Source organism: Clarias gariepinus, chromosome 21 (assembly GCF_024256425.1).
Source record: "Clarias gariepinus isolate MV-2021 ecotype Netherlands chromosome 21, CGAR_prim_01v2, whole genome shotgun sequence".
In the NCBI taxonomy this organism is placed as follows: Eukaryota; Metazoa; Chordata; class Actinopteri; order Siluriformes; family Clariidae; genus Clarias; species Clarias gariepinus.
The window spans coordinates 23,661,207-23,784,445 of record NC_071120.1 but is presented as its reverse complement, the minus strand read 5'-3'; the positions used below and the strand labels follow the sequence as shown (position 1 = coordinate 23,784,445).

Genomic DNA, 123,239 nt, shown 5'->3' with positions numbered 1-123,239 from the left:
CTTATGAATAAAATTGCTACATGATTAATCTTAATGCAAATGTTTAATGTCACAGTAATTAACCACATGTATGTATTTCCCTCTTTGGATAATGCTTTGTTACTGCTCTCTCTTTTAATCCTCTAGCTGGTGTGGAACTTTGCTGCAATCTGTAAATTCATTTAAATGTTGATTTATTAGATTGTTGATCTGTTCAGCAATATTATGACAGATCCGATTATTATCCCTTCTTTTTCATTTAATTTCTGCCTTCACACAGCTGTAAGTGTGGGTTACTTTCACCTGAAGTATGAAATGAGGAGAAAATAGTGGCGAAACATTGTTGCGGTGCGTTTATAGCTGACTGGTAAGGAAGAGGCTGGTGTTACAGACAATTGTTTAGAATATGTAAGCGTGAGAAATTGGACGGGTTGCGTGAAAGCCTGTGAAGATGAATGATTGCGTGAGTCTTACGCTCAATGCATGAGAGTTGGCTTTGATCTTTTGCTTCCATAACATCTTGTTAGTGTTAACTAATAAGGAACTTAAGAAATCAATTGTTACGCATTATTATATACACCTTTAAATAGTGGATTAATGGGACCAGACACTAGTTTGGGTCTGTGTTAGCTTGCACATTCCTACACAACATTACAGATGTTGACAATCTTCACCCCTGGATGATAAAATAATCTTCCTAATATATGTGATATATCTTATTGTTTTAAAAGTGCTTTTAAATAAAAGGTTTGTGTGTGAGTGAATTAATTGGTGTGGATACTGATTCAAGAACTAACCACTAGTATCTATAGGTTTTCTTTGGCCAATTCTATTTGTTTAAAAAAAACATAAGTGAAACATTATCTTTCTAGATTCTAAAAACATTACATGATTCCTTAGATAATTCAAATAGCTTTTTTTTGGTTTACAGATTTTTAGTTTACATACACCTTAGCCATATACAATTAAACTCACACTTTTCACAATTCTTAAAATTTTATCCTAGTAAACTTTCCCTGTCTTAAGTTAATTAGGATCAATGCTTTATTTTAAGAATGTAAAGTGTCAGATTAATAGTAGAGAGAAAGATTTATTTTAGCTTTTATTTCTTACATTACATTCTCAGTGGCTCAGTGGTTTACCTACACTTAGTATTTGCTAATGTTCCCTTTGAATTGTTTAACTTGGGTCAAACCTTTCGGGTAGCCTTCTACAAGTTACTGGAATTTTTATCTTATTCCTCTTGACAGAACTAGTCAGGTTTGTAAAGGCCTCTTCGCTTTTAGTTTTGGAAACAGATTTTCTTTTGTACTGAGACAGAGCTTTATGATATCCACTCTAATATATTGACCTTGTTGTCCTTAAACCATTTTACCACAATTTTGAAGCTATGCTTGGGGATCACTGGGGACCATTTGAAAGACAAATTTGTGAGCAAGCTTTAACCTTCTGGCCGATGTCCTAAAATTATGCTTCAGTATATTCACATCATCTTTCCTTCTCATGAGGCCATCTATTTTGTGAAGTGCACCTGCAGGAAAGCACCCCCACAACATGATGCTGCAACCCACATGGTTCACCATGGTTGGTATGGTATTCTTCGTCTTACAAGCCTCCCCCTTTTTCCTACAAACAAAGATAGTCATTATGGCCAACCAGTTCAAACTGTTCACTTCTTCAAAAAGTAAGATCTTTGTCCCAATGTGCAGCTGCAAACCATGGTCTCTCTTTTTTTTTTTTGGCAGTTTTGGCTTCTTTCTTGCTGAACAATTTTTTTTAGATTACAGTACATTTACATTACATTTACATTTAGGCATTTAGCAGACGCTCTTATCCAGAGCGACTTACATTTTTATCCTATTACACATCTGAGCAGTTGAGGGTTAAGGGCCTTGCTCAAGGGTCCAACAGTGGCAACTTGGTGGTTGTGGGGTTTGAACCTGGGATCTTCCGAACCCTAGTCCAATGCCTTAGCCACTGAGCTACCCCTGAGCTACAGTACATTAATATTAGGCTTGTTTTACTGTATACAATATGCTATAAGACACTTTTGTGGCTATTTCCTTTAAGGTCTTCACAAAGTGTCTTGCTGTTGTTCTGAGATTGATTTGTACTTTTTATACATACGAATTGCCGAGCCCCGTCTGGCATGTAAGCCAGATTTTTGGAGGTCCACATATTTTCTGAGATCCTGTCTAAGTATCAAATCAAGGGTACGGAGTTTGACGGTAGGACCTCAAATACTGTACATCTAAAGGTAAACCCCGGTTGACTTAAATTAGGTCAATTGACCTACAGTATCAGAAGCTTCTAAAGCCATGATGTCATATTTTGGAATTTTCCAAACTGTTCAAAGGCACAGCCAACTGAATGTCCAGTATTTAAACTTCTGTCTCACTGGAATTGTGATATACTTTAACTAAGCGTGTGGCCAAAACTGTGATTTGTTAGCATGACATCTGTGGAGTGGTTAAAAGAAGAAAAAAAAAATCAGTTTTCCTGACTTTAATCTAAGTGTAAGTAAACTTCTGACTTGATGAAATATTGTATACTTTGAAATATGTACTGTTTTGATTGTGCTTAAAACCTAGCTTCTTACATTTGTTTACATACCAAGGCAAGAGTTTTTAACAGTGGGATTTAAGCTTGTGAAGGCTATAGCATGAAGAAATTATTAAGATGTTGTTTCTTGAATTTAATACTTAAGTCTGTTTTATGTAGTATAAATTGTGTACATTTTATAGGAATGGAGTTGTATATCTTTTGTATGGATTTTAAAGGACATGGCTGCGTCGTGACACTTGGAGTCAAGTTGAGCACTAGTGAAGTGAAGCGTTAACTAACTGCTAAAAGGGATTAAGTCCACTGACATGACATAGATTTTAGAAGGCAGTTAGCTGCCTATTTATGTTCAGTATGTCAACGTCTTTTCTGAACAGAATTTTAAAAGTCAGGTGACTGGACATCATGGTGACACTAAAAAAACTGATAGCTTAGCAAGTGAAAATATCTTAAATATAGTAAAATTTATCAACAACTCCTTAATATAAGATTACAACAATGGGAATATAAGATTATTTAACTTATTTCGAGAACCTATGCTTAAATTTTTTAAGCATACATTTCTTGTTCTATTGACAAAAAAGTTTGCTAACTGTATGCATTTATTTTTTGAAAAAAGCAACATTATCTGACAACAGAACAAGAAATGTAGACTTAGATTTTTTTTTTTTTTTTTTTTAGAAATAGGCTTTGGAATCTTCAAATTGGTTTATTTGAATCTTATATTAAGTAGTTTGTATAACTGACTAGATTCTAGGTATTTTAACTTACTAAGATTTATCAATGATTGTAAAGGGGAGCAGTATTTAAATAAATTTTAAATAGAAGGCCTATATGTACTATAAATTGACCACTAGACTTTCTTACATCCATCCTCTGGGAACCTTTGTTGTGGACTTTGTTGATACAATAGTTAACATGGAGGCCATTGTTGACTATTGTATTTACTGTATTCCCATTTTTATGACCGTGGTAGACCCTCTAGTCAACATTAGACTACCTAACACCTGTGATTTTATGTACAGTAGATGTATAAATTCCCCCCAGCATTGGTAACTACAGACTATTTAAGATCTGAGTTTAATTTCTTCATGTGACCATAAGATGTCTCTCTACTGTCAGAATTCAGCACTTGTTCGCTCATGTAATGGCCTGATATGTATTTTGCTTGGCACATGTGAGTGTGGACAACAATAAAATTCTCAACACTAAGTTATAATTACTGCTTTGCTTTAATAAACAGATCTGTTCATAGAAGTCTAACATGGAAATCATACAATTTAAAACAAGCAAACAAACTTAGGATATCAAAAGACATAAAAATTTACTTTTAAAGTAATTTGTCGCAGTATTATTCAATTGTCTCCTAGCCATTTCCTGAATTAGTGGTGATGCCATTGACTTTTCATATTTCATATTTTTTCTTCAAAAAGAAAAGTTTCTTCTAACTTGGTTAAGAGCTGCTTAAAATTATGTTTCTCATCAAACCAGAATTTCCCTAAACGATACCATCATTTAGCGATGTTATCAAAAAAAAAAAAATCACAGCACTTAATCTGTGTCTCAGATTTTTTGCCCAGAACAGACTGTATCTAATTGGCGTTACATGCATCATAGTTTCAGAAATAAGATATACAGTAGTTTCATGCATAATAGGTTCAGAAGCCATAGCTGTGTATGTGTGTGTGTGTGTGTGTGTGTTCATGGCTTTCCTGACATTCGATCTTAGTAAACATTTCCTGTTTTAGGTCAGTTAGGATCAGTACTGTCAGAAATGTCAGAAAAATAGTAAAAGGAATATTTTAGCTTTTATTTCTTTCATCTCATTCCCAGGGGCTTGGAAATGTACATATACTATGTTAGTATTAGGTAATGGTCTCTTTGAATTGTTTAACTAAATTGTTTAACACTACGTTACTTAAATTTTGGGAATTTTAGGACCTTATTTGTACCGAAGCCACAAAGTATCTTGCTATTGTTCTGGTTTATGATTCATATTTTTCTACTAAAAAAATATGTCTCTTTCTAGGAGACACAACGCATCTCCTTGCGTGATAGCTGCATGGCCCCATGGTGTTTATACTTGCGTAATATTTTTTGGTACAGATGAACATGGTACATGGAACATAAACACTTGGAAATTTCTCGCAAGGATGAACCCGTCCACTGGCATAACATTGATTCTAGACGGGAGGTTTATTTGACTGTCCATTATGTTTGATGTAAGTCAACGTCCTTTCAAAAAGTCAGGCATACGTCAAGGCAATGTAAAGTAATTCATTTTGGATATCACTACTATAGAAACCCTTCACTACCATAGAATTAGTTCTAAAAGTACACTGCCTAGCCAAAAAAAGGTTATATACTCTATGATTTCATTCACTAACTTTGTGCTTTCTCCTAAGAGTCCCATTCATGTGAGTTCTCACCACTCCGTGTGTGTGTGTGGAAATACTCTTACTTTCACTTTGAACATAGCTGTGGGTTTTACTGTTGAATCTTTTAAAAATATTTTTTCTTATGTAGCCCAGTAATTTGGGCCTTCTAAAATTCTGACTATTTTGGCCAGACAGTGTACAGTAGTTGGTTGCAACATGACTGAACATTATTAATGATGCCAATGACTTTTCATATAGCAGTCTTTTTCTTCCTTAATTCAACTTGGGTAAGACCAAAGCTACTAAACATTTAGAAGAACATAATATTTTATGAGCTTATACAGCATGTTCTGCTTATCAAACCAGAATTTCCCCTAACAGTGACATGATCTAATGTTGTTGTTGGTCTATCGGCTGCTCCCGGCAAGGGGTCGCCACAGCGGAATACCCAGTCCGCACTACAACTTGGCACAGGTTTTACGCCGGGTGCCCTTCCTGACGGAACCCTCCCATTTTTTTATCCGGGCTTGGGACCGGCGCTGCATCCAGTGGCTGGGGTTTGGGCACTGGCTGGGAATCGAACCCGGGGTTTCAGCATGGCATTTCCTACACTGACATGATCTAATGATGTTACCAAAAAAAAAAAAAGAAAAAAAAAGCACACGATTTGTGTCCTAGAGATTTTTGTATCCAATACAGAGTTTCATGCATCATAGATTCAGAAGCCATGGGTGTGCGTGTGTGTGTGTGTGTGTGTGTGTGCATGTGTGTTTGTTCATAACTTTCCCAGGGTTTGGGCACTGGCTGGGAATCGAACCCGGGGTTTCAGCATGGCATTTCCTACACTGACATGATCTAATGATGTTACCAAAAAAAAAAAGAAAAAAAAAGCACACGATTTGTGTCCTAGAGATTTTTGTATCCAATACAGAGTTTCATGCATCATAGATTCAGAAGCCATGGGTGTGCGTGTGTGTGTGTGTGTGTGCATGTGTGTTTGTTCATAACTTTCCCAGTCTGATAAGAGTTTTGATAGGCATGCACATCACTGCAGGACCAAACAAAATTTTTTTATGTTTCTTATAAACCATGTGACTGAACAGACCTGCCTCTTTCGGTACATAGTTTAATTTGGCCAAGGTAAAATGTAGTTGGATGAAATTGCTTTGGGTTCTTACGGGTATGGCCACTGTTACGTGTGCTGCATGCCATCTCATTAACCCACGCACATTTCTTAGCCTGGGAATTTTTTTAAATTTACTCTAGCATTGTACTCTCATTGTATAGCATTGTATTTCAGTATCTCTACCAGAATGCAGCATTCACACGATACATAAATATAACTTTCTATTTACAAGTTCACTTTCACAGCCTATTTCCACACTAAAAACCACCATATTGGATACACTCAGTAAAAAAAAAGTTAACTTCTTCAGTTTAACATTGGATAATTAGTTTCTTTTCCATGGAAGCCTCACTAATAGTGAAACCCATTGTCGTAAGTTTCTACATTAGACCATTATTAACACACCCAGAGTGACAGGCCACATAATCCTTAATTATTTTATATTTATGATGTTTAGGTTTCCCATCTTAAAGTACTGGATCTGCAAGGCTATTTATTTTGTATTTGAGAAAGACAAATTCTAATATTTTCATCTAGATTTGTTAAACAACTTAGAACATGGCACTTTTGGTACCAAGTACTGAAACTGATTATTTAGGTCAATTAAAATGAATAACACTTAATTTACTTTATTTGCAATAAATGCATTAAACTGGTGACCCCATTCCCCTCACCAAACTGTTGCATCATTTGCTTGTGATGAATTTCCAGGCTAGTACCATAGATTCTTACAGTCTTTGTTTGATTTGGGTCATTGGTTTGTTCCTTTGGTACATATCGGTTTTAAAATGTGAAATGAATGCTTGATTGGGTCTGATGATTTATTTGGCTACTTTAAAACCTTCCACTTTTTTCCCCTGATAAGTCCTTTGTTGTGTTGGCAGTGTGGTTTTTGGTATTTGTCTTGTTGCACGATGAAGTTCCATAGGATGCATTTCTATAAATTCATTCTGCTGAATTTTAGTTTTCAATTTCATCAGGAGTTACATCATCAACAAAATCTTGGTTACAAAACCTTTGTGGCTTATCTTCATACTTCTTTGTAAACTCTAAACTGGCTTTCTGATTTTTACTTTGTATAGTTCCTATATTTCTGCTCTCAAGGTATTTTTACCCCCCCACGCTGTGGAGTTCATTGTCATGTCTCTGATTGTGATTTTGGAGTTTTTCTTCAAATGTTTCTGCCATCAACTGTTCTTGTTTTCCTTGGCCAACCTGTTCCATGTCTGGTTGGTAATACATCTGTTATTTTATTCTTCTTCAGGACATTCCAGTTTTTTTGTATTGTCTATGCACAATGCTTGTGCAATGGTTGTGATTGATTTTCAGCTTACAAATGATTTGCTTTTCTCCAATACTTAACTTATTGGTTTTCATTTTGGTTAAACTTAAACAAAAATTACTTAAACAGTCTTCACAGGCAAAATTTAGGGCTTAAACCAAGAGGAGACGTTCAAAGTCTTTAACCCTTTAAGTAATAAATCTAACATCCAGCAACTGTTGGCCCACATTTTCCAACATAAAAAAAAAGAAGTTATTACATGCTATGCAACCTGCAATGAGTTTGTGTCCCCTGCCCTAGGCTCCTGGCCCGTCATGAGACCCCTATACAGTGAAATAAATAAAAGTTCAGCCTTTATTTGACACATATACAGTACTGCATAGTGAAATTCTTCATTCTTTGCTCAACTTTGTTAGTAGACTGTCGTCAGAGCTCAAGGTCGGCATTTACGCAGCACCCCTGGAGCAGACAAGGTTAAGGGCCTTGTTTAAGGGCCCAACAGCGGCAACCCTGGTGGAGCTAGGGCTAAAACATCAACCTTCCAATCAGAAACTCAAAGCCTTAACACACTGAGCCACCACTGCCTCAAAGAATGTCTAATGTGTGGGCTCAAACAAAAGGTGAAATGTTCCAAGTTGTTTTACACATCTAGATAAAAATATCCACCTATGGTTGGTGGAGGCCAATGGCGAGTTCATCCATCCTTACATCCATCTAGGGACCTCTGTAGTGTAAATAGGGACCATGGAGGCCATTGTATTTATTCCCACTGTGGTAGGACCACTCGTCAACATTCACACATGCATTCACACACCACAGGAGATTTGGGAACGCCGATTAGCCTAATCTGCATGTTTTTGGACTGTGGGAGGAAACCGGAGTACCCAGAGAAAGCCCACCAAAAATGGGGAGAACATGCAAACTCCATTCACACAGACCCTGAGGCGGGAATCAAACCCTGACGCTGTAGGTGCAAGGCAACTGTGCTAACCACTAACCACCATTCCGTAAAATTTTGTTCTATCTTATCTTATACATAATTTCATTTCAACTTAAAATTATTTGGGGCAAACACCAAATAATTGGTATGGTCAGCCCAATATCTGCAGTGGAGACTGCATTTAATACCTGTACATCTTCTCTTCCATATTTCCCCTTTCTTTAGACTATTTTTAAGCATGTGAAAGTGTCTGCGTGAAAGTGAGTAAATGCCAAGTCAGATTTCTCATAAACAAATCTTAGTTGTACAACGAAACTGATCCTGGTTTACAGCTTATTCACAGCTCTTTCTCACTGACATGGAGCAGTTATGTTTTTCATTAAATCTTATGCATTCCAGAATGAAATAATCATGGCATTACATTTAGAAGTTTTGGGAAATCTAAACGACATAGAGTGTGCAGAGGCTCCCCTCTCATCTTGGGTCTCAAAGTAAAAAAAAAAAAGATTGGCTATTCAGGAGAATGTGCCTTATCTTTATATTCTATATAATGTAAATAATGGTATCTATATTGTAGCATATATGTATGATGAAATGAGTTCAGTAAAAGTTCATAAAGGTTTACAGGTACAAAAGACATGAAGCGTGTCTTTGCTCGTAAGGGCCTCACACCCAAACTCTTACTGAGATTTTGTGTGTGGGAAGTTAGTTGAATGCAGTAACAAAGGTAGGCATGTAAACAGTAACGGTAAATATCGGTTGTAGAATGTATTATTGTTCCTTAGGTTCCAATTTCTGTTCAGCCTTTGCATAAGTTTCGCTTCATGAGCGCCAACTGTGGTGATTATTATCTTAAAAGTAGGAGGATAACGCCTGTGGGGAAAACACATGAGATTATACTTAGGCTGAAGATGAAAAGCACGTTTCCGACTAATGATAACACTTAACTCCAATCTCAGGCTGCTATTATACATGCATTGTTCAAACAAGCTTAGGAACGCTTACAATAAATCTACCGGGGATTATTCCAGGTAGAGTTTTTGTAAAATTCCCTGTGTGACAGTGAATTGATTTTTAAATAAATAAATAAAAAGATGAACAACAGAAAGTTTTTAAAAGTATTTAAAGCATTAAAATGTATGTTTTGCAGTATGTTGGAAATAGTCGTAAATTCTGTCAATTCAGTGTAAGTAAGGTTCCTGAGAAAAGTTTCTTGTTTTGCGCAGGGAAAAAAGTACCTAACTTAGTCATACATTTCTTGTATAACTGTTGTTTGTTTAAAGGTATTACATAATTCTTATAAAAAACTGTCAGCAAGAATATACACTTTGCATGGATAATATAAACCATACTGTGTTCATCTAGCCAGAGCGAGACCCCTGATAAGCCCCTTGTAGAGTCTCCTGCTAAAAATGAAACTTCTCTTACATCCATCTGGAAACAGAGATATATTGTGTAAGTAAGAAATGCCATGAACATTACAAAGAGGATCTGATAAAGGTCTCTAAACAGCAGACAGAAGTATCACAATGAGGTTAAAGCATGAAAGTATACTGTACAAGCTTACGTTTATTTTCTAGGTTCTGTGTCACAGCAATTAGATACGGATGGGTCATAATTACAGGCTGATATTACCGATAAGGAGGTAGGTGGTGTGCAGGCGAAATTACTCTGGTTGCCAGAGGAAAAGAACTATTTGCACACTTCACAAAATGCAGTATCGTCACTGGCTGATTATAAGTTAAGAGAATATAATCTCTGAAGGTTAGTAGGGAGTAGAGAGGATTTAGGAAAAGATCTATGGCTGGTTGTCTTACTGCAAGAAAATTACAGCAAGTGAAATATTTTTGAATCTATTCTGGCCTATGTATAATTTCTTAAAATAAGTTATGTTAAAAACCAAATATCCAAACTGTAACTGCTACTAATGTGACTTGGAGGTGTCTAGGAGCAACAGCAACTCCGTAACAAAGCAGCAGACCATGTAATCTCAAAGAATGGGACTGTTAAGTGCTGAAACGTGTAGTGCATGAAAATTGCCTAAACTTTGTTGTATCGCTCATTACAGCATGAGATCACTATGTGCAGTTCCAAGGGTCTGCTAGACTGGTGTAAATCACACCGCCACTAGTCTGAGCCTGTTTTTCAGGGTTCGGGTCCCTTAGTTCCAGCACAGAGTAATTTTTCGGTTAATGCTACAACATACGAGGACATTTTAGACTTCCAACTTTGTTGGCAACAGTTTGGGGAAGGCATGTTCCTATCTCAGCCTGACAATGCTCCTGTGCAGAAAGCAAAGATCTTTAAGACATTCTTGGCTGAGGTTGGTGTGCGAGAACTTGAAAGGCCTGAAAAGCACCCTAAACAAAACCACACTCACCAACATTGGGACACCTGGAAAGTCAATTATAAGCCTTCTCATCCAACATTACTGATAGACCTCATTTATGCTTTTTGGACTGAAATTGCACAAATTCATACAAACATACAAAAGTGGAGGCTCTTAAATCATAAAGGGCATCTGGGTTAGGCTTATTCACTCACTCACTCACTTATAGTCTACCTCTTTATTTTGATATAGAGTTGGGTGGCCCTGGAGCCTATCCCAGGAGAAATAGGGCACAAAGCAAGTTAAACCCTGGATAGGGTGTCAATCCATCGCAGAACAAACACACACACACACACACACTCACCCGCACATTTACACACTAGGGCAATTTGAGAACACCAATTAAAAACGCAGCAGTACCTAGAGGAAACCACCAAGTATGGGGAGAACATGTAAACTCCATGCACACAGACCCAAAGTGGGAATTGAACCCGGACCCCAACCCATCATAAGAAATGATGGTCAGATTTTGGCCATGCAGTTTATCTATAATTCCACCCATTTACACATTCAAATGCACTGTGTGGCATTTGCAGCACTGCCAGATTTATTGAGCAACATCTAGTACACACACTGCAGATGTACCACTTCCTGGAACCGTTTGTTTACTGTTGAGGAACCGGTGCCAAAATCCACTTACTGCTTCTCATCTAACCCCTATTCCTGATTTACAACTCAAAACAAGAAGAATGCTTTCTGTAGTGAAAGTCCCTACGAAAAGGCTTACAGTAAAAGGGCCGCCTCTTGAGATTTGTCCCCAGGACATTTTCCTGTTAACATGATGGATTAAGCATTACATATGTCTTTTATGGATCACATGTTGTATAAATCGTTAGATAAGAGTAATCATATGTGTGCTGAACTGTTGTTCACATTTTAACACTGTATGCTGTTGCGTCATCACTGGTGCAGCAATATAAAGGATAAATGAAATAAGTAACATGAGTCAGCATTTTTATTTATTTATTTTTTAAAGAAAACTTAAGGGTGGTATGGTGGGTAGCACTGTCTCCTTGCAGCTCCAGGGTCCGGGTTTAATTCCTACCTCCGTGTGCATAAAGTTAGCATGTTCTCCCTGTGGCTTGGTGGCTTTTCTCTGGAGGTATTAGCAGATTAGGCTAACTGGCGTTTCCAAATTGCCCATAGTTTGTAAATGTGAGTATGTGTGTGTGCCCTGCAATGGATTGGTGTACCCTACCCTGTGCTCTGAGTCTCCCGGGATAGGCTCCAGGTCCCCCGTAACCCTGTACCCAGGATAAAGCGGTATAGACGATGAGTGAGAGAGAAAACATAAATTTTTTTTTTAAAAAATTAAAAAATTAAAAAATCTAAATGTATGATGTAAGCGAGTTAGAGTTCTGCACAAGGTGTGCAATTAAAGTTCAACAAGTTCTTTTTTTTTGCGGCCCTATTATAATTTACTTACATTCAACAAACCATTCACTTAAAATGTGGGGCCCATTGTACACTTACAATATCACGTTACTTAACGTGTTGATGGAACCTTCTTTGTCTGGATCCCTTTGATTGCTCTGTTTAGCTTATGGCAATGTTCGCTTTCACTTCCACGTCTGTCTGGAGTTCAAACCATCAGAACCAGATAGATTAAAAGAACTAAAGAAACACGTGAATGAGATATTAAGCTAGAGAGGCTTTGTGAGCCGCTCCTATGGCATTGTTCGCATAGACCGCATTTGGATTAGTTTGCATTTCAGTATTCAGTGCATTGCTTGTTTGTATAATGCAATCAAATTTTACCTGTATTATTATTATTTTTTTGTTACTGATCCAGTGACTTGACCTAAGAGGGGGTTTCTGCTTTTAATTTCACTAGTTTCTCTTCCTATTCTTCCCAGTTCTACAGTATGACGTAAAAGAGCACTTTCAGAACCTCTTATCCATTCTTATGTATTTTGGCCTGTAGAACATATTATGCAATAAACCACAAGTTCCCAACACTTGTCCCGAGGACCCAGTGCCCTGCACGTTTTAGTGTTTTCCCAGCTCCCAACACACTTAGCTAATTAACCAATTATCTGAATTTTAATCAAAGTTTGGTGTGATGGAGCACAGAAAACACTAAAATGTTGAAAATCTGTTTAAGAAATAATAGTGTAACCTTAGAACAAATCTGATCCACCAAGATAAGCATCACTGGGGTAGTGATTGTTAGTAAAGCATTGTGCAATTGTGCAGTTAGGGGAAAACATTGGCACCTTGTTTACCACCTTTTATACTGGATGTATTCAGGTATGAAGCTGCACACTCAGTTTGTGTGTAGATGGTGGTAGAATAGATGGTGGTAAATTGTGTAAAAGGTCACACAGTATGCATTAAACTACTGGGACGTGTATGCAGCAATGGAATTTCTTCCAACAATTATTCCATTAAATAGTACCAGTTGGTGCACTATAGTAAGTAGAAGCATAAGGTATATTTAAAAAAAAAGTACTGTAATCATTGGCGGCATGGTGGCTTAATGGTTAGCACTGTTACCTTGCACCTCCAGGTCCTGGGTTCGATTCTATGTTTTGTCTGTGGGCATGGAGTGTGCGTGTTCTCCCAGTGCTTAGTTGGTTTTCTCCGGGTTCTCCAATTTTCTCTTACAGTCCAAAGAAATGCAGATTAGGCTAATTGGCATTCCCAAACTGCCCATAGTGTGTGAATGTTGACCAGAGGTCCTACCACTATTGTACAAAATGGAAATAAATACAAAGGTCATCATTGGTCTCCATGGTCCCTAGTTAAACTACTGAAATTCATGGATGGATGAATGGATTGTAATCATTAATCCATCCATCCAACCTCTTCACCGCTTATCTTGCATAGGGTCATGGGGTCCTGAGCCTATCTGATGGAACTTTGGGCTTAAAGCATGGTACACCCTGAATGGATGGGCACCATCCAGAGTACAAGCCCACTCACATCCAATCTCACACTTTGGCGATTTGGAAACATCAATCATCTTAAATTGCACGACTTTGGACTTTCTGAGGAAGTCGGAGTACCCAGAGGAAACCCTTTAAGTACAGAGAGAACACAGCAAACTCCATGCACTTTGCACACAAAGTAAAGGTGAACCCTTAACTTGGAAGTGCGAGGTGACCGCGTAAAACCACAACACCACTGTGCAGCCATATCGTAATTATTATAACCTTTCCGATACAAAAAAAATAAACTGCAGGTCTTTATTGTTTACATCTACAGTCATTTATTTATTGTTTTTTTTTTGTTATATAACGTTCTTTTCATTTTCATTCACTCATTCATTCAACTTCAATAACCGCTTTGTCCAGATTTGGATTGTGGTGCATTTGGAACAGTTCCGTTGCATAGTCATTCACACCCTGGGGCAATTTGCAGTGGCAAATCCACCCGTTCTTGGAAGAAACCCGATAGCCCGGTTGTGTGTATTGTGTGAATAATAAGGTCAACAAGAAGCAAGCATATAAATATTGTATTGTAAAAATTATGACTGCCAATCAGTAACTGTCTCTAAGTGGTGGGTTAAAGACTTGTTCTTCAAAGGCATCAGCCTAATTTACTGTAGGCCATCCAGATATTTAATTTATATAACTTTTATGTTATTGCATGGATTAACAGCATTGCATATAATTCATTTTGTGTCATTACGTAAGCAATGTCAGCAAGATACTATCTTAGAGTGCATGTAATGCTCAACTGCCTGTGAAATAGTCATGACAGTCATGGTCATTTTCATTCACAGTGAAACTAGAGTCACTGCTTTGAAGCCACTCACCTGTAACATTGCTCTTGGCTCTTTGTCACAATCGTCTTGGGAACATACAACCCTGTCCCAATGCTAGAACCTGAATAAACTCAGGTTAGTATGTAGGAGGCTGATCATACTGTAAATCAAGATAACGGCAAAGATAATCAAAGCTACACCTTGCAAGTTGACCCTGACTTCAGATGTCAGCACAATTTTTAAAATTAAAAAGAGAGGAAGTTGGAAATTCTAAAGAATATAAAGAAAAGGAAGAAACTGGTGCTTTGCTATGCTTTTAACATGCTTATCTTGCAGTAAGAAAGTGAAACAGCTGCTCGTCCCATGAATTTATTCCCTTTTCCTGAGAATACAACCTGTCTTTCATGCAATGATGGACATACCCTTTATCACCAACTCACCACAGAGAAGTGAAAACGACCATGGACAGAAACAAGTGCACAATGCAGCCTATTTTCCCCCCGGCTTTGATTTTGTGTAGAGCTGAAACACAACCATGGCTTTGTTTTTGCATGGAATCGAATTTGTAATGCATTATCAAAGCATTATGAAATGATCCCTCCATTCACACAGAGAGCGTGAGACTTGGTCCAAAAAAAAAAAAAAGAAAGAAAAAAAAGTGGGGGAGGATGATGTGACGGGAATCATTTGGAAAGAATAGTTGGAAAGGCGGAGAGTGACGATAGATCCAGATATGAAAGTGAAAGTTGATGTTCAATGCAGGTAGGTGTATAAATATAGCTCGAAGATGTTACCTGTGCACACACACACACCTTCAGGAAGATCCTGCACATTTCCCTCTGGTGCTCAGGAAGCTGCAGAACTCAGACGCAAACATGACGAATGCAGTAGTTGCGCTGTTGGTCTTCACTGCACTTCTGTGGACCAATGCACAGGGTAAGACACACATGCACGTGCACATGCACATGCATGCGGATCAATTGCTTTTTCTGTTATAAGGATGTAGGTCATAGACTCAGGGTCAGTGACCGCCTGAACTAATGTCTTTTAAAACTGCAGGCCTATTATGTGCAATGTGAACTTGCTACAGTCTGAGGGGTATAAATGCCATTATTCATCCCCCTCCCCCTTCTTAAGGAGTCTTTCTATTTTCCTACAAATAGAGAGATTTCCTGTAAATCATGCACAAAAAATATATAGATAGCAAATGCATGGACAGAAATCTACAGTATTCTAATTCACAGTATTGTATTGCTTTATTTCTTAGTTTATGTATTACTATCATAATCATAATAAGTTGTCTCTCTCTCTTTTTTTTTAGCATTCTCCAATAATGACCCCGACTGCTGCCTGTCCACCAGCAACGCTTACATTCCACGCCGCATCGTTGAGTCCTATAAGATCCAAACCGTAGAAAGTGGATGCCGCATTGCAGCTTCTGTGTAAGTGTTTCATAGGATAGCAAATTGGTATAGTAAAATACAATATTTTATTGCATAATTCTGCATTCAGCAACCCTATTCTTATAAGAAGATGCTGACTTTTTTTTTTTATCTGTCCCTTTGTCATTTTAGTTTCATCACCAAGAAGAACAAAATGTTGTGCGCTCCACCTCCAAGTGACCTGACGTACCCATGGGTGTTGAAGCTCATTGAATATCTGGATGCTCGTAGTGCCAAGGGAAAAGGTAAAAATCCTATACAAGTATCTACTTAATCATGATCAAAAGGTTTATTATTATCCTGTCATTACTGATTTACTCTTTTTCTTTCTTTAGGCACTAAGTGATTGACAGGGTGAATAGGCCCAGGCCTGTCGGAACTGCACGTGTGGATTTTCTGTGCCATCTACTGCAATGTTAATGAGCTACTTTAGCTTAGTGTCAGTGTTTTGTGTCATCATCTTGTGTAATGCACATGCCCTTGTGTTATGGTTTTCATACCATTAAAAAAAAAAAAAGAACAAACATAAAATGTGACAGCAGGCATGGATGAATCCATGTCTGCAAGTGTGTCAGCACTGTTTTATATCTACTGATGAATTGTATTGTGATTTTTTTTTCTCCTTATGAACATGTACATGTTATTTTTTTAAGAGTGAATTCAAATAAAAAGCATTTTTCAAAAATAAAAATCACTGTTTGTTACATTTCTTAGCAACCTGATTTCAATAATAAAAATAAAGGATATACTTTGATAAATTGTATTGTCATACTATTTTCCATTGTTCATTTTATAACACTGACAGATTTTTGGAACGAGACTCCAATGTCAGTGCTTTAAGTTAAAGTAAACCTAACATAAATTTTTCTCACGTGAGATCTCACCTCCACCTCCATGAGATTTTCCGGTTTTGCTTGATAACTTGACAAGCTGCATTTTTTAGTCTTAATAACTTCAAGAGAGAAGGGAAAGACAAACTGATGAGGCAATGATGGATTACAGCTGTTGTAATGTAAGTGATTCCAGAAGCTGACTTCTTTATTTTGGATGTTACACAACTTTATAAACATGATTTTAATAATGTAATGTATCACTCCCAATGAAAAATATTATAGAAAAAAAAATATAGGCCTATATATGTAAGTCTTGTAAATTGCTGTGGTCTAAGAGAAATTAAAGACATTAAAAAGTAGTTAGGAGTAGCTCAGTGGTTATGGTGTTGGACGAAGGTTCCAAGTTGCCACTTTTGGGCCCTTGAGGAAGTTTCTTGTCCCTAAACCTACTCAAATGTACAATAAGATAAAAATGTAAGTCGCTCTAAGAGTTTCTGCAAAATGCTGTAAATGCAAACACTCTGTGATGTGCCGTCATTGGAAAATAATAAATTTCCCAGTGGTAACAATAATTCTATTTCATGACAGGTCACATGATTGTTCATTATTTTTACACACAAACACAAACACACACATAGCTCATGGTAGCCAACCTACGACAGTTATATTCTGCACACACCCTTATGCTTCGCACAATAGATAAACACAGTGTGTCATCTGTGAAATCCCCGAAGTCAACAAACAATGATTTAAAAGAAAAGTGGCTGGTAACTCCATTATCTTTACCGTAAAATCTGGACCGTACTGTAAGAAGTAGTCCAGGATCTGCTTGTGAAAGAAAAAACGAAAGAATTTTTTTGCACTGGAGTGGCTCCAGTCAAATGTGGGAATAAAAAAAGAGTTATAAATGCCTAGACAGGCCCACCATCGGACTGTGGGAGAAAAATGTGAAACAGGCAATAAAGTTTAGTAAATGTAATCCGTGAACCAAAAAAAAAACTGTGAAAAAAGAGACTTACCGTAAGTAATGCAGAACAAATTCTTTTCCAAAGCAAACAAGTGAATACTGCAGATATATGACTAATGCTATTTTTATAGTTTAGTGTATATAATATATTTGTCTGTTTCAGTTTCTAGTTGTATCTCCTGGAACCTTTTGAAAAAATTACAGGTACAGTAAGTATCACTATCCATCTTTAACATTTTTTTATACCTCAAAATGTAACATGTTGTGCACTACCTTGGCATGCTTTTCTGCTTACCGTAGTTCTAGAGAGTGATTATTTTAGTTATCATAGTCCTGAAATAGTCTAATCATTCAATTCTGACCTTGCTCATCAATACGACATACAGTAACTGCATGCTCTGTGATTTATTTATTTTTTTGCATCATCTTATATTTTTTCTTTTTCTTTTTACTTTCAATTTTCTTCACCTTCTGAATGTTGGTGTGAACATTAACTAACGCTCTAGACCGGGTGAAGCGAGAGATAAGAATTGTTATGCAACATTAAAGCATTAAAGAATGCTTATTATTTGCTTTAAAGAAGTCAAGGCCAAACCTTGACAGACCTGTTGACCCTTAATCCAGGAAGGCTTGGGAATCCCCACCGATACTCACATGTGTAAGGTCTCACATAAGGGAGGGACTCTTCCTTAAAATGAAAGAGATCTTTGCTATAAAAGGTGAAGCAGTAATTCAACAGGCGAAGAGGGAGCGAGAGAGAGAAAGAGAGCGAGAGAGGGAAGTCCAGAAGGAGGAGATTCAACATTAACAGCAGCAGTAGCATCTGATTTCAGCGCAGAAACAGGACGTGTGTAACTCTTATTCTCTGACCGCAATGGCTCGTATTGGCTTTATCAACCTGTGCATGTGTGTTTGGATCACTGCATTTATCATGAGCGTCAATATGGATGGTTAGTTGTTTTTATCTGTTTTTTAGACTTATCATGCATGTGTATGTATGTGTGTATGTTTTGACTGCATAGAGTTAACATCAACTTTGCTAGAGTAATCAAATTCTGGAGTAATCTAATGCACCCTATGCATCTATTTTTTTCTCCATCCAGACGAATCTTCCTAATTTTCTTCCTCTCTGTAATTTAGTGTGTTTTGGAGACCAAGCCCTGGACTGCTGCTTGAAGGTTAGCCATCATCGCATCCCAAAACGCATTGTCGCCTGCTACCGCGAGCAGCGCAGAACTGAAGGCTGCTTAATTGATGCTGTTGTGTAAGTATCACCGGCATGTTGATATTTAAAGGTCTGGTCAGTGATTTTTAAATCAGTACACTATTTTGAATATTTCTCAATGAGAGAGGAGGAATTCCATGCTCTGTGGTTAATTAAGTTTTTAATAGGAGAGAAAAAAAATTAATGGACAACCATAGTTTCACTTGCAATTCAACTCATTGAATTACATCCTATACATACTGTAGCGAATTCCCCAGTGTGTAATAACAGCTAGAGTGTTGAATTACACACAGCAGTGTTTATATCAGTCCAGTTGGTATCAAATCAACTCTGAAAGTGTTCAATCAAAGCTTAGTTTAAGAGGAAACCATGAAAAAGAAGCCAGTTGTTTAAATCACTGACTACAGCATTAATAAGAGTAGTTTATTACTGTACTTCATTTTTTTTTAATGCATTAGTGTTTATTTTATCAATATGCATTGGTGATTATTTGTATTTGCATACAATTTCAGCTTCCGGACTCAAAAAGGCAGGGATCTTTGCGCTCCCCCTGAAGTCAAATGGGTCATAGACTTGAAAACTGCAGTTGACAACAACCAAATGAAGAAACACAAGGTATATCAGAATATCAGTTAATTTAAAAATGGAACCAATACTGTATATGCGATTGTAGCTTTTGCATACGATAGTCATGAATCATTTTTATTTCTTTTATTGCATGTAGAGATGATAAAGGTATTAAAGTATTTGTTTCATTCTAGAGTAATACATATACTGTATTAATTGCTCATATGTAAAATTCATGCCAATAAAAAAGAAACAATCATCAGGGCAGTGTGACCATCTGCTAATCTGACTCAGCTACTCGCATTAAGAAACCACTATAAATCAAACCACAGACCACAAACCAGATACTCAGCTGACTCTCTTCTCCTTCTCTGTTTTGATATTACAGGATAATATTATCTGTCAAGGCAAGAAAGCCTAGGCTGCTGGGGTGAACAGATCCACACACCTACCAGGTCTGGTGAATAAAGCTAGAAGTTGATGTTTTAGAGATCATGGCAGCTAAACAGCTAAATTGTAATTCTGCTGTAATTCTTGCTGTTACAGCATGCTTTTAAATGATATTTTTCTCTCTGTATTGTAATGCATCTGCACCTTCATATTACTTTTTTTCCGTAACAACATATAAGCTTGTTAAAAAAATACTTTGACGTTTTGTTTAACTGTGACCAAAAATCTTGGCCATATCTGTGATGTTACTGTTGCTTTAACTGTGAGTCAATCAATAAAGGATTTAAAACAGGATTAGGGCATTTATCAGCTCTTTGTCTCATTCAAAAGCTCAACAAAATAAAGCAAGAAGTAAAAGTACATTAATGGCTTTTTTTTAATGTCTTTTTTTTTGTCCAACGGAAAATGTGAAATGAATTTTAAATGAATGTTAGTGTCTGAAAAAGTGGTCATGTTGTAGAAAGTTTGGATTAAAAAAAGACAACCTTACGTTGAGCCTTATAGCATTGAAGCACACATTGTTAATTATGTGTTTTCTGTATTTTTGGCTAAATAGAGTAAAGAGTAAAAGTACATTAATGTCTTTTTTTTTTGTCTGGCAACTGTGTAAATGAATGTTATTGTCTGAAAAAGTGGTCATGTAGAAAGTTTGGATGGAAAAATTACATTGTTAATTACATGTTTTATGTATTTTGGTCAAAAAATTATATTATGCAAGTTTGTTAACAATCTTTTATGTATTCTGGTCTAATGATCTTTAAGGGTTCTATTTATTTAATAATTTAATGTCATCATTACATGCTTGTAGTTTTGACTTATGAACTGTTTTAAAAATGCATGGATAATCAGAAAATAAACATCATTTAAGTTGCAATACTGCTTGCATTAATTTTTTCTTTGCATGGATAATCAGAAAATAAACATCATTTAAGTTGCAATACTGCTTGCATTAATTTTTTCTTTACAGAAATTTTGGTACAATGGTAACAATATTATTTATATTAACAATTATCAACATTAACTGCTCTTACTGTAAAATCACAAAAGACATGGATGAGCGAGTTTGGTGTAGAAGACCAGAGGCGGCGCTACCATTAGGCAAAAGTAGGCGAGCACTTAAAGCCCCAAACTGCCAGGGCCCTGTGACTTAAGTCGTACAAAGTGGTTTCAACAAGCACTTAAAACTAACGTCTGAAATTATTAAAATCTCCTCCCCAAAACAGAATTAGAATGCCATTACGTCACACAAGTTGTTTAAGAGTTTTAGTATCTTCAGAGAAGCAAATATCCTCTGTTGTATTAATTGACAGTGTCAATGCTGGAAAGAGATTCTACAAGGAATACTTGCAGTTGTGTACCATCTAGCAGAACGTTGTATTGCATTTCGTGGACACTCAGAGAAGTTATTTGAGGCTGGCAAGGGGAATTTTCTTGGTCAAGTGGAATTGATGGCCCTGTTATGCGAGAACATTTGAGAAAAATTCAGGCTAAAGAGGTCAGTGACAATTATTTTAGCAAAGACATTCAAACTCATCTCCCTTGGAGCAAAAAATACAACTGATGCAATCGTCCAAAGAGTTAAAAAAGCCAAATACTATGCAGTAATTATGGACTGCACCCCAGACCTAATTTACAATGAGCAGCTGTCTTATGTTCTAAGGATCGTAAATTGTGAGGCCTCAAAAGGTATCTCCATTCATGAACATTTTGTTGGATTCTTTTATGCACATGACACAACTGGCAAAGGCTTATGTAAGTCATTTTTAGGACACTTACAGTAGAAACACTTGGTCTGGACCTTTTCAACTGTCGGGGCCAGTCATGGGATAATGGGAGTAAGGGAAAAAAGCAAGGGGTCCAAAAGAGATTGCTGGAACTAAACAACAAAGCATTATGTATTCCTTGTGGAAGTTGGTCTGTTAGAGCGACTTTACCCTCTGTTTATCTCCTCAGTTCAGCACTGGGCCATTCTTAGAGAACATGTCAAGGATCTCTCAGTGAAGAAACTATCAACAACCAGATGGGAGTGTCGGGTTGAAGCTGTTAAAGCTGTTCGATACCAGCTGTCTGAAATGTTGAAGGCTTTAACTGCTTTAATGAAGTACGCTACAGAGAAAAGGGATGCAGAAGTTCTTTTAACAGCTGGAAGCCTCCTACGGGAGATGCAGAGGTGGCCATTTATGGTAAGTACTATTATATGGTACAATGTATTGTTCCAGATAAATAAAGTCAGCAAGATCCTGCTGAGCCCCAAAATTTCAGTTGAAACTGTGAGGAGAGAGTTTATGGCAGTGACAGAATTTCTTCAGGAATTCAGGGACCATGGATTCACCTCTGCTATATCAGATGACAGGGAGATAGCAGAGAAGACTGAAACAGAGATGAGCTGGCAAGAGGTGCGTCAGAAAAAAGAAGAAGACAGTTTGACATGAATGATTTGTATGGCTTTCTCTACTCCACTGATATCATAAGTAGCACAGTGCAGATAGGGAGACTAAATGAATCTTGCTCCAGACTGGGAAAACAATGCAAGATGTTGATGCTGGTGACCTGAAGCTGGAGATCAAGAGGGCCATCAGATCCTTTCCCACACACTTCTCCAGACCATCTGAGATGCTTGATCACATATATGAAGAAAATATCCTGGACATATATCCAAATTTGAGTATAGTATAAGGTCAGATTCTATTTATCCCAGCCAAGCATAAAGTAAGATTAATTACCTAAAATGTTTTTTAAAATTACCATTGTTTTTATATTATTCTTGCCTCAACACCACATGATTCATGTTTTTCCATCCACTAAAGCGTATTTGATGAAGGAAGAGTAAGCTATTTTAAAAACATAATAATGTCCAAAAAAACTGCTTGGAGATGTTTAGAGAAAACGAAGAGAAAAAAAAAGGAAAGAAAAAAGAAGAGGAAAGTAAATATAAGGATGACAGAAAAGAAGCAGGAGATTGAAAGGAGGAAAATAAAGCAGTCAAGGAGCAAGAGAAATATACTGTATAAAAATAAAAGCATTAAAGGCACAGAAGAAGAAAAAGAAGAAAACATACAACCAAACAGATTGAATACAGAGACAAAGAAAGGAAGGCAGGGATGAAGATAATGGGTAATAACTTATTATTAAGTATTAAGTATTAAGTAATAAGTATTCTTTGGTATTATTTGTGTCGCTCCATTTACCTGTCATGGGTTTTCTTTCTTTAGTGAAACAACATAGAAGACAGAGGCTGATCATCAAATATTAATCTGCTGATCATGCTGTAATACAAAGGTAACTAATCTGTGATATCAGATATGTGAACAGACAATGACGTACAGTACTTTCTAATTGTAGAAAAAAACATTTGGTTGTGAAAAGATTTTAAAGGTAATGCATAAGTTACCCTGTTAATATGTTTAGTTTTTTTTTTTTTCTTTTTTCTACAGGGCTGTTCTAGACATCTGGATAAGATTGCTCTGGGATGACGAGCGAAGAGGAGTTTAAGGAAGGCTTAAAAAAAAGCACTTAATGCAGAGGGCCCCATATCCATGTTCGCCTTGAGCCCCAAAATTGCTAAATGCGTTACTGTAGAAGTCCCTGACTGACCTGACCTCAACCCGAGAGAACACCTATGAGGTGAATTAGAGCGGAGACTGCGAGCCAGGTTTTCATGTCCAACATCAGTGTCTGACCTCACGAATGTGCTTCTGGAAGAATGATCAGAAAATTTCCATAAAGTCACTCCTAAACCTTGTGGAAAGCCTTCACAGAAGACAGGGGCGTTTCTATGATTTTCAGTTAAAGGAGGCTCAGCCCTAATAGACGTTTAACACATATTTGGCTTGTTCAGAATCAGTACTCAAATGAGTCTTCTTGATCACACACGCTGTTTACCGTATAAACCTTTTTCTATGTACAGGTACAATCAGAAAAATGTAACGAGAAAACAGCATATAACTATAAACTTACATGGATGAGCAATATAAATAACACACCTATGAGGCTGGACAATGAAATAAACTGTGTAGGTGCCAATAATGCCAAACATTTATCTGTTCATTCTTTGACAATACTGCTGCTTTTTGTTGGAAACTGGCAGACATAAAAATGTGAAAAATAGTGTCTGATGCAATGACTTGGGAACACAATGTTGGGAACACAGTGTTAATGTTCCTGAGAGGCTGCGCTTTCAGAGAACTGAACTGTAGAACTGAACAGAGAACTGGAGATGGAAGGGTTTTCAACTCACATGGGAGTAGGTCTCCAAATGAGCAGCAGGTAAGAATAGAACATCTTTTTTTTTCATGTGATTTGAAAAACCTTCCATCTACAGTTAAATATAAATATTAAAACTTTGATCATGTTATCCAGTTTAATTTAATGTTTTAGCTACATAAGTGAGACAGTAGGTTCTCTATTTAACCCCTTAAAATTTCATAGCTACTAAGCTATTTATTCAAATTCATTAATATAGACAATTATTGTTTTAATGTAATTAAACAAAGCATATTTTTAATATCATTCTTTTTTTTGTTTCTATTCATTAAAAAAGTATTTTTTTAAATCAAACCTATAAGGCTAATAAATGTTTTTTTTACGATTTGGGACATTATTTAATGCAATACAATATTTATTACAAAAAAAAGGATTTTCTGTCTGAGTAAATCACACTGCTATACAGTTAAAGCGAGTGCACTGAATGCTGTCTGTCACTATTTTTAATCATTTATGTGCAGAACTCTATGGTAGTTAATGCCATATGCACTGTGCAATGGTTTATATAGATAGTCAGGTTTTTCCAATTAAAACAGTAACGGCATGATTGATTTATAAAGTAGACTTTAGATTCATAGTGTGTATTAAGGGCTTCATGTTCACTGAAGGAAACAGCTGGTGTGATGAGGGTGAACACAGCGAAGATTTAACTGATTAATCCCTCATAACATTTTGTAAACTGTATTTATGAGAAAGGACTGAACTGAAGCAGTTATAACAATTTATCGAAAAACACACACCTTGCCTTAATTCTCCTTCTGTGATGGCGAATTGAAGACCGCGCTGAAACAGGGGGAGGAGCTGAAGTCTGCCGCCGCCGCTTTCATATGAAACTTAAAGGGGACGGTGGGCGATCAGCCATTTGTGTGAAGTTTATGGAGAATTTTTAGGGGGTCTGAATACAAATGTTAAATGGCCTAGCGACGCCCATGACAGAAGAGTTGAAGCTGTTATCGCTGCAAAGGGGGTGGGGGACACACTATTATATTAAATCCTATGGATTAAGAACTGAATGCCCATATGCATGTGAAGGGCAGGCGAAATGAGCGAATACTTTTGGCAATATAGGGTATTTATCCATAAGGTGGAGGTGATTAGTAAGGCTCGCTTACTCTCCGAGTCACCAGATGGCGCTGATGCTGCAGAGCAGCAATTTGTCACGCTGGTGCTTACATTCCCAAAGAAGAACACAAACCTCCGAACGTCTGTATTATACGATGGTACAGACGCGACTGAGAGACTGTTTTATTTTGCTCTCTCGCACGTTTATTCTGTTTGCGCTGCTTTATAAAGAAGTTGCTAGATGCGATGTCGGTAAGCTGCGCTTTATGTATTATCATTATTTTTAAGGTCAGATTAGTTAGGTTAGTAAAGCGGGTGTCAAATGTGTCTCGTTGCTAGGAAACGTTCACAGCTTTGGGTTGTGTTTCAGGTGACTGTGCTCTTCCTGTTTACACTCACACTGCACACTATACACTATATAGTGCGTTATGTGTCCTAAATTGGGATTGAGCCGGTGACAACTTTAAATAGTGGTTTAAAATCTTGTTTAAATGCACTTTTCTGTGCAGTCCTTCATTGCACTTGGTCATATCTATTAATATGCTGTGTCACTCATTATCACATGCAAGTAAATTCACATTGTTTAACTTTTAATTAATTAACAAGTGTCAAGGTGATTTGTTTGTTGTCTGATTATCAAAGACAAGTTTAAATCCCAATTGTCTTTACTCACTCACTTATCTTCTGTACCGCTTTATCCTGTATTCAGGGTTGCGGGGATCTGGAGCCTATCCCAGGAGGCTTAGGGCATGAGGCGGGGTACACCCTGGACAGGGTCCCAATCTATCGCAGGGCACACACACATACATACATACACATTCACACGCTCTTTCACACACTACGGGCAATTTGGGACCACCAATTAGGAGAAAACCCACCAAGCACGGAGAGAACATGCAAACTCCATGCACACAGAGACGGGAAGTGCTTAACACTACACCACCATGCTGCCCCAAATGGCTTTACATACAGTATAAAAGCACTGTTCTTGTGTATCAATTGTGAAAATCAATTAAGTAATTGTTTTGTGAGGCGTTTATTCATGCCTTGCACCTCCAGGGTCTGGGTCGATTCCCATCCCCGTGTGCGATGGATTGGCACCCTGTCCAGGGTTTACCCCACCTCGTGCCCTAAGTCTCCAGGGATAGGCATCAGGCCCCCCCGCAATCCTGATAAAGCAGTAGTGAGTGATAGTGAGTTCATCTATAGAACTGGGGACATTCCAGAAAATCTGGCAGGATCACATCTAACATGTTAATTTGTCGTCATTTGTGTCAGTATTTATGCCATCAGTCCTTGCTGCATCTGGTCCAAGAGCGTCTGCCTTCCTGGTTGGGAACCTGACGGGCGTGTCGCTGACCATTGGCAGCGTCTCACCAGCCAGTGCTACAGGTATGATTAATATCTATGACACCTACACATGTAATTTTATTTAACATAAATATATATACAGGTTATTTTGTGCTGTTTCTGTGTGATAGGACATCTCCCTCCAGCGTCCTGCGTGCCGTCGCAAAGTAGTCAATGGATTTTGTCAGATGAGCCAATGGGAAAGGTGTGCACTGGCAGTTTATGAAGCTTCTTAAATGATACAGAATCTACACTAGGTTTTAATATTACTTTCAAATGTGCATTTTTTAATTACTGACCAACTGATGTTAATTATTAACATCTTAGGACTTGGGGGAAAAAAGAACTACTACTGTGAATGTTGTTGACATTGATGTGAACAGCTGCTGTGATTTTGTTTTGACAATCAGTATAATTGTTTTATTGTCATCCTAAATAGATATTAAATGAATTGTAGCTATTTCTGATATTCATGAATGAATACCAGCTTATGGCAGAGCATTGAGCTTTTTTAACACCTATAAAAAAAATTTGCCCCCTCTAAAATGGTAATAATTTTATTTGGTTTGGGTGGCTGCACAGTGCAGCAGTCTGTAAATAAAAAAAAAATTAAAAAAGTAATACGCTTGAACGTCCATGGGTTTCCCCAACTATTTGCACCAGTTTGGTTCGGCTGCATTAAAGGCCAGTGTATAACACCCAAAGCAAAGTGCTATCCATCCTTCTGTATATACAAGTTACAAGATATACAATATACAAGACACCCATGATTGATTATTGCTACTTTGATTGACTGACAAGAGTGAAAGGATGTTGTCTCTTTCCAACCTAAGAGCATGGGTAATTTATTACAGAACAGAAAGAGAAAGGTGTTAAAAAGATTGTTTAGTCATTTCACGAAAATCTACCAGAGAGAATTTAATAAAAATTTATGCAAATAAACAGGTCAAAGTATTAATATGTTTAAAGACCGACTTTAGTCCATTCAGTGGTTTCATATTAATGAATTAATGACCTTGGGCTATTTACTTATAATAAATTTCCTATATACTATGAGATGCTGTGTAGAAAGCCAGATTAATCTTGAATGCTCTCCTAAAACGTTACACCCAGTTTCATGACAAAACTCTTTCATCCTTACAGCACGTAAACAAGTTGTCCTGCAGAGTGTCCCTAATAACCACTAATGTGTCTTCTCCTGTAACAGGGCAGCCTCCTGGTGCGTGTGAGTCTGAACCGAAGCTTACAACTGTGTGCCAGTGCGAATGAGACAAACTGCTGTAGCCAGCTGCTGTGCGTGAGAGAGACTGTCATGGTGTCTGCATGTCTGGGCGACGTGCCCCAAGCCTCTCTCATCTTGCAGGCTCAGATCTACGCCAAGCTGCTTCCCGCCGGCCCTGTATTGGGTTAGAGACATATTCTGGAATGCTTCGCTGTTTGCAAGGTGTGATCATAAATATAGCTGTTTATGTGTATTTATTTCGCTTGTTCTTGTAGAGAATAAAACAGCAATTCCTAATCAAGTGTACCAGCCCCTTGGGCAGTGTCCATGTGACCTGACGGAGAATGTGTGTGACGTGCGATGCTGCTGTGACAAGGTACTTAATAATGTCTACTTTTGAGGTATGGTTTTAATACAGTAAAAAAAAAAAAAGGACCCTCTGAGAACGTAGTCGGGTATCTGGGTAATGACTAAAAACCTTGTGCGTGGCGGTGTTTATCTGATTTCTACAGGACTGTGCCCCAGAGCTGTTGTGGCTTTTTACTGGGCGATGTCTCGCTGGTCCGTTTGGAGGAATGATCTCTCCTGTTCCTGACTATGTCTGCTCCGCTCAGTCGGCTGTCAATGATCCTGATTGGTTCCCTTTCCTCTGTGTCACATCTGCTTTGGAGAACAACCCATTCCTTGGACTTTTCTATGATGGAACTATTGTGTAAGTGATTTTATTTTTTATTATTTTTTTTAAATCTCTCTTTGTAATTAGCTTTTACGTTAGATGTGTGTTTCTATTTCTATATATCTCCAGCACTCCGAAGCCCGCTCCATCTTTCCAGGCACCACAGCTGACAGCACCTGTACCTCCTACAAATTACCATCAGGGGGCGCCCATCTTCACTACAGACAACCAGTACTTCACCATCCCACAGGTGGACGTCTAGACAGTGTGTCGCTCTTATTTATATGCTGTCTGTTTACCAATACTGATGTTCAGTGTACCTCTGTGTGCAGGTGTCCATGTTGGGACAGTGCTTGGAAAAAGCTCCGGTAGCGTTCCTGCAGAACTTTGAGGCCCTGTGTGTGAGAACTCTGCAGTCCTGCCCTGCGGAACCAGCGAATCTCAACGTGACGGTGAGAGGTGACCAAGGAGGTGAGGTTTGTTTGATCTTGTTTGAGTTAACTCAGGAGTGTCAAGATTTGCCTGTCTGCATGTTAGCATTTACAAGCAATAATTCTTCAGTTCGTCTGGTGGGAAGAAAAGAAAATAATGTGGAAGAATGTAAGCTTAATCAAATGTTGTTTTGTAAACATCTCCTGGGTGTTAAAATATTTTTACGGAGTTCTTAAAAGTCTCAACTTAATTTTGAAGCATCTCAAGCTTTCATGTGTGCTGATGTGTGTAGGAGTGATCGCAGTTGCCATCACAGATGAAGTCATCACAGATCTCAGCCTGTTCTTATCCAATCCTCCTAATCCTGGTCTGTTATTTAAACTTTCCACCTCACCATGGTATCTTTGCTGTCTGCTTGTAGTCTTTGTATTAACTCTGTCTCTTCTTTCTCTTTCTAGCAACTGAGACACAGTCGTGTTTGAATGTGGTTCTGTCTTTAAGTTATACGTTTCAGTGGAAAGGAAACGGCATTACAGCCATCAGTGTGACCCGCCGCATTGGAAACATCACCTTCAGTCCTGGAGGTGAGAGTGTGAGCTGGCATGTACCTTTACAGCCATCTGGATAATGTGAAAAATGGTGAATCAAAAATATATTGTTAACCCTTTACTGGCCAGCTGTTTTTAAATTTCAACAATGTGTGTGTGCCCTGCGATGGATTGGCACCCTGTCCAGGGTGTACCCTGCCTCATGCCCTAAGCCTCCTGGGATAGGCTCCAGGTCCCCGCGACCTTAAATACAGGATAAAGCGGTATAGAAGATGAGTGAGTGATAGTGATGTTTGTGGTTTTTTACCTGAGCATCCGAGTAAGGGTTAAGTCCTTTGTACTGAGGTACTGAAGCAATGTCAAAATGAGAGCTACCACCTTTAATCTTTTATCTTTTACCCTTTATCTTTAATATTTAACATCAGCAAACCTGGTTTCAATTTTAGAGAAAATTTTTCTAAAGAAAATTTAGAAAATTATCTGTGTTTTGTTCTACTGTTGTGCAAACTTTTGCAACTTTTGTAAACATTTATGCACAAATTTTATAAAGTTATAAAATTATAGCAATGACTGTTTTAGCTTCATAAAGCATAGTGATTCAGATCAGCCATGCTGTACATTATCAGTGCACAATTAACTATCCCACCCTCCCCCTTTTCGCAGTGACCCTGACGACCCGTTTCTCTGCAGTGTTTATTAATGGAAATATCACAGCTCAACCTAACTCTGGCAACCCAGGTCTAACTACATCTTAACTCCTCAAAATGATCTAGGAACCAGTATAAGTTTGTCTTGCTTACTTTTGATTATAATTTTTTTTTTTTAGGTTATCAGGTGGGAAGGCCAGTGATTGGTGGAGTTTTGGACGATGCTACCGGAGGCATAAGGAGAGCTTCATTCAGCCTCTGGCAAGGAGGTAATGTCATAACGAGTTATAGTATTTACAGTATGTTCTTTAACTCTTTATAAAAACATAATGTTATTCATAAAATAATAAGTAATGAATGCCATCATGACAAAATTTTAAGTTACTAGCTCACAGAGAAGTTAAAAGTAGTTTTAACACTGAGAGCTGTCCTATGACCACAAACCACATTATGTTTAAACATAGCTATAAAGCCTACTTATTTATCCACCACTGACTTCTGTCTTACCTGCAGTGAAAGATGGCCTGTGCTCCTCTGCTAACCTGAGGCCAGTTTTTTATGGAATAAACTCAACATCTGGATGCCTGCTGCCTGTCAGTTTACTTAATCTTACCGAGTGCATTCAGCTCAGGTGAGCACTGTAATCTACATACAGTAGTGTCTCTCAAAGAATAGTCTGGTGGTATTGGACAGTCTGGTGGTATTGGAAACCAGTTAATCAGCTGTGAGAATAACAGGAGTCTGTTCTTTCCACCCAGCATAGACTTTTCACATGGACTTGCTAATATTTGTCTTTGGACAGTGTAACCTTCTCTATATGGGATCAAACCTACAGTTGAACACTGCACTATTATAGGAGAAGCTATTTTTTTTTTTTATCCCCCATCATTTGTTTCATTCTTTACTTTGTGGTCATTAGACGAAATGGCCTATAGGTCTGTAGGCCCTACCTCACAACGTTTGATTTACTGTATGAATTTTGGGTGAAGTAGACTTCTTTTGTAACATTGTAGCAAAACTAAAGAAAAACAACCATATATTCCATTAACCATATTATTGAAAATAATAAAATGTTTACGAGACTCTATATGTTTTCTAACACAGCGATGTTCATTATCTTTTTTAAATCCCAATATGTTAGAGAAGTGGGCTACTGTTGGTCGAAGAAGGAGAGGAGGAAGGCGTGTTCATAGGCAGAGCGAGAAGAGGAAAGGCAAAAGTTTAGGAGTGACAGTAGGGACTTTGAATTTTGGGACTATATATATTATATATAATGTATTGTGTGTCCAGGAGACCAGGTGGAAAGGTAGCAAAGCTAGAAGCTTAGAAGCTGAAATCAAGGTGTTTTACCATGGCGTGGATAGGTAAAGTAATGGAGTAGGAGTCATCCTGAAATAGGGGTTTGTAAGGAATGTTCTAGAGGTGAAAAGAGTATCTAATAAGTTGATAATTCTAAAGTTGGAAATTGATTGTGTGATGTGCAATGTTGTTAGTGGTTATGCCCCACAGGTAGGATGTGAGTTAGAAGAGAAGGAGAAATTCTGAAATGAGTTAGATAAAGTGATGCAGAGCATCCCCAGAGGTGAGAGAGTAAAGATTTTAATGGACATGTTGGGAAAGGAAACAGAAGTGATAAGAATGTGATGGGCAGGTTTGGTCTTCTGGACAGGAATGTAGATGGACAGATGGTGGTGCACTTTGCACAGAGGATGGAAATGGCAGTTGTAAATACTTTCTTGCAGAAGAGGCAGGAACATAGGGTGACATATAAGAGTGGAGGCAGAAGCACCCAGGTGGACTACATCTTGTGTCGACGTTGTAATCTGAAGGAGATCAGTGACTGCAAAGTGTTGGTAGGGGAGAGTGAAGCCAGACAACACAGGATGGTAGTGTGTAAAATGACCCTTGTGGTGAGGAAGGTGAAGAGGACAAAGGCAGAGGAGAGGACAAAGTGGTGGAAGTTAAAAAGGGAGAATGTTGTGCAGTTTTCAGGAAGGAGTTGAGACAGGCTCTGGGTTGTCAGGAGGTGCTTCCAGTTGACTGGACAACTACAGCTAATGTGATCAGGGAGACAAGTCGAAGGGTTCTTAGTGTATTATCTGGAAAGGGAAAAGTGGACAAGAAGACTTGTTGGTGGAACGAGGAAGTCCAGAAATGTATACAGAGAAAGAGGCTAGCTAAGAAGAAGTGGGACACTGAGAGGACTAAGGAGAGTAGACATGAGTACAGGGAGATGCAGCGTAAGGTGAAGGTAAAGGTGGCAAAGGCCAAACAAAGAGCATATGAGGAATTGTATGCTAGGTTGGACAGTAAGAAGGAAGAGGTGGATCTGTACAGGTTGGCGAGGCAAAGAGATAGAGATGGGAGTGATGTGCAGCAGGTTAGAATGAGCAGGAAGTAGCAAAAATCAGTATGAGTAGGGCGTTAAAGAAGATAAGGAGTGGAAAGGCAGTTGGTCCTGATGACATATCTGTGGAGGAATGACGGTTAGCCGTAGCAAGAAAGAATACATGTGTGTGAATGAGAGGAACCTAAGTGGAACGGTAAGGCTACAGGAAGGTAAAGAAGATGCAGGATTTTAAGTACTTAGGCTCAGCGGTCCAGAGCAACTGAGAGTGTGGAAGGAGGTGAAGAGGCGGGTACAGACAGGTTGGAATGGGTGGAGAAAAGTGTCAGGTGTGTTATGTGACAAAAGAATATCAGGGAGATTGAAAGGAAACTGTACAGGACAGTGTTGAGACCAGTGATGCTCTACAGCTTAGAGGCCGTGGCACTGAAGAAAAGAAAAGAGGCAAAGGTAGCAGAGATGAAGATGTTGAGGTTCTCTTTGGAAGTGACAAGGATGGATAGAATCAAGAATGATTTTATCAGAGCGACAACCCATGTTAGATAAAGTCAGAGAGGCCAGACTAAAGTGGTTTGGAAATTGTGAGATTGTGAGCATATTAGAAGACCAAAGAGGAGATTTATGGAGAGAGGACATGAAGTTAGTTGGGATGAGAGAGGAGGATGCAGAGGATAGAGTAAGATGGAGGCAGATGATTCTTTGTGGCGACCCCTGAAAGGGAACAGCTCGAAAATCAAAGTAGAAGATGTCCAAAAAGTGGACCATGGCCCCCTGGTGTGCAGTGATGGTACTGCAGATTGGGTGTGAAAGATGATTCACAATAAATAAACAAATAAAACTTTTACATTTTTATTTTGATAATTAAGTTTTGAGTTATTATAAAATATTTAGAATTAAATATTAGCACCATACTTGATATTTATAAAAAGTAATCAGATCTAATAAAGCAAATCCATAGGATTTATAATCCGTGTTAATCATTTATCTCACTTATTTATGTCATCATTAGCGAGGAATCATAATAAACAGTCAGAATACAGGCTTAATGGTTTATTGCTTGCACTTAATTAAAAAAAATTGTTGCTTTACACATTGTGTATGGATTACTATGATTATTATTTCTTTTCGAAATGGCACTGCATTGCCGTATGCCCAGAAATATATGATTATTCTGACTTTTCTTCTAATTTCAGAGAAACTGTTCGCTCCACTTTGGCAGCTTTAGTCCCTGCTGCATTGGTTTCCAGTACAGGAAAGCCAGATTTCTCCACACCGATCAACTGGACCCGTGCCACTAGTGAGTAAAGAACAACTTGTTGATTGTTATGACCAAACAATGTTCACTCTTTATTGTAAGTAAATGCTCTGATCCCTGTTTCCCTGGTTGCCTGTAGATGGTTTTTAAAACTAAAAGCAGGTCTTTAATACTTCTCTCAAGGGCTATAGATTGTCTTTATAAATGTAAGAAATTACTATTTAATACTCTGTGAATATTCCTAAAGGCATTTAAGGGGGGTTTAAATGTATATCACGTTTTAGATCTGGAAGATGATCACTAATAAATCTCTTTTGTTCCTGAAGTGTTCATTTGGGTGGATTTAAAAAACACTGAATTTTAATGAGCCTAAAATGTGCCTTTTAGTGTCCGTTTAACTTGTGAATTAGTTGCCAGAAAATACACCAGCTGTCCAGAAAAAGTCACCATTTCAGAAAGGTAAAATTATCAGGCTGCATCAAGCGAAGAAAACCACTAAAGGAGATTTGTAATAACTTAACCCTTTAACACATTCTCAAAACCTGGAAGGATATTGCTAAAATGTCAGCTTTGGAAGAAATATGGTCAGGTAAAAAAAGAAATAAATCATGGGCGGAGATGACTTAAACACTTGGTAAAGTTGGGTTCTTAAAAATCAACAGCAAAACCAGAACTATGTTTAATAGTGAAAGTAAGAACATTTTCATACAATGTTATAAGAACAGGATTGGGAACAGCTGTGTCCATAAGAAAACCACGTGTAAGTGAGACTAATCAGAATAAAATGAATCAGTTTGCTAGGGAGCATAAAGATCTGACTTTGGAGCAATGGAAGAAGCTCATGTGGTCTGATGAGTCCAGATTGCCTTTTCCCCAGAGTGATGTGAGCATCAGAGTAAGAAGAGAAGCGCCTAGAGCGATGCACCCATCATATATAGTGGCAACTGTACAAGCCTCTGAAGACAGTGTTATGATTTGGGGTTGCTCCAGTTGCTCAGGTCTAGACTCAGCAACGTTATGTGGCAATAAAATTAAGTCAGCTTATGACCTTAATGTACTGAATGACCAGGTTATCACATTTATGGAATTTTTTTAGGCATATTCAGGCATATTCTAGGCCTCAAAGTGTGAAAGAGTGATTTTGGGAGCATGTAGAATCATTTTCACACATAAACCAGCTTCCATGTTGTGTGCTGTAATCAAAGCTAAAGGTGACTAATGAATACATTTTTTTTATTTGTGCGCCTTTTATTTCTTTTTTTTAGCCAGGCAGTGAATATTCATCATATGGCTTAGAGACAGTGGCACTGAAGAAAAGACAGGAGGCAGAGCTGGAGGTAGCAGATGTTGAGGTTCTCTTTGGGGATGACAAGGATGCATAGGATCAAGAAAGAGTTCATCAGAGGGAAAACCCATGTTAGATGTTTTGGAAATAAAGTCAGAGAGGCCAGATTGAGGTGGAAGGATGGCACATTGGTGGAAGGATGCTGGGGTTAAAACTGCCAGGCAGCAGGTCAAGTGAAAGACCAAAGGGGCATTAATGGATGCAGTGAGAAAGGACATGAAGTTAGTTGGTGTGAGAGAAGAGGATACAGAGGGGAGGGTTAGAGGCAGATGATTCGCTCTGGCGAACCCCAAAAGGGAACAGCCGAAAGGCAAAGAAGAAGTGAATATTCAGCAAAGATTTAAAATATTTAAATTCAGTTCAGTTCAGTTCTCAATTGTATAGCGCTTTTAACAATTGTTATTGTTGCAAAGCAGCTTTACACAATCAAAATAATTATTTAAGTCTGTATGGAATGTAAGTGTGCATGAATAAAAATGAGCAGATTGTCCCTGGTGAGCAAGCCGTGGGCGACAGTGGCAAGGAAAAACTCCCTGAGATGGTAATAGGAATAAACCTTGAGAGGGTTGGTGGGTGAAACAGAAAGCAGGAATTGATCTCCATTTATACAGGGTGTTAGGTGGCAGGCAGTTCAGTTATAATATATAATATGAGTTCCCCAGATCTGCCCCTTTACCCAAGACGAATCTATTTATAAAAATGCTTGATTAAATAAATAAGTTTTTGGCCTGGACTTAAAAACTGAGACTGTGTCTGAGTCCCGAACATTATTTGGAAGACTATTTCTTATTTTTGAGGCTTTGTAAGAAAAATTGCATTGTCCAGTTTCAAAGCCTCAATTTTATTCCTGATATTTACAATTTTATTATAAAAAAAGTTCATAAAGTCCTCACTATTGCAGGATGTTGTTGTGGAGATTTCTGAAGTGGTCTTATTTCTTGTTAATTTGGCTACGGTATTAAATAAAAATCTAGGATTATTTTTGCTGGAGAGATATGTTGATCTAGCTACACTAAGAGCTTTTCTATAGTTCAGGATGCTCTCCTTCCATGCTATTTGAAATACTAACAATTTAGTTTGACGCCATTTGCGTTCTAATTTCCGAGCTGTCTGTTTTCATTTTGTGATTGAGTTTTAAAGTATTAGTTCAGTGCTACAATGATATAAATATATCTCCACGATATTTATCTAATTTCTGTCAGTAAATAAATGTTTACCGATAGTAAACATTCAAGCAGTCTGGTTTGTGTCCTGTACAGGTAGTCCCCAACATTCAAGTTTTGATTTTCCACAGATACGAATGCACCATGGTTCTACGAACATTCGTAGATGTAAACAAATCACAGAAGTAGCTTAAATTCAAATTTTATTTGTCACATACACAGTCATACACAGTACGAAATGTAGTGAAATGCTTATACGACTGCCAGTGACCTTAAAAAGAGAATTAAAGCTTATAATAAGAAATAAATATGAATAAAAGAAATACGATAGAAAAATGTAATAGAAAAATTAAATTAAACTAGGAAAAATAGAACTAAAAATAGAAATATGCTGTACATAAAAATAGAAATATACTGTACAAATTGAAATATACTGTACTGTACAAGAACATTTAAAAAATTGAGAAATTTTTTAAATTTTGGAAGAAAGATGGTGTGCAAATATGCATAGAACAAAGTGTCTTTATGCAATGGTCCAGGATGTAAACGTAAACATGTAGTGTAGATGTGAAGGTAGGTGTGCGTGGAATTGTCCATAGTGTCCATGAATGTAAAAAGATTGATTGATTGATTGTGAAAAGATTTTGTTAGTTCTGCATGTATTGTACAAAAGAATACACCGCAGTGCACCTGATACCAATATATACAACTATATACAATATTGCCATGTGTAAATGAATGTATAAAATGTCTATGGTCCGGTATATTGTATGGGTGTGGATGTGGGGGTGCGGAAGAAATGAGTCCGCCTCACTGGTTTCAGTGGATCAGTCTGGAAGCACGATGACAGAAAATGGCTGTCCTGTAAAGCTGTCCTGATGTCCAAATCCAAATCCAAATTTCTGAAAATCCTCAACAAAAGAGTTCAGTCCAAAACAGTGGAAGACGGCTTTGAGCCAAAATGGCGTCTGGGATTCCGCTTGTGATTTAGAGACAGAGAAAACACTTACATTTTAAGTGTGAGATTCGTTTCCTTAGACGTGGTTATGGTTTTTGGCCACATGATGGCAGTGTGGGAAGAGGGGACAGAGATTTAGTCAAGAACATTGGTATGTTTTTCCTTGTATGTTCGTGTCAAAGACCTCCCTTGTTCGGACTTAAGAACAAATCCAACTTACAACAGAACTTGTTTGGAATTCAGTGATTAGCTCTGATATCTTATGACAGCAATAACACTGCTCCTATACATTTGTTTCATACCCCTATCTATTTAATATATTTTTAAAATTACAAACATCATGGGTTTATGGACTTTTAAGTAAAAGTGTGAAGCTAATGTTTGAAATATGTTTATATAAACTTTGTCTCATTAATTAAAGATGCAGTACAGAACTCTACTCAGACAGTTGGGAGCTCTAGGGGTGTGTGCTTTGGTGTTCCAGCTCACCTACACATTCACATCAGAAGTGTGGTCATGGGAACCATAAATGGGGTACCACAGAAAATTATCCAGGCTGTGGAGTTAAAGTAGGTCAATGCTTAATCATCTTATTCCTGTCTGACTTCACTTTCTAGGTTTAAGATGAATCCACTAATTCTGCTGTCTTCTTCCATTAGTTTTAAGACGTCTACATGGAGTTTAGAGTGCGATGCAGCTCAAGGATCTGTTTGTCTGACTGCAGACCTGACACAAAAGTTCCCTGTGACCTCTTCTGTAACCTTCACAGAGGCTCCTGTTAGTGGACAATCGCCTATGTCCAGGTGAGTCAGAAACATTCACAGGTTATGAGAATACATTGACTTCTGCGTTATAGTTATAACGCCCGAATTATATGCCCGATAAGGTGGCACAGGCAACAAGGCATCACACTGCACTCCCGTTTTTAATTTTGAACACAACTTTGGTCTATTTAAATCTCTGCCCGGTCAGTCTGTAGATTCTAAGATGAATTTAATTTCTCTGGGGATGATCGGCTCTTCGCTGTCTACGGATTATCTCTCTGCCTTTGTCCGTCTGTGCCTTTTTGTGCAGCAGCTGTGGAACGTTTCTCGATTGCCATATTGGACTTTGTTTACTTGGAACTTGATCACTGTAATTACTTCAATGCACAATCCTGCTCATAAATCCTCGCAGCCCTGCTGAGTCAGGCTTTCCTCCCTTCTTGAAGTGTTAAACCTAATCCGGACTACTGGGGTTCTCGAAAAACTGTCTTTTTAAATCATATTTAAGTATTTTATATATTTTTTAACCAAGGTGCATTTGAATCCAATTCAAATTCAATGCAAAGCTGGTAGGTCAGTTAAGTTTTTATAACCAGGAGGATTATAGTTCAAAGTTTTTATGCACTTGGTCTGATACATTATTGTTTTTATGGTGACTAATAATTCAGGTTGATGTAAATGGTATTCTCTGAATGACCCAAAGTGTTTAATTTTTATTAAAGGTCTCTCCAGTGTCAGTCAGATTTTGCTTGTTCTGGGGTTTAAATAGAGAAAAAAGAGAAGTGAATTTTTCTAGCTTATATAAGTGACAACAGGAACTAGTTTGTATAAGTGACTATAAATTGATTTAATGTGGTGTTATATGTACAGTAGGTTTACATGATTAAGCAGAATAATGCATTCCTGTATGTGTACTTCTAATGAAATAAAATTTAACCCCTGGTGGTGATGTGCCTTTGTTATTTAATTCTTACTTGACCCTGAAAAGTTAAGGTTTAAGTCATTTTCACATTGTGGATGGGTTTAAAGAGGACCTGTTATGTAATTTTTTTTTTGTCATTTTTAGACGTTTTTATGGGTTTGTCTTGTCCTTTTTTTATTTCCTGGCCCAAAGTCGTGTGTGGATCGGGTGGTCCATGTATTTAACTGACGACCCCTTAATGGAAGCAGGCGAAAGAATGTATGGTATTGGCCATAGCCAAAACTTTCCCTCTATTGTGACCTCATATGAACATCCCCGTCCTTGGCTTGTTGCTCACCTTGGCTTTTCAGTGGAGCGGAGTGGCTCAGAAGTAGCTTATTTACAGTACACAGACTCTGTAACGGTGCACTTTGGGGTGCTCTGAGACCTGTGTTAACATGTACTGAACCTAATTACCTAATACTAAAACATGGGATCTTTAAGATAAAATATTCGTTTTAAAATACGTAGTTATACTAATAATCTGCAGTGCTCTTTTTCTCTTATTTCTTCACTATAGGTTTCGTATTAACTTTACCGAGTTTGACTGTGACAGGAATGATGTGTGCTGGCCTGAGCTCGCGTTTCCACTCACACCTTATTACACTGGTGAGACCTCACACAGCGTACAGTGCTAAACATGTAATTTTTTAAATTTAATTCATATGTTTGGTGTTCAAAATATTAAGTAAGTGTAAAAAGTGTAAATTTGTGTATGTGTGTGTTTTTTATTTCTGGCAGGTGAGCCGTATTCTCAGGCTCTGGCTAAAGGGCTTATCCTTGTCTTCTTCTTTATTGCTGCATCTGTCTTAGGAACACCTTGGAGACAAATTAGACAGGCGTGGAGTAATAGCTTACTCTAATGTGTGTGTGTGTCAGAGAGGGAGAGAAAGAGAGATCACTGATGGTGTTTATGGAGGGAAATGAAAGATGATACTGTAGTCATGACACTTTTTCTCAGTCATTTCAGTATATTTATTGAACTCCATGAAAACTAGTTTTCTTAACAAGCTTTTTCTTTTGATTTATTTGTAAAGCCAATGTAAGATAAGTATTTTTGATTAATATTTATTATATTGTGTTGTACAGATTTTATAGTGGAATAAATTGTTCTTGAGTTTGTGCTTGTCCTTTTCATAAAATAAATAAAAACATTTTATTTATTTATTTTTTTTACTGGTGTTGAATCAAAGTGATCAACCAAGTCATATTTGGTATCTTACGTACATTCCATTTGGGGCATGTACCTACTGATAGACCACCAGATCAGGATAAAGTAGTTTTTTTTAAAAAAAAGGAGAGGGGGGTTACTCTAATTTTGCATTGCAGCTTTGCAACTACTATATGTAGCAGACAAGAAATTGAAGTGTACTCGCCCAGAAAGGTTTCTATTCATTCGTAGTCTTGTTTGAAATATGCTGTGAAATATGATCTCCTAATTAATGTTGTAAAATATTGACACAGGTGAAGGTCAGAGCGGAGCTGTATCATCAACATGCTGTACTGAGGTTTCTTAAATACAGTAAAATTGCTCCTTCAAACTTTAAGATTGATGAAAAATAGGTTCTGATTTTTCCCCCTCCAAGAAACAACTCCAATAGTTGGTTTAGTATTATTAGTTGGCTTATATTAACATTAGTGCTGTCAATCGATTAAAAAAAATTAACTAATTAATCGCACAATTTTTTGCAATTAATCGCGATTAATCACAATTAAAAGACTGAAACTTTTTGGATATGTAAATGTAAATAATTAATGTAAACTCAAGACAATTAAACTATTTAAATTCAAATATGATTGTTTATTGGAATTTTTGTTTAACTTGTAACACAGATTTTCTCATGTAAACAACATACCTGCAATAAACCATCAATATTCTCCAAATTAACTGTTGGCTTGAAAGCCATATTTATTACAGAAATAAAAACACAGGTATGTGCCATTTGTGTCATTTGAATTTCAAAACAATCAATGCAATTTACATTGGCGAGGCCCTGTAGAGATTGTTTCGGTGGGGTGTTTTGCTTTTAAGTGATATGTCAAAGACGAATCTTCTCTGGTATTTAAATTCAGCTTTGCAAAATGTACAGATTACTTTTGTTTTATCCACAGAACCATCCGGCAGAGTTTCATACTGAAACTTTCCGTCTAAAAGTCCTTCCTTGGTCTTATCCATACTTCTTTGCACGTTGAACACACGTCGGCCACAACAGGAAATAAAAAAAACTGCAACCGCGTTAATTGCGTTAATTTTTTTTAATGCGTTAAATATTTCAAATTAATCGCATGCGTTAACGCACTAATTTTGACAGCACTAATTAACATACATTGTTTTTGTCCATTTATCATGATTTGACTATGTATTTTTATGAATAATTCTATTTCCACTTTAGTCCCATTTATTTACTTTAATTGTTATTGTTTTTATCAGTGCCAACATCTTCATGTAAGTGCTTTCTTAATAACTTTGTGGGTTGAGCTTGCTCACTTTTTAATAATTAGGGCGTTCAAGTGGGACGTTTGACTGTGCAGAATAACAGAACAATTAGCCTACACACTAATGCACTTATCCCAGTGTTTCACTTCTGCTTGGATACCATCAAGGTAGAACATTTTCTCAGTAGGCCATAATCAAACTGTCTGCAACATCAACGTCTAAAAACGCGGGCCTCCCAGGAATTCCTTTAATGGCTTAAACATGTGGAAATTGAATGCGAAGTCAGGACCATGAGAGGACGTAGCAATAACTCTCAGTCGAGTTCCTGTAATGTCTAAGTGGTGTTTGTTAATGTATGTGTGTACAGTTTCCACAGACAACAGACAGATGCATTTCTTCTGCAAGTTGGCAACGAGTTATCCGTCGATTTTTAAGGATCAGACATTCCGCTCGCCAAACATTCATGGGAACGACTGCAGTGGGCTCCGAGCCACTTTGCCCGGGATCATCATTCACAGATCGTTCAAACTCAAATGTTTCACTGTCGCTAAGTTTCTCCCTTTACTATACTGTGCTTCTGTAAATGTTAATTAGTTTTATGCCTTCAATAACGAGAAAGTACTGTTCCCCGAAAAAATTAGAGAATTTGTTTTTTTTTTTAATTAGTTAACATTCGGTAGAAGCACAGCTCTATTCACTCTGCTACCGTCAACATTTAAGATCTTGACATAACATTTTACATAGTGCATACTTAGGTACTAGTAAGGGTTGACTATATATATATATATATATATATATATATCGCTTTTCTTAACAGAAATAGAACTTACTTAGTGAATACCTGTACATCATGATTTGAAAAATAACAAATACATATAGGTTTATCGCTTCTTCCTGTCCTTCTGATGCAATTATAGTGATTTAAGTCATTGATGTAGGCTCTTTATAGCCTTGTGTCCATGAATTAACCAAAATTATTTACCTTGTGTCCATGAATTAACCATAATCTTATGCATATGCAATAGCATTTTAAGTGTTCAGTTTAGCAAAAGGTGGCACTCTCACAATTTATACCTCTTTACCCAGGCAGGGTACACCCTGGATGAGGTGTTAATCCATTTAAGGACCCACACACATATCACGCACGCTTACATGCTTATTTACATTTACGGGCAATTTGGGAACACCGATTATCCTCACCTGCATGTCTTTGGACTGTAGGAGGAAACCCGAGAAAACACACTAAGCACAGGGAGAATATCCTTCATTCCACACTGACTCTGAGACTGAATTTAAACCTGGACCCTGGAGGTGCGAGGCCACAGTGCTAGCTAATGCACCACTGTGCCTATTTCTATGAGAACTCTAGAACCGTGCAGTACATGCAAATGCTGCAAACCTTAATTTCACAAAATGGGAATGGTGGTAGCTCGTTGGTAAAGGTGTTGGACTGCTAAACAGGAGGTAACAGGTTTAAGCTCTGACGCTGCCGGGCTACCACTGTTGGAACTTTGAGCAAGGTCCTTCACCTCCATGCTCATATACAATCGGGGATCGAGCTGGCAACCGGACCCTGTAAGCAACTTCCACAGAAACAACAGATAACCTCCAGGGTAAGGCATATCCATCGCCTAATGTGACGGACCCTTTCCCCCATCCTACCGTCCCTAAAAGCATTTTATGCATCTTACTGTATACTGTACCTAAACCAAAATCTAAAAGGGGTTTTAAAATAAACTGAACACATCATTAAATCTGTCTGACTATATATATTTGACTAGGGTAAGTAACTATCGTTGACGGGAAAATATTTTTTAAAAATAATAAAAAGATTAATGCTTGTCCTTCTGTACGGAAGAACTCTCTGCCTAACTTATTAATACAAAGTAATAACATTTTGTACGGTTGAGTATCGCACGCCTTGTTTTACGCTAAATTGTACTTCTTTCGTTGTCAGAAAAATACACTCCCTGTTCGGTAATCGGAAGTGAATCACACAGTTAAATTGAAAAAGTAAATCAGATACAGATGAAGTTTCGTCTTTAAACGACTCCAGCGCATTAAAATTCACCTATACCACAACTCTGATATTTTAGCAGTAAAAATATTCAGGTCAGCCTTTCTAATTAACATCTACTGGTGCAGGTGTTTTTTTTTTTTGTTGTTGTTGCATTGAGCAAGTAGCTTATTAGGTGCAGTTTATCATTTGGCACATTGCTTATAACTTCTTTTTCTATTCAACATTTTTATTTCATTTAGGGTGCAGGTTTACCTTCAGGCAGATATCTAAGTAGTGCCAAAGTTTTATTAAATTCTGTGCAGCCAGTATTGCGTGATGCTGTGACAAAATCTGGCTGGACAGACATACAGATTTTTTTCTTTTCTGAGACTGGTCTCTAAAAAATGCATAAAAAAGAGCGAGTTTTAACCAATGTACAGCCATCTATTATTTATATGGATTATATTAGCACTAATATAATAGTGTGTGATATCGGTATAATATCGCGGTATGACGGACACGTGGTGTATTGTACAGCCGCTGCTCAGCTCTGCGGTTACTGGGAGGGAAAAGGAAGTCTCACTGCGCGCGGATCTGTGTGTGTGTGTGTGTGTGTGGCACTCTCTCTCTCTCTCTCACTCTTTTGTAGTCCCGTTTATTTCGGTCTGTTTTGGAGTGAGTGTGTGTGTGTATGAAGAGGAGATGAGCGGTAGGGTTGGAGATCTGAGCCCGAAGCAGGCCGAGGCTTTGGCGCATGTGAGTATTTCACTTTAAGCTTCCTCTCTTCGGCTTTTCATCAGCGGCACTTCTGTAGAACTGCATGTCGCATCGATAGCATTAATCCGCTATCTAATGCATTGCGTTGTAGCATCAGAAATACAAAAAAAATAAATGTAATAAATACGCGGCACTATTATGTAAAGGACGTTTGCGCAGTAACAGCTCAGTACTGAAGAGATGTGGAAGTGACTTGCTTGTAGTGTTTACATTCTCGGTGTTTACATCATCAAAGCATCGAACGGACTGTAGCCACATCCTCGCGTGAGCTGTAACGTTGGAAATCCTGGATATATCACACATGATGTAATTTCCTGCTTACTTTTTCTCCGGGATGTCAGTACCAACTTGTATAAGAGATCACACCACCACCAGGGTTGCCAGATCCAACACTGCTTCTAATGACAGTGCAACAAAAAAACAACACTGCACTCTTTTTTCTTTTATGTACTGTATATAAGCTCTTCCCTTTAAAGTCCCTTTGATGTGATCATAACCCTACAGAACGTTAATCCATTGAATATGGATTTGAATTTGAATATGTCTCATGATGTATAGGTTTGCTAACAGCAGTGGCTACAGGGAACAAAAAATAGAATTGAAAGATAACTAACACAGACGGGGGATTTGTAAGAATTTTACATTAGATCAGCTGTGTCAACAGTTTGGACATAAAAAAATGAAAAATAAAAAATATTACAACATAATTCATCATAATAATATTCATATATGGGTGGCATGGGAGGGTTCGATTTCTGCTTGGATGTTCTCCCCGTGCTTGGTGGGTTTTCTAAAGGTACTCAGACATGCAGGTTAGGCTTATTATTGCCCGTAGTGTATGAATTAGCGTGTGAGTGTGTGTATATGTGTGTGTCCTGCAATGGATTGGCATCCTGTCCAGGATGCACCCTGCCTTGTGCCCTAAATCTCCTGTGATAGGCTCCAGGCCCGTTGAATGAGTGATAGGGTATTAGCTCAACATTGCCCAGACCTATCACATCAAAATATTAAAAATCTAATTTAACAAAATATTAATATTAAACTTAATATTCTGGTTGCATTGTTGTAAGTTTTTATTTTTCATTCTCATGGCACAGAAGTAATTCCATCTGCATTAAATCTAAAAAGTCCTTCTTCTCCATGTCTAGAACACATTATTACCTGGTTGGTCCTTCTGTGATCCCTCCACTACAGAAGGGTTTTTCTTTCATGTAGAGTTCCAAGCAGAGTAATAACTGTGATAAATAAATAATTAATAATGATTTAATTATAATTGACATATAAGTATTGTTTCATTTATTTTAAATTATTGTAATTATTTAGATACATGTGCACAGTTGGGGACGATTAAACAAAATTGACTCTTTTTTTTTTGCTTCATCTTTTTAATTGGGACAGTTTCGGGAAAGGGTCCAAGATGTCCTGCCACAATGTCCGTCTCAGAGCGACCACTTCTTACTGCGCTGGCTTCGAGGTGAGAACCACATAAATCTGTCAACTAATGACACAGCTTAGTTATATACACGATTCTTTTTTTTAACCTGTTGCAACTGTGATATTACAAAACCCGAAAAAGGGTTTTAATTCCTCATTTACACACATTCGGTCATACACTTAGAGCTACAGGCAAGTAAAAGGGATCTGTTGTTCAGTCCTGACGTAGCAGAGTGCACAATGAGCTAGATTAATCTCAGCCATAATCCGATTAGAGCTCTAAAACAAAACGCAGCATGTCTGTACAGTCAGCTATGGTCGGAGAACTATTCTGTCCAGCTCTCAGTATAATTGTGTACGTATTAACTGACAGTATTAACTGCACACTAGCAGTCTGGCAATATCAGATAACTACAGTCATTTCTGTCTCAATAGATATGAACATGTTGTAGGCTGTAAGCTGAACATACACCGGAATATAACTTAAGGTTTCTTCTAATTTGATTGGGGACAGAGAACTTTTTAAAGCTGTGTTTGCTGAAGCTTAGCACAGACTTGACTTTGTGATGGAGAATGTTTGTGTTCGGAATCCCTGGCTCTGAAAGGCATTGGCTATCTGGTATAGTTCAGCGCTTCCAGAGAGCAATAGAGCAGCGAATGATATGGTAACATTATCACTACTTGTTTACTGTTATTATACACAATAAACCATTTGCACTGGGTGTGTGCAGTTACATTTATCAGATAATGTTGGGGTTACAATGTTAAGGTATAATGTTAACAATTACAAAGTTGTTTCATATGCCAGTTAAAGCGATGACCCTGGTTGGAGCAGTGTTGTCTAGGTTTCTCGTTATATCCAGCATGCTAAAATATGACCTGTGCTAAATGGGTGATTGGTCAAAAGGTTTTAATGAATTTGTTCACTTTTTATAACACCAGCACTGTCCATATTGCTAATTATTAGCCTAATTAAAGGTTTATACTGGTTTATACAAGTTTTACTGGTTCATACTAGTATTAACACATTGGTTCTATGTTATTGTTTCTATAGTAACAGCGTAACAGAGGTTCCACTGTAATTAGTTTTTTTTTATAATATTGTACTGTGGCAGTACGGTGGCTTAGTGGTTAGCACTGACGCCTTGCACCTCCAGGGTCAGGGTTTAATTAAATCCGGCCTCGGGATCTGTGTACATGGAGTTTGCATATTCTCCATTTTCCAGTTTCCTCCCACAATCCACCAGATTAGGCTAATTGGCATTCCCAAATTACCCATGGCGTGTGAATAAGTGTGTGCACCCTGCGATGGATTGGCACCCTGTCCCCGCCTCAAGCCCTAAGTCTTCTGGGATAGGGTTCAGGCTCCCCATGACCCTGTATACAGGATTAAGATGTTAAGAGTCTCCAGTGTCTGTGCGTTTCCATTTATTAATAAAAAAAAAAACATACTTTTAAAGGAGTTCTATATTATAGGATGATCAGACCACTTTGTGACATGCTACAGTATAATAAGAAAATAATCTTTTGGGAGATAACTTTTATTGTGTTAGATAAAACACCATATCACCCATTCGTTCCTTGATCATTTTCCTTTAACAGCATGATCTGTTATGTTTTAGTCATTATTTCTCAAATTCTATATAAATATAATAGGTGATGAGACGATGATAGTGTACAAAAGTCTTGAGCCACGCCACATTTATTCTATTATAAGTTAAGTGTTTTACTGTGACAGGTTACAATTTAAAAAACTGGTTGTTTATGTACTATAACAACCACAGCAGCAACCTCATTTCCCCTCTCGCTTGTTCCAACCACTTAGCATTCAGCATTAGCAGTGTACTAATCACCGGCATGATCATCTGTCATCATCTGCATCCGTTTCTCACTGGTTCATGCGTTAAGTTGGAGGGTTTCTGTTTGCTTAAATGATTCATAGGTCACTTTGTGAATAAACAAATACATTCCTTTAAAACTGCTCAAGTTCAGGGACTGAACTGAAAATAAGAGACAAAATGAAAGACAGAAAAGTTCTTCAGGAATCCTGAAGAACTATTCCTCAAGAACTACATTAAAGATACAAGAAATCTGGCTTTTTGGAAGCAACATATGAAGAAATGAGAGCGTGCAAGATTTTTGCACAGTACTATAAATGTGTATATTTATTAATATGATAAAATATGAATAATGAGCTGTGTATTTAGCATTTTATAATGGAATCTACAGTGCCAGTGCTTTGCCATTTATTAATAAAAAAGACATAATTTTAAAAGAGCGCTACATTATAAGATAATCAGACCACTTTGTGACCTGCTATAATAAGAAAATAATCTTTTGGGAGTTAGCAGTAACTTTTATTGTGTTAGATAAAACATCACATCACTCAATCGTTCCTTTAACAGCATGATCTGTCATGTTTTAGTCGTTACTTCCCAAATTCTATATAAACTTTATATAACATGTGACTTTACGAGCACTTCTGCATTTCTTACTGAAGTTTTGAAATTTTTATGTACAGCTATGTAATGTCATGCAGGAGATTATGAAAGGCATAAAACATTTTTAACAGGGGTTACAAAATCTGACATAAACCTGAGTGGCTTCTCTGATATAAATTTATCTGATAAATAGTTCAGAAATGGGTGAAATGACATTCATTAGATAATATTGGTAGATGTGAAATGTTGTTGAAAAGCAAGCTATACCTGTATGGTCCTGTCACATTTCAAGAGAAGTGTTTTGATTTTGTTTTCTGATTGTAAATGGCTGATATTAACATTTTCACACTTGACTGATCGTGCCAGTGGTGTTGCCTAAAGTTTGTCTCAGTGACTAGTTTGAGAGTGGCATTCGGCAGTTATAACAGTTTAAGGTTAAAAGATGATCCTGTTCTAATCATCAACTCTAAATCACTACTTATATGTTTTTTTGTACTAAAAATCAACTCATGAAGTCTCATTAAATGAAAGAACATTTCATAATCACTTATAACAATGGACTTTTACACTCCTACTGCGTTGAGTGACTAGTTAGAGATGATCTGTGTGACAGGTGTCAGATCCGCTGCTGTCAGCTGTAATGTATAATCCCCTTTACGTGTATTAAACACTTTAGTGTCTTTTGTATGTGCTTGTAAGAGAGGCCAGTGTCACAAAGTGGCATGAATCTGCTGGGCTGCATGCACACGTTAAATATAATCACTGTTTATGACTCTAATTCTTCTTTTTAAAGACTTCTAAAGTCTAGGTTAATAGGTTATTACTATGTTATTCATTTACTGTTACATTTAACAAACCAGTATGGAAGTGTTTTATTCCTCTGATATAACAGTATACGAATGATATACCAATGCTTACAATTTAGATTTACTGGCGTTCAGAAAAACAAGTTCGTTCCCGTTATCACTTATAACAAAAAAGCAGTTTGTTGTTTTTATAAAAAACCAGAAACCCTAAAGTCTTGAATTTCAAATGGTTATGGCTTTGGGTTACTGACCAGAACTTCAAGTTCAAGCACCATCAAGCAGTTCCTTTAAATATCCGCCTCTTAAGCAAAACTGAACTCTTTCGCCTGCCCTGGTGCTGTATCGTAACCGAGCCTGCACTCTGACCCAGGCTTCCTAACTGGAAGAAAAAAAAGAAAAAATTTCACTGTGCTGTAAAGTTTATGCAACAAATAGTAGTTATGCTATAAAGTATGTTACAAGACTCTCTTTTACAGAGTGATGGTACTAAAGATTGCATGAACATAACCGTGGAGTTTCCTCTGTACACATCTCTATGAATGAGCTGTTATTATAGGAACAATATTCTATTAGAAAAAAAAAGCTTACAGCTGTAAGGTCAACATGTGAATAAATTTCATAAAGTATAAAGGATTTAAAAAACGACGTTTTCACTTTTTCAGCGCTGTTTTCTGATCAAACTGAATTAAAATAGGACACTGTAAATAAAGATAAGATTTTGGTTATACTACTGCTGATTGTTTTGTTACATGACCACCACTCTTACTCGTCGTAGAATCAGCAGATTTGTCGCCAACTTGCTAAGAGATGTGTTGGAACTGTACACACAATTATTCACCAACACATTACCTGCACATTACAGGAACTCGCTGGGAGTTATTGCCACATCCCCCATACAGTGCTCATCTCACTCCAATTTCCACATATTTGGGCCATTAAAGAGTTCCTTAAAGGCCAGTGTTTCAGACGTGAATCAGACAGACAGATCTGATGATGGCACCGGCATCATGAGATGAGAAAACTTTCTATCTTAATGGAATCCAAGCACTAGCGAAACACTCAGATAAATGCATTAGTGTCGCATGGGGTTATACAGAGAAATAAAACGAGTTTTTACTCTCAAAACTGTGTTCTGTTATTCTGTACAGTCAAAAGTCCTGGTTTGACTTGAATGCCAGTATAGTATAAAGATATATGGCTAGCAAAGTTTTCAGGCTAGTGATAATACAAAAAAAGAAATATCATGCTACGCAATCAAGCAATTTAAATATTAGACACATTAGACGACTAAGGACGACGCCCTAACATTTACTGTATATACTGAAGCTATGTGTTAGTGCTTTTCACAGCCAGAAAGCAGTTAAGCCTTATACAGAAAAAGCTGTGATGCACAGAGTGTTCTGCTGCCTTTCTATCATGGTCAGCATTAACTTTTTTTCAGCATTGGGATCAGACGGACAGCATTGGGATTCTACGAGTATAGGGATTCCACGATCCTGTCATCAGTTTACTTGTATATAGTTGATATAATAAGTGTTATTCAATTCACCTGCTGGTGGTGTAAATGTTATGGCTGATCGGTGTATGTGCAGGATATGTGTGTTGATCTCCATAACAACCAATCACTGCCTTAGGCCAGTATTGACATTATAATTTATATAATTTTATAAACCAATCAAGATGCAGTACTTGATTGGTATAAACCTGAAATAAAGAGTCATTTTGATATTGTTTTCATTTTAACAGCTGTATTGTTTAGGTTTCAGCTGTGACTTCTACTCTTCGTATCTTTTCACAGTGCTCACTCCTAATTTATTTGTTGTTTAATTTGCAGCCAGAAATTTCAACCTCCAGAAAGCTGAAGCAATGCTACGTAAGGTACGATAACTTAGTCTCTCTTGGACAATATAAAACTAACATGCCTTATAATTAAGACACATTGTTAAATAAGAATAAGACTAAAATGTCTGATGTTTTCTTTTTCACAAAATTTTATGGAAAGCTCATGACACCTTCATGTTTACACCGTATCATTTAAATCATGCTTTTTTGTTGTAGAAATGGTAAGGTTCTGTAAAGGTAAATGTACTAAAGTATGGGATAAAGCCTGATAGAAAAAGAAGCTATAATATATTTGCTGGTTAAAATGGTAGATAAAAATGGTTTACCACTTCTACAACATTTCAAAAGAGTCCGTTAGAAAATCTTTAATGCTTAATTCATTTTGTGAAATCATTAGGATGCAAACAGAATCCGTTGTCCGTCAACATTTCTGGTGGCCGCCACTCACCAAGGATGTGCATTACATCGTGGTCTTGACCATAGTCAACATTCTCTAAAATGGTGCACTTCGTCCCTCTCCGCAAGCTACTCTCCGCAAAGAAAACGGCTCTGCTTATAACCCATCACATTTTCCGCCTACACAGTCTCCCACGTAACATTGTTTCCGACTGAGGACCGCAATTCACTGCTCTGTTCTGGAAGGATTTCTGTTGCCTTCTGGGGATTCAAATGAGACTTTCTGATGGCTTTCACCCAGAAACCAATGTCCCAATAGAGCGAATGACTCAGGAACTTGAAACTGGGCTTTGCATTCTTTGTTTGTCTGAGCCATGATCACAGAACCTGACATGGGTATAATATGCCCACAACCACCATATCATGTCGATCAAAAGATCTAGCTATCCACATGCAACTTCACCTGGAAGGTCGCCTCCTGGAAACTTATTAGTTTTGTCAGACTATTTCCGACCTCCAAGGCGCTCAACCCAGTGGCAAACCGCCTGAAACTGCCCAAGATCTTATTAATCCATTCTATGTTACATATTTCCCAAGTCCCAAGTTAACCCAACTAAGTTAAGTCCAACCAACCTGGTAGCTGGTTGGATCAAGCTGGAGTCCTTAGCAGAGGAGGATATTCCAGATGTGTAGTTTTGGAAAACATTACTAATTGCTTCTTCTTTATAATTATGCAGTGCTACTGTAAAGATAAAAGAACAGGATTGTAGTCAGTATATTTAGTACGCAAGTTTAGTCATACTACACTGACACGGTTTTGTTAATCAAATGGAGTAGGTTATAGTGCTGAAGTTGTTTAAATAAATAAAGTCATTCTCAAAGCTGAATTTTTGTTAGACTCATTCTGATGTGTTAGAGTCATGTTCGGTCATGTCATGTTCCCTTTGTTTATACTTAGATAATAGCTTTTTGAATAACGTGTACTCGCTTTGCATAACTGCTCAGCAGGCCTGATGTTTACAAGTATGGAGATTGCAGTCACTAACTGATTAATATTCTTAGTAGATTAAGTAAATAAATGTTGTTTTTTCTGAATAAATAATGTCTGCAGCATATGCAACATGTATCGGCACCTCATGATGTCATAGTACAGTGTAACATTTTACATGCTTGTATTAAACACCTTCTCTGACAGCCAAGCCCGCTATTACCTAAATTTCAATATCGACTGTTAAAGTAGAAAGACCATCTAGTTTTTTTAAGCATTTGATAAACAGAAATCTTTACTTAGGTTTGTATGTAGATATTCATGGTAAAGTGTTTTATTCAAGAACTGCTATGAACAAAATCTACAATACAAATGATAAGAGTGAGGATTTAAGGCTAAGCATGAAAACAGATCCTTGCAGTTTTATAAGTTATCAACAGTACAATTGTTTTCATGATAAAAATCAGACATTGGTACAATTTGAGAAAATGTTAGACGTTACTTCTAAGGTGCAATTTTGCGGTTAAAGGTCAGATGCAAATCACTTTAATCTGTGCTTTATCTGTGAATGAATTTCTGAAAAGTTCGGTATTAGAATATACAGAATTCTGAATTATTATCACTCATCCTAAAATATTTTCATGGGTTTATAAAAGTTTTTTTAATTAAAACTGTTAGCTGGTGAAGGTGGACATTACAGGGCTGACTATCTTACATGTATTATTATAAATGAAAAAAAAGGAAAAAACTAACTTTGGTTCAATTGACTTGGTCAATGATAGTGTATGTATTATGGTTTGGCAAGTATGCGCAAATCTTGTTTAGATATGTTTCAGAAACTTGCTCTAGCAATCACACAAATACAAAATTCATTAATCTAATTTCCATGTGATTGGAGAGACAGTAATCGTGATAGTCGTGACAGTAATAGTGATGATACTGTAAGATTTAGTGTGAGTGTATAAGATTTTCCACTGCATGTCATTGCAAAACACCTGAAACCTTCATTGAAAACCTCATTTTAATAAGTTATATTATTAAAAAGAGAACTTTAGATTTGTGGAGAACTAATGCTTTTAGAGTCTTACTCTAAGTACAGTGAACCTTGGATTACAAGCATAATTTGTTCCGGAAGCGGGCTTGTACTTCAAAAGGAATCAATCGTAAATCAAAGCGAATTTCTCCATAAGAAATAATGGAAACTCAAATTATTTGTTCCGCAGACCAAAAAAATAAATACATACAAATAATTAATACAAAATATAAAGTAAAAATAAAACAAACCAACCTGCACTTTACCTTTAAAAGGAGTAAAAATAAATCCCGACAGAGAAGTGTTTCTATTTATATGTGCAGGCGCTATGTGTGTGCGTATGTGTGTGTGTTTGTGCATGTGTGTGAAGCTAAAGTAAGAGGAGAGGAGGAATCAGCCCCTCCCCTTTTCTTATCTTACACAGTAACACTTCCTCTTCTCTTATTTGAGTTTCACACACACACACACACACACACACATTAACTGTTTTATCGGAAAAATTAGCAAGAAACATCGCTAACAACTCTAGTGTAAGCGCACGCTAACGGAATTACTGCTTTAAATAAAATGTTTTGATTAACCTGCACTTTACCTTTGGAAAGAATCGGGACAGAGCAGTGTTTCTGGGTAGAGCAGAGAGAGTGTGTGTGTGAAGGTGCGAGGTGGCGGGGGGGAGGTGTGTGAAGGCGAGAGGAGGAGATTGTGTGTAAAGGGGTGTCAATTTACACGCGCGCACACACATAATAGCATGCTGACCCAGGCAGAGAAAGAAAAGGGATCTTTAATATCTCTAATGAGACTTGGTTTTGCTTTACATGCGCGCACACACGTGTTATAATAAACAGTACACGCGTGCTGTACACACACGCATACAGTACACGCCTGCACGGATGTTAATTATACCAGTAAGAGACTAAGACTGAGCAAGGGAGACGATTACCCACGATTCCGGAAGAGAGAGAAAAAACATTGGCGGCTCAGTTGTGATCACGTGACGCTCTGTGTCAAAACAAGAAGCGCATGTGTGAAACATGATACTCGGTACTCGTAAACCAAGCCGAGTTTGTTTTTCAAGTCAAAATTTTTTCAAAATCTTTGCTCGCTCTTGCAAACTGCGTTACTCGCAATCCGAGGTTCCACTGTACACTATTTCAGTTTACACTATTTTAAATTTAGCCAAAATCAGACAAATGATTTTTTTGTGTTACGAGACTAAAAGTCAGGTAGTACGTGTTTATCAAAAAAAAAACAAAAAAAAAACAGGTCCATAGATTTTAAAACAAGGACATCAACTTTAATTTAATGTGTTTGACAAAAGGGCGTCATTACCCATTCAGGAATTTTGGGAATTCCTGCCAAAAGGAATGACAGCCATTTACATACAAACACAAACATTGTGGCAGCTTATTTGTATTTGAACAAACTAACATAATTATAAAAATAGGGATTGGCTGTAATGTTCTAATAACTGTGTTCTGTTGTAAGCCTTTTTAAATTGTAGCTATAAATATTGGGTTTGCATCCACTGCTAATTGGGGGTAGCTAAAACACTAGCATGATCTTTTTTCTTTAAATTAACTTAAATACTTATATCTCTTTTTCTTTTTTAGCATTTAGAATTCCGGAAACAGATGAAGGCCGACACTATCACTACTGAATGGAAGCCTCCTGAGGTATGATCTGTGCACGGTTATGAGAGGGAAACACAGTTTTTCAAAAACATATTCTGAGCATTATACATTTCCATTCAAAAGTTTATTGTCAAATCACTGTCACTAATGAAAGCTGTGATTTTCATCAGGGTTTATGTCATTCCCTCTCTTCCTATATGTGTGCTTGTGGTTAGGTTTTAGAGAAGTACCTCTCAGGAGGAATGTGTGGCTATGACAGAGAGGGTAGCCCTGTGTGGTACGACGTTATCGGGCCGGTGGATCCCAAAGGTCTCCTTCTGTCTGCCTCTAAGCAGGATTTCATGAAATTAAAAGTACGAGATTGTGAGATGCTGCAAAAGGAGTGCACGTCACAGAGCGAACGGGTAAGTGAGTGAGCGACAACAAGCTTAGTGTCCTAAGGTTTTTTTTTTCTTGATGCTTGATATGACAAAGAAAATAATATAAATATAAAGCAGTAGGGTTTATATTACAATCCAAGCATGACTTATTGGATCTAGCTAGACAAATCTAGAACAGAACTTCCTATGCATTAATTTATTCAGTGGACAGAGACTGCTCCCAGATCTTAATTTCCTGCTTTTCTCCCCATCATTATCTCTGTCTGTCTCTCTCTTATCATTCATATCAGTTAGGGAAAAATGTGGAGTCCATTACTATGATCTATGATTGCGAAGGTTTGGGATTAAAGCACCTATGGAAGCCTGCTATAGAGACCTATGGAGAGGTAGGATCTAATTTTGTTTTCTGTCTGCTCTGTATTCCTGTTCTTTATCAATGAACTTGGTTCACTTCTAAAATGTGTAAATATTTATATGACTTGACCCCTTGTCAAACATTGCTTATTAAAAAAAAAAAAAAAAAAAACTTTTAGGAAATGTCCAGCTCTTGAGTAATCAGCCTGTTTTTTTCTCCCTTGTAGGTTTTGACAATGTTTGAAGACAACTATCCTGAAGGACTCAAGAGGTTATTAGTTATTAAAGGTAAGTTGCAAAGTTATATATAAATGAATACTCTTAACATTTATGAATATTTAGAGATGTTTATACCATTGTGCTTTTAAATTCTCAAATCTACTTGTCTAAAGGTGTTTTTCTATCATAGCAACTAAAATGAAGTTTGTTTTTTGTTTTTGCTCAGGCTTAACAACTTTTTTTTTTTTTTTTGCAGCACCCAAACTGTTTCCTGTGGCGTATAATCTGGTGAAGCACTTTCTAAGTGAAGATACTCGCCACAAGATCATGGTTCTGGGGTGTAAGATAACCTCAGTTTTTACACCTCCTATATTATCTATCGATCAAAATCCTCACGTTCACAGCCTTGACTAAGAATCACCTATAGCACACTCACACAGATAATGTTTCTGATGTAAATTTTATTTTTTTGGTGTTTATCCAGCCAACTGGCAGGAGGTGTTAAGGAAACACATTGACCCTGAAGAGCTTCCAGCCGCATATGGGGGAAACCTGACTGATCCCGATGGTGACCCACGCTGCAGGACCAGGGTGAGTAAAAGTCAAAAGTAACTCCAGGTCTCAGCTCTGCATACAGTAGGTGGCATAGGCTTGCTAGTGAACTAGTGCATAGTACAGTATAACCAGAATTTCTTAGTTCCTTGCTAAATAGTTCTAGCTCCTTGCTGCTCAAAATAGAAAACATGTCCTGGAGTTTTTTTTATTGCGGGTTCATTCTAATGTAGTTCAGGTCAAGGCTCTATGTAGGAAACTTCAGCTCTTCTATTCCATCAGTTGAAAATTATGTCTTCATGGAGCTAGCATTTTTGCACTGTTGTGCTGGAACAGGTTTGGGAAATTCTAATCCTAAAACATACAAAGACATTCTATAGGGCTGTATATAGCTTCGTAGTAACAATGTGGGGAAGGACCACCTAAGGCTATGATTGTCACGTGATGGTCATATACAGTAGCGCAAACGTTTGCAAAAACAGGTTGAAACCCGACTTTTAAGCTTTTGTCAAAAATCAGGAAATTGCCATATAGAGTCTTGCTTGCTAATGTCTTGCTAGGGTTGCTACATGTCTGGCTAAATGGGTTGGTAAATACAGCACCTTCATACCTTCATTTCCACATACATGCACGCGCAGGTTCATATCTAATTACAAAAAAGCAACTGGGCAGAAAAGTGTTAAGCTGTTTTATGACATGCAGTCTTGTCCTGTATTTATTTTCTACACGAATTATTTGCCAAGTTTGTTTAGAAGTATATCAAATTCTGAAAATTTTTTTATATTGAATCACAATATTCATAAAACTAATCACAATATTTAGAAAACTGTTATACTAACAGAATTGCAATACAAATTATATCAACACCTATGATAATATGTTATCGGGTGAGCTTCTATCACTAGTATCCTTTTGTGCCTCCTTATCACCTTATCTTTTGTTTATGTCACGACTAGTGCCATCTTTAAAAAACCTCTTCAGATATTATCAATTAATCTTCCTCTTTTTCCCTTCACTGCCCTTGTGTGATTGACACTGCAACTTCTCCTTTCATTTCTTTATATGTTTGTATGAATTTGAGCCTCTTAAACTTCTGTCCAGACACACCATACAGCTGAAGTCTTTAAACTGAATGCCTTTTAACCATAAGGTGCAAAAGAAATGCATTAAAGCAACAATTAATATAATACTTATGTAATAGATTACTCTACTTATAATTTAGGGTCAGAAGTGAGATGTAGTCGTGGCCAATTCCTCCCAGTCACTAGGGGGCTCTCACATTAAGGCTACTACTACTTTACTTTTATTTATACTTTGCGAGACTTGTTATTTTAGTAAGGAAGCTGGCAGAATTTATTGTTACATTGGACTAACCCCCCCCCCCCCCAAAAAAAAAAAAAAAAAAAAAAAACACCTCAGTTGTGTTGGACTAATGGTACTTAGTTATTAACCTAGTTAACCCAGTGTAAGTATGTATCCAATGTTGTAAACATTAAAGCACTTTTTGTAAGTCGCTCTGGATAAGAGCGTCTGCCAAATGCCTAAATGTAAATGTAAATGTGGCATTTGGCAGACGGCCTTATCCAGACGTTATAATGTTAAAGCAGTTGAGGGTTAAGAGCCTTGCTCAAGGGCCCAACAGTGACAACTTGGTGGTGCTGAGATTTGAACCGGGTACCTCCCGAACAGTAGTCCAATGCCAAAATAATTATTATAGAAAATAGTTATTATTATTTTACCACATTTCACATAAAGCAGTGACTTTGCTTTATACTGTCTCAAGACAGAGATTCTTTGCCAAGAGACGTGTGTTTGTTCTTCATTTCTTTAAACTTAATTTGTTAATTTGTTCTCTTTCTTGTTGCATTTTTGCTTTCCATAAATTCCATTCTATAACAATTTCTCTCATTCATTTTCTCTAAATCATGCTGTTTCTATAAATATCATGTCTTCTTCTTTTGCCAGCAGACTGCATGCCTTTCTTCTTACAACATTAGAACTTCTTCTTTTGCCTAACTGACTTTGGTTCCCTTTTTTGTCTCTTTATCACAACAATTTTGAATCTACAGTATATTTACCGTTTCACATTATACCTCACTTTTCCATTAATTCCACATTTCCATTAATTTGACTGGTTGTTATTTTAATGGCTTAAATGGTAATGGCTCTTTATCTCTTCAAAGGTCAGGAAATAACTCAAACCCAATTTTTATACAATAAAATATTATAATATACAATAAGTATAATATAATACAGCATCTGGGGCCAGTTTCAGCTTGAATGTTGATATACTGTAAGTACCTGATAATCACAGGTTGTGTTCTAGTTAAAAAAAAAAAATAAAAAAAAAAGACCTGCGACTGTCCTTTATTTCTGTAACAGAATACAGAATGTTTTGCTTACTCAGTTCGAGACAATTCTGCTGGGTCAAGCCTTTACTATACTGTTAGTCATCACTGATTTTAGCATTAGTCTCCATGTCTGAAACTCAGGATCAGAAAGCAGCACTGTCCAATTGTGAAACTGTAATCATTCTTTAAAATGGCATGACAACAGCAATGATATAAGCAATTGGATTTCATCCAATTTATTGCATAAGTTTCTTCAGACATGAACATTTAGATAAAGATAGGGCTATTTAAGGCATTGTAATGCTGTATTAAGCAAATCTAAATTGCTTTATTGCACATTTCGGGCTTGGATTACTGCGATTCAGCATTTTGTCCGGTATCAGTTTATCAATGTTATCAGGCAGAGTGAAAACTGGTGCATTTACACCTTGTACATACTTTCTTCTCCCTCTCACACTGTGGCAGATATTAATGCGTCATTGTTTTTGATGGTGTCTAAAAAAAACAAAATGGCAAAATGTGGGGCAGATGCAGTAGGCATGCCTTTGAATTGGGCAGATTTCTTGCCTACCAGCGTAGGTAATGTGCCACTTCATTGGATACTGTGGTAGCACTATGATGTAAACCTGCTATCTTTAAATGTAATATGGTAGATTGTATGTAATATTTAAGGTTTTAAACTTATACTGTAGACAGGGAGACATTGCGAGTAATGTTGGAAACTCCGAAAAATATTAAAAAAACGACCAACATGTGATAAATAAAGTTCAAATCAAAAAGTAAACCAAGAAGCTAATTACAAAATCTTTTTGCAGTGTTGAGGAAACTTTTTATAGGACAGGAACATAAACACATTTTAAGAACTTTTATTGTTTTAATAGTACGCAAAATTTAGAAATTCATTTAGAAATTTGTCTAATCCCATTTCTCTGCTATATAAATATAGTATATTGATCATGCAGACAGAGTCTTAAACGTTGCCTATTTGTCTTATGGAGACACAGGAAGCTTTTATATAATCCCACTTCAAGGCTTATCCAGCTTTTGTGAATTAAATCACCTCTTCATACTTGGTGCTGACTCAGCAAGATCTCACAATTACAGATGCATATCCATTTACCGGTACAATCCAAAGCAAATATGAGACATTTTAAGGATTACATATACTGTATGAACCGGGTGAATTTGAGCACTTTTTATGGCTTTCTTCTATCATGAAAGAAAGAATTCTTGGTTAGTATAATCACTACAAATTAATGTGAGATCCTGGCATATGAGTGAGTTACCAGACTGTGTGATTTTTCAAGCTTTTCCGCTTTAGGTAAGTAGTGCAGCTCATTAGTCATCCTGCATTCCCCAAAAGAGAAATACCATCATGCCTTTAAAGGTCTGGTTATTATCTGACCTGTCTTGACATGTTGTTTGCTCGTAGATACATAGGTAAAGATGCTGCTCTCTGCAGGACTGGAGGAGAGGTCCCAGTATGAAGCCCCACCAGATTGTTTTTTTTTTTTTTCACATTTTTTATGGAACATTTTTTTATGGAGCTCCCAAATGTGATCTTCTTTCTTTCTTTTTCTTTCTTTCTTTCTTTCTTTCTTTCTTTCTTTCTTTCTTTCTTTCTTTTTATTAATTACTATTGTTTATTTCTTTTATAATTATAAATTATTAATATTTTGGTACAAAAATACAGCTGAGCAGAGTATAGAATAGTATGGCTTTAAATAAACCACATTTGTGTTTTTTGTGTTAATGATTCTTTGTGCAAATGCTTCTTTGGCTGTCTGCAGTAAATCTTTGTCCAACATGGACCTTGACATTTCATTAATAAGCATGGGGAAAATCAAATAGATAAGAACGTGCCAGGGTTTATCTTTGTGAGTAAAGATGCCTAGGCCTTGTAGATGATAAGGTTGATACTTTACATTGGACAAGGAATAAATGTTCTGTGTATATAGGTTACACTTAACATATCACTGACCTGACCGAGCATAGGGAGCTGTTTTAGGTGACATCACTGTTGACTGATGTCATCTTAACCTTAAATAACCTTTTTTATTCACTTTAACTATACTTCTTAAAAAGTTTTTCTTACTTTTATTTTGTATGATTAAAGCTGATAAGCTGTACATTTTAGAAAAAGTGTGGCTGACTGGTCAGAGTGTGAAAAATGAGTATTGCAGGGGTTTTAAGAAACGGAAAGCTGAATGTTTTGCCTGAAGGTCGGAGCTAGTATTCTGTAACATATTCTATACTTGTGTTATTTTGTAATAAAATGTAAGAGCTTATAAAGAAACACTGTGCATATGAAGAAAAAGGGGGGGGGGGGGGGTTGGCACGGTTCTGAGAGTTCCTAGTTTGCATATTCATAAAAATGTAATGAGGGGTAGAAGTGTAAGCACTTTTAAGACTGTATTACACAGTTGCCTAATCACTATGATTTGACTTTACCACAGTCCTTTGCTTCTATATGTTGGTATTTAATCAACAACGCAGGATTAATTTTGTTGTATACTATAGTAGTTTATGTTTTTTTAATGTAATTTATGTTTTATATAGTTATGACTAATAAATATCTTTGCATTGATTCATGACAGTATAAAGGGCAGTTGTACTGTATGTACTTTTATATTTTATGCTGATAAACTACTATGTGTGAGTTCAAATACACATGCAAAATCATGCAAACTAGCATTACAATATTTAACAATGGTTAATATGCAATATTATGGTATAGCTCTGGGCATGACTCGTGCTGTGGGTTGTAAAGTAGGGACACCATGGATCGAACTTGTTTGTCCGATGCATCCCATGGCTGCTCGATTGGATTGGGATCTGGGGAGATTGGAGGCTGGGTCAGAGACCTCTGTCTGCCTTGCCCTTTCTATAGAAATAGCCTTTCTATTGAGCCTTTCTACAGCATAGACTTTTCTGTGGGATTGGACAAGACAGGCTGGTCTTTGCTTCCCACAGGCATAGGTGAACCTTAGGTGCCCATCATCCTATCACTAGTTTACTGGTATATAACTGATCACTGTTAATTTGTTAATGTGATGTGGTGTTAATGTTATAGCTGATCAGTGTTTATCAGTGTTTACATAATCAAGAGATGGTTTAGTAGAAATATTGCCTCATATTGCATCATTGTCATTGTTCAAGTGTCTATACAGTACTATAAAATGTTATAATTGCTCATTTCATTTTTCTGAAAGGTTTTTATTTCTTCCAAACATTCAACCCTGTAGAAATGTAGATATATTTAAACATTTAACATTACTACACTTCCCAGCAGAAAAAAAAACATGCCAATCACATGCTAATATGTAATTGGAACGCCTTTTGCTTTAATCACAGCACTCATTCGCCACGGCATCATTTTGATAAGCTTATGTAATGTCACAACATTTATTTCCATCCTGAATCACATTATTGTCTCTCTAAGATCTTGTATTGATGATGGGAGAGTCGGACCACTGCGTAAAGCCTTTTCCAGCACGTCCCAAATATTCTCACTGGCGTTAGGGTCTGAAGTTTGTGGTCGCCAATCCATGTGTGAAATTTATGTCTCATGCTCCCTGAAACACTCTCACCATTTGAGAAAAATTAATCCTGGCATCGTTATCTTGGAATTTGCCTGTGCCAATAGGTGATGAAAAAATCTATTGATGAAAAACCTGGTCATTCAGTATATTCGGTCATGAAACGTTGCTGGATCTAGTGATGGATGCATTACTTCATCGCATTCATCTCTTTAGTTGTTTTCTTTGCTTGATGCAGGACAATAATTTGACTTTTCTGAAACAGAGCAACATCTTTGCCATGATCACAGGCTATGTCTTCTAACGTGGTTGTTTAAGAAATGAGAAGCTACTCACTGCATCAGTTAGGGTTAAATAACTTGTTGCCAGCTGAACTGTATTAATTACTGCAGAAATTTTCCAATGGAAGCCTATTTGCTTATTTAAATCCAGGTGGTGACATTTTTTTTGGTTGTGCAGTATAAAAAAACAGATGACAGAAAAAGATTAATAGAAAAGTAATAAACATCTGAGAGTAAAATGCCTGCACACTGGTTGTAACATGAAACATTAGGAGACACGAGAGGTCAACATGGTGTCTCCTACTGATGTTCAGACTGTGTCTAATTGTGTGGCTAGTTTTTCCTCAACATTTCTTTATGTTTTATAGCTGAATTACTGGCCCAAGTCTATATTTAGCAGTTATTCCAAAACAGAACAACCTAATCTCTTGTAAAATGTATTTCCTATGAGTGTCTATGTGTTCATGCACACACTACTGTAAACATCATATTAACCATTCCAGCCGGTTTTAGCACTAACCATGCTGTCATCTGTGTAAGTTTCATTTTCTGTCATTAATTTCATCCTATTATTAAACCATGATGAATGTTTTGCCTGTGCTGAACCATAACCAGTTTGTCTCTGCACAGATTAAACAAGGTGGCCTGGTGCCCAAGTCCTACTACGCACGGGAATTTATTAAGCAGCAGTACGACCAGTGTGTGTCTATCAGTCGCGGCTCCTCCCATCAGCTCGAATATGAGATCCTCGCTCCGGGCTGTGTGCTTAGGTAACACAACATTTTGTACAACCTAGGAATAAGATAGCAGCTCGGTATAACGGTGGTCAGTGATAAAGAACAATTATTAGTTCCACCATTAATGTTAAGCCATACTGGTGTAGTTAACTTGTGCCGAAAACTGGAATCTTATATTATTATTTCATAATGGAATGTATTACAATGAGTCCAAATGATTACTGTATTCTAGAAATTTCCATAACCCAATATTCTTTAAAGGACATTAAAAATGACTTTCCCTATCTTCACCTAATCTTTCCCCTCTGTGCCTGGTCTCTGTTCTCAGGTGGCAGTTCTCCTGTGAGGGTGGGGATATTGGCTTTGGAGTCTTTACGAAGAAGAAACTGGGTGAATGGCTAAAGGCAGGTAATATGCAGGAAGTCCTGGCCAGTCAGCGCTACAACGCACACCTCGTACCTGAGGACGGAACTCTGACATGCACTGATGCTGGAGTGTGTAAGTGGACAATGAGAGAGGAAGCGTTTTCACTGTTTAGTTTCATATATCACCCAGATACATCAAATCATGTATTACGTCACATTTGGGGTGTTTTAAATTCTGCTTCTTTTTAGATTCCTGGCTCAATTGTTCATGACAAGTTTATTACTGCATCATGTCCGGTTGATGAGATATGATCTCGTTTGTTCTCGACAAAATCCTATTTTTAAATCCTATTTTTAGAATATTTAAATGAGGATTTTGTGACATAAAAAGAAAAAGGGAACCTTCAGTCTAATTTGGGCAAAATTATTTCCCTTTTACCTCTAAACATAACTCATAGCCAACAGCATGGCTTTATATCGCTTTAGCTTTATAAGTATAAAGTATTAAAGGTATAGCTGTGGGTCCAGTCTGGGATACTCAGCAATAACAATCCACAATTGGATATACTGATTTTTTTTTCTTCATAGTTTGTAGCAGTAAGTGGAAAGGCTATGTTGAAATTAGAGCTGCTGCGATTTTGTCATTTTATGGCTCCTGCTGCCCCTATAGTAATAATAATAATAATTATAATAATAATAATGATGATGATGATGATGATGATATTTATAGAAAATATGAACGCTTCCACTAGTCAGCTGTTTAGTTCATATTATAGTTACAATTCTTGCATTAAATTCAATGCGTGATACCGATGTTAACAATAATACATTGTTAAAAACTCTTCAAATATAAATATTGCATTTGTAATGAAATTTTTGCCTGGTGCTACATAGCTTAAAATATATTACATCAGCTTATTATAGTATAATCATTTAAAATTACGACTATAAAAATATAGCATATAATTGATATCAGATTTAAAATTTCGCTTAACCATATAGCACACAATTATAAAAGGAATTTTTCCATATTTGTGCTATCTGGTATCCCACAGATGAGGATGGGTTCCCTGCTGGGTTTTTTTTCTCTTGAGGATTCTTCTTCAGGTGTTCTCAGAGAGTTTTTCCTTGGCACTGTCACCTCTGGCTTGATCATAATGGACAAACAGATACAGCTATAATTTTGTTTTGTTTTTTTCTTTTAATTATATACATTTTTTTATTTGCATCCTGTAAAGCTGCTTTGTGACAATTGTTAAAAGTGCTATACAAACAAAATGAATGGAAGTTGCACACAATATTTATAGAAATATTTAAACATTTAATTTATAATATACACTTGTGGTTACAGAATGCACTTTACTGTTATTCAAAGGAAGATTTGAATGTGTAGCCAATGATAAAATCATTCTAGAATTCAATCATTTAAATGTGTTGCTAATATGATGCAATTGATAACTATATTTACTATTTTAAATTTTGTTCCAGACGTTCTGCGATTTGACAACACTTACAGCATCTTCCAGTCTAAAAAAGTCAGCTTCTCTGTGGAAGTCCTTTTGCCCAGCAGCGACAGCCGATCAGGGCCCGAGACGAGCAGGACGCCGGGACGGGATGTCCAGAATGGTCACTAGGGGGTGATGTCCTATCGGCCTGTTTGGAGAGTGTCGAGTGGAGCAAATCAGTACTTGAAATTGCCTGTCTTATATGCACAGTGATAAAAAGGTTTGGAACTGTAATTACTTGTTTTGTAAAAATGCTGCTTGTGGGAAGAGAAGAATGCAATGTTGGTTAAAAACTTGACGTAATTTCATTAGAATTCCAAGTGACTATCTGCACAAGACAGGGAGTTAGAATTCCTTTGACATTTACCTTTTACAACACAATTGCAATCATGTCAAGTCTGGAGTTCTCTGCCATTTTTATTTTTTTTGCACTGGGGAGGTTTTGGTACAGCTGTGCTGCACAGGAGGGTTTGCTGGAATAGATTCTTATTTTTGGCACTTTTTGACACACAAAAAACCTGGTTAACTTTAAGACTTACATTAATATACGAAGACAAGCACTTAGTATTATTATGTATGGATTGTATAAGCATTGATATAATGAATGATACAATATTGTGCAAAAGTCTCCGGCATTCCAGTACAAAAACAAAACACATTATACATTACAATATATTCAATTTCAATTTTATTTATATAGCGCTTTTAACAATGGTCATTGTCCCAAAGCAGATGATATATATATTATATTTTTAATTCTTCATATTTTAATGTTTTTTTTATATATATATTTTGCATCACTGAGTACATTTTCAAATTCCAAGCATTACTTTTTCTACAAAAAAAGGTGTGTCAGTAAAGAAAGCAGCATAAATTATTATTTTTTTTGCCTGCAAAAAAAACTGAGACCATGAAAGTATTTTTTTCTAGATTCTTAGCTAATTTCCTTATAGCATAAATCTGCACAAATTGTACTAAAAATCCAAGACCTAAGGCTTATTTTTTTTATAAACTATAGGTAATATTTAGATTATTACTATTTATAGTATTTTTCTTTGCAGACCTTTGCACAGTACTGTACTGTATGTGTAAGGGATATCATTTTAAAAGAAATAATAATGTACTTCCATTATATTTCTGTTAAGATAGTGTACCAATAGTGAAGGTTATTCAAATTGAAATGTTATTAATGCAAAAAACATATGGCTAGTTTCAAAATAATCTTATTCAAATTATAATGCTCTATCTTGGTTGGTGCCGGTGCATACAGATCCTTTTCATGGGAACCTTGGCATCATGCACACATACAGTATGCTCATGGGGCAGTTAAGCGTAACTGATCCAAATACTGGCATCTGTACGAGAAGCAGAAAGAAACCAGATAACCTGGAGAAGGAAAGGAAACAGGTGGATTCAGTAACCTAAGCTAAGGATAGAACTAAGACCCTAAAGCTGAGAGATGACAACACTACCTAGTGGACCACCATACCACGCAGGCTTGGAAATTATAATTTAAAACAAGTAAATTGGTTGTAGTTCTGCAATTAATAAAATTTTAGGAACGTCAACATATGTTGAAGCATAAAGTGACTATAGATTTAAAAAAAAAAAGATTATTATTAAACCAATATAGAAAGCAGAGAAGGCAGCTCGGTGACATAGTGGTTAGCGTTGTTGCCTTGCACCTCCAGGGTCTGGGGTCGAGTACCGCCTTAGGTCTGATATTTGCATTTTCTCCCCGTGCTTGGTGGGTTTCCCCTGGGTACTCTGGTTTCCTCCACACTCAAAAGACATGCAGATTAAGCTAAGTGGGGTTCCCGAACTGCCCATTGTGTGTGAGTGTGCGTGTATGTGAGTTTGCCCTGCGATAGATTGGGACCCCATCCAGGGCGTACCCTGCCTCTAAGTCTTCTGGGATAGGCTCCTGGCCCCCCGCGACCCTGTATACAGGATATAGACGATGAGTAAGTGAGTGAGAGCAGACACTAATTCACATGGATTCAGAGAAAGCTTTATAATGATTGACAATCATGACTTTTTAAGTATGGCCAGATCATTTTATCATTTTAGAGCTTAACCTGATTCATTCATTACTAATCCATGACTCAAGTCATTTCATTTCAAACCTCTAAAAACATCCCAAATACTCATTTCATGCACATTTCATTAATAGGGATTTTCAATAGGGAATTAGTTTAATACAATTTTATTGAAGCTTGACTTATACCGTAAGCGCCTATACAGTGTATATGTAGTAGAGTGCAAAAGTTTGCATAACCTTATGACAAAATGGAGACAAGGGAATGCTAATTATAATGATTATGTATTTAGCCAGCTCGGTTTTAAAGACTCCTTTATTAACACAAGAAAAAATATCGTATTAAAAGCAAATCTAGTATAAACATTATGTATGTATGTAATTGTATGTATTTTCATTTAAAAATTTGTTCCTTAGATTTTACCGCGCTGTTTTATGATTGTGACGTTTTATTTGACATTTTGGACTTGAAAAAAATAAAAGGTTCGTTTTTCTTTTTCGTGGAGGATTCAAACTGTTGCACTCAGCTGTTGTTTAGGAAAAATCTTATATTTGCAAACCTAATACGTACAATTAATTTATTGCACTGTTTTCTGTATTAAAGTGTTCTAATTGTCAATAAAATTATTTGTAGAAGACATGTTAATTTGATTGGTCCTTGTCATTACCTGTACATAATGAGAACTCTTATTTTTAAATGGGTTTTATTAGTATTGTTTCAAAGGATCAAGTTCTTCAGTAATGGGACCAGTGATGTTAGATCAGTGCCTTTTTGTCTGTTAAATTGACATCTATATGTGTCTGTATGTGTTGTATTGTTGTTCACTCATTAAATGCTTTAATTGTGATAGAATAATTGGCTGATTAAACTACTATGTCCTTTACAGCAGTGTGTGACTCGGTGCTTCACGTTTCTTTCACAGACAGGTTAAAGTCACAGTATAAAGCAGTTGAGCCGACCGATTGTTTAGACGGCACTTTGTTAAAGAGTGAGTCGACATATGTCTGTCATTGGAGATGGTGATGAGAAGACATGAGGATAATGACAATGATGAAGATGAAAATGGTTGATCTCAAAATATGTTTGTGCTTAAGAGAGTGACTTTTGAGCTAACTTGCTTGAGAAAACCTTGATGATAACAACAATAACAATAATAATAATAATATGAAAAAGAAGTAGATGATGATGAAAAAATATTGGTCATAGAATAATTTTGTACCAACTTAAGACATTGTCTTGGTAAAAAATAAAGATGGTGATGATAACACAAAGCAAAACAAAAAAAGGAAAAAAGAGGGAGGATGGCAAAGAAAGAAATTAAATTAGAAAACAATTGAGCCCTAAAACAAAAGTTTAATGACAAACAATGCATAGATAGATAGATAGATAGATAGATAGATAGATAGATAGATAGAAACAAATATTAAATAGCAGTCGTCATACATAAAAAATATTTTTAATGTGATAACGCCTAAGATAAATTTAAATAAATGAGCAGTTGGCGCCCTCTGGCGGACATTCTTCTAACTACATGAGGAGTTTCATTATCCTGAGCTACCACTAGAGGGAGCCTTATATACTGTGTGTGTGTGTGTGTTAAGAGATATAAGCATGCAACTGCTAGTGACCCTCTGTCGTTATCCACGTGGTTTACTGGCTAATGAATTTTTCTTCCTTTGAAAATGGCAGACCCTCGGGCTTAGGTCACTGAGAAGAAAATATATTTGTTTTTTTTCTTACTTGCTGTCATGCAAATTATAAGTCTTTTCAGTTGTAAACTTTTTTTTCATAATAATAAGGCTACATCAAAATGCACTTTTTTATTTTTCATTTTATTATTCAAGTAGGATTGTCTAATTTTATTTACACAATTAAAATAGAAAACCTATTCATTTATATGGAGGATTTTAAAATATTATTATTTAGGAGAGTAGAGCAAACTGTGGTTTGGCTAAAGCTAAAGCCGAGGTTGGTGTTTCATGTTTAAAGTGGTTTATATCATTTTTAATATTGAGTTGTATGTTTCCATCTGTGGAAGAGAAGTGGGAACAACAATAACATTATTATTATTATCATTATTATTATTATTAGTAGTAGTAGTAGTAGTATTAATACTACTACTAATAATAATAAGATGATGATGATTTTTTTATTTAGACTTTATTGAGACTTGGTAAAAAATATAGATAATGTAATGATTATAACAAGAAGAAGAAAAAGAAGAAGAAGATGATAATGATGATGATAATAAATTAGTAAATAATTTAGTGACAACTTGCTTCAGACATTGACTTGGTAAAAAAAATTTAGATAGTTACAAATGCCAAAAAGACGAAAAAAAGAAAAGGTGAAGGAGGACAAAAAATCTCATTGAGCCAAAAGGAATAGCTTTGTTCCAAGATAGATAAATAGATAGATAGATAGTAGTCTTCATTCATTTAAAAATCAGATTAACGTTTTTAGTGTGTGATTAAAAGCCTAAAATTAAAATAAATAGATGATCAGTTGGCGCCCTCTGGCGGACATCTATCTAACTACATATAAAGTTTTACCAAGAATGACCACTAGGGGCAGCCAATATTTTTTGATGAGCCGAGATCATTTAAGTACCTCATACAGCATGCTGTGTTAAAAAGAGAACGTAATAAACACCCGAACATCTATCAAATACGTTATAAATTATATTATAAGCATGTAAAGGGTATTTTAATGACCTGTGGACTGAGACCAAAAAGGGACGTAAGGGACATTTTGTGTGAAATTGAACTATGTATATCAAGCTCTTTCTACTTCCTAAAGGACATTTGTGAATTCTTAAAAAAAATAGTGCTATAAAAATAATAATAAAAAAAAAACCCCAAAAGACTGTAAACTGAACACACTGAACTAACTGGTGGTGAAAGCATTGAGAAATGTATTGTAAGTAAAGCCTGTGGATAGAATATGAGTCAAAATGGCTGACACCACATGTGGGTCAGTCAACCACCAAGAAAATACTTTTCTTTTTAAAACAGCTGAAGACTTGTTTTTAAGAATATTTCAAGATAGAGAAGAGCTTGATAATGCTGATAGAAAAGGTGACCTGAGTCGATATCACTATAAAAATGTTAAAAGTTTGAGATTTTCCATTTAACTAAGTGAGTGAGTGAAACATTAGGCTGTTAGAAATGCAAGTTGTTTAAGCTTAAAAAAGATTTTATAAATAAACTATGTATGGACAATATACAGTATGAGCAAATCACTAAACATGTCCACACTGTCATTAACAAATTCAAAGTAGAGTACATACATTTTCATACCATATTGTGTATGTGTGAAAATGTGGCTTAATCTATATGCACATGTCCACTATGTCATGGAAAGATTGGACCATAGACCATGACAGCATGGACATTTTTTTTTTTTGCTAAAGTGAGCATTTAATGAGCACATGGTGGCTGAGTACAGTTTAACACAAATTATAAAATTCTGAAATGTTTCTATCCTTATTATCATTTCACTACGACCATGTGAACATGTTAAACCACAAAGACAATATTAAACTACAAACGCAATATGATGAAAATTAGCATGCGTAATATATGCGTGTAAAATAATATACTTAGAATTAGTTGAGAACAATAAGAACATATGAAACATTTCATTTTGTGTCATATTACCACTAATTGCACTCACTGAATTTAGCATAGCTTTCAAGATGCTGCTTTTGAACTGTTTTATAAACCACTGGGACACTGTGTTGGGTTTTAACACCATATCAGAGATCGTGAACAGCGTCTATACACAAACCCCTGTGTATGAGAAGGAGCAAACTAATATTGTGGACATCCTGTTCGTGAAGGACCAGGCCTTCATGGATCCAGCCGACTGCATGACTCTAAAGACTATCAACATGTTGAAAAGTGCATGAGTGCAGCGGAAGCATTGGCCGGGTCACATCTTTGGCATGTGCTTGGAGAGGAGCGATAAGCCGGCATTGACCGTATTAGTCAACGTATTAGTCAACATGACTTTCACCATCCTTCTGGATGATCTTATAGGTTCAGGGCTTGGAGCTGTTGTCGCTTTCACCATCGGCATTGTCATAATCGGTAAGATTGTCCCTCAGGGGCTCTGTTTTTACCACGGCCTGCCAGTTGGTGTCAACACAATACTCCTCACCAAATTTCTCATGCTGCATACCTTCCTGCTCTCGTACCCCATCAGCAAACTCCTGGACTGCGTTTTGAGTCAGTACCATGTACAAAGAGGAGAAGCTTGTAAAGATGTAGAGATGTTAAAGATCACTGAGCCATATAATATTAATTTCCAGTATACCTTAAAAGCAAAAGTTATAAAAAAAAAGAATAATAATTCATGTACCTGGATGAAATGTCAGACACAAAGACTGTTTTTTCTGTTGTTATAAATACAACAAAAATTTCCCACATACAGAAAGCGAAATCATTTTTGATCATTTCTGGAAAATGGGGATGTGACACTGTGAGAAAATGAAACATTCTGTTGACAATAAGTCATTTATTGTTCTGTAGCTTATTTTCAGATGGTAATGGCTAAATGTTTTAAGTAGTTGCTAATTAGTCTTATTAGACTAACCACTTAGGCTAATTAAATTCAGCTTTATTTATATAGCACTTTTTACAATGGTCATTGGCGCAAAACAGCTTTTCCAAAATGAAAAAGAAAATTAGGGAAACAAGTTTAAAATGTGGGAGGAAATAGATAGATAGATAGATAGACAAACAGACAGACAGATAGATAGAGTACTTTATTAACTCCGACGGGAAATTATATCTTTACTGCTGCCAGTTTACAAATTATACAAGAAGTAAGAAAAAGCAAAAATTGCAATTAGAAAAGGATAAAGTTAGACATACAAATGAACAAAAGCCTAAGATACTTTGTTTACAATTTATGGTGCGTTAATGAGGTAAAATGTTATAAAATAATATAAATATACCTTTTCTATTTACACATACATAAAACTGTATATACAGACGGGAACTAAACTGTACACAAGGTCCACCAACAAGTTGTTATATAGTAATAAAATTGTAAATAGTATAAAATGAGAATTAAATAAATGAAAGGACATGACCAAAGTGCAATAAAGACAGAGTGTATAAAAGCCTATTTATAGTGATGTCAAAAAAGGACATCTTTCTCCTGACCCTGTTGTTACAGAGTTATTGTAAAGTTTAATTGCAGTTGGCAGAAAATTATTCCTGTCAGTGTTCTTTGAGCTGAAGCATTCTCTTACTGAAAATGCTCCGGCTGTTTAGCCAGTAGATTGTGTGTGTGTGGATGTGGGGTGTTCGCCTTCTCTCCACTACCAACTCCAAACACTTCAAGGGACTGACCAAAATTGAAATGTATAAATCAAATATGTTCAAATCAGAATGGTCAGATTGTCTCCGAAAAGCAAGCCAAGGGTGTCGGTGACAAGGAAAAACTACCTGAGATGGCAAAGGGAAGAAACCTTGAGAGGAACCAGAGCCAACAGGGAACCCATCCTCATTTGGGTGATAATGGATAACAGGAATTGATTTGCAGTCAAACTGTGTTAGGCGGCTGGAAGTTTAATATAACAAAAGATATTTAAGTTGATAAATAATAAATGATAATAATATGTTATTAGTTAGCACAGAATAATTGAATTAATTATAGGTTTTAATATTATAACCTATATTTTTTATATGTTATCTGGTTTAGTGGTTGAAATGTTTATAGAATTTTGTAACATTCATTGAAATGTAATGAATGACTTAGTCGATTACCGCCTGCTTTCCTCCCACAGTCCAAAGACATGCAGGTTAGACTAATTGGCGTTCCCAAATTGCCTGTAGTGTGTGAATGTGACTGTTGACCGTGGGTCCTACCATGGTTGTAAAATGGAATAAAATACACTGGACACCATTGGCCTTCCTACTTGTAAAGTTGGTCCCTAGGTGGATGGATAGTGAAACTATTAGGTATCATATTTAATATAATCAGAATGGAATGCTATTAAATCTCAAGTCATATATGTAATTCTTTGCTTATATTGTCATCAGATATGTCCATGGATTATTTTGAAAAATGAAATGAAATGATGGTGCCAAAAACTGCGAATGTAACTTTTAATTAAAGTTATAATATAATAAAATATTGTTCATTAAAGTATACTTCCATCTATGTGTTTATGGAGTTTTATTATTAACGATTGAAATTACTGTACAAAATCAGGTAATTTTGTCATGTTGCTTAAACGGCGACTTACGCCCCCTTCTGGTGGTCCTCCCCCATGGTTATAATACAATATAATATACCGTATAGAAAATAAAAGGTTCCAGTCTACCTTAAAAGCAGTGCAACCCCCTCCAGTCAACCTTAAACAATATAACGCCGAAGGGAGGCTCGTCCTGCGCTAAGAGATGACGTGTCGAACGTTGATTGGTGATATGTTAATCGGGGAGGCGGGCGTGGCGAAATGAGTAGGTGACGTCAGGCGTGAGCTCTCGGAGAGAGCGCATAACAAACATGGCGACACGATGGTGCGGAGGAAAAGGGATCACGCTGACTTTTATTCTGCTGCTGTGGCCCGGAGAGTGCGCGAACGCGGCGGAAGCGGCGGCCGAGGCCGGAAGCGAGAGCCGCATCCTCGGCGTGCGCTTGGAGAGAAGCGACAAGCCGGCGGCGACCACCGATGACGGGATCATCCAGGTGACGGAGGAGAGCAACATCTCGCTCAGGCTGTACGGTCTGCGCATCGGCAATGACACTTGGTCGCAGGTGAAGTTCGTGGAGGTCGGGGACGACAGCGAGCACTCTCAGAGCGGTGAGAGATTTAACAGGACTTGCACTGATTTCACCAAAGACATCATTATTCTAAGTGGCGTGAACGTGTCCCGCCAGGGGACCTCGGGGGTCCTGAGTGTAAAGATCAAGCTGCTGAGGAAAAGTGAGGCGCAGAGGGATTACGCGCTGTGCATCAGGAACGACCAGGATGCCAGGTGGTACCTTCTGGGAGACAACGATGGTAGGATACGTGTGGTGGAGGAGAAAAAGTCCATGCTTCCACTGTGGCTTCAGGTCATCCTGATCTGCTTCCTCCTGGTGCTGTCTGGCATGTTTAGCGGTCTCAACCTGGGGCTGATGGCTCTGGATCCCATGGAGCTCCGGATCGTTCAGAGCTGCGGCACGGACAAGGAGAAAAAGTACGCCAGGAAGATCGAACCCATCCGAAGAGAAGGGAACTACCTGTTGTGCTCGCTCCTTCTCGGGAACGTGTTGGTCAACACGACTCTGACCATCCTCCTGGACGATCTCATAGGTTCAGGGCTCGGGGCCGTCGTTGCTTCCACCATCGGCATCGTCATATTCGGTGAGATCGTCCCACAGGCGCTGTGTTCTCGCCACGGCCTGGCAGTCGGCGCCAACACCATCCTGGTCACCAAATTCTTCATGCTGGTCACCTTCCCGCTCTCGTACCCCGTCAGCAAACTCCTGGACTGCGTTTTGGGTCAGGAGATCGGCACCGTGTACAACCGGGAGAAGCTTGTAGAGATGCTGAAGGTCACTGAGCCGTATAACGACCTGGTCAAAGAGGAGCTGAATATGATCCAGGGTGCTTTGGAGCTCAGGACTAAAACAGTCGAGGATGTCATGACGCCGCTTTCGAACTGTTTCATGATTCACAGCGACGCCGTGTTGGACTTCAACACCATGTCGGAGATCATGGAGAGCGGCTACACGCGCATCCCTGTGTACGAGGAGGAGCGCACTAACATAGTGGACATCCTGTTTGTGAAGGACCTGGCCTTCGTGGATCCAGACGACTGCACGACCCTGAAGACCATCACCAAGTTTTATAACCACCCCGTCCACTTCGTGTTCCACGACACCAAGCTGGATTCCATGCTGGAGGAATTTAAGAAAGGTGTGTTTCGGATGCGTTCGTTCATTTTGTGCGATATTTAGACTCACTCATGCTTTTCAGGGTGTGCTTAGGAGAATCACAGGTAGGTGACTGTTCATGTTACTCGCTTCGTCTATAAAAGCTCTTAAACGTATTCGGGTCATTCTCCAAAAATGGAGGAAGGTGAGGTGCCGGCACTGATACTAGTTTTGCTGATACTAATATTAATTAAATTAACACGAAAGACACAATATTTTGTATATTTTCAATAAATATAGTATGTACTTTCAATCATGAAACACATTTTCTTAGTTTATTGGCCAAATTCACGATGTCATATCACTTTGATTATACATGGAATTGCAACCAAATAATTTTCATCTAAAGATTTTTTTTCCCCGAAATAAATCACAATAACATAAATCTCTTTATAAAATAAATAAACACTAAAACCATAAAACAATAATTGATATTTATATCCTATTATAAATTATTATCAGTCCCACCAAACTATGTCATTGGTGTTACTGTTACACAAAATAAGGGTTTTAATTTTGAAATACATTTGATCATTTGAAGTTCTTGCGTCAGGGGTCACTAGATGAAGAGCCCTGGACAAATGCAAAAGGCTTTGCAGATGTCTCTCTTCATTTGTGTAAAATTTACGCAAAGGTCCGTCATTAGCGTTACTCATTTTATACCTAATACTAAACTGTTAAAAAAACAAACAAACTCCATTTTAATAATTAATTGCTTTTGACATACCTGTAAACAAATGGAAACCATCTTATAAATACTTAAGATCTTCCTTTAAATTGTCATTGGTTTTATCATCATTGGTGTGTTACAAGGAGGAGAAATAACCCTAGTGACAATGTCAGTCCCTGTATACATGAGCCATATCATGATCTATGCAAAAATCACATACATTCATGTTTGATTCATTCTTTATTCTTTTCATTTGTACATTTCCTGAGGTATGGCAAAAATTTAATGCAGGTGAAAAGCAAAGATTGTGCAGGCAGAGGAGAGACACAGACCCTGCACGTAGGACAAGGTACTTGGCAGAACGCCATAAGAGTTATCTAAATGATGTCCTGTCCAAAAAAAGGAAACGAGTAGGAGATAGGAGTGAGAGGGAAGCAAGGCACAGACAAAGGATGAGAACAGAGCAGCCAGGTCTGAGTCGGACCCCGAGTCTACGCCAGAAAGATCTCATGGACCTGGAACGTGATTAAACAAATTAACAAAGGGAATTTAATTGGAATATATACGTTGTGTATTTATTCTTTTTTAAAAATATGCTGTTTGAAATTATGTTGAGAAAATTGACGAATTTAAACCCAATTACTTGCTCGTATAAGCATTTAAACTGTTTAGATTATATAACATCAATGACAAAACCACAGCAAACGGATTCTTTAATTAAATGTTTCAAAATCCTTAAAGCTTTACTTTTTATGCATTCATCCTTTAACTTCCCTGTCCCACAACATCCCCAAACTGTCCGCTACAAACAAAGTTTGTTCCTTTTTTCCATTTTTTCTTCTTCTGCATAGTCATGCATAGCTCAGTAAAGAAGGAAATCTCTTAAGCCTGAGGTTTATAGTCAGTATATTTTGGCTATAAGTGTACATACCACTTTATAATTATAATTTTTTTTAGTAGTATTAGGAACACCTGTACACATGCTTATTTATGCCGATATCCAAGTACCTAATTATACAGGCAGCTGAAAACTGGAAAAAAAAATGGCCTGGTCTCTTTTTGTTCTTGTCTCCCGCTGGTCCGTTTGGGTGAGCCTGTGCTCATTGTAGTCTCAGATTCCTGACCTTCAATGCCAGGAGAGGAACCCAATATGCTCCATCAGCTGTTAGGCCAGACACCTAAGTGTTTTGTTTCAATGGTTTGTCTGTTTTATTCTAAGATGGCTTTTTTTTTGTGCTCACCATGGTTGTAAAGAGTGTTTATTTAAGTTGTCATAGCTTCCTATCAGCTCAAACACGTCTGGTCATTAGGGATGAGAATCCGAAACAATGATAGGAATGATACCTTACATGATACCGATACAATATTGCACACAGTGGACCTTTCAGTCCACACACAACTTGCATGGGTTTTACGCCAGGTTCCCGTACCTACGGTACACAACTCTCCCACTTTACCCGGGCTTGGGAACCGGCACTGCATCTAGTGTTTTCATACTGGTTTAAGTGTGTGTAATGCGTGGGTTTATGATTAATTTCTTCACAGAGTTTGGAGAAAAAGCCAAACCGGAGACTGGCCATAAAAATGCGTTTATGGAAGCTTGGCCACTCGGAAGCTTCTGCGCTCAAATCAGAGCAGATTGTATGTTACTTTTAGAGAATTTTGTCTTAGGGATTTCTTTTCTACTCTTTATTAACTCAAGCAAAAACATTATTATTTTTTTTGTCACAAGATAGGGTAACTACCGTATGCATGATGGGCCTTTTTTAAAATATTGATTTTTGCTTTAGTGCATTAGCAACTCTCCATGTGTTCTTACATTAGGATAACGCATGGTAGCTTATATAATCACTTAAAAGGGATACACTCTGCAAAAATGAACTTTTTAGTAATTTTTAGACCGTGTTTGTACAAACAAAAAAATTTTGATGAGAGTGATGGGAACTCGCAGGATTTGGACTAAACAGCTGTGTGTCCATAAAAAAACTTTGTTAGTAAGAGCATAAAGATTAGATTGTGGAACAGTGGAAAAGGGTCATGTGATCTGATGGGTACAGGTTTACCCTATTCCCGAGTGATGGGCGTGTCGGGGTAAGAAGGGAAGAGCATGAAGCGATCATGCATAGTGTCCACTGTACAAGCCTAGGGGAATTTGATTTCCTTCCTAATGTGACCTCATATAAGAAGATCCCCTTCTCTAGCTTGTTTATTAGCTCTGTAGTTCTCTGAAAAGGGGCGTGGCTCAAGAATAGCTTATTTTCATGGACACAGCAGGTTTGGAATAGAAGAGAAATAAAATGGGTTTAAATTATTAAAAGATGTATTGGCTGAGAGTGTTTCAGCAGGAGCATTAAAACACTTTGGGCACTTGTGAATTCTAGATTAACTTGTTAAAGATAAAATAAAATGATGGGACCTTTTTGGTCCAAAACCAAAAGAAAGGTAAAATTTTTTTTTGCTAGCTTTTGTCTTTCCGTGTGTAGTCAATACTAGAAAATGACTTAAAAATTAAAAAATCTTTTTTTTTTTTTTGCTAGGGAAGTAAAATTAGATTGAGTTCTGAAGCACCAAAGCAAAGAGGAACTGATACGGCAGTGAAAAAGGGTTTTTGTGTGTGTGTCTAGTGTGTTTCAGGAATCCAAACATTCTTAGACTTGGTAGTGTTTGAGATTTTTTTTGGGCCCGGAGGTCACTGGTGAAAACTAAACGTGGGTTTAAGCTTAACTTAATTAAGCTCAGGACCTGGATTTCTGATTTCTTTAAAGCTGCTTTGAGACCATGTATTTTTTAAAATATGATGTCTAAATGAAAGTAAAGCATTCACACCTGCTTTCGTCAAGCCGAGCTTCATTTAAATCTTGGTGGAGGTGTTTAATGATAATAATAATATTGATAATAATAATAATAATAAAATCAGCACTTCTATTGCTGTCAGCTCCTGTAACGATTCCCCTTGACTTTGCAGTAATCTGTGAATGAATAAATGTAATGTATTAATTATTATATCATCATCATCATTATTGTTATTATCAATCATGCTGAAATAGAAGTTGTGTGAAGTGATGCAGAAATGCAGGAGCTTTGCGGTGGCCGAGCTGAATGTTCTTGTTGTTCCTCTCCTAGGCGACGGTTCATTCGCTCGTGTCAGGTCCTCAGGTCCTGTTTGTGGCTCAGACTCGCAGTCCTGGGAAAAACTCGTTTGAGCATTTTCAATATTTACCCCGAGACTGTTGGTGTAACTGCAATCTTTGTCTCATATTCTCATCAGGTTGTGTTTTGTTTTCTAGGACAGAATGTCTGTGTGGCTTAAAAATCGCTTCATTGACGTTTTTTTTCTTTCTTCTTCTTTAATTCGCCTCTATGTCTCACTTTGCTTCCTTTATGCAAGAGCGCACCTTTTTCTCCTTGGCAATTGGCCAAGTAATGTGCAGTGACGAGCGAAATCGAAACGTTTCCAAACACTTACAGCAGCCTACATGTGACCTACGCCTCTAGTTGCTGTCTGGTGGACGAAAGCCGCTCCTTCCCACTCGATCATCTCTCCCAGGGATCCTGACTGATCCCGTCTTAAGGAGTGTATGAGGAAATGACCTGCCGAATTCAGAAAGTGTAGTCGTCGTTGTTGTTTGGCATGTGCTGATTATGATCTCGGTGTGGTGAGAAGCAATCTGAAGCTCGATCGGATACTTTCTGGGTTGTTACTTGTTTCTTGCAGGGTCTGTGCTTGGAGGCTTAAGATAACTCCTGTATAGTGCAGCATTTAAATTTTGTCCTGTTTTAAATGGGAGTGTCTTTTCCACTGATCATCATCATCATCCCGGCCACGATTTGTCTAAATTATTATAATGTTATAAACATGTGAAAAGGTTAGAGTGCAGGTTACTGACTAGATCGTTTACCCTTTTTTAGTGTGTATCTTTCTAATTTTGTACCTGAGCCTCCAGTAATGAAACTGGTCTCCATATTAACTTAAACACCTCTTCTGATATACTAAACGTTCAAACGCCTAAAACACAGTATGGCTGCAGATCAATCCCTGCTTCCCGTTATCGTCCAAATGAGGATGGGCTCCCTGTTGTGTCTGGTTCCTCTCAAGGTTTCTTTCCATCACCATCTCAGGAAGTTTATCCTCGTCACCATCAGATCGCTCGTCAGGGACAATCTGACCTTACTTTCTTACACATTTCGAACTTATTTACCCCCTTTTTTTTTTAAATCTGTAATTTGCAACGATTGTTTAAAGTGCTATATAAATAAAATTAGATTTTATCTTAAAAAAACCCACAAAAAACAGTGCTTTGATTTTGCAGTGCTTACAAAATCTGACTTTCCTGGCTATCAGGCAGTTTTTACAAAATAATCCATTATTAAATTTTCAAGCTGTTATTCTGTGCAGAGTGTCTTTCTCTCCTATTCGCCTTATCATCATCACCATCATCTATGTCCATTCGTCATCAGCACAGACAGAGATTAACCTTAATTTCGTCATAACCGCCGCAGAGTTGGCCAACATCTCTGATCCGGCACAGACATTTGTTGTTTCAACTCTGCTAAGTGGATTCTTTTTGCTCCACGTTTAGGCCCATCATGTCATAAGCCTCTTAGAGTGTAACAGGATCAGTCTGTCTCTCTCTCTCACTCTCTTTCTCTTTCTTTCTCTCTCTCTCTCTCTCTCTCTCTCTCTGAGTATGTGTGGGGGTTTGAGTGTCTGTCTGATAGCAGTGTTTTCTCAAACATGCTCTTCCTCTTTCTGCTTTCCTGTGCTGACTGTGCAGAGAAAAAGAAAGCACGAGCTTTATCGTGTACTAATCCGTGTAACAGGAGAGACGTGCTAGAAAAAGGACAGCTGTAAAAGAGAGAAGTGCTGGGAATATTTGGACATGATCGTTGCCTGTCCTGTTTTAACCCCTGTCTCTGACGGATCTCGTGTCATATCTCCCCACACACACATACACACAAACACACACACACGTATGCACAGACACTACGTTAGTGTTAGCATGCTGTCAGGGGACGCGCATGTGATTTGTGGCGAGCATGTGCTCCGAATCCTTAAACTGTGTCAGATGCATACATAAGGGTTGGATGAACCTACGTACACAAACAAAAAGAGCTCAATGACTAGATTGATACAGAAAAAAATTACAGATTTTTTAACACTTTAAATGATGGTATAGCCAAATAACAAGTATGGAAAATACTGTCTTTTTCCATTATTAAGTAATATATATCATGAAAGAGTAACAAATCCATGAGCGGACGCTTTGTCCTGATTTCTAAAGATGGTGGAGCTTTTATAATTTACTACTTGGTTTAATTATTTATTAGGTTTGTTTTTAAGGGCATTGTTGGCTCAGTGTTTGGTTTCTCACCTGCCAAGTGAAAGGCTCAGGTTCGATTTCCAGCCAATGACCGAACCCCAGCCACTGGATGCAGTTTCGGTCTCATGTCTGGGTAAAATGCCGGGGTTGCGTCAGGAAGGCTACCCGGTTTAAAACCTGTGCCAGGTAGTTGTGTGGATCGGATGGTCCACTGTTGTGACGTCTTCACAGGAGCATATAAAGAACAACAGATTGGACACGCCTTCTAATTCCATGGTCTTTCCTCATTTTAATTTCTTTCTACACTGTAAAACAATGCTAAAGGCATCCACAATGCAATAATCTCCTCTGAACAGTTGATATTAACATGTGTCTGCCACTTATGTATAAAATAGCAGTGGGCCTAAAACCGAACCCTGTGGAAAACCAAACTTCTCTTTAGTACACATAAAATAGTTATCATCTACAAACCGGTAACAATTAGTCAAGTAAGACCTGAGCTACTGTAGCATTAATAGTGTCAAAAGCTGCACTCAAGCGAGGAGACACGACCCTGATCAAAGGTCATTAGGAGGTCAATTACCACTTTAAGCAGTGTTGTCTCTGTTATGATGAGGCCTATATCCTGAATGATAAACTTTTAAATAAACATCTACTCAGCAGCAGAGGTAAGTTTAGCTTTCCTGGGATGGTCTTAAAGAGAGCCAGTTTCATCATGTTGCTTGATGGGTTTTGCAAATGCACTTGACGATACTGTTTTTGCAATAACCGTTCCAGCACAGCTGACCTTCGTGTCTTAAAAAAACAACGACTGTTGTAGTTGTTGTTACTTAATTACCCAATTTCATATATGTGGAAGACCACACGGGTAGAAAAGAAACGCGACAGATGTGAGGCGGAAAATACTGTACGTAATATTTGTTATAATTTTTCTGCCTGGCTAGTCACATGACTTGTCAGAACGTGGGACTCTTCCTATTTTGTAAGAAACTCAGTTTATTTTGCTGTATTTCTTTTCTTTTTTTTCCATAAGGGATGTATAAGAACTGAACCCCCCCCCCCCCAAAAAAAAACACACACACACACACACACACACACACGGTGCCTTTAAAAAGTAACTTCCTGATGATAAAATGCGGCCGTTTATTAAACGTCAGATGGTTCACCAGTTGACCTTTTCACTGCCATTTAATGAGCCCGAACTGGCTTTTGCAAAACATTAACTCAATTTTGTGCTATATAGTTTTTATTTTATTTGCGTCATCATCCTCATAAATATTCAACTGTCTCAGTATGTGATAAAGTGCTAAAGAGGATGTTGGCGAAGCTTGTTTTTTTTTTTATCCATGTGTATTGTACACTTCATAAAGGCCATCTGGCTTTAAAAATAGTGCATTATGTAATGTTTAAGCTTAGAATTGGTGTATGCATATATGAGAAATTAGTTTGTAATGAGATGTAGCTGAAACATGCAGTGATCAGTGTGATTGGGTTTTCTCCAGCTATATAAAGACAGATGGTAAAATTCTGGGGCTCATTAGGAACAGCGGACTTATCACACACTGTGGCAGGGGAAGTGCGCGTGCTTTGTTGCAAGCGATCACATAAAATTGCTTTTATGCAGTAATTTTTTTTTTCTTTGCTAGAGCATGCTCACATTTCCATTCTTTGGCATGGGCACTCTTTAAAATCCAGTGTATTGCTGCACGCGTGCAAGCTTTTCCTGTACTGGAGCATGCTCATTTCTAATTACTATCCATTCGTTTATTTAGGAACCTCTGTAGTCCAACTAGGGACCGTGAAGACCGTGACTTTTGTATTTATTCCCATCTTGTACGACCATGGAAGGACTTCCTGTAGCATGTATACTTTTTCTTGGACCAGAAAGTTGCTCACATACCCTATATCAGAACATACACACTTCCTCACGTGCAGGCATCAGCATCTTCAACCCTGGAGTATGCACCCCCTTCTATCCTTTTATAGCCTTGAAACTTCTTATTTATTTCAGTACATGGGATGTGTACATGATGTCAGATGGGAATAGGTTGCATGCTTCACTGCACGTACTATGATACAGGTCGCGTTTGCATCCTTGTACTCGTGTTGGGAAAAATGTAGATATTCCAGTTATGTTTTTCAGTACAGGAAAAATATACGTGGTGTAGTGCAGAGATAGTCAGCATGCTCCGGTAGAAGAGAGGAATCGTTCCTGCATTGCAGCAGGGAAGGATGTCGACAGAAAGACCCACATTGCCAGAGAGGATACTCTGAGTCACTTGAGTCAGTCTGAGTTCTTGTTTGAAACTTTTGCATGTGTACGTGCGCACGTGAGCATACCCATGTCCTCACATCAGTTACTCTCAAACGGCTGACTCATTGGATTTACAAAAGAGCGAGTGTGTGTAGATGAAGTAAGGGCTTTGGAATGAGTTTACAATGGCTGAAAGTCAGCTCGAGCCCATAGCGATGCGGCCGTGACGTAACATGGCATTAAATAGGTCTATTGCTACAGCTAGAGAATAAGCCCTTTTCACCACGGACACTCTTAAAAAACATTTTAGTCATCCATTCAAATTGAGTGAATTTGCAAATTGGAAACATCCAACCCTACTCTAACCAGGCCTTCCAGACTTCATGTGGGACTTCGTAAAGACCATTTTAGTGTTTTATTTTCTTTTGTCCATGAGACCATGATGGATAGGATCAAGAATAAGTCCATCAGAGGGACAACCCATGTTAGATGTTTTTGAGATAAAGTTACAGTGGCCAGATTGAGGTGGTTTGGACGTGTTCAGAGGAGAGATTGGAGATTTATGGACATAGTGGGAGAGAAAAGGATGCAGAGTATAGGGTTAGATGGAGGCAGATGGTTCGGTGTGGCGTCCCCTGAAAGGAAACTGCCAAAAGTCAAAAAAGAAGAATTTTAGAATTTTATAAATCCTCTGTGTTTATACGCCTGAAAAACTTAATGGCTGAACATCTTAGGCTGTACTTTGACACAAGTTGTGTGTGTGCCTCTCACAGCTTTGTGTTCACTCTCGATGGGTTTAATTGTTAATCAATGGAGGTTTGAAAAGAGGTTAAATGTTAAAAGCTCTTTAACCGGAGCTGCTTTGCCATAAACTGGTGCTGATTCGCACGCACTAATCTAATTTCGTTAGACTAATAAACGTATTTTCAGAATAATCCAATTGTTCAATACAGATAGTTTTTATGGTTTATTTAGATATACTAAATATGGGAAAAAGTAATAAATAAAAATTATGTAAATTTGGATTTTTATTGAAAATAGACTTATGTTTGCTCAACACTTGATCACTCTCACTCACTCACTCATCGTCTATAAGGTTTTATCCTGAATACATGGTTGTGAGGGCCTGGAGACTATCCTAGGAGACTTGGGACACAAGGCAGGGTACACCAGGGGTGCCAATCCATCGCAGGGCACACTCGCATACACACGCTAACACGCTCATTCAGACATCATTGGCAATTCAGGAACGCCAACTAGCCTAATCTGCATGCTTTTGGACTGTGGGAGGAAACCGGAGTACCCAGAGGAAACCCAACAAGTACAGGGTAAACATGCAAACTCCATGCACAGAGAGACGGGAATCAAACCCGGTTGGTAATTGAACCTGGACCCTGGAGGTGCAAGGTGATGGTGCTAAGCACTAAGGCACCGAGCCATCCTCAACACTTGATGTTGAAGTAGATTTCTGGTCACTTCTTTGCACCACGTTCAGGGAAAGCTAAAAAGTCTTACAAATCTTAAAGCCTTTAGACAGCTGGTAAACCTTCCACCAATGCCACCAATACAGTACAGTGTCAGCAAGGATCATGAAATTCTTTTCCATGTTTAAAAACCCTAAATCGAAGGTTCTCAAAATCTCCTCACTCTTGGGATCAGCAACGTTCAGTACAACAAACTCCACGATTCCCCTGTTTCTGGAAGAGCACCCATTCTCTCCAGCTGCGTCTACAACATTCCAGGTGCTACAACTAAAGTTCTCGGTCCCTGAAAAGGGTCATATGTTGGAAACACGCCTCCTGTTCATAACACAATAACATTTGTGTTTTTTTATAAAGTACAGAGGGACTAAGAAACCTAGAACATCTGAAATGTCGGATCATCACAGTAACCATTACCCTGTAAGCTTCTAACTTGTAACCGCATGAGCTAAACATTGCAAAAGTTCAGAAAAAGGTTGATTAACAGATTCAGTCTTCTTGAATGGCTTTACGTTCTTGTATAGGTTTATTGTGTTCAGATTAATATAGAAGTGGATTAAAACTAAAGCAGATTCTTTTCCTAAGGCCTTGTCCACATGTACAAACAGATCCTTAAATAACAAAGTTTTCTACTTCATTTTAGGTAACTTGAAAATTGTCATTTTGGGAAACTCCTTCCAGAATGAAGACACTTAGAAACTCTGACATGAAATTTTTTTTTAAAGGATTTTTTTTTTTGAAAATGAAGGATATTAAAAAAAAATAATAGGACCCCACAATGATTTTATAATGATTTAAATTCTCTTGCATAAAGAAGTAGTGGAAGGTTTGTAGACGTTACCACTGTAAAAAGTAGATAAACTCATGTTGACCTACAGTATAACAACATGATGAATTTTGGACTTGATCCAAATACAATCAAGGCCAAATATTTGAAATAGTTTTTCATCAATAGCTTACTTCCTGTTTTTCATACTTACTTACACACTTACACTTGATGTCCAGTAACTTACGGAGCAAAGCCATCAATCTACCTTGCAGATGCTTGAGATCTGTGCTAGGTGTTAGTGCAGATATGGATTAATGAACCGGTTGGATTTTGGAGTTGATCCCAACAGACTGAGGGCCAGAGCAAGGTCAAATGTCAAATTAGTGTTCGCCAATAACTTCCTTCTGATTGAAATATTTTTGAAGGGCATTCATATAAGTAACAAGAAATAATAGTAATGTTAGTGGTGGCCACTGGCATTGAGGTGTACTTGCTTTCTTATGACGCATAACGCTATTGTCTTGGAAAAACAACCCGGGAAATGCCAGCACTGTCTGCATGATCTGAACACTCAAGAATGAATACTGTCCTTTTTTTTGTTTTTTGTTTTGTTACTAGACATTTGTCTTTTTTTTGTCCAAATTTTTCTCTCATTGCTCACTTGTGCATGACAGTAAAAAACAAAACAACCTCTTACATCATTTTATGTAAGTCTGATGCAATCCTCTATATCAGTGTTACTAAATAAAACTTTAAGAATGTCCGGTCAATGTTTTTCTTGAGCCATGGTCTGAATTTCATGTGTGTTAGTATTCATATCTCTAAATATGCAGTCATTGTAAGTCTATAAAAACAATCACTGGTTGCTCTGTCATACCAGGCTCTCAGTTCAGGTATTTTACACTGTATTTAAGGTGGAGAAACATAACCGTTTCTCTACTATCTTAACTATACATAAACAGCGAATTATTTGCTATGCTTGTTTAGAAATAACAATTTTGTCAGGTGATGCACGGAAAATACGGGCTGCTCCTCCACAGTTTAAAACAAATGCACGGTGGAAGGAACCTTGGCTTTTATAATTGAATAAGCACCCATAATTGCCGACACTATTCTAAGTTAGACAAGGCAATGTAGAAACCAAAAATCCTTCGCTAACAGCCAACAACAAACGCTGGATATGAGTTTAATCAAGATTCCTAACAGCACTTTAATTTAAATAAACCTTTCGGCATGACTCAACTTTTTAATGCATTGTTCAAGGTTTTAAATAGGTTTAAGTAACAAATTTAAGTAACAAAATTAAAAGAAAAAAAATTTGTATCGGCTTTATTTCTGTCTGTTTGGAATGTTTTTGGAATGAATTTCCAAATAATGCATTTGTATTCACTTGCATCCCAATATTAAACGCCCTTTCTATCCGTCTACTCGGTACAAGGAAAAGAGTTTTTTTTCTTGCACTTTTTTCCTTGTTTTCTTTTCTCATGCATTAGTTATATGATTGCTCATCCCAGACATAGACACGGCCTGTGAGGTTGTTGTATTGATTGCTATTTTATTCCACTGTTCATTAGCAGTTACTTTTTTGAGACACCACTGCCAGCCATGTTGGTTCTCTTGGTTATGTCCTACGAGCCCTGACACTTTAAGACTTCCACTCTGATTAAACCAGCACATACAGTCTACAGTTTATTACACCCAGCCTTATTTTATCATCCCCTAGCTGCTTGATATTTCCCAGTATAAGCACTTTAGATGCTCGTGGAACCCCTATCCTCAGGAGGTATGTGATTTGAGATCCTAAACCGGCGGAACCAGCTTTTATCAACTCCTGTGAAGAATCTGTTTTTGTGAACTCAGTAAACAGAAAGTGGCTGAAGCCTGATCCTGTATAAGCTCTCTTCCTCTCTCTCTCTCTCTCTCTCTCTCTCTCTCTCGCTCTCTCTCTCTCTCTCTCACATGGCGTGTTTAGCGTGCCTGAAGTCCCTGTGTGTGTCAAGTTACATCAGGACTCATTTGTACCTAATAAGGTGAATCCATATATATATATTCAGTTTGATTTAGGATTTCTGGGGCCTGCTTTGTTAAAGTGATCAAAGCAGTTTGATGAATGTCTTTAATAACACGATTTAATGAATCTGTCAAAAAACAAACAATCAAAAAAAAAAGGGGAACAGGAAATATGAGACACTTGGTGGTAATTGTTACCAGCAGCCCACACACTGCTTTAATATCTGCTATCGCAGCTTACTGCAGCAACACCAGTACTCTCTGCACTTCTGTAGTGTCTTGGTGTTTTTTTGAAACTGCAAAAATATTCTATTTTTATGCTTTTTTTTTTTTCGTGGCAATATATAGTTTTTCAAGCATTTTAATGCTAAACTATTAATAACAATTTAATTTACAATTTTTGTATTTATAGACATTTTTTGGACCACGTCCAAATTTCAAGTTTTTTTTACGATTCGCCAGTTTTCTAGGGACGTAACCTCAGCGAATTTCGGGGGTCGACTGTAACAGAACCGTTTTGAGTGTGAAAACTCCCTTTATTTCTCGATATAATTCTCTACTACGCTAATGCACTTATCCCAGTGTTTCACTAGTGCTTGGATGCCATCAAGGTAAAAAGTTTTGAGCCACGATCGGATTGCCTGCTTCATGTCTGAACGCTGGCCTCCCAGGAACTGCTTTTATGTGGAAATGGCATCTCCTTTATTCCACAAGCTGGCGATTAGCTATCCGTCGATTTACAGGGATAACGCGTTCCACTCTAGTGGTAGTCACTCCATGACTATAGTGGGCTCCGAGCCCCCTCGGCCCGGATCGTCATTCATGGATGTACGGACTTCTTCAAAGCGTTTTGCCCAGTTGAACTGTTTTACTGCAGCTAGGAATCTCATCACCAAACTGCGCTTGTCATTAGATTTATGCCTAGGTATTGTATCATTTGGGTTTTTTAAGGTGCCAAATCGATACTTTTAAAACTGTATTAGTGCTTTAACCGATTAAACGACGACTCAAAACGCATCTGTCTCTCAGTACTTGGACTGGAAGAACACAACAAAAACAAAACCTCTTCCCAGTTGTGTTGGACTAATGGCACTTAGTTATTAACCTAGTTAACCCAGTGTAAGTATGTATCCAATAATGTAAACTTTGGATAAGAGCGTCTGCCAAATGCCTAAATGTAAATGTAAAAAAATATTTTTTTTCGGAAGAAAACGCCACAAAACTGGTGGATAATATTTTAAAGAAATTAAATAAAAATGTGCATAAATAAAAGTAAAAAAAAAAAAAAACGACAAATTTGCATCCTACCTAATTTAATTATGATCATTTAACACCAATAGCAGCAAAGTAGTCGGTATTCTTGGTATGCTTCAAACCAGCTTAAAATTTTAGCTATTCTTTTACAGAAATATGACTATATTTGTCTTATCTGGCAAAATACGACACCTTTGCTGACTTTGCTAGGGTTGGTCTGACTGTGGCCGGGGAATTTTTTTTTTTTCACGTGGGTCGAAGGTGATGTTTTTTTATGTCCAGAGGACAAATAATCTCAATTGAGCACTCGGGCATTAAGTGCCACCGAAGTAAGGAACCAAAATTAGTGTTCTGATTCGGTTCTAGTACATACTGGGTATACAGGTACCATGCTGGCACCGGGTTTTGGCACCCAACCCTTTTTTTGCCTTCACCATAAATTTAATAAAAATGTAATTTAAGTTTCATCACAACTTGTTTGACTTGAACACACCTCACGATACTGTAACAAATTCATGATTTACTATTTTGTTACTTAGTGCTAAGTCAGCAAACCAGTATCCAAGTACGTGTCTTTTAGGGAAATATGGGTGGAGGTAGAAGTGTTCAGATCCAAAAAACAGGTTTTTCCAGGCAGTACAGGTGTGGCGATTTTTTTATTTTTTTAACAGTTGTTTTATTATACAAGGAGATTATATTTTCTTTACAATAGTAATATTTTCTTGTTGCTGATATTTGGCTTGGTCTCTGCAATTTACATTGTACGTGATCAGGGATGCGTACAGATGTTTTGAGAGGGTGTTGCTCCAAACCTGGAAAAAATGCACCCCGTTTCTGGGGACATGCATCAGTATTATTCTGAACTATGTGAAATACGGTCATGTAATCAACCACTAATTCATTTAAACTTTTTTTTTGTTGCAAGATTATTGAAAGATACCTGCACACTGTTAGTGTAGTACATCATTGCAGATATGATTTATAGTAAATTAGTTTAAGCAGCAGTATGATTTTGTGTCTTGAGATTAACCCTAGTATTATCAGTCTGAATGTAAATGACATGCCCCTGTTTTGCGATCTTTCCGCTTCCACATGGCTCAATTCTTTATTTAATTGCTTGTTTAAGACAGCAAAAGCTTTAAAAAGCATTTAGATTTAAGACTTTTTTGCAAAAGTGAAAGCCACAATATCCAAACTTCATATACATCTTTATATCTATGTGCCAATTCGATATTGTGTCACGAATTTATAAGCATCCCGATTCAAAAGTTTTTTTACAATGCTAAACAAACGCTGTGCCACCTGCCAGTGTGTAAACAGTTTGGAGTGCACCACCTACAGGATTAACATCGTACCACCATCAATGCAAATGTATATCAATTAAAATTCATTAATTAAAAAAAAAAAAAAAAAAAAAACAGATTCTGGAGTGGTGATGCATTAATTGCCACACAAAAGTATCATGATACATAACTCAGTTATGTAGTGAATACTGGGCATTGTCTGTGCTCTAAGCATCCAAACTTAATACTACAACATGCTTTTCTCCCCATAACATTACAATTTATCATCTCATTATTTAAAAAAATAAGGCACATTCTATCAGCTACATTTGTTGAAATATTTTTTAACAGATTTCTAACGGCTAACGAATCTGACAATGAAAGTGTCTTCGGTTTAGGCTTCAGTTTACGTTTCGTCATCTGTAAATCTCTCCAGTTGAAGCAGAGCTGCTTAGTCCTGTGTCTCCATTTGAAAAAGCATAAAGGGCATGAAGTTAGAACAGAGGTAGTGTGGTTGTTCAAGGAGAAGAGGGATTCTCCACAGACGCCTCTAAACATTACAAACCCCTTCTTTACGTTTAACCAACATACACACCTTTTAAAACTGAATACGTTTTGCAAATTTACTCAATTTGTGTATTTTTTTATTTTATTTTTTTTTTCAGGTAAGTCCCATTTGGCTATCGTTCAGAAGGTGAATAATGAAGGCGAGGGCGATCCGTTTTACGAGGTGCTGGGATTGGTGACTTTGGAGGACGTCATTGAAGAGATCATAAAATCAGAGATCCTGGATGAGTCTGACCTTTACAGTAAGTACCCATCTTAAGAGAAAAGTAAAATCTGTTTTATTGTTTTTTCACAAAAGACTGTATCCAGACTTGAATAGCCTACTGCATCATAGACACCAGAGAGGTGCGGTTAACTTGCACTTATTGCAGTTATGTAAATCGATGTATCGTTTTTTTTTAATTTTGTAAATATCTAGAATATATATCTTTTTCTACAGTAATAGTCTAAATAGTAAAAAATTTAATTTAAATAGTAAAAAATTTACTTTTTTTTTTTTGAAAACACCACAGCTTTTGCAGAAAATTAAAAACATCTTGCATCTTTTACGAAGAGTGATGTTCGCTGTCCCCTGGTAGGCCACGATGGTACTGTAGGTGGCCTGCTAGACGTCATTTAAACAAATAAACGAACATTTTTATTTTCAGTTTTGTAATTAGGTATGACTATTACCATAAATTACCATATATTACATTTACGTTTAAAAAAAAACTAAAGTAGTAAAACAATGCCATGGCAGTTGGATGACTTTATATTTAAATGACTCTATATTTGAATAATGAGTAAAACATTTCATATTTGTTGATCGAGTTGTAATTTTAGGTTTGGGAAAAGCTCTGCTTGAGTATTTTGTGTACTTCTTTTAAGTTTATAAACGATTGTTGAAAATACTGCCACCTACTGGACTGGAGGGTGGAGCGGAATATTGGCAGGAGGAAAGATTATGGCTTTGTACTAGACATGAATCTGGAAGGCAACCTTGGGTGACTAGAAAGTCGCCTATATAAATAAAATGCATTATTATGATGATTATTGTTATTATTATTATTATTATTATTTTAATTATTTATGAGCTTTAAACATTTATCATTAGTGCTATTAACTGAACGTCCAACGTCTCCTTTGCATTTCCGTCTTCCAGATGACTATATATTTATATATGACTAAATAATTATTTACATGAGTGTTTGTCTGTGTCTCATTCCAGCTGACAATCGGAACAGAAAAAAGGTGGCGCCCAATAAAAACAAGCGGGACTTCTCTGCCTTTAAGCACGAGAGCGAATCTAAAGTTAAAATCTCTCCTCAGCTGCTGTTGGCTGCCCACAGATTCCTTGCCACAGGTAACAATCTAACATCTGTCTAATTCTAGTAACTGCAGGCTAAGTAAATGGACAGCGGATTGCATTACCTTATTTTTATTTATTTATTTTTTTCCTTCCTTGTTTCTAATCTAAGTAATAATGTGGGGAAATAGAGAATCATGAAATAATGTGGGCGATAATATTACTTAAGTTAAATTACAAACTACATGATGTTTGTGAAACAATTAAAGATAACATCATCGTGAATTAACTGTTTAATTTATAGTTGCAATTACAGCAGTGCCGTGATTCATTTCCTCATTTGCATGTTGTAAGTTTCTGCAGTGTCACTATTGCAAAAGCTAAAATTACAGACCTAACAGACCTAATACCTGACCTCAAGCACAAACAAGCACCCTGAACTCAGAAAATAGTTTCCAGGAGGCGCTTGAAGTCAGCGGTGCTGTGGTATTTGTGGTCCCTCCTTATGAGATCCTCCCATGCAGCGACATCCTGCTGAGGTTCAGATGGTTAGTGGGTTGCCGCTGGTAACAATCCGCCTATTAGATGGAGTCATGGTGCTGAGAAAAGTGGACGAGCGCAGGCAGGTAGGAGGCAGCGTGGGTAGGAGACCGTTTTTGTGGTCAGAAGGGGGGTTTAAGAGAGCGAGGTCAACATCCTGATTTACTAAGGAGTCAGGTTAAAAAAACAAACGAGGAAAAAAAAAAAAGATCCATCCCATTAAGCAGGATTGCCCATGACATTAAGCTTGACATATACATGGTTATCTGTGGGGAAGCAGGTACGATCCAGTTTAAGTGATTAGATGGTTGTGAGTTAACATCCCAGTTAACATCTGTAGCTAAAGTTGATATACACTACAGTTCAAAAGTTTTAGAACACTTGCAAATTTCTTCTTTTTTGTTTAGTGATTTTTTTTTCTACATTCTACAACAAAACTGGGGATTTTAAAACTATAAAATAAGACATATGGGATTAGGTAATTACGTAACAAAAAGAAAAACAACAGTTGTTATTTTAAGACACAGAGGTCAGCCTTTCTGTAATAGTTCTTGCAAGAACAGTATTGTCAAGTGCATTTGCAAAATCCGTCAAGCACCATAATGAAACTGGCTCTCATGAAGGCCGTCCCAGGAGGGCGAGACCAAAACCTACCTCTGCCGCAGACGAGAAGCTCATTTAGAGTTATCAGCCTGAAAAATGACCAATTAACAGCACCTCAGATTAGAGGCGTTTTGAAGTCTTTACAGAGCATAAGTAGCAGAAACATCTCACCATTAACTGTTTAAAGGAGATTAATGCATTTTTTGGACGCCTTCAGCATTCCTTTACAATGTGGAAAGAAATAAAAATCAGGAACCATCATGGAGCTAGAAAGTGTTCTAAAACTTTTGAACGGTAGTGTATGGACAAATGTTTTTGGCCAAACCTGCGATGTATCCAAATACATGAACTTTAATATGCAGTCGGTCTCCATTTTGCAGCTATAACAGCTTCCAATCTTCTTGAAATAGTGTCCAAAAGATTTTGGAGTGTTTCCATGTCCATTTATTTTGTAGAGAATTTATGAGCTCAGGCAGTGAGAAGGCCTGGTTCACAATCTCTGATCTCGATCATCCCAAAGGTTGTTGAGGTTGTTGAGGTCAGTACTCTGTACAAGAACCGGTCAAGTTCTTCCAAACCATGTCTTTATAGTCCTTGCTTTGTGCACTGGGGATCAGTCATGTTGGAATAGAAAAGGCCCTTCCCCAAACTGTTGCCACAAAGTTGGAAGCATAGCATTGTCCAAGATGTCTTGTCTTGGTGTGCTGCAGCATTAAGATTGCCCTTCACTGGGGAGAAGGGGCCTGATTGATTGAAATACCTAAATTCAATAATTAACAGGTTTGGCCAAACACTTTTTGTCCATAAATTGTAGATTATGTTGTATAATATATTTCAGCTTTTTAAACCAGCACTCTGTCTTTATCTCCTCCACCATGTCTTTCCAGAAGTTAATTTATTCAACCAAACTCAGATCTCTGAGAAGGTCCTGTTGAGGATCTTGAGGCACCCCGATGTTATTCAGGAGATCAAATTTAACGAGAACGACAAACGGTCAGCTCATCATTACGTCTACGTGCGTGGCAAACCTGTCGACTACTTCGTCCTCATACTGCAGGTATTTTCACTCTTATTTACTAATTTATTCATTTCTATTACCAGGGACGGTTTTAAAGGTAAGATTAGCAGTTTCTGAGACTATTTTCTTGACAAGTTCGTCTTGACTAAAGGGATGGGGTTGGGCGTGGGATTTTGGTTGGACCATTGCTGATCTTAGGCCTGCGCTAGCTTGTAGGAAGCTTTACTCAGATCAGATTCAGACAAATGTTATTTGGTATTTGGTCGTTGGTTACGACTCAAGCATTAGTGTTGGTAGCTGAATCTGTCAAGTATATTTCACATCATTTAAAGGCTGCCAGGGACATGAAGAGCTTTCTGAGCCTTGCTCCATAGGAATCAGTAAGCAGATAAAAGGGTTAATGTTACTCTTTAGCTCGGCAGTCAAAAGGAAACATACTGAGATCACTCTTAATCAGCAGATGGAGCTAGCAGATGGACCGCAGGAACGTCGATTTCTTTGCTATAATAATTGAGACCCACAATGATTTTCCACTCTAAGATGTAAGGAATCTATAGTACAGTCTCCTTTTTGTTCAAAAGGTTGCTTGTACAACTGCAGTGTAGGCAAGCGGAATTTGTAAGTAGGTGAAATGTACACATTGTGGCATCCCTTTAATGCAGGTTATTAAAGTTAAATGCGTTTAAATGAACTGCCGGAAAAATGATTAATGTGCGTAGGCAGGGAGGGTCAGATGGCACAGCCATTAGGAGTCTGTGTGATCTGTAGGGAACGTTTGCCCTCTCTTCCTGAGTCTCAAACTGCATGGGTAGAGGACAGTTGGGCATTTCCTCTATTAAAACCCCCCCCGCTAGGCATAGAACAGCTGCGGTTGCTGTTAAGCCATGCTGACATTGCCTGTAGACATGGCTTCTTTCTAAGTGATAATATTTATGCATTCAGAGGAATGAGCGGAGCTTGGAGCGATGTGAAATCATTTTAAATAAGCAAACTAATAGATGTTGTATAAATAAAAAAATCTGATATGAATTTATGTAGAAGTGAAGGGGTTATTGGGTCATAAAACACAAGAGCCAATCAGATTGCAGTATGCAAATTGAGAACTTTGCATACTACTAGGATCTGGATTTCTTGGGTATAGGTATGTATGTAATGAAAATAGCAACTCATAAATCTAAACTAAATACAGTTTACCTAGTTGCTCTACATACGAACATTCAAGTTATGAACTTTTCAGGATATGAACAAGTATTTATGCATGTTCAATCATGGAAGTTAGATCACATGTCCGGTGTACATCGTCACATACAGCGTGCATTTCAGGATGTCTGGAAGAAAGCGTAAAAGCAGCGGCGATGAAGCTGGTACTGTAAAGAACCGCCAATTTATAACGATGAAGAAAAAATGGGAGGTGAAAAGATGGCAGCCATTGCTCGTTCTATTAGCATAAATTATTCAAGCATCGGCATGATTCTAAACAGTATTGTAATTGTAATAGTGTACAATTATACTAGTATTGTAATATACGGTGAATAGCCTAGACAGAGTTTGTTAGACTTATGAACAAATTGGACTTACGAACGTGCGTCGATTGTTAGGTCTGGTGTCACGCATCCTCCTCTTTATAATACTCCATAGCTTCTCTACAGGGTTTAAGATGGTTAAGTTTGCTGGCCAATCAAGCACAGGGATCCCATGGTCCTTAAACCTGGTATTAGTATATATTGGCAGTGTGGGCAGGTGCCAAGTCCTGCTGGAAAATGAAAACAGCATCTCTATAAAGCTGGTCAGCAGTGGGAAGCATAAAGTGTTACAAAACCTCCTGGTAGATGTCTGTGCTGTAAACACAGTGGACCAACACCAGCAGATGACGTGGCTCCCCAAACCACCACTGACTGTGCCAACACTGCGTCAAGCAGCTTAAATTCTGTACCTCTCCTTTCTTCCTCCAGACGATTTCCAAATGAAATATAAAATTTACTTTCACCTGAAAAGAGGACTTTGGCCCACTGAGCAACTCTCCAGTCATTTTGTTGCATTGCTGCAATTTATGCAAAGGGAGCTCTGACCAAGTATTAGGTGCTGTACAGTATATGTTCATACTTGTCCAACATTTCTGTTTTAGAATTTTTTTCTATTGGTCTTAAGTAATATTCTACTTTTCTGAGATACTGAATTTTGGGATTTAAGACATCATTTTCCAAATTAAAAGAAATAAGCACTATCTATCAGTCTGCGTGTAATGAATCTATATAATATACGAGTAAAATTTTTTAAACTGCATTACTGAAATAAATCAACTTTTCAACGATAATCTAATTTATTGAGAAGCACCTATTTTTTTTTCGAGTGTGTCCTTGCACAATCTCTCACACACTGAACACAGCTTTGTTGTGTCAATACTATAAATACTCATTAGCCCCCAAGCCCCATCCCCCATAAGTGGTCATAGTGGTCTGCTCTTGGCAGAAAATTACAGGCCTCACAGATGGAGCGATCCATTTAGATCCTGGGGGAGGAGGAGGACGGGTGAGGGGGGGGGGGGGGTGCTGGGTTGTTTACATGTAAACATTCCAAACCCGGGCGTCCCACAAAGAAGCGCTGAAATCCGCCACTACGGAGGTAGTTAAAATCTGAACCAGAGTTAAGAAATAAATAAAGATCTGTGTGTGTGTGTCTGTGTGTGTGTGTCTGGGGGGTGATTTAGCTGCTCGTTGGTGTGTGAAGTGACCTTTGCACTAAGCGACATATTCACTTATTCGTGACGGTCTAAATGTTTTTCTCGACTCCCTCCGTGTTGATCATCACATCAGTACGTGTGTATGTTATTACACACAGACTCGTTAAGCATCTTGGGTGAAGAAGCACAAGGCACAAGTCTTGTTTAAGTTGTAATTCTATAGCGAGTGTGTCTGGATTATTATTTTAAAGAGTCTAATTCCTGTTTTGTATCCCTGTCCTAATTGACTGAGTTTTGTCTAGGGAGTTGAAGAAGCACAATTAGTGTGTGTGTGTGTGTGTGTGTGTGTGTGTGTGTGTGTGTGTGTGACCTTTATGAAAGATTAATGCCTTTGTTTTGGAGTCGTGTTGACACCGTGACTGAAGGACACGCTGCAGGCGTTTATCCTCACAAGTCATCAAACTGCACCTCTCTCATCTTTTCCCTCGCTTCCTTTCAAACTCCCGACCGAGTGTACCACATCTCCGCTCCCGTTCAGAAACGAACCTTGCCGCAGCAGGAGAAAAGTGATCCAAGCAGCATCTATTTTTGGCTACTTCCTCTGACCTCTTCCTTTGACACGCTGAATGAGAAAGCGAGTATAAATAAAGTGCAGAAAATGAACAGGACCGTAATCATCTGTGCCAAAAAACGTGAATCTGGCAATTTTTTTTATTCCTGCAGGAAAGGTATGTTTATGCTGGAGTAAAGTAAAGGAGAATTGAGGAAGGAGAAGTGGAAAGGGGCTTAATAAGCAGGTTTGAGAAGAAATGAATGATTTTAGATGAAAGGCGAAAGAATGGATAAGGAGGAGGAGGAGGAGGAGGATGAGTGCTGGGCTGAGGATCCTAACAGCGGCAGTTCACAGCAGTGCTTCTTAGGAGTTTTAATAAGCTGCTGTAGTGACCTTTACTGGCATTCAGAGAGACTGTGAGAGACTGACTAACACTCAGTGCCTTGCCCTAATAGGATAATTGCCTCATTAATACTTTTATGGCAATAATATGATGCTGATATAAAGGTTAAACAAACACACTTGTACACACATTCAAATTGTTCCCACGTTTCACTATTGCCAGCTTGGCTTCCTGTAAATATGAATGATGGACAGTCGAGGGAAGTTAATTTCAGGATTGCTGTTGCCTCGAGGTAACACGCCACCACATATTCTCTCTCTCTCTCTCTCTCTCTCTCACACACACACACACACACACACACACACACTGTATTATTCATACAGTTAAAATGTCAGTCTACACGTGCTGATTTTTGTCAGACCCCTTAGCATAAAGGAAAAAAAAATGCCAAAAGGGACAATAATCAATTTTTTTCTTTTTTTTCTTTTTATAATTCTAAATCTTATCATTCACAAATCTGCAAATCTGTCCCATGGCTTATGGGATCAGTAATTCATCCCATCATAAAACTCATCTAACACACAGCCTTATACTGCCTGTCATTTAAATGATGTCATAATTAATTACATCATCAAATCAGAAATATTTGACATTCTTGATTATTCCATCAGATAATTACATTACATTACATGTCGTTTTTTTTACAGTTTGTTTCCTGTTACAATTAAAAGAATAAAATGTGGTCATTCTTTATTGAAGCTTTCTTCTTTCTTTTGTTTTTGTTGCACTTACTCCTGGATTTAGTCATAGCAAATTTCCTTCCGTGCGTATTTGCGTTGCTACCATCAGTGCCTAGATATATTTCGCAATAACGCAGAACAAACAGGTTGAAAAGGTCATGGCCTGAAAACTGTTGCTTTAGGTTTAGTTAACGATTTTATTATTCTATCTTATTATCATTATAAATAAAATTGTGTTGATATTTATTTGGCTTTGTTAGTCTGATGTTGTATGTTGCAGCTGGCTGTGAACCAAGTCGCCCCTCTTGGGAATAATAAAGTTACCCATGAATCTTGAGTTAGCAGCCAGGGAGGGTGAAGACTGTCTCGTGCTATGTATACTGTATATCCGATGGCACCCGAAATTATCTTTTTAAGTTGCTCATGCAACGTTGGGGGACGGCATAAAACTCTTGGAGGAAAGTGCTGTCTGGTCCTTCCACTTGTGTGACCTCACACCTATACACTGTATATTTATTATTGTAATTATGGGTATACATAATTAAACATTAAAACCATCAAGGTTTTGGGTTCTCGTTGGCTCTGGCCACTTGGGATGTGGCTCTGTAGGACCTCTGGTGGTGTACTGTGGTGTCTGGCACCAGGACGTTAGCAGCTGATTCTTTGGGTGCTGTGGGTTGGAGCCTCTGTGGATCATGTATGCAGCATCCCGTGGGTCCTCAATCGGATTGGAATCAGGAAGGCCGGGTCGGTGTCTTCGTTTTTTTGCCTACTGGTTCCCGTTCATGGTGGACTGTGGTGCACTGGGTGTCTTTCTATCGTAGTCAGCATTGACATTTTTTTCTGTGATTTATGCTGCATTGGCTTTTTTTGGGGATCGGACATGCCTGGTTCTCCCAGGCATGGGTGAGCTTTGGATGCGCATGATCCTGTCACCATTTTGCTTTGCCATAAAATTTGCCTGGCTATTGGTGTTAATGTTTTGACCGATCACTGAATACAGTATGTGTTGCATATAAATGTGCCATTAAATCAATAGAAAATACAAATCATAAATCACTTGTGATTCGTAATATTATTACATTTAAGTGTCATGATTGAGGGTTATTTTGAAGAAATCAAACTAGAAAGTCCTTTTTTCATGTAAAAATAGCATTGTAAAGAGAACATTAAGAACTCCACACAGGATGTAACCTTAGCTTTGGATTAAAGTTTTGGAGCTGTGAGGCGATGACACTACTCGGTATACTGTACCGTCTGGGTAATTTATTTATATCCTGTGGAGCTGAGGCCTTTGGAGAAGCGGAGTCGTTACCGGTCTTGGCATTGCATTGCTGTGTGCTTATTATTGACAGGAATGATCTTTGGCTTTTAGTGCTATGTTAAATGTTTTACCTAGAATGTCCTAGTGACTCTGATCGAGGATATTTCTCATAAATGATTCGCATACAGAAAACAGAATTCAATACGTTACACATTAAAACTGACAAATGCCGGATAAAGTGCAATGAAAAAACTCTGCAATCTCTGGCATGAGGGTGTTGACTTGGGTGGAGTTGATATGCTTGTCCATGTCAGTAAGAGAAGGATTTATGGTTGATAAACAGGCCTCGGGTGGGGAGGGTTATATTCTTATTATTCAGAATTCCTCTGGTCTGAATTTACGGATAGACAGAGAGAGAGAGAGAGAGAGAGAGAGAGTAGTAAAGATTAATTGTGCTATGATGATGCTGCAGTTCTTACATTCTCACATTCCCAGCTAAAGCTCCCTTCTCACTGAATCAATCACACACACACACACACAACTCGCAACTGTTTTAGCCTCAAGTCTGTTTCTGTTTTTCTCCTCTATCCACTGATCAATCTGTCTTTAACCATCATTTAATGCTGCCTTCACATGCTCACCAAATCGTCTTGTTTTTCTAAAAAAAAAAAAAAAGGGCAGAAAAGTAAAATATTTGCAGTCTAGTGTGAAACGCCACGTCAGTAGGCTAACCTGACCGGTTCGGGTGTCATTTTAATGCTTTGTCACATTGATTGCGAAACATACGTAATGCAACCAAATGTTAAACATAGTTTTCAGGTATACTGTAGGAATAGTAACATTTCTGGAAAAGTCAGGATTATACTATAGTAACATTAGTGTAACGCCATAACAACATGAAGAAACATTTCTGTACAATTATAGGCTTGTATGATATGTTTTCTCTGCTTCTTGATTGGCCATTTCAAATAATGAAATCATCCAGCTTCTATAAGATTTTAAGAAGTTTAAGGAGAGCGGTATTGTCGGCTGTGCAGCCTGGAACTACAGAAAAGTTGAGCAAGATTACAGATTCTTTAGCTGAGTAGACAGGAAGGTATTGTCAATAATAAAAATGGCTTAAAAGTATTGATATGTTTCCAATACAGTCCTTCCTTAGTGTTTAAATGCATTCTAGTGCAGGGAGAAAAAAAAACTTCGTAGTTAAAAGCAGCATTAAAATGAATTATGATGGGTTAGGGTTAACTTTTTTTTGCAGGCCTATGTGTTTTTTTGTTTGTTTGTTTTTTGGGAGAAAAACAAGCCTTTTTTGTCTATCTGTCAAAAAAAAACATTTTACATACAGTATATTGTAAAGGTTGAGTTTACTGTAAACATTGTAAAAAAAAATTGTCATATTAAATTCAATGAAATGATGCTTGCAAGAATTTAAGAAATTAAGAGAAATGTTTTACTGTGACAGGCTGCAAAGTGCATAAAAAAAAGATAAAAGAAAAAAAATCGGATGTAACAACCTCAACAGCAACCTCATTTCCCCTCTCGTCTGTTTTAACCCCACAGCATAACCAGTATGCTAATCACCGGTCTGATCATCTGTCATCATCATCTGCACCTGTTTCTCATTGGTCCATGCCTTTAATTAGAAGTGCTTTAAGCTGGATTGATCCATACATTAGGTCACTGTGTGGCTTAACAACCAAAAAGAGAACCATTCCTCAATACTATATTAAAACCTCAGTCTCTTTGAAAGCTAAATATGAAGGAATGAGTGATGGCTCCAAAATTTTGCACAGTACTGTATATGTATGTAATATGTAAAGTATGCTCAATTACACCTTTGTGTGTCTGTCCATCCACAGGGTCGTGTGGAGGTCGAGGCTGGTAATGAGAATATGAAGTTTGAGACGGGGCCCTTCTCCTACTACGGTGTCATGGCACTTACTGCCACATTAGGTAAGACTGACTGAGTGACACGCACAGGAACAGAGACGCACAGTTTCACATTTCTTTCTGACCCCTTTCTTGGATTATGTGCCTCACATTATGCTTAGTAGTCAGTCATTAGGAGATTTTATCATGTAGACACATGAAGATGTTACCAAGCTCAACCTAAAACAGTAATTTCGGGCCATAATCCATGTTTAATCCACCCAAAGGGCCACCCATCATGATCAGACCATGGGAAGCGCCGTACATGAATCTGAATCATTTATGTGTGACTGCCATCTAGTGGTCTAAGATACCATTTTACCTTCCAGCCTCTCCTACACTACAAAGAAAAACACTTACTTTTTTTTTTTCATATTTTTTTATTTTAGTATTTGTCTCTGTAGTTATCTTTGTCTGTTTTCTCACCTTCTGTTTTCCATCTTCACATGGAAACTTTCTCTCTCTGAAAGCTCCATCGTGTCTTAGGGCTCCTCCTTTCCTCAATCCCTCGAGGAAAGTTTCTCGTCCTCGTCACCTCTCTCTAATGAGGTATTCTTTCTTCTCCCGTTTTCCAGGTAAACTCCAGCACGTGGGTTCTCTAACCGCACACTGGGATTATTAACGGTAGTGTTAGTAGCCATGGCTGCTGCATCCATTTAGCCCTTTTAATTCCTAATCCTTAAGATTACTAAACAGGGTGATGGGGATGATCCTAGATCAGCATGATCCGGGTTAACAACACAAACTAATTTTAAAGTTCAACGGAGTGCACATACATAGTCAGGTCCATATATTTTTAAGCCAACAATTTTGGCCATTTGTACATCATTACATTGAATTAGAAATGAAATATTGAAGGATAAGGTTTTCAGCTTTAATTCAAGGCGTTTGACAAAAGTGTGGCACTACAGCTATTTTCATACACGCATGTCCAAATTTGGGTCATAAATAATGGAACACACTGACATATTCACAACCATAAGGATTGTCTTTAAATCTTGGATGAAAGTCCTTAGCCGGTACCAACTACATGAAGTCTGGGACACTTGGACTTAAACAAGTGCCTCGCTCGAGATGCTTTACCAGGCCTTTACTGCAGCTGCCTTCAGCTGCTACTTGTTTGTGGGTTTTTCTTGTCTTCATTCTTGTCTTAAATATGTGAAAATCTGAATCTGAGCATAGCGTATAGTCCTAAATACTTCAGAATTCATCAGTAAACACAGTTGATCCGATTCCACTGGCAGACATTCGTGCCCATGCCGTAACACTGTCTACACCATGTTTAACAGATGATGTGGTATGCTTTGGATTATGAGCTCTTCCTTTTTTTTCCTCCATACTTCTTTCTTCCCATCATTCTGGTACAAGTTTATATTGATTTCATCAGTCCAAAGAGTCTCTCAAATTGTTCTGTCGAAGAGTAATCTGGTCTTTTTGTTTTTGAGCATTACCAGTGGTTTGCACCTTGTTCTGAAGCATCTGTGTTTACTTCATAATGCTGTCTCTTGACTGTAGACAATGACAGTGTTTTGACTTAGATGTTGTGTGATAGGTTCTTCTTCATCAGAGACAGAATTCTGGGGTTATCCATTTTAGTCTTCCATGGACTTCCACGCTCATCGTCTATACCACTTTATCCTGTAATACAGGGTCACGGAGGCCAGGAGCCTACCCCAGAAGACTTGGGGCACGAGGCGGAGTACATCCTGGACAGGGTGCCAATCCACTGCAGGGCACACACAATCACACTCATTCACGCACCATGGGCAATTTAGGAATGTCAGTTAGCCTAATCTGCATGTCCTTCAGGTACTGTGGGAGGAAACCAAAGTACCCAAAGGAAACCCACCAAGCACGGAGAGAACAAGCAAATTCCATGCACACAGAGGCAGGGAATCGAACCTGGTGCCACCGTGCCATGCACCTTCTGGTGTTGCTGAGCTTAATAGTTATTTTTAAGAATGTTCCAAAGAACCACCTCCAGGCCTCTTATCTGCTTGATTAGTCATGGATTAATGACCAATTAGCTGCTTGACAACCGTTTGTTCCATTGTTTATGAGCAACCAAAATGGGTTAATGCCTGACTTTTGTCAAACCCCTTCACTCACATCTTGAGTGTTTCATTTTAAATTCAACATGGTCATGTACAGAGGCCAAATGGCAAAAAAATATTTTGGGTTACAAAATTATGGACCTTACTCTACATCTCATGGCATTTTTCCAGTGTTTTAACTCACTCTGTGTTTATTGAAGCACTGATTATTGTGCTATTGTGTTTGCATGTCATTTACTGTCCATTTTATGTTTGGTTATATCGAAATATTACACTGAATACACTGGAAATAATGTAATGTACTGTATAATATCTGGCCAACCATAGATGACTAGATGTAGATCTAAACACCTTAAAAAAACTGGATGTAAATATTATTCTTTTGGAAATAATATAACTGGAAACTTTCCTTGCAGGCACAATGTTTAGCGACCTTTGCAAAATCTTTGCATGTTTACGATGTTAAGCAGTTTTTACATAAAAGCAAGGATGAATTAAACACTTGGGGTGGCCTTCTATAGGGGAAAAGTCATAAATGATGCAATTTAAGACTACAGTATGCCGCAATTGCTTTTGCGGCCTAACAATAATTCAAAAACACATTTTATTGTACTTACACAAACAAACAAACTCAGACATCCTTAGACATATTAGTTTGTGATTAGACTTGAATTATATAGCACACTCGTCCTGCAAAGGTTAATTACTATATAAAGGGTAATATATTAGTAATATAACCTGTGATTTGAGTTAAGTCGGCACTATTATCAAAGCTTTCCTCATAAAAAGGTAATCAACACCCTCAGACCAGTCAGATTGGGGCATTCAACTGCACTGTGATGTGCCATACCTGATTCAACCTTCAACAAAGGTCATATTCATGGAATTGCATTAACTTACATTCTTATGTCAAAACATTACAGCCATATCAGGGGACTAACATTTTAATGATCATAACTCATTAGTCTCATTTCTGCTAGTTTAATATATAAGGGGCGTTCGAGTCAACCTGGGACCAAGGATGAAATCTCTCATAAATGAAAGCATTTTTAAAAAAAAATTGACGTTTATAGAAGACTTTAAGCATAGTACGGTGATGAGACTTTTGGCTGTAGTATAACATTTGAACGGTGCAAATATTTTAAAGAAGTCTGTAGGGCTGTGAACGACGATTCCAGTCGAGGTGGCTTAACAGTTCCAGCCCACAGTTCCCATGAACATTCAGCGAATGAAACGCCTTATCCTTGAAAATTCAATTAAATTGTATTTTTTGAGGATATTGTTTTCCTGCTAGAATGTGCATATTTGAGCTGATTCTACCTTTTCTAATATTTTTGATATAAACGGAAGGTCTAAATCGGTCTGTAATTTATTTAATTCGGGTCTAAATGAGATTTTTTAAGAAGAGGCTTAATAACTGCCATCTTGAAAGGTTTAGGGACGTGACCTATATATAATGAAGAATTCATAATGTTTAGAAGTGGCTCTCCAACCGTAAGCATCACTTTTTTAAAAAATCTGGTTGGGATTGGATCTAACAAGCACGTTGTTGATTTAGCCGAGGTGATAAGTTTACACAGCTCTTTCTGTCCTAAACCAGTAAAGCACTGAAAATCTAAATGTGAAGCTTTAGGCTGAACTGGATCATGAGATGCTATTAGGGGTTGAACCTTTATATTAAAGAAAAATTCCTGATACTATTGATTTTTTTTTATTAAAGAAGTCCATAAAGTCTTCACGTCTAAACTGTGATGGGATACTCTCTCTAGGCGTCATAAGTTTTGTTAGGCGAGCCACCGTGCTAAATAGGAACCTGGGATTGTTTTGGTTTCTTGCTATCAGTTGGCTCAGATGCTCAGTCCTAGCAGCTTTTAGAGCCTTTCTATAGCTGCACATACTGTCTTTATACGCAATTCGAAAAACTTCTAATTTAGTTTTTCTCCATTTTCGCTCAAGGTTACGGGTTGCTCTCTTTAGGGCGTGAGTATGACTGTTGTACCAAGGAGCAAGTGTTTTATCTCTGACTTTTTTTAATCTGTTGGGAGCAACAGTGTCTATGGTAACGTGGGGAGACACAGCTAATCTGTTCTACAGGTAGAGTATATATCAGGAGGTGATGATCTGAGATATCATGACTTTGAGGTAAAATCTCTATATTAGAGACATCTATGCCCTGGGATATAAGTAAATCTAGCGTATGATTAAAGCGGTAAGTTGCTCCATTTATATTTTGTTTAAGCCCTAAGGAATTTAGAAAATCCATAAATGCGAGCACTTCAAATGAATTAAACCTGGGCCTTGTCTTCTGAGTAACAGTGAGTACATCATTGTAGATCGTTGCGACACCACCACCGCGACCAGTTAGACGGGGCTAACTCCCCGTCATTTCATTAACAATAAGTGCTTTAGGCGCAAGGGATCTGATGTTGAGAAATCCAAACCTTAGAGGTAGATTTAGATTACTTATTTCGCCTTTTTCTGGTTTTCTGGTTATTAGATTGGTTATAAATTTAACAAATGTATTATTTTTTTCTCACTATTCAGGGAACAGACAATTTCTATAGGACAAGTTATGTTTGCGTCAGTCAGATGGTTCTTAGTGTCCTGGAGATGTTGTCCGAGAGGACTGATGCTCCAGCCGTGCTAGGGTGCAGGCCATTGGTGTGATATGGAAAACATTCCGGTTATCAACAAAGGGTAATCTCTGTTGTTGATACCAAGATTGTAACCATTTGATTAAAGGCAAGTAATCTACTGAACCTCTCGATTCCTCGCTGAAATGTGAAAAGCGGTCCAGATACGATGATCCTTGTCGTGAGTGATGTGCTACGGACCTTCTCAACCAGGCTCCTAAAGTCCTTTCTTAGGATCTCCATCTGCCTCAGCAAAACAATTAAAACTTTTTTGGGGATTTTTTCCAGATTTTTCTCCCTAATTTAGTCGTGGCCAATTCCTCCCTGTCACTAGGAGGCTCCCACATTAAGGCTACCACTACCGTTCAGCCAGGAGGACTATTATGTGTTTCCTCCGACGCCAGCCGACCACATCTTTTCGAACTGCTTGCTTGTTAGGGGCGGAGTAACACACTCGGAGGAAAGCACTAGCCGCTCACTTCGCGTGCGCGAGCCCCTGATTGGCTGTACAGCCGTGATTAATGTGGGAGCACAAAGTACCTCTCATCTCTCTCCTCTGAGAGAGCTCGGCCAATCAGCTCTCTCTAGGCCTCCGGCTGTGAGAGGTTACAGCACCACCTGGAAAATTGATCAGTCTGGCGGACCTTGGAAAAAAGCAGCGTCTCTGTCTCAGCGTGTGAATGCGAGAAGTAGATGGATAGCTTGTCACCAGCGTTCAGAAGAGATGCATATGTATGAACTGTACACACAATTATTCACATACTCAACTGGGTGTTATTGCCACATCACCCGTACAGTCCTGACCTCACACCAAGCCATTTCCACATGTTTGGGCCATTAAAGGAGTTCCTGGGGGACCAGCATTTTCAGAGGTGAATGAAGTAGGCAGTCTAATTATGGCTCTGGCATAAGGAGAAATCTTTCTACCTTGATGGTATCCAAGCACTAGGGATAAATGCATTAGTGTAGCAGGGCATTATTAAGGGAAATAAAGGGAGTTTTAACTCTCTAACTGTGTTCCGTAATTCTGCACAACCAAAAGTCCTGGTTTGACCTGAACGCTCCTCGTATTTAGTCTTTGGTGAAATCTGTAGCATTGTTTGTGCCTGGATTCTGCCTGTAGGGGGAGCCATCTGATTCTTAAGAAGTAAAAGTCAGCTTACAGTAATGCGTTGCTTGTAAGTGTTAATGCACAGGTTGTGATGATGTCATGACCCACATCAGGATGTGTAAAGTGAAGGGAAAAAACAAACACCTCTTTTTTCCCAGTTAAAACCCTCTTTGTTTCCCACAATTCCAGGGTAGAAAAACAAAGTTTTCTCATACTTCTGAGTGTGTGTAAATCCACAGACGGGAAGACTAACAAATGCTTGAACGGTGTCCAGTGCAGCGCTTCATTAGAGCCAGCGCAGAGTTAATGGTTTTTGATACTTACTCTTGTAAGTGTTGTGCTGCAATATCCTGTGTGTACTCCCTAGTGTGTCGCCGACTCGCGTCAAATTTCTATGACACATCCCCTCCCGCTTTTCCAACATAACGCATAGGAGGGTGCAAATGGTGTGCAATAGACACTTTGCTCTCAAAATTCACATCAACCTTTCCTGTAGTTCAACTCCAGATCTTTCATTGACACAGACTTGAGTCAAAATAACGGTCACTGCTATGAAACTGTTATTACCGTGTAATTCATGTGAGCCCACCAGACTTTGTGTGAAAAAAAAAAAAAAACTTGTACACTTCTTTTGTCCACTGGCACGGGTTTAAAAGCGGTTTGTAACCGTCATGACCTGGCATGCAGGTGTGTTGGACGCTTTAATCTGAGCTGCATGTGCAGTAAACATATTGTTCTAATCCACTATTTTTTTTGTATAAAACGCTGGTGCAATTTTGCCTTGTATTTCCTTTTACTGTTACGTACATAGTTTTTACTTTCATTAACGTAAACTGATATTTTTGTCCTAGGAAATTAATTGTCTTTGTATATGGTTACTCTCAGACATACACCTTATACACTTAACCTAACCTTTTCGACCCTGGACTGTGTGCATGTGTGTTTCAGAGTTCCGTTCACCGTCTCACATCAGCGGTCTAAACCGGTCAGCGTCTCTTAACTACACGGATCGCTCAGAGTCCCAGTCCATCAGTGGCAGCAACACGCAGCTGAACAGCTCCCCCTCTGCGCAGTATGTCCCTGACTTCAACATGCGTGCGCTGACGGACCTGCAGATCGTCAAGGTGAGAATGGACACCATCGGAATTCCTTTCACTGATTATACCAACAGGAGCTTAGGACTATTGTTTTTTAAAGCTCTGGATAATATTAATAAGGACATAGCCTCAAACCAAGTTAAATATCGCCCTTGATTTTGCTCTACCTGTAGTCCCCGACTTAGATCTGAGTTTCGAAATGAGTCGACCTCCACGGTTTCAGTTTCAAATTTTAATGAATCAGGTTGGGACCACAATAATAAAAAAATGGCTGTCCTATAAAGCTGTCCTGATGGTAAATGATCTTAGAAAAGCAAATCTCAGCAAAACAGAGTTCACAGTCCAATATAGTGGAAAACAGCTAAAAATGAAATTAACATGCCGTTCCCACAAAAGTCAATATGTCTTATCAGTGGTAGGGACATTTTAGTCAGGAGGCACGGCAAAAATGGTCTGCAATTACCTGGCAAATATATGAAGAAATAAATTGATGCAATCAGTTGGCGCAATTTATGTACACTTTGAAGATAAAAATTTGTTGAACAGTTGATTTACATGATGAGGTACCGCGCGCCTTGCTCGTATGAACAGGCCGCCACCAGTATATATGCACATCACTCATGCTGGCTCAACAAACCAGTGATTAGATGATATTATTTAGTATCTTGGTCCGTCCATCTGGCACATGGGGCGAAGGATACACCCCATCCTGGAGACATATCCCTCATTTCTATGGCAGATACTTAAGCGGTCGGGTTTAGAGACCCTAAACTTAAACAGTATTTATAACTAGTGTATTTTTGGGGGGTATTGGGTTTACCTACATATTATAAATAATACTGTCGCAAATACAGGCTGTGTGACAAGTGAAAGGATGGCGCTGCATAGATTTAATTACACCAAGTAAACATCCAGGCACTCCTGTGGCTTTATTTGTTTACAGACAGTTTGCATTGGGTAAATACTGAGAAATAAAACTAAAGTGAAAGTGTCGATGTGCATAGACTTGACTTTTTTTTTTTTTTTTTTTTTGGGAAAAGTGGCATTATCCAGCCAAACATCTGGATAGTTTGTAAAGAGAAATAATTTCTTGTTACCTTCTAGAGCTGAACGATTTGATCATAAAACTACATTGCAGTTATTTTTACATATTCCGATTTAAACTGCGATATTTAACGATATTCAAACGTATTTATCTAGGCTAACACCAAACAATTGGAGAAATTATCTAATTAAGATGATGTTTGCATATTTATTTATCAGCTCAAAAATTTTTTTTTAATAATCTAATAACTTAAATTAATGACAACCTCTACATAAATTATGTGCACGTATGACAAACATGAGTATGTGAGTATATCACTAGTAATAAACTAATAGTATAATAAACACTAGTTGCCATTATGAGAAGCCATTAGGGTCAAACTTGGTGATTCATTTGGGTTTTAAAAAATTTTAATGCTTTGCAATTTTTAGATTAATCAGGCATTAATGCAGTTATATTAACTTGATAGATTTTTTTCCCTAGAAACTGATGAACTTTGCACTGAATGCTAAACTACTGTAAAATGATTTCGGACCAAACTAAGCACATTTCTTTTTATTTCTATTTTAGATTTAGATTGTTTTATGGCATAAAGTCACTGGCTGGGTGAGAGACAAAACATTTGTGATTTGTAACAACTACTTTAAAGGTAAAGAGTAAGACTACAAGTATTCAACTTTAATTTAAAAAAATTAAATAACGAGCAATGATTCAACAGTTAAAACCTATTTCCTTTTTATTAATACTGCGATAAAACTTAAAAAAAAAAATTGTTCTGATAACCTTTTATATGCTCTTTACTGTTAAAGATGGTAAAAATGTAATTGTTTATTCCTTTGCTCTTTAAATTGCATTCATCTCCTCACCCTTGGATTTCATTCATGGAGTTCTATTTTGGTTTGTTCCTAAACCTCATTTAATAATGTTTAATAAATCAGAAAAACATCAATGATCATAGACTATGGCATTGTAGCTTTATTCGTTAACTAATAAATGAATTAACTAACTTTGACTTGGGAGAAAGTTCCAAATCTGAAGTCAGTTCCCACATTTTTAAAGAATGTTCTTTTTTCACATCTGCACTCCTGTTCTGTTAAAAAAAAAAAAAAATCCATTTTGATTAAGTTGTATTTCTTGGATTAAATAACTGACTCAGATATGTGTCACCTTCTGTATAACACTTATCAGTAATGATTGTGCATCGCACCCTGTTGTAATTACAGCCGTCACCATCCTGTTGGTTTTTCTTTTCTTAGTAAAAAAATAATAATCTTGATGGATACAAGGTTGCTTACATTGTCGAAGAATGCGGGTATTTCTGTCCATAAGACAAAGCAGTTCTTGGACGTTTTGTGACTTGCCACTGAGGTGTCTGTGCTGGTGCTCACATGTTGGCTGTTTCAGGAAACCGGTACTATTTTTTTTTTTAAGTAACTGAGCAAGTCATGCTTCAAGAACCCAAACCTTTTCACTGAGTTTGCATCGCATGTTCTCCCTGTGCTTGGTGGGTTTCATGCAGATTAGGCTAAGTGCCGTTCCCAAATTGCCTGTAGTGTCTGAATGTTGCCCGAAGGTCTTTCCAATGTCGTAAAAATGGCGATGGTCACCACTGGCCTCCATGATCTACAGAGGCTTTTAGATGAAGGGATGGATGCACAGTACTAATAAATATGATATAATATCATAAGAGTTGGATTCAGAATGAACTTATTAAATGTTGTGTAATAACTGATATAGTGTCTTGTCTTTAACAAATGTACAGTGTTTTATGTCGGTCTGTACACACACACAAAAAAACTAAAAGAAAGCTTCTGGATTTTGCATGCAGGGATAAAGAAGCGTCTCTGGAAAACTGCACAAATTGTATCTGAGGGTATACAAGCTTAAGCAAAGCATCATCAAACCAATTGTTGTCTTTGTTTCATTAATTACTATGCAGCAGTTATGTGCATGTGCCTAAGACTTTTGCATGGATGGATTCCTGGACATACAGGCATCCTGTATAGACAGACATGGATGTATTTTATGGACAGCAATTCCACACAGAAGGAGAGCTACATGATATTAACTGTTTCTTTTTATTTGATTCATTCCGGCTGTTTCATTTCATTTAATTGATTTTGGCAGTTTCCTTCCCGTTGATTTATTTTGGCCATTTTGTTTTATTTGATTTATTTTGCTGGTGTATTTTATTTAAATGATTTGTGGTGTTTAGCAATCCGTTGACGTTAAAAGGAAAGTGCACTGCTCCTGCTTTGCTTATTGCAATAACAAGTAAAAATGTTGTTTCCTCCCGAATCACACACATTTCTTCAGTGATGATCTGTAAATCTACCTCTCAGTAAACGTCCCTTTATTTATTTTAGGTCAGCCATAAGGAAAAACTTGAGTCGATGTTCAAATTCAAACTTTATTTGTCACATACACAGTCATACACAGTACGATATGCAGTGAAATGCTTAGACAACTGCTCATGACCTAAGAATAAAAGAATAGGAAATAAATATGAAAATTAAAATAAAGGGTAAGTTTAACTAGGGAAGAATAAAATAAAAATATACAAATAAAAGTTAAAAATAAAATAACTGTACACAAAAATACACAATATAGAAAATATATAGAGAATATATGAAAAAATGTAAAACAATAAGAGCAGCCGAATAAATGGTAATAAAACAATGGTAATGTCCATGGTTGTGCAATCCACATATTAAAAGTGACTTATGCAGTGCAAATATGCTTAAAGTGATTTATTTAAAGTGCCTTGTGACAGAGTAATATGATGACCACCAGGTCTAGTTGTGCAGTGGCCACTAGTGTAAACAAATGTCCAGAATGTCAAGTGTGTGTGTAAAAACCATGTGTGTAGGTCAGTACTGTGTGGTGGTGTGATTGTGATTAAGAGACTGTATTGCCTGCGGGAAGAAGCTCCTCCTCAGTCTCTCTGTGTTGGCCTTCAGGGAGCGGAATCGCTTTCCTGACCTCAACAGAGAGAACAGTCCATTGTTGGGATGGCTGAGGTCCTTCACGATCTTCGTGGCCTTGGTCCAGCACCGCCTGCTGTAGATTGAGTGCTGTAGATGTTGTTGTCATGACTGCAAAAAATAACGGGTTGACCGCATCTTCTTTCTCTTTCTTTCTTTCAGGTCACTCGTTCGCAGTATCAGAACGGTCTGATGGCGTCCCGGCTGGACAATTCCCCCCAGTCTCCAGACAGCGGTCAGATGCGCACGGAGAACATCACACCCGCAGTGTCTCACTCTCCATCCGACAACACGCTCACGCTCCCCATGACGGACACGCCGCCGGACGAACACACATCGCTCCTGAACGAGCAGAACTGCTTGTCCGCGCGCCAGACCAATCACAGCACGCACAGCGAGATCTGAACCTCACCCACAGCTTTTCTAACAGCATGCCTAGAGACCACCGTCAAATACACACTACTTTATATCCACACGATTTTCAACCTGATTAATGGAAATGGCAGATGTCCGAATTACAGACCCATACACCAACATAGTATACTTGTCTACAGTCCGATCACATGTCTACAGTCGTATCATTTTAAGCTGCCAAAAAAAAATAAAGGGCAAGAACTGGACGGAGAAAGTAATAAAAAAAAATAAAAAAAAAGGCGTGATTGCACTGAGAAATTATGTCTGGATTATCGAGCACCTGGACCGAGTAGTTCTTGAGCTAAAAATCCATCTGGGCATTTTAATTTTGTTTTAAAGAAAGAATTTATGTTTAAAAACCAAATGTTTTTTTTTCTTTATGTCAAAATATCGTCATCAAATTTTACATTCGAGTTAAATAAAAGTCAAGTAAGACCATAGATTAAAGGAATACTCCAGCGTTTTTCAGTCTAATCTCTATCCAGTACAGATGTAGCATACGCAACGAGATGCCCACTGATAAGAATTTTGATACAAACAGTAAAATTGTGAACGTCTTAAACTTTTTCTTTTTTTTTATTCAATAATAATTTTTAATACAGGGAAATGCGTCACCATTCCTGTCTTTAGTAATCATGACTACGATACACATGCCGTAGGAAGAGATCAGCTTATAAGCACTGAACTGTTTCTTTGAGAAGGTTGTGTGTGTGTGTGTGTGTGTGTCTGTGTTTTCATGCTCAGTTGTATTAAAGAATTACCATCTTTTATCATAATCACACCAAAATCCAAGATGTATCTCAGGGAGACACTAAGCACCACGTGTTTAATCTATATGTTAAACTTTTTTTTTTTTCGCTATACAACTATAGAACAAGTGACCAAAAGAAACCCCAAAGCATGTTGAAATTTCATCTCGTTTCGTGTCCGTGTATTCTCATACTGTAAGTGAACTTTCTAATGTTTTTTGTTTGTTTGTTTATTTTTTTGGACCAGTGTCTGGTCTTCTGTTCATGATTAAGTGAATCACTGTAAAGTGAAACACTGTGTATATGTGACTATGAGTCTAGTTGTGGTTTTGCAATGACTCCATAATTGTGTTTTGTTTTTGTTTTTTTGTAAACTTTAAAGTGAGCAAGACCGTATCGGAGAAAGTGGACTAGTTTCCTGTTTCAGAGGAAAGCGTCTTGCATAACTGAGCTTTAAGACGTTGTGGTTCAAATATTGAACCTGAGGTTTAACCCATCAGAAATATATATATAAATATATACATACTGTATTTATTTGACATATAAATTCAAGTTGTATATTTTTGTGAGATGTACATTTTTTTTTTTATTGAATGTTATGGTTATTGCCTTCAGAACATGTTTTAGATCAACACCAGGGTACTGAATCATCTGTGTCCCAATTCTGGTCCAGAATTAGTTGCATCCAAGCCAAAAGAGTCTTTATTTAAACAAAATTGGGTCAGAAGAGTCTTGGAAATTATAGTTTATTTATTAGGGTGCATTAAAAAATGCATCATTTTGATTGTTGAAACATGCTTCCACTCTACGAATGCATGCAATATCAAGGAATAAACATTGTGGCCAAATTTAATATATTAGGGTATATATTTACTGGGTCAACTAGCTTAGCATTTGCAATACAATATTTAAGTTTCGACAATTTAGCATTATTGCGCTCTAGAAACGTTATGAAACTTGTTAGTGGTGTTCTGATCTGGCGACATCAAGGTAGTCAACATTAGACATGAAGTCACCCTCTTCGCAGTCATTTCTGACATTTGGGGGAGCCGTCATCTTCAAGGCCAGATATGATGCCTGACCTGGCCAAAAGACCTCATGATGTTGCATGAAACCAACATCCATATTAAGAAGCTTGAAGAGCAGCCACGAGTCATTGGTGACCAAATCACCAAGCCGAGTGGTGTTAGTGATGTCAGCTGGAAAGTTTTTTTTTTTTTTTTTTTTTTTATCCAGCTGGAATGGAATAGGCATGGAATTTCCTGGTTGTACAATAGTAGCTCTTCTGACACATATCTATATTTAGTTTCAGGAACCAGGTTGCATTTCGCTGCACAGGTATCAACGATGTCACTGGATGATATTTCGGTGTTGAGTTTGACATACAATAGGAGATTCTGAAACAGACCTTGCCAGGAACAGATATCATGCCAGGAAGCACTGACTGCAGATCTGGAAGTCAACCACCATCTAGAGTAAATCAAACCCTTGAATGTGACACATTTGCGCAATTTTGGTTGCTGTGAACGAGTATTGATTAGTCTCGCTGGCAACAAAAATAACTGTTCTTCCTGGAGAACCTTTTTGATTGAATACAGGAATTTTGTCGTCCATCCAGTTTTATGGATTGCACCAGATCATCAGAGACACAATTCTTAGCCTTCTCTGTCCAAATCCAATAAGAAATTCAGAGAATTCTTGGTGGTTTTCACGGGTGTGGTCTACAACAGTGTCTACAAGCGTTATGGTCGACCACTGTTAGTTGTCAATCAGCATTTGTGCTTCACTCAAGTATGACTGTTTGTTTAATTGGCGATTCTGACTTCAGACAACTAAAGAGTTGTGTTAGTATCACTTCTTTAATGTGATGATGGCACGCAGACCACAACAACACATGTCATAGTTTCTGGTGCAATGAGACAAGCAGCATTAGTGATCTCTTGCTTTCTCACGCTTTACCTGATCAGCAAGTTGTTTGTCACAATAGGCCAATGACACCACATTGTCCGCTTTCATGGATTTGAGGAAATCTGTTTTTTTTTTTTTTTACAGGTTTTTAATGACTTCATGCTAATTTTTAGGCCACAATTGGATTGTTTGGAATTTTGTGTTTTTTTTTAAATTGTGCTATAATTTTTCACAGGCTTTTTTCTCGGCTATCATTGGACTATTATGAAACATGTAGAAACACAGTCCTCAATCACCAGTGGGTACCCTCGATCCTGTTATGCCTGCATCAGAATTTGTGATTCCACCACCAACGCTGAAAACATCAGTTTTTTTACACGTCTTAACCCTGCTATCCCCACTTACTGTGTAAGCCATATGCTCAACTAGCTAAAGTAATAATAGCTAAAAATCATGAACTACTGCTTATGGAAAAAAAAAATTACTTTTTATTTCAAGACTTTCATATTGTTGTGCAGGAGGTGTTCGAGATTATAGGGTGAAGAAATAAATAATCCAGAAACAGGGTATTATCATTTTTGTTCTGTTAAAACGTATATACTAATTTGCAACCCTGTAACGATATTTTGAACATGTGGACCCAGTAGATATTATCCGTTTTTTTTATATAGAAAAAATATATTTAGCACATTTTATGTATAAAACTTGTTTGGACCAACTTTATGCTAGAGCCAAAGGGAAAATCTTATATTTGATTATTTTTTGATGCACCCTAATATATATTGTTTCATTTGCCTATAATTTCTGTTTTTGTTTTTTTATCCACTGTAAGGATTTTTTTTTTTTTTTTGCATTATACCAAATCTGGAAAACACTCATCCTAAACAACCTGTATGCAAGGCAACAGTGTTAGCCAAATAAATTTCAGAAAGACTCATCTTCATAGTCTGTTGTTGTTGTTGGTCTTTCGACTGCTCCCGGCAAGGGGTCACCTCAGCGGACCATCTGGTCCGCACTCACAAGCTTGGCACAGGTTTTCTACGCCGGATGCCCTTCCTGACGCAATCTTCCCATTTTGTCTGGGCTTGAGACCGGCACTGCATCCAGCAGCTGGGGTTTGGGCATTGACTGGGAATCAAACCCAGGCCTTTTGCATAGCAGTTTCGGAAGAAGCTGCTTTAAAAGGTGTTTAACAGAACAGAGTCCCTGCTACACCAATGCACTTATCCCAGTATTTCCCTATTGCATGGATACCATCAAGGTAGAAAGTGTTCAGTACACTAGCGCCATTATCACTGCCTGCCTCACGTCTGAAGCGCTGGCCTCCCAGGATCTCCTTTAATGTGCCAAACATGTGGAAATGGCTTGAGTTAGATCAGGACTGTATAGGGCATGTGGCCGACTTCCTATAATGTGCAAGTGGTGTTGATGAATAATTGAGTGTACAGTTCCCAGAGACAGATCTTCAGTTGGGTGACAAGTGATCTGTCGTTTTTAAAAGATCAGGTGTTCTAATTACTGAATCTGGATGTTGAGTCATATCAACTGGACTTTTTTCTTGTGCAGGAGATATGTTTCACAACTCATCCAAGTAGCTTCTTCAGTCTAAGGTAAGTTGGAAAGTTCTTTGTATTTAAGTTTTCCAAGGTCAAAGGAGCGTCCCTGTTTAAAAAAGGCTCATTACGTGAACAATGGAGGAGGGATGGTCGTTAGAGGGTAGAGGCGAGAGAGCTGTTACTGTAGGTAAGATACAGTAATAGAGGGAGTTTAGGGAGAGTCGTTAAGGTGTAATGACCATAGAGAGTAAAGTATGGCTTTCTTGGTGGATGTGTAAAGAGGTCTTGATCTTCCTCGAGATGGATGAAAGGGCAGCATGAAAAATAGGAGACAGGTTGTGTCAAAGACCTCTAACTCTGTTGAGAAAAGGATTTTCCACTTGCGAGTGAATGGCTTCTTTTACCTCTCTCTTGAACCATCTATCCTCTCTGTCCAAAATTTGTACATGTTCATCCTCAAATATGTGTCCTTTGTCCTTCAGGTAAGCCATACTGCAGTTTCTGGTCCTGAGGTGTTGCTCCTTCTGTGTTGATACATTCTTTTATGTTGAGGACTTTCATATCTAAAAGGAGGATGACAAAGAGAATCTTATTCTCAAAATTCTATGAAAATTTCAACGAGTTTTATGCCTTCACGGACTGCCTGGTAAAGTGCTTGCCCTATTATCCGGAGATTGCAAGTTCGAATCCCAGGTGATGCTGTAGTCTCCCGCAGCCGGGGGCCTAGAGATAGCTGATTATCCAAGCTAATTAGAAAGCTTTTGGCGGTCTTACACCAATCAAGGGTACCTTCGGCCATAGGTATGATCAATTAAATTGGTCTCTCACGCGTCTATACCGCTTTATCCTCCTTCCCAGAGTCGCGGGAGGCCTGAAGCCTATTCCGGAAGACTTGGGGCATGAGGCAGGGTACACCAGGGTGCCAATTCATCACAAGGCGTACACACACAAACACCCAGAGGAAACCCACCAAGCACAGGGAGAACATGCAATCTTTGTGCACACAGACCCGAGACACTAGAACACAGACCTTGGAGGTGCAAGGCGACGTTGCTAAGTACTAACTCACCATGCCACCTCAATTAAATTAGATTTTAAAAATATTTCATTTTCCCTTTAAACCCACAGGATTTTTATTCATGTAATTAACAAAATGATTAGGTTCATTTTAGAGTTGCATCCGAGATTATTCACCGTTACAATAGAAGTCATTATTTAGGAAACAGCCCACACAATACTTGATCAAATGTCCAGTGAGTCTAACCGAAAAGCATCTGTTTATTATTTATTAGCTTTTTTTTAATGGCTCTTAATCCATCCTGTTTTATGATTCATTCTAGTTTTGAAATATATAATTATGTGTTCACAGATCCTGCAGTATTGTATTCGTCAGTTTTGTTGGACAGGTTCCTTCACAATTTTCCAGCGATTATTCCTATATTTACTGTATATTAAGTGTTTATATAAGTTAAATGTAAAATATGTAACTTCATACTGTACCTTTGTAGTTAATTATATATGGCTAAGCATATAGTTTTTCAGGTTGCAAGTATTTTTACAATGTTTCACTGATTAACACCACCATTTATCTTCAGGAGAATTGTGAAATTGGAGCATTGCAAAATATCAATATTATGAGTGTAATGAAAGAACCGGAAACTGGAATTTTAGTAACTGGAGTTTTTTTTTCAGTTACGAAAGCATTAGTAAGATCACACACTGATCTGACTGTTCCTCAGTTTATCCCTTAAGGTCCTTAAGCTTAAAATGTGGAAAGAATTACGTGAAGTGTCTAGCATGTTTGATGCGTTTACTGGCCAGCATTGCCAACCAAGACAGAAGAGACATGCTCACAAAGATACATACATACACACAGAATGCATAACGGTATCTAAATTACCTCTATGTTTTTTAACAGTATCGTATAGAGAGAGTATTTAAGGCTTGAGCCCAATGCCTTGTGTCACGTATGTCTGTTAGAACAAACAATAAAGATAACTAACATTCCCTGGAGAACAAAGAGAAAGTTGCATGAATATCGCTCCAGACACAGGCTATAGAAAAAAATGTCATATAAGGAATGTGCAAAGTGCAACGCGGAGGTGTTTTATAGACATACATAAATTAAAGATGAGATGTAGTGTTTATTTATTTCATAAGTTACTTAATTTACATGTCTTTTCTACATGTTTTGATTGTTTTTATATGCTAAAATATGATTATTGTTTTGGAAATTGGTAATATTGGTAATATTTTTGGATGGCTAATTTGAATCATCTGCATTCACATTATTTTCTATGGGAAAATGCGTTTTGCAATACGAAATTTCGCCTTAAGAACTCGCCTCCGGAATGTGGAAAAGTTCACGCAATATCTGTATATCGAGGTCAGTATTGTGTTCAGGATTTAGGTGTAACTTAAACACAATGGGATGTTGTAACCCTGAAGTGCAAACTGAAGTGAGGACGTGTAAAATATCTGAACTGAGAGTCCGGTATGACAGAGTCCTTTTACATCCATTTACAGCCCAGCAGTGCGAAAATAAAGGTTCACTAAAGATTGATTAAAGACTGTTTGTATTTCATACAAGAAAATGAACACGGACATCAAAGATCGAACTGTTCACATGTTTGATATAGTTACTGAAAATTGACAAATATAATTGAAATACTATGAAAATTTTAAATTGCTTACTTTTTATACACTTATAACGACTGCATATATAGAGATCTGAATCCTAAAACCTTTTTACATTTTAGTAATACAATTCACTTTATACAATTCAGTACCGCTGTGCTAATACCAAACCTGGAAAGAAAACTTTTTACTGACCCTTGTTCCAGTCTGTTTTATGATTCATTTTTGGTTTGAATTACATATTGATGTGTTCCTAGTTCCGGCAGTATTGTTTACATATTAGTTACACATCAGTTTAGTTGGACAGGTTCCTTCATAGTTTTCTAACTATTATTCTAATATTATATTTATATTGTTTATATGAGTTATATGTGAAATATGTATTTTCATACCTTCATAATAATTTATATATGACAAAGCTTTTTCAATTTAAAAGTATTTTTACATTCATTAATACTTGAACACCACATTTATATTTAGGAGAAGACACACAGACTGTAGAATTCCCCCATTAGGAGTATGGTGAAAGAACAGGAACTAGAATATAATGTTGTTAATTTATTTTCTTTTTTTTTTTTTTGTCAGGGCGTTTGTTACAGTTAATTAAATGATTAAATGAACTGATATAATGCTTTAATACAAAGTGAATGATTGTATGCTATTTTGGCGCTGGTGGTTTAAAACAGTGGCAGACAAAAAACAAGTTCTGTGTCTGTAAACAGTGAAAGTGATATATTTCAGAGTTGTACTGTAACAAACACACAAAATCTCGTATCTGTAAGCTGTCGTGGCTGTAGATTTTGGAATCCAACTCAAAACACGGGATTACACACAAATCTTTTTTTACGCATGATTATTTTTGACAGTGATTTTATTCCATACCCAGCTGTCTCCAAGAGTGTCTTATTGACCAGGAACTCGTGGTGCATCTTTTTGCATTTCTCTGAAAGGTTGATGCAAATTCTGACTTCTGAGTCTGAGTCTATCTCTACATTTCCTTCTGGTTTCTTTTATTTTACCATGTGGAGTAAATAATGAACACTGGCGCTGTTTGCTGTGCGAGCAGTCACCTTTTTTTTTTGTTTTAGACCAGCTGTGTTTAGTTTTAAGATTAACTGGCTGACTATGTCTTTTGAAGTCTCATCGCTGTTATTGTAAATGTTGAGCAGCACATGTCTGAGGATTATGGGAAAGCACTTAGTTGCACCATTCTTCGAAGAAAAATGCAGAGTGTTTCCTTTTACGTAGTTTGGGGGAATGTGGGTCAGATGGCTAGGGCTCGGGATAGATGATCTGAGTTAGAGCCAGTCCACATATGTTCTGAAACAGTGGAAATAATAAAATCAGTAATGTGAAGCGCAATTATGAGACAAAACACGGATCATTAAAGCAAACATATCCGCAGCAGTCCAATGTGAAAGCGTTAAAAATACCAGAACTGAGAGTTTGGTGTGACAGAGTCCTTTCACATTAACTTAGAGCCCAGCAGTGCGCAAATGAAGATTTACTAAGGAGTGATTAAAGACTGTTGTTTGTATTTCATACAAATAAAAGGAAATATCATAATTTATATACTGTATGACTAAGCTTTACCTGCTTAAAAGTATTTTTACATTGTTTAATTCTTAAACACCTCATTTATCTTCAGGAGAAGACACACACACTGTAGAATACCACCATTAGGAGTGTAATGAAAGAACAAGAAACTGGAACTAGAATATAATTTTTTCGTTTGTTTTTTCTCTTTCAGGGAGTTTGTAGCAATTAATTAATTGAACTTCAAATTGATATATTATAAATTTGGTGCTTTAATACAAAGTGAATGATTTTATGCTATGTAGAACATAACTATTCACCAGAAGCAGTCTTTCACACCTTTCCAAACAACGCTCACCTTTTCTTCTCTGAACAAGCCTTTTTCTGTACGCCTTAAACAGTCGAGAAGAGAATTCATCAAAGAAAATGACCATATTTGCCATAAGGCAAACATGATAACTTAGTGACTCAGTCAATAAAAAATTGAAATTCCGCGTCCATTGCCAGGAAACTCCCCAGACCAATCCTTAAGAGGCGGGTGAATGTTGTGGCACATGGACCAACAAAAACCCACAAATCCTGCCACCTCCAAGCATTGATTATGGAAAAACGGGCTGCCATCAGTCAGAAGCATACCAGGGTGAATTTCAGAGGACTTGGAAAAGAAGGTTACTGCAAATATTGACACTTTGCATAAACTAAATGTAATTATCAGTAAAAGCCTTTATCAACAGCAGACTTTAATCTTTGAAAATGAATATTTGTGTCATTCTTAAATCTTTTGACACTGGCTATAGAGTCACATTTATTAACAAGATGGACTTTATTTCCTCAACAGCAGCACCACTAAAAACATGCTGTGTTTACACTTTGTTGAATTTATATTGTTTAAAAATAAAGGCAACAGTAACAACTTTGTAATAAAGAAAAACAAGTGCAGATAGTACAATGTGTTAATGACATTCTGATTTTTTACAATAACATGACTATCATTATACTTTATAAGGATCATTTTGATTTTTTTTTTCTGCAACGCAATTGTTCTACATTATTTCAGTTTAATAAGTAGTATGAGGTTATGTAGATGCGCCTGGGCCATCTGGTGTCACACACTTAATTCATGCTGCTTCTAATCGCTTCCTAAAAATCATGTACAGAATTTTTTTCACAAAAGTTGAGAAAATTAATCCCAACTTGTTACTGAACTCAATTGTACTTGCATGAAAACCATTGCTCTTGCGTTGCTTTGAATATAGCGATTAAGGCTGAGGGGGATTTTGGCGCGTAACAGAGTTCATTCTGCCGCTCAGGCAGTCAGTACAGTAAGTGCTAATCAGCAAATAGTTCCGATCAGCAAATAGTTCCTATGAAGTAGACTGCACAGGGAGCAGAAACGGCACACTTTAAAGTACACTGCGGAACGGACCGCAGCAATCTGCGATCTATTGCTTTTGCTTTGATATCCCGCATGTAAATACCTGAATTAAAATTTTTCTATTTGTGAGGTGAAAAAATAACTAAGATAGTATTTTGGTATTTTAGATAGCCTCTTTCCCTGTATACGCTCCTGGACTTCCTCATTCCACCACCAAGTCTCCTTGTCCACTTTCCCCTTACCTGATGATACACCAAGTACCCTCCTACCTGTCTCCCTGATCACATTGGCTGTAGTTGTCCAGTCAACTGAAAGCACCTCCTGACCACCTATAGCCTGTCTCAACTCCTCCCTAAAGACTTCACAACATTCTTCCTTTCTCAGCTTCCACTACTTTGTCCTCTGCTCTGCCTTTGTCCTCTTCGCCTTCCTCACCACCAGGGTTATTTTACACACCACCATTCTGTGTTGTCTGGCTACACTCTTCCCTACCAACACTTTGCAGTCACTGATCTCTTTCAGGTTACAACATCGACACAAGATGTAGTCGACCTAAGTGCTTCTGCTTTCACTCTTATATGTCACCCTATGTTCCTGCCTCTTCTGGAAGAAAGTATTTACTACTGCCATTTCCATCCTCTTTGCAAAGTCCACCACCATCTGTCCTTCTACATTCCTGTCCTGAAGACCAAA

At 37.6% G+C, this 123,239-nt stretch overlaps 5 protein-coding genes across 12 annotated transcripts; all 5 read left to right on the top strand.

The window, feature by feature from the left end:
* Positions 1 to 13,841: 13,841 nt before the first annotated feature.
* ccl19a.2 (chemokine (C-C motif) ligand 19a, tandem duplicate 2) lies at positions 13,842 to 16,481 on the top strand. Its single transcript, XM_053480924.1, has 4 exons — positions 13,842 to 15,301; positions 15,687 to 15,807; positions 15,940 to 16,052; positions 16,143 to 16,481. The coding sequence occupies exons 1-4, from the start codon at positions 15,115 to 15,117 to the stop codon at positions 16,151 to 16,153; spliced, it is 432 nt and encodes a 143-aa protein (XP_053336899.1). The 5' UTR covers positions 13,842 to 15,114; the 3' UTR covers positions 16,154 to 16,481.
* A 1,865-nt stretch (positions 16,482 to 18,346) lies between these two features.
* ccl19a.1 (chemokine (C-C motif) ligand 19a, tandem duplicate 1) lies at positions 18,347 to 20,723 on the top strand. The gene is made up of 4 exons (XM_053481201.1): positions 18,347 to 18,557; positions 18,748 to 18,871; positions 19,345 to 19,447; positions 19,788 to 20,723. The coding sequence occupies exons 1-4, from the start codon at positions 18,482 to 18,484 to the stop codon at positions 19,818 to 19,820; spliced, it is 336 nt and encodes a 111-aa protein (XP_053337176.1). The 5' UTR covers positions 18,347 to 18,481; the 3' UTR covers positions 19,821 to 20,723.
* A 1,163-nt stretch (positions 20,724 to 21,886) lies between these two features.
* On the top strand, positions 21,887 to 39,989 carry tctn2 (tectonic family member 2). 5 transcript variants are annotated; one of them, XM_053481196.1, is made up of 20 exons: positions 21,887 to 22,032; positions 23,062 to 23,128; positions 23,284 to 25,426; positions 26,453 to 26,566; positions 26,656 to 26,729; positions 27,732 to 27,930; positions 28,022 to 28,122; positions 28,259 to 28,458; positions 28,552 to 28,672; positions 28,755 to 28,893; positions 29,147 to 29,221; positions 29,313 to 29,438; positions 30,066 to 30,140; positions 30,229 to 30,318; positions 30,563 to 30,680; positions 33,590 to 33,693; positions 37,539 to 37,686; positions 37,777 to 37,920; positions 39,363 to 39,451; positions 39,584 to 39,989. In XM_053481196.1, exons 3-20 carry the CDS (start codon positions 25,240 to 25,242, stop codon positions 39,703 to 39,705), a joined length of 2,226 nt encoding a protein of 741 aa, XP_053337171.1. In that variant the 5' UTR covers positions 21,887 to 22,032; positions 23,062 to 23,128; positions 23,284 to 25,239; the 3' UTR covers positions 39,706 to 39,989. The 5 variants fall into 5 exon arrangements, with proteins under 5 accessions (XP_053337171.1, XP_053337174.1, XP_053337175.1 ...); XM_053481199.1 differs by having other exon boundaries at positions 21,890 to 22,032; positions 23,284 to 24,115; XM_053481197.1 differs by lacking the exon at positions 21,887 to 22,032 and adding an exon at positions 22,099 to 22,558.
* Positions 39,990 to 43,869: 3,880 nt separating this feature from the next.
* Positions 43,870 to 65,117, top strand: sec14l8 (SEC14-like lipid binding 8). Its single transcript, XM_053480836.1, has 12 exons — positions 43,870 to 44,034; positions 45,454 to 45,529; positions 50,571 to 50,614; positions 54,606 to 54,668; positions 54,842 to 55,030; positions 55,297 to 55,392; positions 55,588 to 55,648; positions 55,836 to 55,919; positions 56,064 to 56,170; positions 62,933 to 63,072; positions 63,368 to 63,537; positions 64,893 to 65,117. Exons 1-12 carry the CDS (start codon positions 43,981 to 43,983, stop codon positions 65,036 to 65,038), a joined length of 1,230 nt encoding a protein of 409 aa, XP_053336811.1. The 5' UTR covers positions 43,870 to 43,980; the 3' UTR covers positions 65,039 to 65,117.
* An 8,349-nt stretch (positions 65,118 to 73,466) lies between these two features.
* On the top strand, positions 73,467 to 114,716 carry LOC128509627 (metal transporter CNNM4). Of its 4 annotated transcripts, none has more exons than XM_053481436.1 (8): positions 73,467 to 74,866; positions 90,591 to 90,734; positions 91,700 to 91,834; positions 93,808 to 93,977; positions 101,378 to 101,471; positions 101,960 to 102,022; positions 108,194 to 108,369; positions 112,534 to 114,716. In XM_053481436.1, the coding sequence occupies exons 1-8, from the start codon at positions 73,468 to 73,470 to the stop codon at positions 112,774 to 112,776; spliced, it is 2,424 nt and encodes an 807-aa protein (XP_053337411.1). In that variant the 5' UTR covers position 73,467; the 3' UTR covers positions 112,777 to 114,716. The 4 variants fall into 4 exon arrangements, with proteins under 4 accessions (XP_053337411.1, XP_053337412.1, XP_053337410.1 ...); XM_053481437.1 differs by having other exon boundaries at positions 101,918 to 102,022; XM_053481435.1 differs by lacking the exon at positions 101,960 to 102,022 and having other exon boundaries at positions 93,811 to 93,977.
* Positions 114,717 to 123,239: the final 8,523 nt, after the last annotated feature.

Bases quoted from the DNA above. Each gene is read 5' to 3' on its own strand.
- ccl19a.1 (XM_053481201.1), top strand. From the start codon at position 18,482: ATGGCTCGTATTGGCTTTATCAACCTGTGCATGTGTGTTTGGATCACT. The intron at 18,558-18,747 runs GTTAGTTGTTTT...TCTGTAATTTAG, and splicing joins CATGAGCGTCAATATGGATG to TGTGTTTTGGAGACCAAGCC. The intron at 19,448-19,787 runs GTATATCAGAAT...TTGATATTACAG, and splicing joins ACCAAATGAAGAAACACAAG to GATAATATTATCTGTCAAGG.
- sec14l8 (XM_053480836.1), top strand. From the start codon at position 43,981: ATGAGCGGTAGGGTTGGAGATCTGAGCCCGAAGCAGGCCGAGGCTTTG. The intron at 45,530-50,570 runs GTGAGAACCACA...TTTAATTTGCAG, and splicing joins CTTACTGCGCTGGCTTCGAG to CCAGAAATTTCAACCTCCAG. The intron at 63,073-63,367 runs GTAACACAACAT...CTCTGTTCTCAG, and splicing joins GCTCCGGGCTGTGTGCTTAG to GTGGCAGTTCTCCTGTGAGG.
- ccl19a.2 (XM_053480924.1), top strand. From the start codon at position 15,115: ATGTTCAATGCAGGTAGGTGTATAAATATAGCTCGAAGATGTTACCTG. The intron at 15,302-15,686 runs GTAAGACACACA...CTTTTTTTTTAG, and splicing joins TCTGTGGACCAATGCACAGG to CATTCTCCAATAATGACCCC. The intron at 15,808-15,939 runs GTAAGTGTTTCA...TTGTCATTTTAG, and splicing joins TGCCGCATTGCAGCTTCTGT to TTTCATCACCAAGAAGAACA.
- LOC128509627 (XM_053481437.1), top strand. From the start codon at position 73,468: ATGGCGACACGATGGTGCGGAGGAAAAGGGATCACGCTGACTTTTATT. The intron at 101,472-101,917 runs GTAAGACTGACT...TCTCTCTGAAAG, and splicing joins GGCACTTACTGCCACATTAG to CTCCATCGTGTCTTAGGGCT. The intron at 108,370-112,533 runs GTGAGAATGGAC...TCTTTCTTTCAG, and splicing joins CGGACCTGCAGATCGTCAAG to GTCACTCGTTCGCAGTATCA.
- tctn2 (XM_053481196.1), top strand. From the start codon at position 25,240: ATGGCGCTGATGCTGCAGAGCAGCAATTTGTCACGCTGGTGCTTACAT. The intron at 28,894-29,146 runs GTGAGGTTTGTT...TGATGTGTGTAG, and splicing joins GGTGAGAGGTGACCAAGGAG to GAGTGATCGCAGTTGCCATC. The intron at 29,222-29,312 runs GTCTGTTATTTA...TTCTCTTTCTAG, and splicing joins ATCCAATCCTCCTAATCCTG to CAACTGAGACACAGTCGTGT.